The sequence below is a fragment of the Xiphophorus hellerii genome, chromosome 9 (genome assembly GCF_003331165.1).
Source record: "Xiphophorus hellerii strain 12219 chromosome 9, Xiphophorus_hellerii-4.1, whole genome shotgun sequence".
In the NCBI taxonomy this organism is placed as follows: Eukaryota; Metazoa; Chordata; class Actinopteri; order Cyprinodontiformes; family Poeciliidae; genus Xiphophorus; species Xiphophorus hellerii.
In genome coordinates this window covers 19,988,759-20,100,805 of record NC_045680.1, presented here as the reverse complement: position 1 = coordinate 20,100,805, position 112,047 = coordinate 19,988,759, and the positions used below count along the sequence as shown (strand labels likewise).

At 40.1% G+C, this 112,047-nt stretch overlaps 5 protein-coding genes and 1 long non-coding RNA gene across 16 annotated transcripts; 2 read left to right on the top strand and 4 right to left on the bottom strand.

Moving 5' to 3' along the window:
• Nucleotides 1-391: 391 nt before the first annotated feature.
• pip5k1ca (phosphatidylinositol-4-phosphate 5-kinase, type I, gamma a) lies at nt 392-50,255 on the bottom strand. Of its 3 annotated transcripts, XM_032571684.1 has the most exons (19): nt 49,657-49,766; nt 35,921-35,994; nt 30,989-31,020; nt 29,681-29,767; nt 29,437-29,567; nt 28,564-28,681; nt 25,655-25,807; nt 22,055-22,354; nt 21,263-21,471; nt 20,387-20,470; nt 20,149-20,197; nt 18,464-18,548; nt 17,474-17,635; nt 16,505-16,646; nt 15,168-15,200; nt 14,842-14,961; nt 10,848-11,082; nt 5,606-5,695; nt 392-4,633 (listed from the first exon to the last, which is right to left on the bottom strand). In XM_032571684.1, the coding sequence occupies exons 2-19, from the start codon at nt 35,982-35,984 to the stop codon at nt 4,631-4,633; spliced, it is 2,097 nt and encodes a 698-aa protein (XP_032427575.1). In that variant the 5' UTR covers nt 35,985-35,994; nt 49,657-49,766; the 3' UTR covers nt 392-4,630. The 3 variants fall into 3 exon arrangements, with proteins under 3 accessions (XP_032427575.1, XP_032427574.1, XP_032427576.1); XM_032571683.1 differs by lacking the exon at nt 35,921-35,994 and having other exon boundaries at nt 49,657-50,255; XM_032571685.1 differs by lacking the exons at nt 5,606-5,695; nt 35,921-35,994 and having other exon boundaries at nt 49,657-50,254.
• Nucleotides 18,477-19,293, top strand: LOC116725562 (uncharacterized). The gene is made up of 2 exons (XR_004340422.1): nt 18,477-18,584; nt 18,668-19,293. It is a non-coding gene; the product is annotated as an uncharacterized LOC116725562 (long non-coding RNA).
• Nucleotides 50,256-51,775: 1,520 nt separating the features above from the next.
• On the bottom strand, nt 51,776-59,049 carry gpx4a (glutathione peroxidase 4a). 3 transcript variants are annotated; one of them, XM_032571648.1, is made up of 7 exons: nt 59,011-59,049; nt 53,720-53,814; nt 53,485-53,629; nt 52,759-52,910; nt 52,547-52,571; nt 52,335-52,394; nt 51,776-52,139 (listed from the first exon to the last, which is right to left on the bottom strand). In XM_032571648.1, the coding sequence occupies exons 1-7, from the start codon at nt 59,032-59,034 to the stop codon at nt 52,107-52,109; spliced, it is 534 nt and encodes a 177-aa protein (XP_032427539.1). In that variant the 5' UTR covers nt 59,035-59,049; the 3' UTR covers nt 51,776-52,106. The 3 variants fall into 3 exon arrangements, with proteins under 3 accessions (XP_032427539.1, XP_032427537.1, XP_032427538.1); XM_032571646.1 differs by lacking the exon at nt 59,011-59,049 and adding an exon at nt 55,260-55,442; XM_032571647.1 differs by lacking the exon at nt 59,011-59,049 and adding an exon at nt 53,979-54,225.
• On the top strand, nt 55,932-58,938 carry polr2eb (RNA polymerase II, I and III subunit E, b). Its single transcript, XM_032571645.1, has 8 exons — nt 55,932-56,120; nt 56,492-56,666; nt 57,516-57,631; nt 57,735-57,815; nt 57,903-57,961; nt 58,068-58,146; nt 58,606-58,678; nt 58,800-58,938. The coding sequence occupies exons 1-7, from the start codon at nt 56,064-56,066 to the stop codon at nt 58,669-58,671; spliced, it is 633 nt and encodes a 210-aa protein (XP_032427536.1). The 5' UTR covers nt 55,932-56,063; the 3' UTR covers nt 58,672-58,678; nt 58,800-58,938.
• A 183-nt stretch (nt 59,050-59,232) lies between the features above and the next one.
• arhgap45b (Rho GTPase activating protein 45b) lies at nt 59,233-78,300 on the bottom strand. Of its 3 annotated transcripts, none has more exons than XM_032571643.1 (24): nt 77,992-78,300; nt 75,803-76,052; nt 75,178-75,360; nt 70,855-70,995; nt 70,694-70,778; nt 68,702-68,774; nt 68,516-68,591; nt 67,543-67,674; nt 66,608-66,669; nt 66,387-66,497; nt 66,217-66,297; nt 65,968-66,135; nt 65,665-65,802; nt 65,369-65,565; nt 64,624-64,733; nt 64,431-64,514; nt 64,136-64,237; nt 63,884-64,047; nt 62,890-63,078; nt 62,668-62,805; nt 61,950-62,221; nt 61,055-61,292; nt 60,184-60,286; nt 59,233-60,098 (listed from the first exon to the last, which is right to left on the bottom strand). In XM_032571643.1, exons 1-24 carry the CDS (start codon nt 78,277-78,279, stop codon nt 59,644-59,646), a joined length of 3,840 nt encoding a protein of 1,279 aa, XP_032427534.1. In that variant the 5' UTR covers nt 78,280-78,300; the 3' UTR covers nt 59,233-59,643. The 3 variants fall into 3 exon arrangements, with proteins under 3 accessions (XP_032427534.1, XP_032427533.1, XP_032427535.1); XM_032571642.1 differs by having other exon boundaries at nt 64,624-64,739; nt 77,992-78,294; XM_032571644.1 differs by lacking the exon at nt 77,992-78,300 and adding an exon at nt 77,411-77,842 and having other exon boundaries at nt 64,624-64,739.
• A 2,124-nt stretch (nt 78,301-80,424) lies between these two features.
• Nucleotides 80,425-107,559, bottom strand: tjp3 (tight junction protein 3). 5 transcript variants are annotated; one of them, XM_032573236.1, is made up of 30 exons: nt 107,426-107,559; nt 100,001-100,057; nt 99,431-99,555; nt 99,217-99,319; nt 98,090-98,378; nt 97,910-98,013; nt 97,606-97,795; nt 97,418-97,493; nt 97,238-97,338; nt 96,945-97,029; nt 96,430-96,609; nt 96,163-96,266; nt 89,875-89,959; nt 89,116-89,192; nt 88,909-89,005; nt 87,693-87,778; nt 87,522-87,594; nt 86,552-86,622; nt 86,352-86,415; nt 86,093-86,249; nt 85,478-85,586; nt 85,181-85,400; nt 84,158-84,363; nt 83,956-84,051; nt 83,770-83,849; nt 83,457-83,667; nt 83,242-83,342; nt 81,921-82,499; nt 80,965-81,023; nt 80,425-80,873 (listed from the first exon to the last, which is right to left on the bottom strand). In XM_032573236.1, the coding sequence occupies exons 2-30, from the start codon at nt 100,046-100,048 to the stop codon at nt 80,741-80,743; spliced, it is 3,909 nt and encodes a 1,302-aa protein (XP_032429127.1). In that variant the 5' UTR covers nt 100,049-100,057; nt 107,426-107,559; the 3' UTR covers nt 80,425-80,740. The 5 variants fall into 5 exon arrangements, with proteins under 5 accessions (XP_032429127.1, XP_032429125.1, XP_032429126.1 ...); XM_032573234.1 differs by lacking the exon at nt 107,426-107,559 and adding an exon at nt 104,301-104,506; XM_032573235.1 differs by lacking the exon at nt 107,426-107,559 and adding an exon at nt 102,462-102,726.
• Between the last annotated feature and the right edge of the window lie 4,488 nt (nt 107,560-112,047).

Here is a 112,047-nt window from a genome sequence, read left to right as displayed (position 1 = left end):
TTGGGGTAATGTAAAAAAGTTACATTTTCAACTATTTTACTTGTATTTGTATGAGTGCCGCTAGTTGTTGTTGTTGTAATTAAATTTTTCTATAAATCAGTTTGTTTTTTCTACTGGGATAAAGAAAATGTAAATATTTTCAAGCATGCCAATGATTGTTGAAGAGACATACGCCCAGAAATGTAAGATAACGAATTCAATACTGACCATGTGTGTCTGGTTTACTGCTTTTAATTTCACTATTGTTACATTTGTACTTCATACACTGTTTTTATATGACTACATCCCCCTACAACACGCCGTCACTTAATAATTATAAGCATCAAACCATCCATTAGGACTACGAGCAAATGATTTCCCCCAGGAATAAATGCACAACATTTTCTCCATGGACAATTCATAGAACTGCTTTATTTCATATTCATTCTGATTGAGTCCAAACACACACACACACACACAGCCATCTATTTACTCCCATATATAAATAGATGAATGTACACAGATATACATAAAATACACGTTTCTGATATGCATATTTATTTGTGAAATCATGCTATGTCTTCTGCAACGGACTCTCCCTATTGGACGAGGGCACACGGCGATTTGAGAACACAACACGGCTGAACAGTTGGAAGAATCCCTAATCGATTTGCATGTAAGATAAAAACCCACAAGTCTTTCAGTTTCAGAAATCATACAAAGGAACAGCTGTGGGTTTTACACGCCATAGATGTACAGCAGCTGCATCTGAACAGACACACTGAAGAATGTGGTTTAAATTATGCAGATTGCAGCCATGCAATCGCTTCTTAACCATCAGCAAAAATAAAACCAAATAAAAATAAGATTCTCCGATTCCAATGGAAAATATATTTGTATATCTTTATATATGTATTTATAGATTTATGTACATATTCTCAAGAAAACAGCAATGAGGAAGGAAAAGAAAATAAATACATGAATACAGGTGGGGGAAAAAAAAGATATATATAAATAATAGACCCACGTGTAAAACTTTCCAATAAGGCGAAAAAACAAACAACAGACTGTACAAAAATAAAAATGCTGCTATGGTCTTCATCTGATGAACAGCAAACTGATAACAACTGGCCACTGCACATCATGAGAACAAACTGATTTCTATTTTGCATGGCAGACGTTGATGGGTCCTCCTTTACGCTCACGAGTGCATGTAGAAACCGACTGAAGGAAGGAAGTCGCTCTTGAGTTTGCACAAATGTTTTTAGTTGAAACCCAAAGATGTGAAGCACAGACCCTACAGCAGACACTAACTAACATTTAAAATGATAAACACACACACACGCACGCACAGTGGTAAAATAAATGTCAGCATCTGTGTGAGAGAAAGAAAAAAAACCAACTACAAGTGCATCCCAGTAAATCGGAACATTATGGTTCATTTATTCAAGCTGTGACTTTCGTGTAGTAAATGGGTTCATTACACGCACAATGATGTATCTCATGTGTTTATTTGTGGTAATTTTGATGATTATGGGCTACAGCTAATGAAACCTCAAAGTTCAGTAAGGAAGTTATGTATGACTAAAAGAAAAATAAAGCATTTGATGCCCAACCGAACAGCATGTAGGAATGAAATGCAAAGGTTTTCTTTGCAAAAGTTACTGCATCAATGCGGCGTGGCATGGAAGCGATCAACCCCTGGCTCTGCGGATGTGTGATAGATGCATTTCATAAAGGCCTTCAGGTCATCTGCATTATAGGATCTTGTGTCCCTTATGTCAGAATTTACAGAAACTGGATTTTGTTTTTCTCTCATATCTGCGAACCACAACCTTCAAATTTAAACAGAGAAATACATGTTTGCAGTACATTTCAAAATGTACAAAAACAAAATCTTTGACGACGTTCTGATTTACTGAGATGCACCTGGAGGACTTCTGCGTAATGTGGTGCATGTTTTATTTGGCCTCTATCACTGGTTCATCATTCAGGTCCCCGTATTAAGTGCAAACAAAGTTTAGCTCATTCACAAACTGCGTCAACACGGCAATGTAGTGCATTCATCCAAATATACAAATAACAGCTACAATATTGACTGCAAATACTACAACTGATAGTCTACAACTACAAAACGTCTAAACCGTTCACTTGGTGGGTTTCTGATGCGAGGAGGGGATTGCTAAGAGGAACAATGTCACTGATATTTACCCCCGTCATCCGCCGTTCGAACTCTGAATCTTTTTTTTTTGTGCATTTGTCCAAAAGGTGGCGCTCCAACTGGAAGACACTCCAATGGAGTTCATAAAAAAATCCTCTTATGACAATGTCTGTAGCTTCCATGTGGCGATTGACGTCAGCTGTGTGGAAGAAAAATTCCCGTTTGTTTCAGCGTACTGAAAAATGTACTAACACTGCATTTAAATGGCAAAAATAAAAGCTCTTTGGGTGCATTTAAGAAAGCTTTTTGTAATGGAAACCGCCCCCCCACTGTGGGAGAATCCGAACGTGGAAAACACTTAAAGAAAGATATGGAGAAACTATTATAAATGAAGTATAAATTACATCTATTGTGTAAATTCACCAAGATTTTTAGCTAAACCTCCCGTTTTGCTCCTTCTCTTATTAAACTACGCTGCATATTTTTCTCTTCTGGGAATGTGCGGATGACAGAAATGTGCTGCTGATGGCTTCGATGCGGAGCCCTACAGGTTTTCTCACTGAATTCTCTCAAATCTGTTTCGAGTTCACATCATTTTAACCCCGCCGCAACATGTGGCGTTAAAGAGGCTCTCAGCTGGTGCACTTGGATGGACACGAGGCTGCGGTCGACTTAAGAACTGCTTCGCTCGGAAACCTTCCATCGTGTGACGATGCACTTACGCAGTTGGAGATGGTTGTTTTCTTTGTTTGATCTAATGAGGACTTTTTTTGGCAGTACCTTGCAAAAGTATGTACACTGAGATTAAAGGTTAAATTACACACAGATGGGCTTTGTTTACATGTTAGTTGAACGACTGATTACACGGAGCTAGACTCGTATGCACGCCACGATTTCCAGACTGTTATTTGAACGATATTTTCTAAGTCATGTATCAATTTACCTTCCACTACACAATATGCAACAGACATATATCAAATACTATCCAAGTAAAATTTGTGGTTGTCAAGACAGAATGTGGGAAAAAATGCAGTCAAATGGACTTCTGCAGCCTCTTGAGGTTATATAAGGACAGGTCTAATCTTTGACAGAAACTATGGTTTAATTCCCATCTCTTGCCTTTGTAGGAACCTGCATTGGCAAGGTTGGTTTTCCATAGTATGAGCTCTAGTTAGATTGACTGTGGTTCTGATGTTTGTTTGGCCCAGTTCACTCTTCTAATAAATCACGGATTATGACTCCCTGATCAAATCAAAATAATTTTAAGTGACCTCCTCCTTTTGGTAGATATTTCACTATCGGAGTCACGCAGTTTTCCTCAAGGCATATCGGAGCTCGTCCAATTTATGGCTCTCTATGTTCTCCAAAGTGGCTCTTAGTAACTTTGGTGTTGCGGTAACTGAAAGTTTTTAAATATAAAGGTAACAAAAAGATTTCATTTTAATTATTCAGTCCTATTTTTTTTGTCGTTTGGTCTCAAACTATTTTTCTTCTTTCTCTATTTCCATTATTGTCAAATGTTACGTTCAGGAAAACTGATCATTTTTCTCTTTTTAGAAGGGTGTCTTGCAACCTAAAAATTTAATATTGCAGGTGCAAAACCCGATGAGCCATCTATTAGAGGACGAGTTAGGTTTTGTCACCCTAATAAGCAAAATTAATCAAGGAGCAAAACTGGCTCTTTAGAGTGCAGAGGTTGCTCAGCCGTCCAGAAAATGACCTTTAATCATCGGTTCGAAGCATCCTCCGGCAGGTGCAAATTAACATGCAAAACGGTGAAATGACCCTCACCCTCGGACATAAAAAAAAATGGCGACACTGCTGGAAAGAGCGCATTAAATCTGTTAAGACCCAACAATGTTGACTCAAATGTAAAACTGGTGCTTGAAGAGAGCACTTCTTAAAGGCGAACCCCTGAAATTTGTCACCTGCCTTCTTCACACTTGTCTTTACAAAACCTGTGCCTAACTAATTAGCTGTATTGTATACCTGTGGATGCCTAAATGCATCAGGGCATAGAAGTACGGATATGTAAACAAAGTAGGTTTCAAATGTTTCCAAAACCTCCCAGCCTCTGTAGATTCAGTGAGAAAATCTGTTTAAAGTCTGTTAAGAGGGGCCGATTCAGAAGAGGTGTTGCATGTATGTCAAACATATACTACTACAGCCTTCCACAGACTATGTCACACATATACAGAGATAAATCCTTAAATCGATATAATAAATTTCATCTGTCGAGGGTGAAAGGCAGGGATGGTTGGACATCAGTGAAGTCATCACTGTCAGGTGGTTTTTGTTCTTTTTTTTTTTCTCGCTCCTCAGGTGTTCATGTCACTTTTTCCTCCGGATATGCTTACAATCCTGTTGCACACAGAGATCGTGCTTCTGCTATTGCCGTCTGGACTTCAGACTGATGAGTCTTCTCTTCTGAGACGTTCACTCCCCTCTTTCTCTCTCTCTCCGTCTCTCTCTCAACCACAAAAACAGGGTTTACTGCAGGAGACAGACAGAGACATTTGACATCACTTAAATGCGAGTAGGAGCATAATCTGATCTGGGAAAAACAGGAGCAAAGAAGTCAAACATTTATAAAACCTAAAGGAAATGGGAGGATAGGAAGGTGAGCGCAGGAGCGGAGTTAAAACAAGGCATGCAGTGTTTTGGTCCTTGTCAGAAAAATTGGATTTATAAACCTTCGTGTGTCAACCTCTGAAACATCCAACATTTTAGACCAGAACATCATGTAAAGAATAAAGTCATGGAGGCTCATAAATCTGTGAAAATTTAATTGGTTACTAAAACCAATTTGAATGATCAGTTATCAACTTTTTATGGCCCCAAACTGAAGTGCTGAAAGGTGACAATGACAGCATCCCTACAACTAGTGATCGTTTGGTCTTTACTATAATATATGAAAATATTAATAAAACCCTACTTTAGAGTGACTCTGCCCTCCCACATGGAGTCACATTGCCTTAAAGAAAAATAACCTCGAGTTGGCATCAGTAGAGATCAGGAAACAAAACTCTGATCTCTTTTCCTTTACTGTAACTATTGGTTACACCCTATACAATACTGGAAAAAGAAAGAAAACTTAAACATATATATGTTTTTAAAAAGGGGCTCAAAACGCCTCTAGGCGGCATGTTTGAGAGTAGAAGATGATAAACAATGTTGGGAGACACACGTGATGGCTGACTGGACTAAATGATCAGGCAGGCAGGCGGGCTGTGAGCATTTCCATCCATTTATTAATGAAAAATGAATATAGGGACTGGCCTTGCTGGACACATATCAAGCCTATTCCTGAAACATAAATGAACCTAGACCTAGAGACCTGTTCCAACTTTTAACGAGCCGTCCTCTCCATCAATGTAACCAACACCTCATTCCTGATCTGAGGGAAATCCCTGAATTTTTATATAAAGAGATTTTTCTTTTTAAAGTCTGATGCTTATCACTTACTGTCTCTCTTTCCCAATCCCCATCTGGCAGGGTCTTACACTCTGAGCCATAGTGTAGCGGAGAGTACACCCAGGTCCTGTCCTCTGGAGGCTGTTTTTACACGCCCACCACAGCAGAGGGGGCCAGAGGGACAGAGGAAAAGGCCACAGGCACAGAGACAAGCAGCGGGGGCAGGCAGGAGAGAAAGACACCGGAGATCACAGGAGAAAAGACAAGACAGGAAATGAAAGATTAGGGATGCATAAAGGAGGAAATGTCTGAGACAAATCAGAGTGTGAATCTGACATGCTGAAAGAGCTAATCCTAAAAACAAAAACATGTCGATGTTAATAAGGTTGTTAGAGAGCTAGAGACAGAGAGAGAGAGAGAGAGAGAGAGAGAGAGAGAGAGAGATGCAGTAAATGTGTAAATACTAACAAAGCGTGTTTGAATCACATGTCTTTGTGGCTTTTGCCCTTATGGAGGAACACCAGGTTTAGGATGAGCTTCGGCGTCGTGCAAGCAGGCAGTATGAGGAGAGAGGAGGAGGAGATGGGAGGAGCCAGGATGCCAGGACAGTCAGACACAGAAAGCATCCTCAGACAGAGCAAAGCAAGTCAACTGGCGGCTTATTTTGTTTACCCTCCCCTCCCCCAAAAATCTTCACACACCAGTGACTTTTTCACATTACAATCTCAAATGTATTTATTTGTTGCTCCAACATTAACTCAGTGAACCAACACAAAGTTTTTATATGATTGTGAAGTGGACAGAAAAATGCGACACGGTTTTCTAACATTATCAACGTGAAGTCTGAAAGGCACCGCATCCCGACTCACTAGAACTCCCTTTCACTTCAGGGAGTGGGGAAAAATGTCTCCGCTATGTAGAAACTGGACTTTGTACTCAAATTATGTTTACAATAATGCTCAAGCTTAGTCAAGTTGAATGGAAAATGTCTTCTAGCAAGTCTTGCCACAAATTCTCAGGTGTATTCAAGTCACATGAACCGGTTTTTAATCACTCCACTAGGGCTCAAACAATTCATTGGATTAATCGTGATTAATCAATTATAGAACTAAAATATGATTAAATGCGGTTACTGTGTCCAGCTTAGTGATGGAAATCACACTTCTTTTTGTGACTGGTGTCCGAAAGAAGCGTGTTACAAATGGGAATGTTTTTCAAGAGCCGCATTTGTGTTGTGTAGTTATTTTATTGTGACAAATTTTTTAAAGAGTCACACTGTACATGTGCTGTTTACGGTATGTAAAGTCACACTGAGTCAGGTCTTCTTGTCATGGTGTCTAATGCACAGGAGGAGGAGTGGGGAAACAAGCAATCAACAGATGTGACTTGACTAAGGACAGCAATAAAAAGCCTGTCTTTTGTCTACCTTCCTCCTACTCTTCACTATGAGGGGAGATGGCTTTGTTTTTTCTGTCAACATCATCACCAATCCTCCAGCAGTGTAAAAAAGAACAACAAAAACGAAATATGACAAGCAGAGCTCTAGATAACCCTGTTTCTTCTCAACACATCCTGTATGAAGCACACAGCGTCAATCTAGGCTAAGATCAGGGAAGCTACACGGGCAAGGAGGCTACTGGCGCACTTACTGGCCAACGCGACTGGCATTTCCTCCTCTGCCTGAAGGGAACGAACACCCAGGTGCTCCCGTTGGGAAGCTGAGATGTGTTGCGCATGGTGGCAAAACAAAACAGAATGCATGGCGGGAGACGGAGAGGCGAAAAAACAGAAAATAAAGTAAAACAGAAAATGATGCGAAATGAGGTGAGAATGGATGACAGTCCTGGAGGTGAGACATCCCTGAGGGATCCACGGGATGAGTCAGTGGAGGGGTGGGGAGGGAGTGGTTCACAACTTCAGCGTCTTTTTATATCCTGCCTTCGTTCATTATCACCGTCTCACTACTTTCAACAGTGACTCATGAGGACAAACACATGACTGAGACAGTGAAGACAAAGATGGAGTACGGTGCATTAGAAGACGACAAAGAAGTTATCTGAAAAGCTGGGGTTGAATGGATGAAGAGTCGAAAGAAGCTGAAATGAATCTGGTGATGGCAAAAATAAAAAGAAAACTCAACTACAAGCTGTTCAGATTAACTCCTTTTTTGTGATTTATTAATCATACATGTTCTCTCTCAGGGTGAATTGTAGTCAAATGTTCTTTTTTGATCTATAAGGTAAACATCCTCCTTTAGCACATTTTGAATATAAAGGAAAATTTTGACCTGCAGGTTTTTTTTGTTTGTTTTGTTTTAGGCTGTGAGCTCCATTACCTCATGGGATATGTTTTAAGAAATGTGCAGCACAATAAGATATAAGATAAGACAAGATGAGGAAATTGTTTAGGATAAGGCCCATAGCCAGTTGTAACACTCTCTTTTTACATTTTGTCATGGTAAAACCATTAAAAGTGTGGTGTGCATTTGTATTGAGCCACTTTTACTCTGACACCACAAAATTAAATCCAATGCAACCAATAAACTTCACTTAACTACTTCACACCTGGTCTGTGATGGATTTAGAGGTTTGTTAGAGCACAACAGTGAATAAACAGCAAAGTTGGTAGTGACATATGATAGTTGTTAAAGCATCATGAAGTGGTTCTGACTTGGGCTGAGTCCAAAAGGACTTCCCAGTTTTCAGATTCAAATTTGTAATTTTGCACATTTACTAACATAACACTATATTTTTTCTTTCACTGTACAGTCACATGCTACTTTGGGTTGATCTTTCACATAAAACGCCAATAAAATGCACTGAAGCTTGTGGTTGCAAAGCGAAAAAAAAAACGGTTCTGACTGCTTAGCTGTGCAGTTTGTGTGCTGCGTAAATTGATCCCAGTTCAATTCCTGCGTTTATTGTTGGGGGGGGGTCTGAACTAGTGTTTCTGGAAGATCCATTTGTCATGGATGTTGTGTTTCTCTTATTCGTCAGGAGTCTGAAAATAAAACTGGTGCTGCTTGAGCCAAAGCACTTAATGTAGGTAAAATGATGGTTGTGTGGTTGGTTAAACATGAAAAGAGACCAGCAGCAGGTAATGGGTTATAGTATCCTTAAAGAACACTGCTGTCATAAAAATAAACGTGATAATCAGATGGAAAGGAATTACTAAAGCCCTTTGGTGTGTAAAATAAGCCAAATGTGATAATAGACCAAAACTTTCCAGAGCAGATTAGGTTTAGCCACAAACATACTGTATGTCTACATTCATTTTGTTTTTGTTCTTTTGCTTTAAAACATCCAGGTTTACGGCTGCAAATAATTTTTTTAGTCATCCGATAAAACAAGTGGCACATTCTGCAGATTTTTCATTTGACCATTTAAGCCTTTTTTATTTACACAATATTGGAAATACGTTAAAAGATGAGCAAATAATTTAATTACTTTTTTGAAATAAGAATATAACATTTTTATTTCCTAAAATACTATAAAATTCCTTTAGTCTACACTTCTTCATTTATAGCAGAGGATGCATCTGCAAAAACAAAAAAGAAAAAAAAAGTTTACTAATCTCTTTATTTTTTGGATTAATAACTGGGTATCAAAAGGTGCTTAATAGGAGATTTTTTTTTTTACAGAATTTGAAAGAGGTGAAACTAAAAATGTAGTTCTGGGTTGAACATATTTAAAGAGGGTTTTTCATCTTAAATGCAAAATGCATTTATTTTTTCACAGTTTTGCCTACATTTCTGCTCTGACTGTGTCGTCCTTTCAGCAAATAGCCTTTAGTTAACGACTAATCAAATACTAAATTAGTTGACGATTAATTGATTAATCATTTCAGCCCTATCCAGGGAGAATCTATATGTATGAAACATGTTTTCTTGTGCTCCTGCCTGGACTGATGCTGCTCCCAGAAGCCCTTTCTGAGCAGAAGCCCGCAGCATGTTTCAGTGTGGTTACACTTCACTGTCAGTGTCACTTTGCTTCTTGCAGAAAACAAACTCCCCGCCGCCACACACGCAGGGAGCCTCTCTTCTCTCCTCCTACTGAAACACGAGCCGGCAGAGAGCGCTGTTAAATAACCGAGCAGCTCGTTGACTAACCTGCCTGCCATGAAGCTTCTCATGACACATTAAGGGGTGTTTGATTCCTGACAGGGGACAGCCAGCGGGAGATCAGGTCAGGTGGGAACGGTCCTCGTCAATCTCACGAATGTTTTTCATATTAAAGCCACAAACTGTGATACAATTTCTCACAATACTTCACAGACAAAAAAGGACGTTTACTACAAAGCCACAGATTTTAGATTTTTGGCTGAAGAGAAGTATCCCCACAGGATGATGCTGCCACCTCCATGTTTTTGTGTTTTCTGAGTGATGTGCAGTGCTTTTTTTTTTCTTTTTCCTAACACACATACTGTTTTTCATGATGCTGTTTGTCCTCTAACAATCCTGTGAGGCCTTCATAGACATAATTCAATTAAATACAGCTGGACCCTAATACCTAATTTAGGTGATTCCTGAGCAGAGTTGGTTCCACCTGGCTTTATTATTGGGTGTCAGAGTAAAGAAGTCCACAACACGCTATAGTTTTCCGTTTTTAATATATTGCTAAGCCTTCTTGCAATATCAAATTAGATCCAAACAAATTACAAATGTAACATGACGAAATGTAAAGGTTGTGAATACTTTTGCAAGGTCTTCCAGCTCAGTTTTAGGATGCATTACTGCAGATCTGTCTAAAGAAAGCCTGTTGCTTTAACAGGAGCAGGCATGAAGAACAAACATGTCCAGAATGCTTCAACTGGTAATCGACGGTAATCTGATGAATTTACTGCTGCAGCCTGGCTGAAAACCACTTTAGGGAGGAGCAGGAAAGTAGAAGTTCACATGCTGTTATCACAATCTAGGACAGCTCAGATAAAAGAGCTGAACAGTTTGCTCAGAGACAATCTGGGGAAAAGACTTCCTTACTAAAAGGAGGATGAGAAAACTTATCTCACTCTCAAATCTGAAGCTGCCAAAACTGGATCTGTTGTGGGTTTTCTAACATTTCTCTTAGTATAGAAAGTAAATTAACTTAAAAAGAAGAAGCTCAAAACACAGCAAACAGGAGCTCAGCACACATTTATTCCCATACCCGGCTGAACTTCCTCAGCTCCTCTCAGTGCCTCTGTGGGATGGCATCACGCGGCTTGGTCAGTAAAAATGACTCGCATCGATCACACGATAATAAGCTGATCAACTAAAAATAGGAAACCAAATGGTGAAAGCTGATTTTCAACTTACAAAGTAGATATCTGAGACTGGCACGTCGTCGTCATCATCGACCGAAGCCTGGCTGGTGCAGCCCGATCCGGACATCAGGCTGGCCCCATCAGGCTCCACCACCACCACCTCGGGCCTGGGCGGGGCTTCCTCGGCCGGCTCTGGTGGAGCCGGAGCGGCGGCCGGGGCAGAGGAGGACGCCACTGCAGAAGAGGGCGTCGTGGCCTCTTCTGCGACGGCTGCGGCTTGAGGCTCACTGTGGTGAGATTAGACGATTCGAATTAATCCCGCAGCATCTCAGTGAATCAAAATCTCACCAGAAAGTTGGTTTGATTAATTCAGTTGAAAACAAAAAGTAAAACCTTTATGGAGTAAATTATATTTAACATATTTTTAGAAAAGATAAATTCAGTTATCTTCGATGAGCTAAAGTCTCGACATTTTATGAGCTGAAGCCCATTTGGGCTATTTAAAATCTGAAGTTACAAAAACTGGATTTCTCTTAACATAGAAAGTAAATTAAATTATTCTCAAAACACTTTTATTACCAGTTTCTTCCACAAGGAGAGTCAGTCACAAAAAAATATTGCTAAAGAGCCCGACTCTGTATCAAAGCTAAAAAGTAGAAAGTTTAGTGGAAGGAAAAAGTATAACAGAAAAAGGAAATAACAGTTTGTGATTTGAAGTCAATTTGGGGATATTCACAAGGCAGATGAAGTCAGTGCTTCAGGGCCAGCACACACAGATGTATCCATGTATTAGGCTACAATGATTAGATTCCTTTGGCTAAGCCATTTCCAAAGCAGAGATAAAGTCTCTGAATTCTGAGAAGAGAAAGACCGGGATGATTCTCAGAGGTCAAAAGTCCTGTTTCACATGGAAGTACATAATATTCTACATTTCTGAGAATTTGGGGATTTCAGTAATCACTAAAATAAACAGATATAAACAACAGGAACATATCTTTGTGTGTAAGGAACCTACATAACAATCGAGATAATAACTTAAACTACTTTTAATTATGTAATTTATTAAAATGCGTGTTCATGTGCACCCTCTCTGACAGTTAAGATTTAGGATTTAGAAGACGATTATAAAAAGTAAGGAGCATTTAGGATTTTTAAGCTGCTTCTTTTGCCATTTCTCTGCACCTCCCTTCATGTCTCTCTTCTTCTTTTTTTTTGTTATTTAAATCTACGTGGATACAGACACAACCCGTCAGTCGTTGCTGACATTAAGAGCTCCTTTTTTAAAAGAGCAGGAGAACAAGCAGTTAAAAGAAAACCGCCGCCGACTAAAACTCAGCAGCTGTATCTGTGGGTGTTTGCGTCGTAGATGTGTGAGCTCATAGATCTGCCAGCTGGCTGCTTGCTGCCACCATCCTTTATTATTCCCGGCCAGATCATCAACTATTAGGGAGGATTTAGGCGGTCCCGCTCCGGTTTCTCGCTTTCTGCGAGAAACCGTGCATCAGGGAGACACGGCGGCAGCTGGCCAGTAAATCAAGAAGAAGAAAAAGAAAAAAAAAAACAAGAAACAAAAACAAAGACTTGGAATCTCAAAGAGAAAACTGATTGGCTGAGTGAAGGACCGAGACAGGCTGATGGTTGCCATGCAGAGAGACTCCTTTGAATCCGATCTCATCCCGCTTTTGCTCTCCTTTCTGTTGTCTCTTCTTCTCATTTCACCTGTTTCTTGACTTTCTTTGACTCTTCCTCTTTTAATCAATCACGCCATTCGTTTTCCTTCACCTCTTCTCACATTCATCTCTTTTATTTCCCTCCAGGCCTCCAGGTCATATGTCTAGCCACTGCCTTCTCAGCATCAAACCTGATTATTCAGTTGGTTTCACTTGAGCACAACTCTTACACGCCACCTGACCCAGCTCAGAAATACAGCCGTACCTCGCATAAATGGCTGACTCTGCTTCGAATTTCCTCTGATCTTATTAACTGCTTGTGTGTGTTTTTTAGTGTAAGCTGACTTAAAGGTAAAACTAAACAACATGGAGATGCACTGATAGATCAGCAAGAGCTTTAAATGAGTTCTCCTTTGATCTATAATCAGCAGGTCAATTAACAAAAAAACAAATCCTTCTTTTCCTAATAATTGCTAAATGGATCAGTGCTAATGCTGCATTCCAGTTCTTCTAGAGAATGGGAAAGTCTGACTTCTTAGTCAGAAAAAATCAACTGAAACGCCCCAGATTACGACTTGAAAGGCCCGACTTCTTGTATTAATATGGCCGCTCCTCGCATCAACAGACGTAAGCTGTTGTTAAAACATGTTTATTCTGTAAGACACGCGTGTAAAAGTGCGTCTAAAATTCATGCTACATGTAGCGCCTGCAGCTCTACAGCCGAACAAATTAAAAGTGGTGTTTGTGTATAGAAAATGAAGCTTAAAATGACGTTTCTTAGCTAGCTCCTTAACTAGAACGTTATTACTTAGGGTTTGATGTCAAATCCAGCTCCGAGTTCAGACTTCCCAGGTAACAGGAACGCGGCATAAGAACCACCATGTTGATCAGAAGATAATCGACATGCACTTTCATGCACATTATTGAGTTCATTAAAAATCATATAAAGGTTAGGGACACATGCTTTGCTGCGTAAATTAAGATACTTATGTAAATCCTTTATTTTCTGCTACGTCATTGTTCTTAGAATTTAAAAAAAAAAGTTGGCCTAAGTCTCAATCTGAACTGGCAGGTCAGAGCTCAAAGAAAACCTGATCTCTATTAAAAACCAATCTCTAAATTGAAATGATAGAAAAAGGTCATCTTGGCTACATGGGAGCAGCTTCCCTCGGGCCTCCTGGCCCACTGTCCTACTTCTGCAGCCCAGTACAAATAGAGCATATGCACCCTCACCCCCAACCCCCACCCAAAAAAATATTGGGCCTCCGTCAGCCAGAGTCTGATCCAAACAAAACAAACGTACTGTGACACAAATTTACATGCATGTGTGCTCTTCCCTCACAACCCAATTACAGTAGAAGCCCCACACAGCACCTGGAGCATGTTATCCACCGAGAACAATGGACTCCTCACTCTAATAAACAAGTGGGCTAAGCAGATTAGAGACAGGTGTGTTAATCCAGCAGCCGTCGGCTCTGGGTGAAACTCTGAGCGTGGTGCCGTGTCAGACTGAGCCACAAAGAGTGATTGATTGAGGTTTTATCTATCATTGTCTGCAAAGTTTCAGAGCAATGTCATCTGACGGTCTCTGCTAAACAAGAACGACAAGGCTTCCCTTTGTTTATTTATTTATTTATTTTTGCATCAACTTTAACTCATAGGTCTTCTTTGATATCAGAACATTGAGATTTCTGCGCTAAACGCTCCTGGTGGGTGTGGAGTAACCGAATCAACACTTTTCCCAAGAGGAATGGTCAAAGATCTCACCCTCTGTATGAACCAACTATGAAAAACATTTAAGTGTTATTCTCTTGGTAAAAAGAGTGGATTGTATGAAGTACTGGGAGTCGTTAAGGGATGAATTTGCTATTTATTTTAAAAAATCAAACAAAGTATCCCATTTTCTCCTATTATTTTTTTTTCTAAAATTGTCTGTGTAAATTCTTGGTCCTGCAATAGGACAAAGACATATTTTTGAAGCGTTTAAAATTATTTTCTATTGTTTTACCAGGGGTGCCAATAAGAGTGGAAACAAAAAATGGCATCAGGTGGCACTATTCTCATGAATGCCAGCAGTATTTTTTGCAGTAAGGTGATTGTAATCGGATAGCAAAAAAAAAAAAAAAAAAAAGTAAATAAAATGGATGTCTGCTTTAGACATCAATTTTTTAAGGAAAACAATTAAGGGAGCATCCATGATTAAGTAAAACAAAAAGGTTTAAAAAAATACGCTTATGATATTTTTTTCCATTCTGTCTACAGAACTACGCTACAGACAATGCAATATGTTTTTAATGCTTGGTTTGTTTTATTGTTTCTAATATTAAAACACAATAAATGTCAACATAGAGCCAGACCATCGTCCGTGTCGTTCACCTGGCTTCAGGTGAGTGTTGCGGGACGGAGATGGTCGGCTCGCTGTCGTGTCTCTTCAGCTCCACCTCCACTGTGATGGTCTGCTGGTCCTCCTCGCGCACACGCAGCTCCTCCTGGGTCCTGACCGCACGCAGGACAACACAGGAAATGAAACACGCAAGCAGAAATACACACGCAGGCACACCCCGGCAATGGGAAACAAGGAGCACCCTTGTAAACACACAAGCGTTCACCCCTTCTCTGCACCTCTCCACCCACCACACCCAGAAACGTTTAATGCTGTGAAAACACGCGGCTCCAAAGCGCTCCGGCTTCGTAAAACTCACCTTCCGTCGTGGCTGAGAGACTGGGTGTGCCTCCTGAGGACAGACAAAACACTATAAGCACGGGATTTAGAGGAAAACTAAAGCAGCTGGCTGGAGTATGGAACTAGAAAACACTTTACCAAGCTGATAACCTTAGCAGATTTCTTCCATCTCTTCTTCTTTTTTAAATCATTACATGAATGTTTCAGGTCATCAATCAAATATAACTTGAGTAAATAAAACAAATGCATTTGAAATGATGACTTCATTAATGCTACTTATGACAACATGACCTTAAAACTGATAGCTGGCCCAGTCTTCTTCAAGGCTTTTTTAGCATAAGCTCACCCATTACCCTTGCTAACAAGAAAACTAATATTGCTGTTAGATATTTTACCTTCCTAAGTTAGATAATGACTTAGTTATTGGTTCGCTGGAGTCCCAAAGACACAGAAATGGATTTGTATCCGTTTCCACTCTGATGGATGTCAAAGTTTGTTTCTCACCTTTCTGTGAATTTCTTTAGCTTGTTCTTTTAGCCTACTTCATGTTGCCTGGTAGGTTCTAGTAAAGTCATTTTCTGTTTCTACAGGTCAGGCAAAAATGAATGAAATCACAGTTTATTCATTATATTAAAAAGTTGGTTTGGATAGCTTATATCACATATAATTTTTTCTTTTTTGCTTTTACTCATATAAAACATGTAAATATGATTTAAAAAAAAGAGTAAAATGGGAAATATATGAGGGAGTAAACTTTTCCAAAGCACTGTGGGTCCTTCAGTGGTCACATTAGAAACTGCTGACATCACAACATGCAGTTAAAGGTCAGTCTAAAGGACTTCAAATGACCTCTTAATATAAAAGAGAAAACAGCTTAGCAGGAGAATAAAGCAGAGTACATTTCTCTGCCTCATTCATTTTAAATCTATGAAAAAGAAAATTGTTCTCTATCTGAAATTAATTAATTTTGATAAACTATTACGGAGAAAAACCTGTGAAAGTGTCTTTGACACACCAAAATAAATATAATATTTGACACCTCTGGGGCTTAGTAATTCATAAATCTTTTACACACAAACACCTGATTAAATGTTTTAAGTAAATCGACTTATTTACAAGTTTCAGTTGTTTAGTTTAGTTCAGTTTTCTGATGCTTCTTCAGTCTATAGCTTTAATTTCTTCAAATTCAACCAAATCAATATCAGAGCATGTATTACTCAATGATTAAAAACTGCATCTACCAACACGCTGGAGAAGAAAAATGGCCTCTGGCAGCAAGTGGACTCTGTGGCTACTGATCTAGAATCAAATGTGTCTGAATACAGAAGGTTGGTGTTACCGTCTGCCAGCGTCTACCTGTAGCGCGGATGCTCTGCCGTGTCAGATGGAGATCTTTCGGGGATGGACAAAGACGTTGTGGACGAAAGAGTGGTGGCGATTGACGCCGTGGTGGCTTCCTCGAACGACGGGGGCGTACACGGAAGAAGATCCGGTCGACCTGGAGGCAAAGGACACAGCTTGATGTAATCCGATAAAAGTTTTTCTTCTCCAAAATCACAACTACAAACCAGGGATTTTTAATATTTTTGCTAATAACATAAAAGAGACAGAAGTTATCAAAGATAGAGTAAAATGCTTACATTTTTATTATCATTTTATTTACCAAAGATCTCAGGAATCATATCACATCAGTGATACTGTGGAAAGACTTACCCATTTTAACCAAACTTTTTGGAGACGAAAAGCTTTGATAGACTTAAAAAAAAGGTAATTTTTCTGAAATCTATGGACATGATTGCAGCATTTCACTAAAGAAAAACATATTTGTCCATGTAAACTGTTTGTTGAAATGTTAGACAGTCATGAGACGTCGAATTTATAAAAGAGATTTTAAACAAAAACTCTGAAATATATTTTATCACCAAAGTATTAGCAACATTCTTGACCCCTTTTATGTAAGGGAGCAGGTTGCTTTTTCCACTTTTAAATTTCCTGCACCAAACTATCTGCTTTCAGTAAGCGGTATTTTTTTTCCAACTTAATCTGCCTAATGGTAAAACCTCTGATCTTAGAGAATATGAAGCTATTTGTTTTAAAAATACTGCACAAATATTGGTCAATTTGACTAAAAATGCAGTCGTGATATATATTTAAACGTGGGCAAACAGCGCTAGTGCAGAAAGATGATATTTGCTCAGTAGTTATTTTAGGAGCAGGTGTGCTGCATTTGGGCGTAATGAGATAAAAGGACATGTTAGCTCAGATTGGCTCAGATGGTTTAGCACTCACAAATGTCTTCATGAGTATTTCAGGTACAACATTCACCTTCGTCCTCCAGCGTTGGGAAGCTGCGGGCTCCTCTCAGGTCGTAGATGTTCTCGTCCCTCTCAGAGGCGAGCTGGCTGGCGGACCACGCCGAACCAGGACCGGCGCATTTAGGCACCGACAACGACACGCGACCCTTCTTAGATGGAGAGGACTTCAGAGCTGAGGCAAAAGGCAGACAGAAAAGCAATCGGGAAACATTCAATGATTTGTGTTACGAAAGAAAACATCAGCACCGAGGTTTACATAAGCTAATATGATTAAAATATTAGCCCAAAGTTAGAAAACAGAAAAAAAGGCAACTTTATGCACATCTCAGAAAAAAACATCCTCTCTTTAAGTTGTGATAAAATCTTAAAATATGAAGCAATACACAGTAAAACCACTAAATATTAGATCTTAATGCAAAATCTCTGCAAAACAATTATTTTTGTTTAATTTCTAGTGCAACTGAAATAAGACAAAACTAACTTACAAGTAACTTTTCAGCAGGAAATAGAAGCTTATCTTATATCAATAATTCCTTAATATTGATGGAAAAAATACTACTTCCACTGGCAGATTATTTCACTTACAAGATGGAAAAATGTTTATTATATAAGTGAAATAATCTGCCAGTGATACTACTAATTTTTCATCGATATTAAGGAATTATTGGCATAAGATAAGCTTATATTTCCTGCTGAAAAGTTACTTTATATTAGGTTTGACTTTTTTTATATGTACTACAATATTTCCACTAGATATTAAACAGAAACACTTGGTAAGATTTTGTGTTTCTGCAGTGTAGAGGGATCAAAGTGACATTTTTCCCCCTTCACACGACATTAAGCAGCGCCTCTCAAGGCTTTCACCGTCTGCATCAGATGTTCATATTAAGACTCCGCTGGAAAAAAAAACAGTGTGAGAAATCTGTCTTTTTGTGGCTCTTCCCACACACAGCTCCAACTGACTATTTAAGGGAGTGTCTGGGTGATGAAGTGAACTCACATGAGCTCTTCTTGAACACCGTGCTGCTCATGAACTTGAAGAACCTGTCGGCGTAGAAACCCGGTCGGTGGACCGACACGGTGTCCTGAGAGAGAGACGAGGAGAGTTTATAAGACAAATGGTGCGTTAATAAAATGATCAGAGCCAAATTAAGCCGCCTGTTTGTCCCTCTCCGTGTCCCAGTAATTTTTTTTTTTTCTCCAGGTCAAGCTGCTCTCCCGAGCATCGCACACAAACACGTCTGCCACGGACGCTTTGAGACACCGTCAGACGAGGCAACAGACACTCTGCTTCATTATTTATGTATCATCCCAGTGGGATAACACTGCCAACAGACTGACAGATGACACTTGGTGTTTGGTTTAGAGTAACAGAGCGCAGAAGGAGACTGAAGGAGACGGAGGAAGCGAGCGGGGAGAGAGAATCAGCGCTATTAGGTTTCTGCTTCAGCATCACTTTTACACAGCATGAGTAACATCTTTTCTCACATTCATCAGCTGCGTGTAATATGAAGAAAGTTTGGAGTGTTCATCATAGTGACGCAGAGGAGGCGGCTTGCTCTCCTACACACGTCTTGTGAATTAGCGTGGCTCAGAGTGGGAGAGAGTTGGAGGGAAGACTGATGAGTCGGTTTAATCTCGAGCGTAGACTTGGGAGTGATGTAGAGCCTAAACCCGAGGGTTGGATGACAAGCAGAATATAAACACACGGGAAAGCAAAATAATCTGTCATCAAACTCATCTGCGTGACGTGTACTTCAGGGGAAAAAGCCCAAGCAGTGCACATATTCAAAATTAACAGAGTTTCATTAAATGGATTCCACAAAAACACAAAATCTCAGCATTTGTCTAATTTCTAGAGCAAATACTTTAGTACACTTGAAATAAGACAAAGCTAACTTACAAATAGCGTTCCAGCAAGATAAAGGACCTGATTTTAAGTCAATATGTCCTTAATATTAATGAAAAAAACCCCCCACTAATTATGTCACTTATAATGCAGGGAAAATGTCTTGTTATAAGTGAAGTTATCTACAGTGGAACTTTAATCTTACTGTAAAGCTACTCCTAACTTAGTTTTGTCTTATTTCAAGTGTCCTAAAATATTTCCACACAAAACTAGACCAGAAGTACTTAAACTTTGTGTTTTTGCAGTGAATATCAATATAGAGTTTTTTTTAGGTTGTTTTTAAGGGTTGCTCTTCATTATTTGTGTCAATATCCATAGTTTTTTAGACCCATATTTCCAGACTTCTCGGTCCTCTTTAGATATTTTTAATTTCCATTGGACATCATTTACAGAGATCAGCCATAAAATCGCTATCAGTAACATTAAGTGCATCTTCTTTTAGGGCTGGGACTTTAACAAGTTCATTTCAATTAATTAATCACACAGATTGATTTTAATAGGTTAAAAAAGTGTAAGTTGTTTTTTTTTTTTTTTCTTTTTTCATACAAAAATCCTGAGCCGGAACTTTTGTATTTTGTTTCTGGTAGGGCGGTGAATTTGACGCCCACGCCATGTCCGTAAAACAACATCGATGGTTAAGCCGCTTCTTGGTTTATTTGAGGGTTCATGTTTGTTTCAAGAGAACAATCTGATCGGATGACTGAAAACAACATTGTTGTGCAAAAGGAGTTGGTGTATCTGACACATACACGTCTGTGAGGACCTTATAAACTCACCCCGTCATGAACCAAAGCCTTCCACGTGTGCTCCAGTTTCTTTATTAGCCTGGAGAAACAAAGCAGAGCAGAGGTTAAAAGATGTTAAGCGGGTCTAATATGGGAAACTCACCAGCAAACACTGAATATACAGCTGTGAATGTGTGGCCTAAAGCGATCAAGTCTGAGAAAAGACAGTGCAAGGCTCACTGATTTATGATCTAACTATTCATCATCGCTCGATTTCAAGGAGGATCACCTGTAGGACTGTAAAATATCGATGATTCCGATGTAGAGAAGAAGCCTTTCTCCTTTTCCGTTTACTGCCGGAATGCCACCCATCCTGGAATCAGACAGGAAGTAAAGCGGAAATGAAACATCTGTCATTAAAAGCATGAAAACAGATCTTGGTGGCGGTCAGACTGAGCGGCAGCCTTGGCTCTGTCTGTCTGCGTCAGGGCAGCTGCGGTGCACCTTGGTGCTCCCAAATCTGCTTTTAATTGCTGCATTAAAACCCGGCTAGACGCAGCAAGTGTTTTTAAACAAAGACTGGGCTACATCCTGGTTTTTACTGCTGAGAACAGACTAAATATATTTTTGCTGGATGCCTTTCCATTAACAAGGAAAACGTATAAAAACCATTTGAAGCTTTGGAGCTACAATCTCTTTCCAACAAAAATATTGGTCTAATTAAAATAGATCATGCTACTTCAGTTGTTTTTATTGAGTGGGTAATTGTTTTCTGGTTTAAATCATATTTTTTGTGATTTTAGCTTTTAAATTCTTTTTTTGGCTCACAAATTCTTTTGAACTGACGATTTGCGAGGACAGCCCTGTAATTGGCTTGTCATTAAATCTTTAACCTGTAACAAAAAACAAACAAAAACAAATTGATTATCTCATTTTCACGCAGGAAAGCACAGTCTCGATACCCAGGCTCTACTTTATTTCAGCACTGATGAGAGAAAATGAAACTCAACTTTGCATTGTTAATTTTTTTAAATCATATTAAAAGATACAATTCCACAAGTTTTTCTGATTTTTTTTTTAAAACTATGGTTTTCTGATACACTGGTCCTTTCAGAGTAGGAAGACGGCCATTTTGTCAGTGTGCCGGTTAGCTGGTTAAACTCACGTGTCGTCTGTGTCGATGGACCCTCCGCAGGCGGCGCCGCCCTGGATGGACTCCATGGCGGTGGAGTAGAGGGCTTTCTGCTGGGCCACGGGCCTCTTCTCGTCGCTGCCGCCCTGTGACCCCTCCAGCTGCCTCTCCCTCTCCGCCTGGTCCATGTTGTGGACCCCGAGCAGCAAGCTGTAGTCCATGATCTTAAAGCTTTCCAGCACCTGAAAACAGAACAAAAACGGACGCATTTAAACGAGCAGCAGCTTACACCTATGTGACACCTAAACCTGAATAAAGGAGTTGGGAAATATACTAACAAACACAGGGACAGAATGAAGGCTCTCACTGAAAAATTTAGAAATATCAAACCAGGTAAAAATTATTGTTTTACTGCAGATACATATATAATATCTGGGGTTGGATTATTGGCAAATGGAGATTTTGGAAATTACTAAAAGGAGGGGTTACCAATAACTTTGCCACTAGTGACTTCGTTTCAAACAATTATTTCCCAGTAAGGGATGAGTTTTCAGCAAAAGTGTTCAGAGTTCGATTGTGTCGCAGTAATAAAAGATTATTTCCATACACACCAGTACTAGAGGTGATGATAAATATGTTTGCATGTGTATATGAAAAACAATCTTTCACAGACACACTTTTCCAAACACAGAGCCAGTAAATGTAGACCTGATTTACAACCAAACATGGTGCTTCATAAAAGCCCTGCTCATAAAAGAAGCTCTGTTTAAAATAAAGTCTTCACCTCCTATGGATGAAAGAATGAAACATAAACATCTCTCTCACCAGACAGTCTCTCTGTAGAGTTTTAACCATGGCGTTGTACGTGTCCTGGTCCAGCATCAGTCCGTCCGGCATGTCCTGCATGAAGTCCAGGTCTTTGAACGTGGGCCTGGCCTTCTCCCTCTCCTTCTTGGACGCTCGCCTCTTGTAGGTGGAGCCCTTCAGGTCGTATTTGAGGTGCATGCGGACCACGCGGGGCAGCACGTTGTTCATGACAACCACGCGGATGTTCTTCCCGCCCGACTGGACGCAGTAGAGGCCGAAAAACTTGGGCAGCAGCGTACGAGGGTTCTGATTCAAGTTCTGGAGGAGGGCAGATCGGACAGGGGGAGGAAAACAATGGGTGACGCCTTTGTTTAAGAGGATAGGAGATGAGGAAGAGGAAGTCTGCAAATAAAATAAAAAAATACTCCAAAAAAATAGACTTATTGTCATTAAGCCACTGGGTCACTGTCTATTTGAAAGACCCATTTGTGCCGAACAACAATATAGGTGGAAAACAACTGTGCGTTATTTTTTAGGATGACTTTCATATGAGTTTGTCGAGTTTATTAACTTATTTCAGAATTTCTGATTTTATGCATATTTTCTCATAAGATCTCATTGTTCTCAGGATCAGTGAGATCAATTAAAACAGAACAAAAAGTTAAGTAAAGTTTATGGTAGGTACTTCTACAGCTGTCAGGTTTTAACTATGGAAACTGCAACAACAGAAAAGGAAGTAAGGAAGAAAGGAATGAAAAAAGAAAGAAATGAGAAAGGAAAGAAGGTTATACCTAAACACAGTCTGATTCTCTGCAGAACTTTTGACTTACTGAACAGAAATAAAGTTCATGTTGTGACTTGAGACAATACGGCGTCACATTACTGCCAATAGTCACGGCAACACTCAGATCAGTTTTGGCTTGACCAAACATTTAAACAAGACCATCTAATATTCTTTAGACTTAAAATAGTAACTTCAGCTTTATTAGCTCCTCTTGTCATGCGATTCAGCCTTTTCTGTCTCCGCGGAGTGCTTGTCTCCTGTCTCCGACCCGCGCTGAATATTTCAGTAGTCAGTCCACACAAATGAGGTTAGTTGGACCGGGCGCTCCGAGAAAAAACCTGCTTTGACCTTGGGAGCTGGGCCAGATCTGTCCCATTAGAGAAATGAGAGCTGGGGAAGAAAGCGAGAGCGCGGCTACCATATAGAGACGCCGTGTGGCATTAAGGAGCAGAGAAGGAGAGGGAAGATGGAGATGTGGCTTAGAAGGCTGATGGCATGCCGAATGACCTTCATCTCGTGGTAGGAATGGGTGGAAAAAGGCGTTACGATGATGGAGGGCAGGAGAACACATGGGGAGAAAGAGTGCCCTCCGCCCTCAGCAACACACGACCCTTCCTCCGATGTTAGGAGGGCAGGGTGGTGACAAGCCACCCGCGGAGACACGTGAGGAAGAGGAGGAATGGAGGACCAGTCTCAGCGGAAAGATAGAGTGACAAAGCATAAGGACAGGGACATGAGGGAGAGAGGATGGAAGGGACAAAGCATGTAAAACGAACAGAGAAGCGGCAGCAGGGAGTCGGTTACATCACTGCCATCAGCCGGCTGCCCAGAGCCAAAGAACCGGCTCCAGATCAGCTCCTTTTCCATGAAAACAGCAGTTTGCACATTTTACTCTGATGTTTCTGCTTAAAGTCTGCAGCGAGTGTGTAAAACAGGCTGCCATCCGCCCATGTGAGGGCGACCGCCCGTGCGCTCATTAAGCCGCCTCCTTACAACCCATTAGTTAGACCTGTGAAAGTGTTTCAGAGGATGACCGCCATTATGGGAAGGTCGCAGTGACCGTGCTGAGCCTTTAACATCTTCAACTGATCAGTCATCACATTGGTTCTTCTAGAGGTGAAATGATTAATCGGGTTAATTGTGATGAATTATTGAAGCAATCGTCAACTAGTTTAGTAATCGATTAATCGTTAGCTGGAGTATACAGACTCAGAAAAAAAGGCCATTTGTTGAAAGAACAACAGGAGAGCTGTAATTAAGCCAAAACTGTACAAAAATATATACATTTTACATTTAAGATAAAAAAAAACGTTTGCAAAAATGTTCTACTCAAATTCTACAAAAAAAAATTCTATTAAGAATCCTTTGCTATCCAATTATTAATTGGTTACCCTCAAAAACTAATCTCCAGATCAGCCTCAGACTGCACTGATATTAAGTCAAGCAGAAAGAGCTGAGTTCCTAAAACACCACAGAGGGGTAAAATTATTCCAACACTGGTTTTTGCCTGAGGCTGTCAAGCACATGAATAAACACCAGGCTGAGGGTTCATGAACCTGAGAGGCTTAAAGCATCGCATGGACATACATGGAGCTGCTTGGTTCAAAAGCAGCTCGTGGTCTCGGCCACTCTTGGTCAGAAGAGTCGTGCTCCGTTAGGCTCGACTGCCGAACAGAACATCCGGCGAGAGCAAAACAGCAGCCAGTGGCTTATGAAACCGTCTGGCCGCGGGCCGCAGTCAGATCTGATAAGAGCCGCTAATGTCTGTTTTGCATGAAAACCGACCACAGGGACCTCCAGGATCTTACATAAACCTCGGATCTAAACTGCATCATCAGCTAAGATGAAAGCACGAATTGGTACACTGGAAAACATATGAACTTGATTTAACTTGAAAATGAAGGTTCTCCTGCTTCCTTTAAAATGCAAAAAAATATATATTTTTGTTGTAATTCAGAAAGTAAATTTCATTAGGCACAGTGTTTAAACATTGTGGTTTAAAGTTCTGAAAGCTGGTTAATCTTAAGTTGTGAGTTCATATAACTTAAAGCTGTGATTTAAACCAAATAATTGTTTCACATAATGAAAGAAAAATGTCCTCACCTACCTGAACAAGAACACAGTTCAGTATTATTTTCACTCACTGCTTATTTTAGCAGTTGTCTTAAATCCTTGATTGAAATTGCATGAACAAAATATCTGAGAATGAATTTTATTAAACATCAAACTGAATTCATCAACATTTATTTTTAACAACAACTAAGCACTGTGATTAGTTGTCCTCAGCCAAAACAAAATATATATTTGCCTTAATAACACAAAAAATGTAGGTCATTGTGACTCATGGTGCAACACAAGATGCAAAAACCTGCTGCTAAGCACCCTAGGAAATGGGTGCTTAGTGGGATTTTCTTTTTAGTTTTTTTTTTAAGTGCTAACCCTAGCATACTCAACTCTTGAAGGTAGTAAACAACAAAAGGATTCAAAAAGGTGACACAAACACACGTATAAATTCAAAATCTAAAACTTGCATCTAAAACTAGCTACAACCAAGTGTGGCTCAAATGTTTTACAGTGCATGCGTTCACCTTTAAACTCATGCTGCTTAGGAAACTTTGCCTTATGAACTGTAGAAAAACAGGCTTAGTGATATATGTGCTTAAATCAGCGAACCAGATCGATTTAATACCATGAAATGTGTCTCATTGATTAGGAAAAAAAATGCCACCAGGTAGGAATGTTTCTTTTGACAATGGGGTTCTGAGATTTACCCCCACATCTGTATTTTTCAAACTTTTCAGAGTCGTTCCCACACATGCCTGGACTTAGCTTACCATGTAGTATCCAGGCAGCAGCTTCTGTAAGAACTCAGCCTCCTTGTGCATCACGGTTTTGATGATGAACTCGTCGTCCTTCGTAAGGTAGAAGACGGAGCCGCTCGCTCCGGGGTTGGACAGCTCGATCAGGGGCTCGTTACAGAGGGAGTACTGCGGGGAGACAGAAACCGACCACACTAGTAAATTTTTAAAATGTATCACTGTTCATATTCTAGGAAATCAGCATCATTAAAGTATATCCTTAATATCTTTTATCCTTTTTAATTTACACGTACGTTACAGGACTGGACATGTGTGTTTGATAAGGGCAGAAAAGACGACATCCTTTGATAAAATAACTATATTAAATACTCGTTTATCCTATCTGTATATTAAGATTTTACTACATTCTGACTCACAGTAGAAGCCAAGATTTTAATTGTTTCCATACGCTCACTGTCACGGCAACTGTTGCCACAGATACGAAATATGTGAAATATCCATCAATGCAGACCCCTCAGCTTTATTTCAAGCATAACCTGTCATTAAACGGGGTTTTACACAAGCTACAAAAGTCAGTATTCCATATGCTATGATTAAAAGTCTGATATGATTGTAGTTGCGCTGATGTACATGAACATAATACAATGTAAATTACTTCATTTCTCTAAGATTTTGTACATGTTGCTTCTAAGGAACCAGATTTTATTAGACTCTGTTAAAGTGGACCATTCTGAAATTATTTAAAATTTTAATTTTAATTCAAAATTTCAAAAGAAATAAATAAAAATAAAAAATAAAAAAAATAGGAAATTCTCCACAAAAGCAGCACAAAGTCAAATTGAAAGCTATTTATTTCTACTTAGAAGAATAACTTTAGATAAGAAAGTGCAAATGTGAACCAATGCTGGTTACCTACTGCTTTGCTCATCATATTGTGAACTTTCGTATTTTCATTTAGTTTTTAAACAATCTAGGTACATTTTACCTGACTATTGGTACACAAATGCTTAATATGCTGCACGTTTGGAGCTGCAGTAGGGGAAGCATTTGTAAAAAAATATAGGCTGAGTTATTTTTCAAGCTATAATCATCTGTTAATGTGGGAAAATAGAAACCATGTTTCAATCAAGCCTGTGTCCAGTCCGTTGGCTCTGTGCTGTTGGGCTGTAATAAATGATGCATGAACAGAAAACATCGGCCGTCTGTCAACACGAGCTCAAAATCGCTCGGCGTGTCGAGTGAGTAAAGGTCAAAGTTGTCAACCAAGAGTCAGCGGAAGACAGAAGAAGCCTAACATGATGATTATATTATTGGTATTAAATGATATTTAGGACTCAGGAGATGAACGTGAACACACTTTGCTAGGGGATGATGCTGGTGTGAGCCTTCCATCATTTTATGAAGACTATATTAATATGAACAGCCAAAATATTTATGAGGATTCCGCTGAGAAAGAGAAACCAACCAGTTGTTCATGCAGAATCTATCGCCCTGAGAGCTAATTAGTTGAAATTCAGGAAAATAGCTGGTCATTTTAAAAATGACTTGCATAACCATAGCTTTAAACTAAAACTGTCGGACTGCATTATCTCCTTTATTCCCATAAAAGAATGTAAAAACATCTATTATATATGCAGAATATTAAGCCTTGTTCTGCAGGGCCACACTTGTCCATTCCTGTTGGCATCTTAACAACATAGCTTGACAGGCTTTATATTTGCTCCAATATTTTCTTAATAAGACATCTGCTTTAATACTTTTATACTACGTATTTAAAGAGCATTTCCCCTTTGCTTTGGATCATGTATTTCTTGTTCTATATATACATTTTTCATGATGAGAACAAAACTGAGCACGCTTGACCTCATACTGTCGATGGACGGCCTTGTTGCAACTCACTCTGACAGTTTCAGAGCGAGAAGCATGACTGTGGATCTGTCAGAGACGGTAATAATGTGCAGGCCATCATCCTGTTCAGAGGCCCACTCAAAATAATGTGTGTGCCAAAAGGTTGTCAGTTTTTAAACGGGATCGTCTGGCCCCCGACACCTCACCGTGGACTAATTGGATGGTGCTGAGCTGTGGAAATACGCCGATAATGTCCGCTGGACCTACTTTAGAACTGATTAGGTGATACTGACAACTCATGTTTTTTCATGGATAGCCATGATATTAATAGCAATTACATAAAGTGCCTTGTCCATTCCTACACAACTAACATTAGGGAAAGCAAACACATTTTGTAAAAGGAAAAAAAATATTTAAGAAATAGCCAATAGAGGTAAATTTACTGATTGTTTACATTAATGCCCATAACAGTAGTGCACCATCTGTAATTTGGAAGAGGGCCCTGCAGGAAAATGGCTCTGACTTTGTCTAGAGACGCTTCACTGATTCTCTACAAACTTTCTGAACCTGCTGCCATCGGGCTTATCATACCGCAACAACTGAAGCAGAACCACCAGACTGCTACACAGCTGTCTGCCAAAAGCTGATAAAATGCTGAACTGCTGTTAAGATCACACTCCCCATATAATTATACTAATTTTGTATTCCGTATTTTTATTACTGAACAATTTGTTCACACCAACCTGTTGAAGATTTTAAATAGGCACTGTCTTGTTCTGTTGTTTGTTCGTAGCTATGCAGTTAAATTACACATGTGCAGGCAAAAACAAAAAAAAGCAAACACATAACTAAACAGTGGTTAATTGTCTTTTTCCATCAGAGTATAAAACCAACGTTGATTCACCACCCTGTTTAGAGTCGAAAAAGCACAATGTGTTCCTCTTGGGTCTGCAGCCATAATGATTCTGAAACTCCATCATAATAAACCTTTCTCCGTGACTGAGAATGATTAAGCGCATACGTACAAAAACAAAATCTACTACAACAACACTGGAAGTAAAAACAGCGGGTCTTACCAGGTAGTCGTCCGGCCTGATGCCGAACAGTTCTCTGAAGTAGCGGAAGGCCACAGGAGCGTACGTCTTAAAGCGGAAGTCTGGGAAATGATGGGCTGGAGTGAGGTTGCTCCCTTCACTGGAGAGCAAAACAAAACCAGTAAAAAAATTATTAAAAAGCATTTTAAATAACAGATTTAAATAAGCAACTACAAAAGTGACATCAAGCTAAGGTCTAGTTTGAGTTCTGTGTTCACTTGTAGTTCTCGTTTTTTATTGATAATCTGTTTTCTGTCACACACATCCTGTCTTCCCAGAAATCCCTGTTCCAGAGTTGCTTTGATAGTTTTAGTCTTTGATTTCTGGTGGCTCTTGTGTTTGGTCAGGCTCTGTTTAGTCACGGTTTTCTTTTATCTTAGAGTTTCATTGTCTTTGCTTGTGGTTTATCATGTTCTTTATTCTTTCTCGGTTGCCCTTTGAGCCAAGCTTCACAGCCGTTTCATGTTCAGTTAACTAGTCTCACCTGTTCCTCGTTTAAGCCATTACCTTCCCAGCATATAAATCTCTACATCTCGTCAACTCTTCCTATTGTAATCCAGAATTAGTTGCCAGGTCCTTCACCTGTTCTCACGTCTCACTCCCAGACTCTCCCTGTCCCTTCCAGTTTGTTTCCTGTTTGTTTTTGTTTTCCATTTCACTTCATTTTCATAAAAACACAAAGTGACTGATACTGCCAACCTCCTGCCTGAGTTAGGGTCCAACTCAGCCACACCAAATTGTACAGAGTTCTTCTATTGCATCCTGAATTTATGAACATTTGACTGACATCTAGGTTATAAAGTTTCGCATAAAATATTTAGAAGTGCATCATTTTGCATTGTGTAAAGTACTGACCTGGGGAAAAAGATGCTTTCCACCACGTAGAAATCTTGCATCAACACATCTCTCTCCGGCTTGGAGCTCAAGTTGCCGACTGTGTAACCGATTCCCAACTGGATGGCACCTTTCAACGCTGATGATGTGGTCTGCAGTTGGTGACGGCCGAAGAAAAGACATAAATAATTAACTTGAAAACAAATCAAAATGCATCGAGGGGTTTTCCAGAGTAGTAGAGTAATCTCTTAGCATTTCACAGCACCTTCTTGTACGTAGTTTCTCCTGATGCATCCACCCCTCTGTGGCCGATCTTCTTTCCTTGGCCAGGCTGGCCTGAAGATGAGGGCATCTGAGAAAATGGACAGAGGCAAATAGTTCTTATATTGATATTTGTACCAGTTCAAATGTCAATAAAGGTGATTGCCAATATTTTTACAAGGTATGGGAGTGTAGAGGCTCAGGCAGAAACTATGATGAGAACCAAACTAACCATAACTTAGAACATGGCTTGGAGAAAAAGAATTAAATACAGTTACTAGTACAATATTAAACACTTTACATCTGGCATTTTCATTTCACAAGTTAAAATTTGAACTAACTGAAGTCAAAGTTTTTTACAAGTCAGATTTTCCAAGTCTTGAGTCTTTCAAGCGTGATTCTAAGTCAAGACTAGTGATTTTAGAGCATGAGCTCAATTCATGTCTCATGTCTTTAAAATGTCTTTAGGTTCCAGTCAAATCTGAAGTTTTTGAAGAACAAGTCCAAATCAAGCCTCAAGTCCAAGTCAAGTCTTGAATCTTTAAAGGACAAGCCCAAGTGAAGTCTAGAGTTTTTAAGCACAAGTCAAGTCTCTAGCTTTAAAATTAAAGGTAATCCTTCTGACTTTAAGGTGTAGGTGTAAAGTATTGACCTGAATCTTTGTAGCACAAGTAAGTCAGTTAGTTTACAGTGTGAGTCCAAATAAAGTATTGAAGTTTTGGAGTGCAACTTAAATTCAAGTCAAGTCTTCTATTGTTGGGGTGAAAGTCCAATCAAAGTATTTGGATTGTAAGTCTAAGTCAAAACTAAACCCTTTTTTTTGGTGATATTTAACTCCAACCTGAGTCAAAATCTCAGACTCAATTCCCATTTGTGGTTTAAGTATCATGAAAGACATTTTACCACTTTAGTCAATCAGACCCAAACTGCGCGTTGCATATTTATATAATTTAGAAGCTGAACTGGATGTCTTAAATGTTATCCAGGTAATAATATGTCTGGCACTATTGAACGAAATCCCAATTGAACTCGAGGATTTAGTTGGCATTTAAGGAGAATTAAATTCTGAGCAGAGTAAAGTAAGACAAATTGCGATGTTCTTTTATCGTTTTGCCTTAACGAACTGCGCATTGTAGGTAATGCCAGAGAAAGGGGGCTTTGTTCAAAGGAACACGAATTTGATATTGAAAATACTTAACATGTCTGATTTTAGTCAGCGCAGATCACTATGGTAAAAAATAAATCATATTTATGATACAAATGGATCTATAAAGGTTGATTGGATATGTCACAGTAAAAGATTTTAGCTCACCTCTGTGATGAAGGCTTTCCTGGCAGCTGCATCTGCAGGACAGAAAAGAGAGAGAGATACAGTAGCTGCGTTAGCTCCTGTGTGATAAGGTGGTCAATCACCGTGCCCTGTAAGTGCTCTCTGTGACAAAGTTGGATCCCTAGGGGTGCAAGAAGCCACCTGACATTATGTAATAACAGTGTCAAAGACAAAGCGAGGCCTCCCGGAGCAACTACAGCAAACAGAGACATCAGCTGCAAGGACGCGCAGTCCTTCCTTAAACCTTGTGCATTTTGTGTGACTTCATGATGTTTGTTTCTGCTCTGTTGAAACCAAACCACACATCATACTGAGTCATTTAAAATAATCTCCAACTTTCTGACACTTCATAATTACTGTGTGAACTACCCATTTGCCTGGAAAAAGCATAGACACCTTTTTTTCAAGTTGGTTTGCAGATATAAATGATATAATGCGTGTTGCAGTCATGCGGTCTTAGCATCTGCTGTGTTATGATCATCCTTACTTTAATAACAGGATGTAAGCTGTAGGGAAAGGCAATCAGAGGACTGTTTTCACCAGGAAGCCCTGAAATAGCTCTGTAATTATGGACACATAACACTCAGCATAATAACGGAGCAAAGGGTGAGGAAGATGGGAAAGAGAAAACGCAAAACGAGCAAATGGAAGAGTGGAAAGAAAGCAGGAGAGGGGACGAGAGAGGGCTTCGACAACGACAGAATTAATCAGCCTGTTCTGTTTTCATTTTAAAAACTTAGTGGGTGACATTTATGAAGTGACTGAAGCAACCGCAGGCTGATGGCTAAGAGGAGCAATCTGGTGATAGGACAATTTAAAGCATACTTTTCCAGCAACGTGACACTCTGGACGATGCTGAAGCAGCCCAGCGCTTTCGAACAGTTCCAAAGTTAAAATACTATTTACAGAATTTGCCAATATTTTTTTCTTCACTGGTTCAGCAGTAAATAACTTTTATTTCAAATGACATTTTTTTAACTGCTCTTCCGGAATCAAAACACTTCTTCAAAAATGACATCTGAGTGAGGCCCGTAACATCTAGCGCACCAAAAAAATAAACCAACGAGGTCGAACATCCTCACAGCTCGATTCTGCTTCTGAATGAACTGATGACCGGCCTCCTCCTTCTGTCTGCGGGCCACTCGTGGACGTCCATGTGACAAAGCCAAGGCATTGCCACTGTGCCACTGCTCAGCTCTGCCTCTCGCTTATCCACATATTTGCACAGAGGAGAACAAACCGAAGCGTGCCCACGAAGCTCCAAACCAACTAGCACTACAGGAATAACTGTAAAGCAAAGATCCAGAGAAGGAGAAAAAATGTCAATGAAGGAATGCTTACAACGCAGATAATTAAAGACACGTCTCTGCTACTTTTTACCACAGATTTGCCCTGTGTGTACATGCATGTGACTGAATTCTGTGATGTAGTTTCATGTTCTAACAGTTTTTCCAAGCTCCTTTTTATTAACTAAAAATGTCACATTTCTGCTCCTTTTAAGAAATCTAATAATATGTCTGTTCTAACAGATTAAAACATTTTTGAGTCTTTTTATCTTAAAAAGATCTTCCGGATTCATAGAAGTGTTTAATCTGTGAATCAAGCAATCAGACTCAGAGATATGTGGAAATATATTTTACAACAATAAACCATCCATTAAACATTGCATGCATTGTTGGATATAATTCATGTATAACATTTGGAAGAGTGTCCAACACGTTCGTTCATTTCCTCCGCTGCCATTGCTAAACTACAGGCGGTCAACAATTCTAAAACAGTGTAGAAAATAAATGTCTATAGTTGACAACTTTTCCTTCTGTTTGTTGATTGGCCTGGTAGAAATTCTAGTGGGGGAATTCAAGTGAAGGGGAGAAAGCCCAGACTGTGCTGTGAAGGGAAATGAGAATTGAGAAGAATTCAATTCATCAAGGCAATGACCAGGCTACTATCTTGAAAATATTACAGAACTATGTTTTCTATGTTTTCTTGATTTGTGGATAATGGGTATGTCACTATGGTTCACTTGAGTCCCAAAGTCTTTGAAACTGCCTTGTAATTATTTCCAGACTTAGATGCCAGTCACTTTACTTGTTATTGAATTTCTTTCCAGTGAGAGCTATGTTGTATTTGAGATATTTTAGTCTACTTCATGTTGTCAGACAGGTTCTGTTTAGGTGATTTGGTTTTATTTTTACATGTCCGGCAGTTTTTTAGATCTGTGTAGTGAAAATGAAGGTGAAACTGTTGAACAGTTAATTCATGACTTAACAAGGGGAGGAATTACTTTTTCACCCATGGCCAAGTTGGGTTGGATACCTGAAAACTGTTTTCTAGAGTCATCAATCAAGTTATCTTTGTCTGAACTGGCAAATAATTTGATAGTTTTGTCATTTCAGCATGACAAAATCTGCAACTTAATCTTGACATATTGTTAGCATAATGCCATAATTGCCTAAGTCCTATTCCTTAAAATAGGACTTAGGCAATTATGCTGTTAGGCTAACAATATGTTTTTAGGTATACGGTAATTTCAATTTAAACTATTAAATTGATGTTAGTACAGTATGAGCCACTTTATTAGAGGAACACCAAACCAAACGTCGGCGCAATAAAAAATAACTCTGTGATATTGTGGAGCTATTAGAGGAAGTAATAACTGCTGCACAAAGAGACATTTACCAAATACATCACAGAAAGTCAGTGAAAAGCTGAGAACCAATATGTTTTATGAGCAGGATTAAAAATATTTTATTATCATTTCCTCATTTCCTTTTAACAGGTTTCCTTGAGATTCAATTACAGGAGTCCTTTGAAGGAGCACATGAGAGGAAATGAATCCTCCTACACCGTTATGCGGCGGCAGGCTCTAAAGTTCTTCAGGGAAGGGAACAGCAAACAGGACCTTTCAAATGAATAGCTGCTTGCACAGTGTGTTGCCTAGCTGACCTGCTATGCCTTGGTTTACAACTCATTCTCGCAGCCCTTGAGGGAGGAGTCCATTATCAGCTTGTAATGGCAACACATGGCAAAGTGAGACCCAGGACGCACAACTGCACCATTCTCACATACAAACCCTGCTAGGGACACATGAAACTAATCATGTGTCGAACCTGATCACAGCAGAAGAATGGAAAAATTTGCCAATACACACATTACCTTCCATAAAAATGCCTGACGAACCACAGAGCTGCTATATTTGCTTCTGCTCATCCGTTTTACTTCTCATGCAAGCACTACATAACCCAAAAGCACTAAAACCATCTGAGCAAACACTTCATAAATCAAGAACACCTTTCAAACTCTAGAAAAGGGAAAATCACTTAAAGCAGTTAAAATGTGTCTGTGTAGTGCTTTAGTACCTGCTAGCTGCATACCGACGACAGGCACACACATGTAGAATGAATTCCTGTCTGAACTTGCTTTGCGATGTGCAGGGGTGGTGCAGGCCTCCATACTGGCTGCTCATGGATAACTGGGATCCAGCAAAGGAAAGCATGTTTTCTTGTTCCTTACATCTGCTCCCTAATCCCCAAAAATCTACGTGATCCGACGTACAAATATCTGAAAATCTTACATTATTCCCAATGTGCTGACATCGAGCTGTCAAGATAACCTGCAGTACTGTCTGTGTCCTTGACAATTTACTCCTGGCTCACGCACGTTTTTCCACTCAAGCGCACCATTCCTCCCTCTTGTTACCATGGCGCCCTGAATTGAGGTCAACCAGCATTTTTATAACTAACGCACGTGTGCCCAGATTCAACAGACAGATGCCGTCTCCATGTCCTCACATGATGCTGAATAGGGCATTAGCTCGGCCACATAGCAATATTTGGTACAGCTTACCCATACACGTGGATCCAGAGAGTGACTGTTGGCTCACAGTTCAAAATAAAGCCAGAAGTGAGAAAGGAGATGGATGAAAGACAGACAGATTAGATAAATAGAGAAGCGCATTTGTGCAGTAAGAACCAGTAGTCACCAGTGGATTGAAATAAGAAATTGCCAAAACATATTTTGTCCACATATCCACATCTAAATGCAAAGTCTTTCTGTATAATTTGCCTGTTAGCCTATGGCAAAACACAGTTTTTACATTTTTGCTTGCATATGACACAGTATGCTAAATCATGAAGTATAGACCTTTTTATCATTGTTAGGATTTTTCTGAAAAACATGCTGTATTGAGAAAATATATATGGCATGTGGATTTATGTTGCAGGAAATAACTTTTTTTTTTTGGTTGCATGTGATAACAACATGCCAGTAAAATGCTACCAGGTGATGTTTCAAAAAATATTTTTTGATTTGCCTCAGTTTAAGTTAAAAAATCTGGAGTTTCTTACCGTTTTCTTTTCTTGGAAAAACATTAAGATGGTTTAAAAAACTTATTGTCAAAAATTTACCGTATTAGGGAGACAAATTGCTATCAAATTTGGTACTAAATGGAAAATTATTAGGTTTTCAATGACTGAAATGATCACTAAAATAAATATGATGTTTATTTATTACAATTTTATGGAGTTTATGCATAGTACAAACAGGTCAATATTTATTTTCTTCAGCACTGTAAAATTTATCCTTCCTGTTTATTGATTAAATATGTAAGTATCCTCGGCTTCGTTCATGTTTCTACTACAGCTTTGTAAACCGCAGATCCAATCGATACTGGGACTCTCTGAATATGAACCGAGCTGTTTATGTATGCGTTATCTCAGCAGACGCTAAGCGATGGAACTCCAGCTACTGATTGAGACTTCATTTTCTGACCATAACAAAGCAACAATTCATTACTGTGTAAACATATGCCCGACATGATATCTAAAACTCAGAAATAATCGTGTTTTCTTAAGATAACAGAGGGGAAAAATTAATCAAGTGAGCAGAAGGAAAATAAAACAAGCAGCTCTTAACTGTGTCGCTGCTGCTCTAACACGATCAACGTCAGGTTTCCAGAGGGCCTCGTTTGTTCTCTCATGTCCAGGATGCTAAAGAGATTCAGACAGACACAGCAACCTTCAGGAGCTCCCTTTGTCAGATGATGTTAAATTATCTTTCACCTCGACTGAGGTCACTCTGCTCACAGCGGTTCTGTTCAGATAAGCGGAAGGCAAACTGATCCTGAATCAGTGTCACCAGGCTGCTCCACTCTTGATCCCTGGATCTCAGCTGCCAGCAGGGTGAGTGCTTTTCCATGACCACACCAGTTCAGACTGGGGAGGTTCTCATCGTCGCTGTCTGGCCTCTGCCCAGAATGAGGAACAGGAAATGTCCAAAAGAACCACACTAAGGCTATAAGTCTTAGTTTTCAACCATTAGATATGTTCATGTTTGTGTTTTAGTTGGTTTACACACAATGGTGCCTGAAATCTGAATGACTCAAAATGAAAGCAAAAACATTAGGGAAACACCTATTTTTACATATTTGTAAGTTGAGGTCTTTACAAAAATAAAGATGTCATGTTATTATAAGACACCATATAAGTCTGGTTTAAATAGTTTCCTTTTAAGTAATTTGTAATCCAAAACTATGGTTTCTCTTAATTCTTGGGTAGAACCACACATTAAAAAATTGGTAACGTCCTAATGACAAGCTTTACAACCATACTGCATTTACAACACAGCAGCAGAACAATGTCCTTACTGCTTACAGTTGTTGCTTCTGTAAGAAACTTGATGAGAAACATGACCTAAACCTCTACTTTAGGCTTATTTTTTTAAACCCACATAATAACAGGTCTATAAGCAGTGTGTTACCAAACCCAAACATCAACCAATCAGACAGCCTTTTCTTGTGTGTCCAAACATTTTGCAAAATGGCCCACAATTGGCAAACCAATATTAAAATGAAAGCAAGAAAACTAAATACTAAATTAAAAATATATATATTTTCTGTTGTACCTAACATTTTTTAAAGAAGATAAAATTTTTTCCTTAGCAAGTTAAAAAAAATACAATTACAATTAAGTTAGTTTGTGAAAGGAAATGAGAAAGACATTTTTCAAAATAAAACCATGAGCATCAATTTTATCAGTTATTTTCTTGCATTTAAATGTAAATCCAAAAAATTGCATGTTGAAAAGTAGCTACAACTTCTTAATAATCAATTGAAAACATTGAAAACATCTTTATATGCACTACAGCAACCAGATCCTTTGTGATGACTTGGCCCCTCTAAAAATCCCTTCATGAGTATTCCCAATGTTTGCTTGATTTATTGAACAAACTAGTCCAAGCAGACGGTGAGAACACCCTGGTCCATTATTAGCAGTGCATATTCTTCATTTTATACAACACAGTAAAAGGATAAGAGAAAGCAGACTGTTGGAAAGAAATCCTTTAACCATGCCAACCCATCCATTAGAGTGAATAGCGACAAAGAAAGAGGCAGAATTAATAATAATGGTAATAATAAAAATTCCTGGCTGTAAGTGACTTATAAACTGAATCCTTAGAGAGACTCGGATTGGAGACTAATGCAAAGCAAACACAGTAGATTGAGGAAAACAGAAATATAAGAGACTCTGAAAGCCCTGTTACAAGTGTCCCAGGTCAGTTCAGGCTTTCTTCCCTTCATGGTGATGTTAGGGTTAATGGTCAGTGAATCAGCTTGTCTGTCGCTGTGGTCAAGACGGAAAAGTCCCAATACATATTTGAGGAATAGCAATAAAATTTGGGACACAAATTCCTGCTTCTCATGGGAAAATGATGCATGGACCCATAAATACAAGAAACTGGAAGCAAGTGCAGGGCAGTGCACTCTTTTCATCCACTACTGGGACAACTACGACCCAAATTCAGTCATCAACACATTGCCAACACTAAAATTTACACTTCTCTGCTGCTGACGAATCGAACATAAGTTTTATGAAAAATAAATCAATAAAACACTACAGCTGCTACTGTTCTGTACTGCTCTTCTTCACCAACTAATTTCACATTCAAATTGAGTGGAAAGTGGCTAAAATGACTACCTTGGTTGTTACTGACAGCAGCTAATGACTCTAGATGAAATTTCGCCGATGTTGTGAAGGAACCCTCATGATTACGTATTAATTTCACACCGTGGAACAAACTAATGGACCAGGTGGGAATCGAAGTGTAATTTTTTTTCCCCTCGGAGAGGCTTGAAAGCTCACTGGACTTTGAAATGGAAATTTAAGTTGAAGGAGACCAGAGAGAGATGTATATTAAACAGAAACCTGGCAGTTCAGACAAGGCTGATTATAGTGCCTTGCGAGTTTACATGTCCCTGACTTTTTCATATGGTGTCTTGTCAGATCCACGATTCGTATTGTATAATATTCAGATTGTATCCAGCTGACCAACACAAATCAGTGCTTAATAGTAAAGTGGAGGGAAAATGACCCATTGTTTCCAGGAGCTTTGTGAATAGCTAAGTAGTGAATAGCTCAAATCTAAAAAGTAATGAAAAAATACTTGAGGCCCCTTCTAAAAACGCAAAAACTACCTGATTTAATCGTTCAAACACCCATCAAGTAGCATTACGCCAAGGTCTTTCAGCTTCCCTATCTGCCTTTTCTGTGAAATATTTTAGATATGCTCACAAAAAAAAATCCACAATTGGGGGAATAATAGAGTTACAATTGGCAGAGAAATTTGAGACAAGCTGCTTTGGCAAATACTCAACCACAAATAGGCGGGTGGTTCACTGTAATGTGTCAGTGCGCCACAGTTTTCAGGAGTTTTTAAGGATTCTCAATATGATTTACGCAAGCTGGACCATTCTAACACATGAATTATTAGTGGGGAACCAGATGACAGTGATGCTTCGAAGCTTTGGTTCATCCAAATGAAGCAAAATGTGAAATGTGGAAGGATTATGGAAAACTGACTTTTTTTAAGTCTTATATCACATTATAATGTTATTCACTCATCAAAAACACACCTAGACTGTTACTTTGATTTATTCACAAATGTTTGAGAAACCTTGATCCTTGAATATTTACACAAAGCTCCACCTTCATAAAAAGCAGAGCTCCACTCGACTAGCAGCAGCAGCAATAGTTTGTATGAACTTATACAAACTACAATGCTTTGTTTCCCCCACATGCATAATAGCAAAAGGCAAAAAGAACTTTTTTCAGGTTTCGTTTTACCAGTCTTAGTTAGTATACGGCCTTTTAGCTGCTTTCCTGATCAATGTTAGTAAATCTCTAGTTAAACAGACGTGTCTTTGTAGAGCTGCACATGTCCTGTGTTGTATGGAGGAGTAAAGTAAATGGGTCTGAAAACAGCCTTCACTTTACAAATGTTCTGGTATTAAAACATTTTCCAATAAATGTATTTTATTTCCTCCATTTTATGCACTACATTGTGTCGGTTGGTGGAAAAAAAAATGTGTGGTTGTAATTTGCCAACATGTAAAAAAAGTGTTCAAGCTTTACAGATGTGAAGCTGTGTGTTTGTGAGAATGTGCTGCCCTCCCATGAGTAGGTCAGTTTGTAAAAATACAACAACTAATGAAAATAGGTACTCAGACTGATCTATTTTCAAAACACCCACTATAATAATTCGAACGCATCTGGACTACTGACTCACAGGTATCCCCTTAATGCATCTCGATAAACAGCCTGGTTTTCTGAGCAAAACTAAAAACAGTCAGCAGCAAAACGACTCACACACACGTAAGGGCACACATAATTATGTAATTTCACTATGTTGTCCATTACTGAGGTTGTGGGTCAGAATCGAGCTTGATCCTCACTGATCCTTTAAATACAGCTGTCAGCCAAGAGAAAGAGGCCCTTATTTGGACATATGAGAGGAGAGAGAGACTGATAATAGAAATAAAGAGAGGGTTGGTCAGCCTCAGCCCTTTGTTAATGATGAGAGCAGCACCTTGTCCAGCCGTGGTGACTCAGTAAGGTAATCTGCTCTAACTACAGAAGGAACAAAGCTGCACAACAATACGGGTTCGTGTTGGCGCCATGCGTCCCACGCAGGCAGAACCAGATCTGCTAATCGCAACCTGCTGTAACGATTAATCAGATTAATTGCGACTGAAATAATTGTTGGCCAATAGTCGATTAATCGCTAACCAACTCAACTGCTGAAAGAACAACATGCTAAGATAAGTAATTAAACTAAAACATTTTCATTTAAGATTAAAAAAAAAAACTTGTCTGTAAATATGCTTTATCCAGAACTCTTCAAGTGGCAGTTTTATCTTCACCTGGTACAATTTCTGTAAAGAAAAATCTCCTTTTAAGCATCTTTTGCTACACAATAGTTCATCGGTCAACACAGATCAGCCTTACTCTGTATTGACGTTCAGTCGAGCCTGAGCCTTTCACATGTTGATGTCAGAAGTGAGTTTTTATTAGCTGCAGATGCGTCCTTTGCTACAAATGATCAAGCATTCACAAACAAATCGTGTGAATGCATTTCAGGCAATAAATTGATCATTTATTCTTATTTAGAAGGCAACTTCATTGTTTGTTTAATTGCATCTTTTAATGAATATCTAATATTGTATGAAAAGGATTAAGCTGTTAAATGAAAAATCTGCAGAATGACAATTAATCGATTCATGTGATTAATGGATTACTAAAATAATTGTTAGTTACAGCCCAACACTGTTGATCAAATTATTAACAGCTTCACACATTGGTCACAAGCTTCTGGATCTTTCTCTGCTCTCGTCCCAATATCGATTTAATTCTTTCTTGCTTCATGTTCTAATCTATGATCGCTGACATGATGAGAACAGAGTGAAGATGATCTACAGTCTTGGGTATTTTCAGGTATTTGGTAGTTAGATCTGCACATCTTATCAATCTGTAATGTTCATTGCAACATCAGTCTGCCCGTATTTGAAGTTACTAATGCGATATTTTGTAAGTTACTGTGCTTTTAAGGGTCACGAGGGTCACACTCTGCATGCCGGTGGTATATTTGGGTTGCTGGACAGACTCTCCCTGCTCTTGATATAAATTTTATTGACAAGATGCGAAAGCCAACGGAGAGAAGTGTGGATACGGTGATGAAATAGAGGAGCAGAGCGAGAGAGAACTGTGCCGTGATGATATGGCAATAGCATGTTTCCCTGTTACATTGGCTGCCGAGCAAGACGCACTCCATGAATTTACCACTCCCCCACTTGAAAGAAAGCTGGCTCTATCTGCCTCCGTGCAGAGTGAGGCTGCAGTAAGTGTGGCTTAAGAGGGAAAATCCTTCCTGCATCTGCTGGAGGTCAAGATGAATGCTCAGAGATAAGCCAAGAGCAGCAGCCCCAGACTTTTGCAAAAATACAAAATAACTGAGCCATTAACTTGGTTTATTGCTGCTTATTTAGCTGTAACTCTGCCCACAAACAGAAACTGACTGGAGAAAAGCAATAATCATATATACTGAGGTAATTCAGAAGCAGGGAAAAGTACAATAAAGTGGCACAACAACCTTATACCCGTAGAAGTGGCGGTTAGCTGAAAATGTGTGATAGGAACATTTATATAAATCTTTGAAAGTGTTCCTAGGGTTGCTAATTCCTAGCCTTTCTGCAGCTACAACCAAATAGCTAGCTACTTTTGTTTATATTTCTAGGAAGAGATAGTCAGGTTTGTTAAAAGACAAACAGATTAAACTTTATAAAGCTTCAAACAGCAAGAAATGAACATATTAGCAAACTGTACAAGAGATTTCTGACACAAAATTGTTTTTTTGTTGTTTTTTGGCCAGAGAGATTACAACTGATATTACACAGGTTGGATACTTTGGTGAAAAAAATGAAGGATGCATTCACATCAGATACGGATTATTCTGTTTTTTTATTTGTTTTTTTTTTTTAAACTCTGACCTTTGAAATTGTGTATTTGGTCAGGTTTGATTTTCTGCCTGAAGACCACAACGCAATAACTCAACTTTGCTTTAGGGTGCATTCACACCAGTCCTGTTTAGTCCTGCTTCAATTGAACTCTTGGTTGTTTGCCTGGAAAGTCTGATTCGTTTTGTGAGGCGCAAACTCTAGTTTGTCTGAACACCTCGGTCTCGGAATGCACATGTAAATGCCAAGCGGACCGGAGACCAAGGAAACGAATCATATTCCCACTAACAGCGTGAACAACTAGAATAATTTGTGTCGCTTTTTTCTCTCAATCCACAGCACCGTCGAACGAAATACGAGAAGACTAAACTTGCCAACTAGGCCCACACTGTTTAATGAATGAACATCTTCTGTCACTGCTCAGATCATATTAAATATACATGAACCCCCGCAGCATCTTTCTCTCTATGAGCCCTCAACACTGCCAGCAGAGCTACAGTCCAAACAGGCAGACTTATTTGAAGATTCCCGTGAACATCTGAAGGTTCGGGTTAGCCGACCAGTGATGCATTTTAGTATGTTGCTGAGAAGTCAAAGATAATCCTTGTAAGAGCAAGAGTTAAAAGCTTCAAAGCAATTTTAATAAAACCAGAAACCTTTTCAAATTTGCGAAGCTGAACCTTAATGAGACTGGATAGAAATGCAGATCAAAAGGCAGAGTAGATCTATTTTAGAGCAAGAAAAACAAAAAATATTGAAAGTAGAAAGCCTAGATAAATTGCAATTGACCTTTCGTTGTTTGTGCTCGCTTTTCATCTTTGAAACTTTTCTTGCATACTTATTTTTGCAACTTTGCGATGGAAATGACTCCAACCGCCAAGAGTTACAACCCCAAAGACAAATGAAAAGGAAAAGTTGTACAAACAATGTACGCTCTTCAGAGATAAAGACTTATACTCTCTCATAGCTCAAACCTGTCTTTACTCGGCACCAAGTGGCTGAGACATGAGGTACGAAGTACAGTTCAATGTCTAACTAAGGGCTGAAAAACACGAGCATGACCAAGTGAGGTTGTGAGCAGGCAACACGTACATAATTACTTTGAATTTTCTGTGGGCTGTTCAGATAAAACAACGGTCTTTGTGCTGCTGTGTGAAAGCTCTCGTGCTCCAGGTGCTTCTTATGAAATAATGATAGCCTGCACAGTGGGCAAGTAACTATCCTAATTGAAAACAGCAGGCCTTCACTGTCTTTCCCCTCGAGGGAAGTCGTGACAGTGCAGCCATCTATGAGTGAAACTGAGCCGGAGCCGGGGGGTTTCAAAGCTGCAAAGTCCCCTTAACAGACATTAATACAGCTAGTTTTATTCACTTCTTCTTCTTTCTGATTTTTAATCCTCTTTTCGCATCGGATCAATGTGCATCATAAGCTGAAAAGGGTCAAGTGTGGCTCCTACTGGCTCGCCTCTCTTTGGTTCCTGTCTGCAGCACACATCCCCCACTTACAGGGAAAAACAGAGCGCACAAAATGTAAAGGAACCGCGTCATCGTGTACGTCAAATATTCTGACGTCACATGCCCTGGCATATGGCCAAAACTCCTAGTGCATGCTCCTTGGAATGAGCCACTTGGATGCAAATTGATCCTGGTGAGTGTAGTCTCGGAGACGACAAGGAGCGCGCACCAAGACCTTGCCGACGGAGGAAAGGGAAGGGGGGAGAGCAGATGGATGTTGAATTCCACAGGAGGCATCTTTGTGCATCTGTCAGCAGTTCTGACAGACCAAGGCTAAGGAGGCAAACAGAAAAAAACCCAAAACATACAAGGGAGGTCGGGAGACTGACGGTGAGAAGTAAGAGGCAGAGTTTAGGGAATCGCTCACCGAGGAGGAGGTGGACAAGCTGCAGGGAGTAAAAGAGAGGAGAGTTTATAAGGCTGAAGGTGAGAGGAGGTGAACCTGTCAGTGGGGTTGGTGAGATCAGAGGTGTTCATGCTGTCACGCTGGCAGAACACAAAAGGGACAAATTACAACCACCTGAGGAGAAGAAGCCTTAGAGGAGGTCTAAATACTGCGGCAGCTTTTTAAACAGCCAGCTGCGACTCTTACTCACTGCTGCATTCACACGTTCAGAGCAAAGTCATAATTACACATTAGAAGGACCTGATGTTAACCAAATGCTCAAGTTGAGCGCCGTCATGTGCGAACAGTAACGGCTTTGATAATCCAGTAAAACGCAAGAAGGACCTGGGCTGTGAAAACTCCCGTTCCTTTCTACCGAACCGATTTCAAAGCCCAGCGTGTTTCATGACAGACAGAGGTTGGGAGCTCAAAGGAATAAAACAGAGTAATGTTTCCGTACTCGCTCTTTCTCCACCTGAATGAGCTGCAGACGTACCTACAACAGACGTGTTGTGGAAAATGTAGTTTTCTCTTAAATGCCTTTTAAAATCTCTGTGCTTTTTTTGACTTAATCACGTCACAGAAAATAGCCAACTGTGAGTCTTTCTCACTTGCATCCATATTGTGGATTGTTGTCCTCACTTGAGAGTGACTATATGTGATGCATTTACTGCTTGAATTTTGTGGATTCTGATTGGTGGGGGACGAGCCACCAATCAGAAGCGTAGGAAGCCGAATTGGCTTCCCACGCAACTCCGCTCAATTCTCATCTCCCTTCAGTGATTTCTCCCACTGAGTTCGATTTCTCCAGTAAAATGTCAACCGGGCCAATCAGCGAACAGAAGGAGAAGCTGCGAACGATGATGTTGATTTTCTGAGCTGGCTGCATCAAAATTGTAGTCTGCCTCTAGTTTGGCAACGGCAGCAGAGGAAGTGAACAAAGTCATTAAATTTAACAGCCATCTCGTTCATTTCTCCCCTTGGAGTGAGAAGTGGTTGTTAAGGGTTAGCGTTGAACTGCTACATTACATACGTCACGTCCAAATGTTAGTGACTGGTGGAAATTTAAGACTTCAACAGAATCCAGACATCCAGCAAGCAATCGTATCTCAGTTGCCGAGGATCCAAACCCTTTGAACGAAGTGAAGCGTAGAACAAGGGGCTGGTTTTTACCAGGCTAGTCAGGGACCATCAAGTTGTCTGCTTCCTGTCAAGAGTTGCTGCCTCACCGTATTTCTGCAAGTTTAACTCACAAAACCATAGTAATCCAGTGGTCCCAATTTCATGCCCTGAAATGAACCAAGTATTATGATGAGCTGTAATATTAAACAACATTGCACACATGTACAGTATAAACCTGTATATAAGTTCAGCTTAACACTTTGTAGGGTAACTTTAAAAAAAAATACTGCGCTAGTAGCCTTTTTGAGGATTACTACAAGGATATTGGACAGCATATTGATGTATTAAAATTGTCTCTACTGCGTTATTAGGTTGACAGGGTCAAAGGCTATGTTAAAAACAATATGGTCAGATGGTCCAAAAAGCTACTGGATACACCTTTTGGATAGAGTAAAAGTCTATTCAACTTTTACTCTTATAGTTGAGATTAGACTAAAGATTTTAGTATTTTCTTCAGCAGAGGTGAATAGAATTTGTAAACTCAATGTCTTTATTTAAATGACGTAGAAATTTTCACATCTCTTTTTGACAAAACATCAAACTATTTCATTTAGTTAAAATATTGAAAAAAAATGAATTTTTAGCTTACTGTGGCACAGTTAAAAAAGTTTTAGTTTAAAAAAAAAATTTGTTTTACATGAGTCCTTTTGACTTGATGTTTTTGGCACATGTAACAAAAAGTTTAGACTCTACTAATGTTCAGCCAAAGTTCAGCCAAGCCAAAGGCTGTCCTATAGACAAAATATCTATCACTGCCAAAAATGATCTTCATGAAGTATTGAACGATCTATTCATTAAATAACTCAGAGCGATAAACGATGTTCACGACACTAATGTTTGTTTTATTTGTTTTGGGTCAAATGAAGTCTGGCAACCATCCACTAGTGAATGGCTTAGTAGTCTATCACAGCGCCAACAGCACAAACAAGCACACACAAATGCTCTCATGTTTAAGGACACCACTTAACACAACATGTAGGTTTTTGTACTTTATAATGAAGCAGGAGAACCTGAAAAAACAACAACCTACAGGGTAGTATTCGCAAATTCTACCCACAAAGGTAGATTTGGACCAACAACCCCTTCCTTATATGGCCCAATCTCAATAGCTACATATTAACTATAAAATCATACTTCAATACATAAGAAGATAACAAAATGCTTGGGTATCAATTCCTCCTCTCACTAATAAAACAGACAAGAACAGCAGTGGAGAAGTTAAGATGCTACCTGGGGCTTAAGGATGTTTTTATCCAACTACAGCTCCAGAAATGAGAGACGAAACCTCTTGACGTTGACACCTAAAAAAAAAATCTAACCCAGTCATCCACAATGTCTTCTAAAATATTTAAGCAAAGGATTTCCAATCTTTGGAATATTGAAATATTTAAACTTTGTGAGTCACCGAGATCTTACTAGAGTCAGGATGATGTGTGGAGTTAATTCAAAGTCCAGAAAGTCTCGGTATATTTCCACAGAATCACCTCTGAGAACTGAAATAACAGCAAGAATCTTTTGGTCTACATTTGTCAATACTGACTTCCACTAATGAGAGTAATCAGGCCCTTAGCATATAAAATTAGCCCGGCCATTGCCTTCCTCAATTCCACTCGATTCTCTTCTCCCTTCTGGGCTCCGTCTGAGATTTCTCCAACTGAGCTCCCTTTCTCTGGCTGAACTTCAACCGGGCCAATCAGCAAAGACAAGGAGGAGTTGTGAATGATAGATTATTCACTGTTTTAGAATTGCAGCCTTACTGTAGTTCGGCAATGACAACGGAAGAAGTGAACGAATTTAGTCTGTGTTGGCCACGCGTCCAAATATTGAAAAATTAAAGTCAAAGCAAAAGGAACATTTAAGATATTTTATTAGATATCATTCGGGTTGGCATTTATCTCTTCACAGTGAGATAAGGTTGTTTACAGTGCATGTAATCCTGTCTAGGCTTCATAGCGTAGCTTCCTTCGCGGTCGAGCTAGCTAGCGCACTACATACGTCATGGCCTAATGTTAGCAATTAGGGAAAATCAAATCTAATGTTTTCAAACTTCAACAGAGCCCACGCCTCTAGCAAGCAATCGTTTCTCAATAGCCGAAGGTTCAGATCCTCTGTACGAAGCAAACCGTAAAATATGGGGCTTGTTTTTACCAGGCAAACATCAAAGATGGCACTGACAGCTAAACAAACCCACAGAATGATTCTACCGCCACCATGCCTGACAGCTGGGACAGTGTTTTCTTAGGTTTCAAAAACCCTAACCCTAAACCTCACTTTGACTCTTGTGAACATACTTTGAGAATCTGGCCCCAATAGCACAATCCTCTGAGCACAAAACCTTCTACCAGAACCTATTTGGATGATTATCAGCTTCAAACTTCACCTTTGCTTTTGGGTCTGAATTTTGTAACAGGGTTTTCTTGCATGCAGATTGTGACAATGGTATTTCAACGACTTCCAGTTTGTGGCTGGCTTGATTGTTGGTGGTTTCTGGATATTTTTGAACATTATGGCAAATTTTCTTCATCCAGAGGGTGACAGTTTATTTCAGATACTTCAGATAGACCTCAGACATCCAAGATGGCTTCCGGGTGAAAAAACAATGCCAAGACGAAACTTCGGGAATACTTCCCACCTCAGCCTCATGGAAAATGTAAGGATTTTGCCTTGTGCAACTCAGGAAACAAACCATTTCAAATTAACTCCTCCAACTCTGTTGCTAAGAGCGGTCAAACATCAACAGCAACAAACTGATTCTTCTTCCTTTCGAATTAGAAGTTACAAGAAACCGAGGATTCTTATCTTCACAGCTATTAAGAACAAAACTTCAGGTCTCCGTTTGCTAGTAAGGCAGCAGTGCCAATAACAGCTTCAGTTAAAATCTGGTCTTCTCATAGCAAAACAAATGCATCGTTTGCTTTTGTTCATTGAATTGAGCACAAACAGACCTCATCTTACCTGACTCATGATGTTACCTGACTCCTAACAAACATGCATAATATGTAAATGAAGTCAGAAACCTACAGCAGAAGCATTTCTTCCCCAAATCTCATCACCAAGCACAGGCAGTTCTCATTATGAGGGTGCTGTGGAGGTCCCCTGCAGGGGGTAGCTGATTTTATTTTCACTGCAGTTGCCGTTTAGTTGTCGCTGAGCAGTGCCTAAGAATACGCTTTGACTGTGCAACTTGGAATGAGCAGCCCAACAACAAGATCCATAGTGACAAAAAAAACAATTTCTTAATCAGTAGATGTGAAGGTTACACAGCAAGCTGATAAACCTGTAGCAGCTGAGTTTTTTTGTAAGCATAAACCCCAAAATGAAACAAACATTTTAATTTTGTGAGCGTCAAAGAGGAGGATTACAGAAGTTGAAGAACAATATGCAGGAATTATGGTGGATAGTAAAGTCACAGCTTACATTTAATTAATGATTACATTTGGTTTTCTTCTACAAGGAGCTGCCTTTGCTACCGTGAGCAGCCGTTTGTTGTTTTTTCTTGAGTGTTTCTAGCTGCCGGTCGTGAGCAAACCCCTTCTAAAATAAATTTTTTACAGTATAGCTGTAAAGTGTACATTAGCTGAAGTAAGCATAAAATCTTAACCCCCAATAAACCCATTATATTTTATAATGTACAAACTGCTGGGGAGGGAGGGTTCTTTCACCAAAATCTTGGGTTTATGTTGTTGTGACATTACACAACAACACAGCTCACTTTCTTTTTTGTTGGGGTATAATAAACATGAAAATTATCCATTTTCAGGGAGGGTGGCGCAATTGTCCACAACTGTTGCCTCACTGAAAGACGATCCAGGACTTTTGGTGTGAGGTTTGCATGATCTCCTTGTGTATACATTGGTTCTTTGTGGGTACTCTGGCCTCCTTCCACCAAGCAAAACATAATTTGTCACTTTTCACTTCATACTCAGACGTCAGAAAAACAGCAACACCTCCTCAAGTCGGAATTCCAGCTGGGAAGGTTAGAATGTTTCCCAACTCGCACCTGAGACGCTCTAACTTATGAGACCAATTGAACACAGCTTGTCCTTAAGTGTGAGTGTGTCTGTGTTGCCCTGTTCAGTCTGCATCTAGCCTCAGTATAGGCACCATCCACCAGCAATCCTGCAAGATGTACAGAAAAAGGTGGATAAAATGTATTAATTTTACCTCATCAGTCTTTTGGGTTGAAAACCTAACCCCATGGCTCAAATTCAAACCCAAACCTGTTGTGTTAAATCAAAGCAGGGCACATTTCACCCTGAAGCGAATCTGTAAAAATAACACAAATTTGGTTTGTTTTTAATGCAATGGTTTTTACAGTTCATGTTTTTAAAAAACAAAAAAATCTTCTTTATATTTCTAATTAACAAGAAGCACCAGAACGAAACATGCTGTCCCTGTTAGAGAGGTGGTCTAATATCCTAGCAACGCCTCTGTCTATTTTTTTATTTCCCCCAGTTTACTAGTACATTTATCAGCTCATACATATATAATAACGCCCATTTGCTTGTCTAATCTTGTCCGTGGTTTGTTGTGTTTCTAGCCGCTCAGGACACGCAGACAACACGCTGCCCTGTGCCAAGAACTGCATGTTCATAACTTCACCTGCTCTCCTCACCCATTACCAAGCTACTAGCTTAGCTTTCCAGTTCCTGAGGCTAGCAGAGATGAGTCGGGACTTTCTGCTCACAGCAGCAGAAAGAGAAAATCTAACAAATAATAATAAGGAGGAAAATAAGCGAACATTAAAGAGGAATGGGGGTTAATGAATACGTGATAAAAATACCCATGTCTGCGGCGTCCATTCCGTAACTGACTCCCACAACCGTCTCCCCATCATCGGATGCTGTGGCCCCGGATAGAGGGCTCCCTTCCCCGGCCTCCGACAGTCCGACCGCTCCCTCGGCTGCTGCTTCCATTCAGCCTCCCGGAGGAAAAAGAAAACAAGCGCGTCCTCCGAAAGACAGACCTCTTCTCAGCGGCGGTGAAATCCCGGCGGAAGGCGGAACGACGCGTTGGTGGATGTGTCACGGTAATCACCGGGAGTAATGTGAGACGGTCCTCAGCGACGGTCCCCTCATCAGTGCGGTGTTCCCTCACGAAGCAGCGCAGAGCCCGCTCGTCTTGGCTGCACTTGCTGCTGCCTACTGAGCAGCTCCCGCTGCTGGTGCCTGGTTGGTGTTGGTAAAGGAAGCTCTGGCTCCATCTGCAGGCATGTGGGGGAACTGCAGCCAGGACCTCTGAAGACGTGGACATTTTCAGTGTGTGTCTCTTGTTGTGAATCCTGGAGTCAGCAGTGGCATCTTTAACTTTATTCATTCTTGAATACTTTTATAAAAAAAGACCGTCAGAAAACTGCACTATGGATTAAAGTAAAGTGATTCTAATAACTCAAATAAACATATGAAGGATTTTTTTCCAACTACTTCATCAAAACCCACCCTTAAATTTTCTGTAAGTAAATTGATAATAAATTATTATTACTACTACTACTATTTTTTAAAGGAACTATGCACACCGCAAACACACACACACACACACAGACTCATGCAATTCTTACCTGCACAGTTTTTAGCAGTTTTTCCAGATTAAGATTTGGGAAATCTCAGAGAGCTGCAACTCCTCACATTATCAATGTCACTTATCAATAACAGTATAGTACAATTGGGATGGCACGGTCTTTCACAGATGATATTCTCAGTGGTCAAATTGTGGAATTAAATAAGATTATAAAAATGTTGCTATCACCCTCCAAACCAAGGGTGACAGCAACAAAAACACACACCTTACACTGCATTCTACATGTACGTTTTTTACATGTTGCAAATCACTAGATTCAAAATGGGAAATGTATGGCTTCTAGATACAGAAGTTATGCCCACAAAGATTTCTGTTTCATATCCTTGTATCCTTCTGAGGCTCTAAAAATCTATTAACTATTTTCTAAAATATAGTCAAGCAGTTTTAAACTCTTCCCTCTCCTCATTCAACTGGCAACCCTTTAACCATTTATTCACAGAAAGCCAGAACCCAGCTGTAAGAAAACTAAGAAACATACGGGGCCTGATCTGGAGCAAAAACATTTCTTTATGAGCTTTTTAAAAGCAATTATTAATTTACTTTTGACCTAGAATTGTTTTCATTTGACCTGTTCAGAGAGGAAATACTGTGTAACACAAAAACTGGTAGATTATTGTTCAGAAGTTTTAGGCAGGAATGGGACACAAAGCTGGTCTGATTCATTTCATTAATTCAATTCCAAAGATAAATAGGTGAGACTGTTCTTACAGAAGCTGCAAACTCAATGCCAACTTCAGTCTATAAAGAGACAATATGCCAGCACTATTTAGCTAAATTGTAGCTTAAGGAAAATATTAGAAAAGTTAGCATCTTTTCCAAACTATAATCATAAGATACACACAAAAAAAACCCATAAGAAACTGGAGAAATGTAAATATTTCCTTATCAGTGAAGCGGTTCAGTTATGTGTTCATTTGTTTCACATATGTTTGAATTTTTATTTTTTACTACAGAGACAGTCGGCCAACATTTTCTTGCTATTATTTATTTTTATTTCTTGGAAGGGTTCAGTTTTTAGTTCTTGCGGCAGCGCCCCCGCCAGAAGTTGGCGTCCTGAGCAACTGCCAATATTGCCTATTCCAAGAGCCATCTATGGCCATCATTCAGTGATAGTTATTTAATAAATAATGTCAACTAAACGCAGTTGGCATGTTTTATCTGCAGAATTTGTAATCAATTAAGCCCTATAAAAATGTTAGTATGCTGGTGATAGCATCAGCTGTAAATATGGCCCCCAATAAAATTCTGCTTTGGGCCCCTTTTAATCTCTGGCCGGTTGTGACAAAAGCAACACTATCGAGAAATTTCACAGACCAGACAAAAACTACAATTTGGATCTGAGCAAATTTATTAAGAAAAAAAAAAGACATCACTTTGTGTAGATTAAGAGAATTATTGATGTGCACAGGAAACCCTGTCTCCTTCTCTCCAGAGAACCAGATTCATATCAGTTTTGAGATCCTTCCAGTAGGTTGGCACGCCGTTTTCATCAGGTCTGTCCTGTCCGCAATGCGGGTTTTGGGACAGACCGTCACTGGTCTGGGACGGACCTTAACCATATGAATCGGTTCTTGGAGAGGTAAAGACACATAAGGAAGCATTGGAGATGTAATATGATAAGCATGGCATCAGTAGTCAAGGAATGATTGGGGTGCATTAAAGGTATTTGGGAAGATCCTTCTCCACCACCTGGAAACAAAGAAAGAGTAAAATGTCATCTGGAAATGTTCCAGTTCCTATGAATTATGACACAGAAATTAAGTTAGTTTGTTCGTTGTTTCCCACTTAACACGAGTTGATTTAAAGGGAAGTTTGATCAAGGTTCCTGCAAGTCTGACACAGCTCAGATCAATTCAGTAACAGAGGGAAGGATTTTGTACGTACGCTTGGATCGTCCAGGGGTCCGTATCTTTTCACCACCTGCCCCTCCCTGTTGATCAGAAACTAGGTACAGAAAAAAAAAAAAAAACACAAAGTAACTTAGCATGAGCTTTAAAAAAACACACCCAACAATTAAGTAGTAGAGTAGTTTTCTTATTAATTTAGAAAAAAAGAGAAGACAAGGTCAAACAATCTAAACTATTAGTTTGGATTACCTTAGTGAAGTTCCACTTGATGCTACTGCAGGATTGAAAAAACAGGCATGTCAGAAAAATCATTTTTCATTTGATTGACCTTCATTTCAGCTTAAATAAATCCCTGGCACTAAAGTTGATTTTATGAAACCTGGTCATCTGCAGCTGTGATTAACTGGTATCCAACTTTTACAGACTAGTGTCTTACTGAAGTATTTTTATTATCAACGTACTTTCCGAAGGTCCCCTTCCCGTTGGGCTGCTCCTTCATCCACTTCCACAGTGGGTGAGCGTTCTCACCGTTCACTTCGATCTTACTGAACATGTCAAACTGAGCATCGTAACCCTGGGCGAACTGCTTGATCTGAGTCTCGTTACCCGGCTCCTGCAGGTAAAAACCAGAAGGCAAACGGATAGTTAGTTTTAAAAATATAAATAGAAACTGGTGCTTCCAAGTCATGTTTCCAGTCACTGCTGATTTTGTGTCAGATTTCTTAAAAAGAACACATTAAAAAAAGTTATTAATTCCCAAACTATAAACTACAATGATGCTAATGAAGACTGTGTGCAAGTTGCTGACCGGTACTGTCTGCCACAGAACAGTCCTGAGTCACACAAATATTATAATGACCTCTTTCTTGGCCTGAACCTACACCGACTTGACGGTATCTTCTCTATTTATGTTCTTATATTATACCGAGCTTCATAAAGCTGGCAGCTTCTGGATAATTCTGCTGATTAACAGGCAGAGATCCAAAACAAACACATTCATAAGAACCTTATCTACTAAATGCCAGCACTGGCAGCACTGAAAACATTTATATCTGGAACTACGTCTGTGGTCGTGTAAATTGTAAAATCTGTCATCAAAATCTATTCGTTTTAGCATGAAAAACTTTTCTTTGGTCACAGTACAGCTGTGCATCAATACAATACAATTTAAGTGAATTTAAACGTACCTGGTTCCCAAACTGGTTGGATGGGAAGGCAAGGATGCGTAAACCTCTCTCAGCGTACTTGGCGTGCATCTTAGCAAACTGAGAGTAGTTTACAGGAGTTTTACCTCATTTAGAGGCAACGTTGGTGATGATTACAACATTTCCTCTGAAGACACACACACACACAAAAAAAACACATTAAAGAAAGATACTGTGGCTGTCACATTAGAAGAGAAATGATCACAAGCAGACTTACCTGTACTTCTCGAGGGACACCAAATTCCCATCGATGTCTGTTGCGTTAAATTCATAAATGGACGTCGCTCTCTGCCAATCCTCGGTTGGGGTAGACTGTTGGAAAAAAGGGGGTTAAAATTATATTTAAAAAACACCTCAGCATTTCTACTTCGAACTATGTATAAAAAGGGATACAAATACTGAAAAAAATAGCAAAGTTATGAATAAAAAATGAGAGTAAGATCCACCATTTAAGCCCTGATTTGATTCCGTCTTACCAGCGCCTGCAGCAGGACAGAGAGCAGCACTGTGCACCCTATCAGGCGCATGACTGCCTCTTACTTTGTTCCCCTGAAGACAGAGAGAACAATCAGCTCCCAACGCCTCGCGATCTGTGACTAAAGCTTACAGCCTCAGACTGACAGACAGAGCACACACCAGGTTGTTCACAATCTACCAGGGGGCGGGCGCAGATTTCCAGAAATGACAAGCTGTGACTCCTTGGTTCTAAACAAATAAATCCAGATCAGAAGGGCACGTGTCCTGCAGTCCATAGTTCAAAGTCTTTCGATAATCTTGGGCAAAACTGAGCTGCGTGCGGCCCCCCGGGGGCAAAGAGCGGTGCTCAGAGCAAACACACTCAGACTGTTTGTGTAATGCGATTTAATTAAAAAATCGAACTGGAAACCAGTCAAGTTTGGGGAACACACGCAGGTTGAAGAAGGTCATCTGAGCGCCAGAGCTTAAAAGCAACCAAATCGTAATCCTAGACAACAAAAGAGTGTGTGTTTCAAGACGTTTTAAAGCAGCGTTATACAAGCTGATGTGGGAAATCTGCAGCGTGAGTGCCAAGAAAAACATTATTCAATAAAAAGCAAAGTTATCTCGATTTGGAGACATGTTCAAAAGATTTAGAAGGATTTTTCTTATATCATGTTTAAGCAAGTTTGTGTAATATTCACCCTTTTCATAACAGTAATTTACTAATACAGAAAAATGCATACCACTGGAAATGTTATACTGCTATATATTTTTAAAAGACTTTGAAAAACCTGTTTTCATTCCAATTCCAATTTATTCCATCAAATATAACTGCGATAAAACATTTAAAATTTACGGTTGGAATGTGGAAACAAAGGGTATGAATGTTTTTACGCTGTGATTCAGTTATGCAACATGACCAAAGGGCACATGCAGCTGTGTTTATAAATGATGAGGTTATCAGCAGGTGACATGACCCAGAGGGCAAGAGAGACATTGACTTGAGTGTCATGAAGTACAATCCTGTTACAGCACTTTGAATATTTGTCCACAACAAAGTACACAGTCTGTGCAAACTGTTTATAGGGAGCAGCAGTACAGGTTATAAACTGTGCAGGGGTAAAAGCAACCAGAGAGCCCTGGAATGCTAATCAAAGGCTCGCAGCATGATGACAGTAAGAAAAGCAAGCTAACAGAAATATGGTGTTACAGCTGCGGAGGTTAGCTTTCTCATTGTTAAGCAAGTTTGAGAATCTCGCGTCACACGAAACACATCACGTATCAGAGTTTTACATTACCGTCGTGGATAAAACAAAGTACAGTATCAGCGCCAGCAGCGACCCACTGCTCGCCAGAGTCCCTACTGCAAAAATAACATATAACGGCCTCATTTTGGACAGTTTTGTAAAAATACGGGGTCCATCTCCACACCAGCTGACCGTGACTCCGCCCTGCTGAGCGACATGTTGTGAAAGAACTGCAGAGGGCGGAGCAAACTGTGAATTATTATTAATTATTATTATTATTACTATTTATTCACCTAGCTAGCGTAATTATTCAAATATCGTCCCTTAAGCGTCTCTTTCGCACCTCAACGTCGCCGCCATATTGTGATCGTCATGAGTTATTTAAATATGAAAATTTAACACCATTTTAATATTTTTTCGCAACAATATTGCAATAATAATCATTATTATTAATGCCATATTATGGCAAAGACCATGACCCTGATTATAACTAAAACCGAGCTGAACAAAAGTGTATTGTGGAGCTGCATAAGAGTTTTCTGTATTACAAGCACAAGATAAATATAAAATTACTTGAACGTGAACTTCTGTGAGCCTTTTAACCAGAAAAACATCCGCATATACAAGAAAACAAAACAAGATACTGTTTCCGGTGGGTAACTAATACGAAGCTGCCCCTCACAATATGGCAGACGCACTGGCGTATCATGTCTCACAGCACGTGACGTCATTACCCTGCGTTGGTAAACGAAAGCGTGTGTCGCCTTGTCTAAGACGAGGATCAAAACGGTCTTATCCATTAAAAAATTCCATACTTTTTGTACATTTTGTTCAGTTTGGGTTATTTAAGGCGATATGGATGACGAGGAGGAAACTTACAGGCTGTGGAAAATCCGCAAAACCATCATGCAGGTGCGTTAGATTTGAAAGTTATCTTCCTTAGCATGTTAGCTTGGCGAGTCGCTTGTTTCAATAAAGAACTCTTCTTTGTGGTGTTGGAAATCCTGGGGTTTCATAGAGTTTTAAACTCTTTTCTTGTTGACATTTAGCATTTTCAGTGTAAGTAGCAACCTAATAAAATAAAGCCCGATAAAATGAGTAACGATACGGTTGGAGGTAAATATTCTCGCTGTAAGGTTTCTGGACTCCACTAACATTATTTGAGTATAAGCTTATACTAAAAGTAAGAGCCAGTGATGGATAAAGTCTATATGATCGGACTGTCAGACAGGACAAACTTGCTCTGAATAAATAAACCAACGTTGCTTCTGATTCTCCCACAGCTCTGCCATGACAGAGGCTATTTGGTGACGCAAGACGAGTTGGATCAGACTCTGGAGGAGTTCAAGAGTCAGTTCGGAGACAAACCCAGCGAAGGTCGACCCAGACGTACAGACCTTACAGTGCTGGTGGCACATAATGATGATCCCACAGACCAGATGTTTGTTTTCTTTCCTGGTAAGATTTTGCGTTTATAGTTCAGTCTTTAAACGGCAGTGTGCAAAGCATTTGATTTACTTTGAAGCATTCAGAATTTTTGTGTTTTATTGAAGAAATTTTGAGCAAAAAAAAATTATCTTAAATTCCTTTGAAGCTTTGTATTAAATATTATTTTACTTCTTACTTCCAGTCTACTTTTTGTACATCATTTTTATATTTATGAGTTGTCAAAGAAGGAACTGTCACTGATATCTTTTGATTATATTTGCTTCCCAGTATCAGCACAAACACACAATGTTAATTTGTAACCCTCTAGTTATGAATTCATAATGGCTTTTGCCAGCAGCATAATAATAATTTTAATAATAAATGATCATCTTGAAATTCCTTCATTTTTTTGGATTAGAAGAACTACAAAATGTCTTTTCCTTTATATGTTCTAGCTTGGGAAAAAAAAAGTAGAAATCAGCAGGTCAGTGCTTGGTACATTCCAGGAAATGGCCTAATTGACAAAAAAATAAAAACAACTAAATAAAACTGAAGTTTCATCCTTTACATATTTCAAGTGATAAGAAATCTCAAGAAGACTTGAACCAGAAATTGAGATATGCAATACTACGTTTTGAAAGATTTATCAAATATTCATGAATTGATGCAGGAAAACTTCCTTTCCATATGTGTCAAACTGTCCAATCGGGTGTAAACAGTTCTAGTCTTTTCCTGAGAGAAAGATGCAAAGGTATTCAAATTCTAACTTGAACAGAAAGAAATGAGGCACAGTAAATATTATTTCTTTATTTGAAATTGAGACGTGTTTGATCTGATGGATGAAAATATTCGTGTTCATCGTTTTGTCGTCCCTGCCAGAGGAGCCCAAAGTGGGGATAAAGACCATCAAGATGTACTGCCAGCGGATGCAGGAGGAGAACATCACTAGAGCCATCATTGTGGTTCAGATGGGCATGACGCCCTCGGCCAAGCAGGTGAACAACTTTCACACTCATGCAACGCTTCGCGTGAGAAGGTTTGGAAAAGTGACTCTTTCCTGGATGTTTTTCTAAATCAGTTTATTGATATTTGTTGCAGTCTCTAGTGGACATGGCACCCAAGTACATACTGGAGCAGTTTCTGCAGCAGGAGCTGCTTATTAACATCACAGAGCATGAGGTAAACAACAGTGAGTTATTTTAGTTTAGTTTTTAACATGAACTAATAACAGCGGGTTCAATTCTGCATCCTGTCTTTGACTTTCAGCTTGTTCCTGAGCACATCGTCATGACAAAAGAGGAAGTGACTGAACTTCTAGCCAGATAGTATCCTGGTCGATCCACCTCTGCAGTGTGTGTTGCAGTGTGCCGAGAGGTTTTATGCTTTGTTTTCCGTTTGTGCCTTTGTTCTCCTTAACACCTTTTAATTTAGTAAGTTAAAGGAAAGCCAGTTACCAAGGATACAGGCCGGAGACCCCGTGGCTCGCTACTTTGGATTGAAGAGAGGACAGGTACGGTAAACACGCAGCGAAGACAGACAAGCACAATGCATTAAATACGAGTAGAAATAATCTGTAACATCTCTGAGTGGGGAAACTCCAGCAAGGTCACAGGCAAATCCAAACATGCAAATTCCCACAGAGGTAGAAAGATAAAACCATAAAATAAGACGTGCCTGCACCTGAAAGCAGATTTGACATTTAAAGAACTGCACAAAAGGTCCAGTTCGTTCTGTAAACATGTTTTTCTCACGGGTGCAGCTGCAGACCAACAGTGCAGACCACAAATGTCCTCACTATCAGCCACGATTCACTTCAAAATGAGCTCTCTGTTTACTGGAACTTTTATGAGCTGTACAGTTGTGTGATTAGAATAAATGTTTGGACAAATGCAAAACACCATCAGCAGTGTTATGGAAACAGAAAAGAAAGAAAAAAAACAAATGGAAGCTATTTTTGTGAATTTTACAGGTTGTGAAAATCATCCGACCCAGTGAAACTGCTGGCAGGTACATCACCTACAGGCTGGTCCAGTGATGGACAGGTACGCAAAACAACTTTTAAGACATTATCCAGTTTTAAACTCTCTAAACCATCCATTTGTATTTTAAGTCTTTCAGTTTTGAGTTGCAGAATCTGACACACGCGTTTGTTTTGTTTTCTAGTTCTACTGAATCGACCTTCAGGACCGCTGAAATCCAATTTTTGCTTGTGGATGGAATTTCTCCTTGTTTTTAACTTCTTTAGATTCCATTTTTGTGTGTATTTACTGATTTTTTGTAAAATAAAGTCAATTCAAATATGGTTGCCTGAATCTTTAGTTTAAAGCAAAGTTTTACCGGTGTGCAGAGCTGTGTCAAGAATGCGAGTACCTACCTTCTTTTTCCTTTTGAAAGGCATGTTGTAGCTGCTGTAGGCTGGAGTTTCTAATGCTGATTTTTTTTTTAACCTCGTCTCTCACAGACACTTCCTCTATATGCCCTCCCTAAAACCAGACTAGTGACATCATGACGGGGGCTGAAACTACACGCTTCCCGCTCTCCATTGGTTCCTTTTTCTGTTAGGTGAAAAATGCTAAACAGAAATACATGAGGAACATTTCAAAATAAAAATCAATTTTTATTAGAATAAGTCAGACATTCAGAGACAGATGGAAAACATGTCAGAAATCGCTAAAGTTAAAAATTTCACAGCACTTTAAAAAGGAAACTGTTCAGTAGTTGAACTAACTACAAACTTATCTGACAGATATTCACATTAAGCTTGTAGAACTACAAAAATGCTGGAAAAAAGTACATGAAATCAAATTTCTTGAAGTGACGGTTAATTCAAAGAGCAGTAAGCGTGCAGAAGTTTCTCTGCCAGATTAATGACCTTTTACAAAAGTGGAATAAAAACTCATTTTAGTCTCATCGTACATCCTCGACTGACTTTAATGTATAAAAGCACATTTATTTATTTGTATCTTGCAGACGTCCAACTCTGTCGGTTGAATTTAAAATCCTGTAATCAGACAAACTCAGGCTCTGTGTCCCGCCTCCTCGTCAGCGGTAGATTCTTTCTGCACAGGCAGGCCAGCGGGACGCCCGACAGGCTGGCTATGGGGGAGCTCAGCTGGTTGTTGTTGTTGTTGGACTGGTTCACGGTGAGCTCAGCCAGTGAGGCCGTGACTTCCTGCTCTGCTGCTGCTGCGTCTTCCTCTGGCGGGGCGCTCTCCGGCACAGCGGGGGGCTCTCCTTCTCCGTCTCCGTCGGGGATGTCCTGATCCTGCTCTGTGTCCTGTTCCGGGTCGGTGTGGGTGGCGGAGTGGCCGGACAGGTCCAGGCTGTCCCTGTAGCTCAGCTGCTCGTCCTCCGTGCTCACCACGCTCTCCTGCTTCATCAGCCTGCTGTGGCTACCCTCGTCCAGCTCCGAGTCGGAGTCGGGGAGCGGGTCGCTGGAGCCCAGCGATCCCAAAGAACTTCCTGGTTTAGAAACGAGCATCCAAACTTAAAAACCTTGTTTACTCAGAGAGGATTTCAAAAGATTTGAGTTAATATAGAAATTCACCGCAGCCCTCCTCCTGCCTGTCCGAGTCCGGCTTGTTCTGGTCGTCTTTGCTTCCATCCTCTTCTCCATCTCCAGTGCTTTCCATCTTAACTCCAACACTTTCCTGATTGAGTGAGGCGACGGGGGATGTTTGAGAGATTTGCTCATCTTCATTTAACACATTGCATCACATGAGACAATCTTAAAATAGTTTCAACTGAACAGTTCCTGGGTTTTATGGAGGGTTTCCAACCATATTTATATTGTTTACAAAGATGCTTATGTGCATTTCAAATGGAAAATTGACGCTTACTACAGATGTGAAGTTGATCAACTTTCTGTGCTCCTTAGAGCAAGGAAATAAAAATTGATCATTCAAACTCATTTTCATTTCCAGCCACACCATGAATGTCCTCAAAGATCCAGCTGAGGCAGAAATTGATCAACTGGTAAAATATTGTACCTTTATGAAAAAATTATATTTAAAGGCCAAGTAATTTATACAAAGAGAAACTAATTTGACTGATAAAATAATATTTAAACACAACTATTATCTGGAAGTTGTATTTCTGTGGCCACCTGGTGCCTGGAGGGCCACAGAAATAGTTCTGGTGGGCCGAATTTGGCCCGTGGGCCTCGAGTTTGACATATGCTTCAATATCATTATTATATTCAATAGATTGGTTGGAAAATATCTTAAAACTGCTTCATATTTTAGATTTCGCCATGTTACAGCAAACTAATGTATTTAACTGGAATTTTATGAGACATCACTCTTAAAATTTTTAATGTTACAATTAGGAACGATGTCGGAAGTTTGTAGTAAGAGAAAAGAAAAATTTCTAGGTTAATGAATATTTATGTATTGGCAGAGATATTTCCCAGCACCTACCTGCTGCGTGGATGTAGATGTGGAGCGCGCAATTTTGTTGGTCTGGGAGGTTTTCGACTGGAATATTGACGAGTAGAAGACGATGAGGGCCTCCACAATGCGGGCCTGGTGAGGGTAGTCCACCAGAGAGGACAGGGATATCGTGGCCCCGGTGGGACGGGGACGCATCAGGGAGGGCCCGAACACAATACCCAAGTTGCTGGGGCTCATCTTGTTGTCCTCCTCCAGCTCTGCAATCCTGGATCAACAGAAACTTAGTCAGTGGGACCGTATGGAAACTAGTGGTTTTATTTAGAGCTGAAATGATTAATCGAATTGATCGTGATAAATCAATTACTGAAATCGTCAACAGATTTATCGATTAATTGTTAATTGGAGTATAGAGACTCAAAAAAATGCAATTTGCAGAAAGAACAGCAACAGTAATTAAACCAAAATTGTACAAATATATACATTTTGCATTCAAGAGGAAAAACCCAGAACTCCTCAAATATTTTAGTTCAAATTCTGCACAACAAATCTATTAGGCATCTTTTGGTTATCCAATTAGAGGTGTTTAATCCAAAAATTAAACATATTAACCCTACAACACTGTATTGATGTCAAAATCAAGCAGAAAGGACAAAACTTGAAAAGTATTGAAGTATTTCTTGCTGTTCACTAAAGGAATGCCATGTTGTTGCATTTAGGCAATAAAATGTTCATCTTCTCATTTTAAGAAAAAAAAAAGGAACTGAATTATTTATTTGCATTTTTTTAATGTATAAAAAAAAGGCTAAAATGACAAATCTGCAGGATGTGCAAATCAAATTTTATCCGATTAATCATTAAAATAATCGATAGATTAATTGAGAACAGAAATAATCATTAGTAGAAGCCCTAGTTGCCAGCTGACCTTCGAAGGTGGCGAACGATGTACCGCAACGTAGCAGAGTTGGGCTTGGGCAGCTCCTTCACCAGCTCCTTCAGACTGTCCACCAAAACAAGGACTTCCCGGTCCGAGTCGGGCCCCAGGTCCACCAGCTCGGGGCCCCGGACCGCTACTGGGTTGGCGCTGCTCGATTCGGCCTCCTCTCCCTCGGGCGCGTCTCCCTCGCTGTGCAAACTCTCCTTGGCCAGACCCATCAGTGTGTTGTACAGACGGAAAGGCATGATGGGCTCCGGCAGCTGGAGGCAACAGGAAACAGATGCACAGAATTCAGATAACATGGAAACGAGGACGACTGGAATCAAATACCATGCAAAATGAGGGCCAAGCTCTCACAGTTTTAACAGTTTCTTGAGGTTCCTGCACTGGAATCTAAGCCAGAGTTGAGATTTATGCAAAACATATCTATAACCTAGTTTAGCTTAAAGGTTTAAAAATGGCACCTTATTATCCGTTTTTAAAATTTGACCAACTTCTGGCCAATCCAGGGGAATAATATATACACAAATTTTAATCGCAATGATTTAATACAGAAAGATATAAAAAGTAAAAACTATCAAACTTGGCAAGTTCAAATATTCAGTAATCTAATGTCTTACCATTTTACCTCTGGTAAACACAATCAAACTGAGAGACTAGAAGAAGTGATGAAGTGTGGGTACTTTTTCTCGGATGCTTCGTGTACCTGTCTGAGGTAAAGCTTGAGGACGTTGCTGATGTCATGCGGCGAGCACTGAGACAGCTCCACCAGCTCCTTGCCGTTTTCGAAGGCCTGACAGAGTTTCTCCACGCGGGTCTTCACGCCGTTCACCCTGTAGATGCCCTGCGAAGAGGAGGCAGCGGTTCACGGCCGACACTTTGACACCGGCCCAAATGTCTTGAACGGAGAGATTGGGAGCCTCCTCACCTTCATCTTGAGGGCGCGCCTCTCGATCTCAGAGATGCACTTTGTGATGATGAAGGGGATGCCGTCGCTGGCGCAGCTCGCCACCTGGGTGAAGTCCCGGCCGAACAGCTGCAGGCGGCCCTGCAGCTTCTTATGGCCACACTGGATGGCGAGGGTCTCCAGGCAACGCTTGTGACACGACAGGAAACACTGGGAGGGGATAGAAAATTAGCCTGAAAGTTTTCGGGTTTTTTTTTTTTTTACCGTGATGCCACACAATGAAAAGAAGTGCAGACAAAACCAGAAGTGCTTCTAGTTATAATTGATAAAACTGGAAGCATGCGGAGGCTCATTCAGAGCCCTCCACCATGAGCCTGATGGTGATGTATGCAAAATATTAAAGTAAACGTAGCTGTCACTGCTGTACAATATTGTCTGAGTATTTTAGAAATGGCTCATGTTTAAACTGAATCCATTTACTCAGTGGGGAAAACAATCCTTGTAAAACAATAACTGAGGCATATCTTTAATTATGCTTTATTTTTCAACGATCAAATGCGTTGAAAATTTTAATCATTAATTTACAACAGAAGGTTGTAAATATAACTTTGGCACTGAAATATAAATTTGGCATTAAGGTAGGTCTTTAATATCTTTAAATCTATCTCGTCAATGATGATAATGTCTATTCGTTTATTTAATATTTAAATTACATTTAATTAACTTGATCTATAAGACAATGAAAAGGATTTTATTGTGTGGCCCCTCAACACCTTTTGTCTCCTGTTAAAAAGTTTAAGAACTGAGGTCAGCATTTTATAAAAATACATAATTTACAGAAGTTAAAAGCATGTATTAAAGACTGTTACTTTTCCTCAAAAAGGTTTGAGAAATCAACACAGATAGATTTCCTTGTTGATTTGAAAAATAAAGTCTAAAAGAACAACTCCTCAGAAAATATAATTGTACAGAGCTTTTGCAAAATAAATGAATAAAGTCCTGATGAAGGACTCACTTCCTCGCACTCGGCCCCCTGGAAGTAAACGTAGCTGTCACATTCCCGACACTTGGCAGGAGTCCTCAGCTTCCTCAGCTTGTGGGTCTGGGCCGCTTTGGACAGGCCGATGTTCCGGAAAGGTCTGGTGGAGACCACCACGTCTGGATCCATGCCGTTAATATCTGCACAGAACCGTCATCGTCACACACAGAACAGGAGAAGTCGGCCACAGAAAGCGCAGCGGAAGGACGATCCTGTGCTAAAACGTACTTGGAGTTTCAAACGATGAAACGTTTCCATCTTTCTCATCCGTCTCCTCATCAGACGACATTGTTCCAGTCGAGGACGTTCGAGCCATTTTGGAAATGTCACCTAAAAATTTAACGGTTCAATGTGAGATTTTTTTAAAACTTAATTTGCCTTTAACCTTTGTAAAACCAGATGTTTATAAGTCAGTACACAGAAAATGAACTTTCAAAGGGCTTATTGGTTTGTTAGTGGCACGGTGAAGAGGTAATCTTCAGTTTGCTGTCAAACTGTTCACCAAACCAAATTTGTGACTCACTGGTGCTGGCAGTGGGAGAATCCAGCCCCGTGTCTACCATACTGTCATTGCTCACTGTTGAACCCCAGGATTTGTGTCCCTGTCCTGGAAAAATGAAAAACAACAAAATGAGAGGAAAAGCAAACATTGGAATAGCAGCTTAGCTTTAAAGCCTTAATAACGATGTCCACGGTTCTTGGAAGGCATTGCTTACTCTTGCGTTGAGCCTCCGTCTCTGCAGCAGTAGGATCCACACTGATGGTGGGACCTTCAGTCTGGCTCGTATGTTGATCGGTGTTGAAACTGTCATTTCTTGGTCTGTGGCCGTGGCTGAAATCATTTGTTATATTTGGTTTAGCATTTTATATGGATGTCTGTTCAACACATCTGAAGATTTTCCTTGCACCTTTTCAGATTTCGTCACAGATTTTAATGTGTTTTAGTGGGATTTTTATGTGCAAGACAAAGAAACTGAAATCTGAAAAATCTGAATTTGAATTCAAATCCTTTTAGTTGGAGAAAAAAAAAATCTTGTTGCCCTCAACAAGTTTTCCTTTAGCATGAACAGGGAGGCTGGTCTCAGTTGTGATGTTCAGCAGTCTCCTATGTGTTAACAAACTCGAGGTCTGGGGGCTAAATCCGGCCCGCCGTAGCTGGTTATGTGGCCCTCGAAACACAGGCATATGAAGAGAACTTCAATATAACAACTGTTATTTTGTCAAATCAAATTACTTGTTTTTGGATAGTTTCAAATTACATCAACGTGAAAAGATGCTACATTTTCAGAAATACTCCCCAAATACAGCGAAAGCCATATAATTCAAACAGTTTTGTCAATATGTAGTTTTATTAATACATTCTGCCACAACTAGCTCTTGAAATGAGAAGGACTTTGACACCCTCCTCTAAGGGTTTTTTTTTGTTTTGTGTGAGGTGTTTGCTCTGAGAGAATCCCTCACCTGGACGATGAGCTGGTTGGGGAGTACGTCTCAAACGAGTAGTGGACGCCAGGCTGTTCGGGCAGCTGCAGGTCTCGTACGTGGGCTGCGTACTGCTGGCCGGGATCGTACAGCTTACTGCTCTCACACAGGGTCTGGTAGTGGACGGGCAGCGCCACGGTCTGCATGTGCATGAGCTGGTAGTAGGAGATGGTGGCCTGCAGGAGGAAGGACAAAAGTGTAAACGCACTTCAGCGTCCACAGCAGATACGAGGCGGCGGTGGTGGCACTTCTGGACTGGTTATGCGCGTTCTGACCGATCGGAGCGTCTGGTCGCTCTGTTTGATGACGTCCTGAAGCTGCCGCAGCACCGTCACCTTCGTGTGCTCCAGCTCCAGCTGCTGAGTGGTGGCATCTGCGATGCATGTTCTATAGGTGGCCTCCGCTTCGACTGCCTGTGTAGATATAAAAACACACGTTTATGCTTTAGCTTCTCTAATAGGTATATCACAATGCGCAGCTCAAAAAAGATACTCAAGGTGCATCTGTAGGCAGACGGATGTCTATTGTCATGTAGTTGTAGTTGTAGGTATGAATCAATTAAGAATACTCATGAAGACCTTGTTGCGAGCCTCTTCCTCAACACGCTTCTTCTTCTCCACAGACTTTGCAGTAGAACCTCCTCCCTCCTCTTCGGCTCTGCAGGCCGCCGTTTTGGCCTTCTCGTACTCCTCGCAGCGAACCATGTAAGCTTGCTTGGCTTTTCGCAGGTTTGCCTCGCACTCCAGCTAACCGAGAAAAGTCATTTTCCATCGCAAGTTGAAATCCGAACCAGCCATGTACAATTCAAAACAAAAAAAATGTCCTACCAGTTTTCTCTTTGCTCGAATCCAGAGCTCCTTGATGTCCTTCCGCTTCTTCTCGTGCTCCTGCTTGCGTTGCAGCAGCGGCTGTGTGGGGAAGGCCAAATGTTAGGTCAAGGGTTGGATCGAGAGCAAAAAGGTCAGAGGTGCAGAAGCTGGGTTTATGATGCAGACACCTGAATGAAAGTCTGACTGTGCAGAGTGGTGTTGGCCTGCTGCAGCCCTATGCTTTGCTCCTGGTCCTGCTCCAGAGCGAGAGAGTAGATGGAGTAGAGGGGCATGTGGGGCTGAAGGGAGAAACACAACACTTCATATCAGTGAAAGAAGATTCAACGATACCCTCAGAACTTTTTCATAGCAATTTTTGATATTTGGAAATAGGAAGAATGGGATTTACGTGTGTTATGCTGTGTTTGCAGGACTGGTATAATCTCTGAAGGCCTTTGGAGAACTCCGCCTCTGTAACACAAGAGCAGCAAAACCTGTTGGCACTGTAGCTCCCCCTTGTGGTTGTTGAAAAGTTTAGAGACTTAATTCCACACTATACAGAGAATCGTACTGCTTCACAGCGAGTGATGTAAATGTGGTACAGCTAATGTTTTAATAAAGAATAAAAAGCAAAAGCAACAGCCAAAACCAAATCTACTCTTGTTGTACTTATGTGCTGACAGATTAAGACTTGCAGCAGAGCTTGATACTTTTAAGAGGTTGAAAAAGTAGTTGCTTAAAATATTTCTGATTTTTTTTCCTTGTTTTTCACTTTATTACAGTAGAACTTGCAGTAAAGACCTTCGTCAAGCAATGACTTGTTGCCTGAAGAAAATTTGCAAATAGTGGCATCAGAATTTTACGTCAGAGATGTGTTCCCTGAACGTAAACATCTACAGTAACTCACAGTAAAATTAAGACTTAGTACATCTGACCAAGATTTATAAAGTAGCAACTAAAAATGAAAAAATATGTCAGGCATTTGCGTTCAGCTGCATTTAGAATAAGATACACATAGGTTTTGCACACTTACTAGTTGGGCAACTGCTGAAGATAGCTGGTTGAAGAGAAATTTTTTTTAAGAGCATCGTAGTAAAGGGAGCTAAATAAAAATCTTTTTCTTCCACTTTCATAATTGTCCGTCATGTAAAATCCCCCAGAAAACACATTGAACGTTGTGGTTGTAATGTGTGCTCCATTGTAAAGTTTCCTGTGAAATACTTTCACAAGCCACTGTGACTTCTAGATAACCAGAAAACAACAAAAACAAACATTTTCTGTTCTTTAAATTTCCATGCAGGATATTTGTCCTCTGAGAGCCTTAACTTGAGGCTTTCCACTTACCCAACGTGGTTCTCTTTTCCACATAAGTTATCAGATCCTTCATGTACTTAGAAATGGATTTGGCATAGACCAGAGCTGAGTCCACACCTCCCTCACTGCGCTGGAGAATCACATCCACTTCCTCAACTCGGCCTGTGAAATGACACGCAAACCTTCGTCAGTCGACGAACTCAAAACAAAGCAGTTTTTCCTACCAACTGTGATTTGATTCGAGCCTCCTTCTGGTAAGCCTAGGTTTGCAGTAGTTCCTGTAATGGTCTCAGGTAGAAGATTTTAAATGTCTCAATGCTGAACATTTACTTTAGTTGTTTCCAGTGTTTGTTTTTTTTGTTGTACTTTTTTTTCTTACAATACTTTAAAAAATTTTAAGCTCATATGACATATGACTAACTTGAAGGTTTCTTCAAGTTAGAAAGAAATCATTCCTTTCCACTGTTGCCTCACAGCATGTTTTTTTTAAGAATATACTTAAAAATACTTAATATTACTAAGACTGATATATATTTAAAAAAACCTCTGGGGTTTGTTTAACATTAAAAACAGATTCAATCTGGTCCAATCTGAACTGGGAGATGCATCGGCATGAATACAAGTTGAACTGAGTAGAATTTGAAAAGTATGGAGGTAAAAACCCGAATAATCTATTTTTTAAATAGTTATAGGAGACTTCATTGATGCAGAGCAGGACCAAAGAGCTGAGAGAGGAGGAAGTTCAAACCATCTCTACCATCGATCCTATCCTCAAGTCCAATGTCTCCATACACCCAGGTAGACATTAAAAGGAGGTCAAAGGTGAATGAGGCGAGTTAGGAGTTCTTACCAACAACCCACTGTGTCATCCAGGACATGTTACTGTGAAATATTGCGTCTGCTGCCCAGAAATTGAGCTTTTAGCTTGTTATATAGGGGTTTGGGTTGATTTTACGCAACGTTAATTTTAGCAGTAATCGGAGCGGAGGAGCTCATCACCTACCGTTGTCATGCAGGTCACTCCTGAAGTGTCCCCCTTCTACTCCCTGACCTGCTGCAGCGTACAAGTTCTCCATCGACTGAAACCACAAGACATTTGGAGGTGAAACTTTCTAGATTATGATTTTCATTGGAAACAGTAGTAAATCTGTTTAAGTTGGCATGTAGGATGTAATGGATTCAAACTCACTCTGCTTTTCTCTGTGGGCAGCAGGGAGAGCAGCGTGCTGCTGTCCACTTCCCCCATCAGAAGCTCGGACACACTGGAGAGGAAGAAACGGGTGCATTTCAGTGAGTTTTAAAATGATTACTTCTGCCAATTTTATTATGACTCACCACAAATGAAAAATAAATAAATAAATTTAAAAAAAAACAGCATTTTTTAAAATTATGCAAAAGTGTTATGGTCCGACTCATCAATTATCAATAGCTCCACCTTAATAGAAATTAATGTCTCTTTTTTAATAATACTCATTCTCAGAAATTACATTTTAGGGTTAAATGTAATAGGGCTGCAGCTACCGGTCATTTTAGTGAAAAATTATTCAATCCATTAATCGGATGAAAAAATTGGCACATTCTGCATGTTACCATTTAAGTTTTAGTACAATATTAGAGATACAAAACAATTCAATGTCTTTTTTTTTCAATATGTGAGAAAATAAACACTTTATCACCTGAAATGCAATAAGAGCATTGCTTAGTGAATGCTTGATCGTTTGTAGCAAAGCATCTGCAGCTAAGAAAATACGTCTAACATCAACATATGAAAAGCTTTGCTCTTTCAGGTGGATGTAATGTAGTAGGGCTAATTTTTGGATTAACTGATTAATAATTTCTCTAGCTATGAGATAACAAGATGCCTAACTGGACATTTTATTGAACAGAATTTGAGTGAACAGAGTTTTAGTGAAGCTAAAACTATGCCACTTCAGGAGTTCTGCGAAGAGCAAATTTACACAAAAAAAAATGTTTTCCCTTAAATCTAAAATTTATATATTTTTTGCACAGTTTTGGCCTAATTACTGCTCTGAATGTGTTACTCATTCAGCAAATAGTCTATTTTTGAGACTGTTTACTCCAGTTAATGATTAATGTATCACTAATTTAGTTGGTAATTAATTCAATTGTTTCAGTCCTAAACTGTAATTATAGCGCTAATGTATACAAGATTAACTTTAAGAGTTATTTAAATACAGCAACTTTTAATGATATTAAAAATTATATTAAACACATTGTAGCAGAGGTGTAGAAACTACGGCTCAGACATTAGTCAGGTTGGTTTTGTGAACAGTTACGCTTTTAGAAGAGGAAAAAAGGGAAGAGGTCGGAGCCTAATGCGAAACCTTTAGCAGGTACAGCAGAGACAGGAAGTGACAAAGATAAAACTTTTGAACCAAGTCACCTCTATCAGGTTCAATCATTTTTCTGTGAAATCAATAAGTTTGTTTCCTTTGAAACCGGGGTTTGTCTGGCAACATGTTGGACAAACAGCGAAAGCACAAAAGCGAGTACTCCATGTTCGAGTTGTTTTGTTGTGACAGAAAGGTCGGTCGGAGGGAGAGCGGAGGAGGGAATGAGGAAACAGACACGTCAGGCAGATTTCAACTGTCTCTGCCAGCTCACTTCCTCCTAAAACCGACGGCTGTCTAAACCCTGAAGCGGCACAGACACTTCGCTCTCTTTTCACCGGTTTACTTTTAAGAAAATTAGCAAATGAAAAAAAAACACAAACTATTTCTCGAATCATTTTTAAATCGTTGATTTGATCCGCTTTCCTCCTGTGCATTTAATTTCCGGTGATCATTCTCACACCGTCTCGTTGCTTCAGACTGTGCAATCTGTGCCGTTAGCTCTCAGGTAGTCAACAGAAGTTTCAAGTTTTGGTTTTGTGTCGGTAGATAAAAAAACAAAAAAGAAACAAAAGAAAAAAAAACAAAAAAAACAAGCCACTTCCTGTTTTCAGCTTTGGCTCATGCAAATGTGTCACCATCAAGCACTTCTCTCTGCTTCCCAACATCAGACTCTCAGCTCACTACTACACACACACCTACGCACACACACACACCATTAGAGTATGTCAAATACATGTGGACACCGTTACGAAGCCAGACCGTTATCTCCAACGGCAACAAACACCAGCTTCACTTACAGCTGCTAAATATAACCTTGCTGCACTTACTTGCTACTGAAGGCGACTGCAATGGTCTCGATGGCCTTCTCAAAGTCTTTCTTGTCCGTCTCGTTGGACGCCTCATAGTGGAACCCTGCAGCAACGTCCAGATGTTCAGGTTGCAGCAGTTTCCCCCAGAACATTGAAACCCTCCTCCACCTTCTCCTCACCTTTGACCTTGGAGATGAGCTTCCCAGCAGCAGTGAGGATCTCCACCGTATTCAGCAGCGGGTACGTGTTGATGACCTGACGCAGGTTTCGCAGCACCTCTCCCAAACACTCGTGTGCCACGGGCCGCTGGCTCTCCTTACCTGTGTGAAAGGAAGAGCTGGGTGAGACGAGCGCATAAAAAGACCGCAAAAAAAAAAAGAAAGAAAAAATAAAAAGAGACGGTGCCACATATTGCGAATGTTTCCGTTAAACAATCAGCATCTCTGCGGGAGCCGCTCTCAGACGTAATTAAATCTGGTATAGGCCTTAATTATTGCTGCTGGTGAGCTGCTCCATGATGTAAATATACACCGTAAAACGCTGAGATGCAAGGAGGAGGATTATTGGTTTTATTTCCACTGTAAAAGTTTGCCTCCACAACAAACGAAAAAATATCCACTTTGCAGCAGAGAGCCTTTAGTTCCCTTCATTTTCTGTTGGTCGTATCTTTAAATGGGAGCAAAAACCATTGTCCTGTCATCCTGTGTGTTATAAGCCGCTGAATTACCGATTAAGTCCTGCAGAGCTCTGATAATGACAAGCACCACACCAGTCCTATAGGACAGACATTGTTTTAGCTTCGTCAGGCCGCAAGATTACCCAGCTGCTGCTGAAGCTTTAATTTCTTCCTTAAACTTCATCATAAAAGTACATTTCCTTCTGGCCGTCGAGACCAAGCCTCTTGCACTTCATCAATTATCCACATGATAAATTAAAATGCGTTTGATAATTGGATTCTGAATATTTTTTGAAGTGCAGTTTTGTTTACAGAGACTTGATAATCCATTTTATTTATGGTTTCGATTGTGTATGGGTTTTATTTCCGTATTATTTATCGTTTTTGATTGCCGTGTTTTATTTTGGATATTTAAAGTATCTTCCTGGTCAAGTGTTTAGTTTGTCTTTGACAGGGAAAACTTGTATTCTTATATCATTATCAATGGCTTCAAATATTACTAAAAGTTGCTTTCTAGGACAATTTACTGTGCAGCAAAATTTGTTGTGACTAGTCTAGCTGAGACTAATGTGGAAATGTTTAGACTCTAAACCGAAAGAGGTTTAAAAAAAAAATCATTCTGGTACGAGTTAGCAAAGCGTTAAATGACATTTTCTCTTTGACTGGGATTTTGATTTGAAGGATTGCAAAAACAACTCAAGGTAAAACCGATACAGAAGTTTTCCTCATTGTGCACACACTCCTCTCAGCTCGTCGTTCTACAAAAAAAGAAATCCCCTCATGGGCCAATCTTCAGCCAAGAAGACAAAAAAGAAAAATGAAAAACCATATTAAAATATTTTTAGCTCTAAAAAAAAATAAGGTGCTGGCTGTTCCACTCCAATTCCATTTTCTACTTTTACTTTCTGCTGTGAGGAAATATTGGATGTGAATAATATTCGCCAGCAGGAGGTAACTCAGTTATTCTAGTCTGATCAGGGATTATAATCTGTCAATCGAACCAAACAGGGATCAGAATTATTGAAAACAAGATGCAATACAAGATTGGTGGAAAATATACAGTTGCATTCAATATTACACGCCAGTAGACACACATATATACATATATATATATATATATATACACACTGTATGTACCCAGCTATCGAGAAAAATGAATTGATACTGGTAAGTGTGTTGGCTTGTGTTTAGGAAATGAAAGTAGGTTGGGATAAAATAGCAGCACTCTGGTATGAAAATGGGGCCATCAAGAGGCAAATAGACCTGGAGCTTCTCTAAAATCTCATGATCAACAGGAAATAAGACATGAATTAACTGATTAGTATAAATAACTAAATAAACCTGCTTTACTCATATTGTGATTTGTAAATGTGTTAAAGGCTCCAAAACTGCTCAGACTAATTAGGACGTGATTAATTGTTGAATTTGGTTGTTCTTGTTTGGCCTGGAAGCCAAAATGCTCCATACAAGTATTTATAGCCACTGAACTGTTTCACATTTTCTCACATTATAAGTCAAAAACTTTGGAGAATTGTATCAATAGTCAAATAAGTAAAAATCTGATGGAAAAAAAAAAAAGAAGCAGCGTTAAGTTTTATTCAGCCTCCATCACTACGATATCCCGAAATAAAATTTAATTCAATCAACTCTCTTCAGAGGTTATCTACTTAGCAAAAAGATTCAACCTCAGTTGTTTTGTGAAGCGTTCACAGAAAATTAGAGCACAAACATGAAGAAAAAGGAACACCACAGACGGGTCAGAGAGAAAGTTGTGGAGAATTTAGAGCTGGGTTAGGTTTTAAAACAAAACCCCAAACTTTAAACATCTCACAGCGTTCTCTTCAATCATCTCCAGCTGGGCTGAAAGGCCCAACAAGGAGGAGTATTAAATCCGACGCTTACCGGGAGAATCCATCCACATGACAACTGTTAAAAGTCTGGCCTTTATCAGAGAGCAGAAAGACGAAAACATCAAGAAGTTTTCCACAATTCACGTTGAGGACACGACAAAGAGGAAGAAGTTGCTCTGGTCAGATGAGACCAAATATTATGTGGCCTACAGGCAAACCCACAGTGTGGCAATGCACATCACCCTGAACACACAGCCCCCCTTGGTGAAACATGATGGTGGCAGCCTCATGCTGCGGGCTGCTTTTTTCTAACGCGGACAGGGAAGCTGCTCAAAGTTGATGGAGAAATTACGTTGAGCTACATATCCAGGATGCAAAGAAAATCATTTTGAGTTTTTTTCTCAAGATGCATCAATTCCTTCCACTTCGCATACAGTATTAATAAAGTACATTAAAGCTTGTGATTGTCAAGGTCATTTAATTTATATAGCACATTTTCAGCAACAAGGCAGCTCAAAGTGCTTTGTAATGAGAAGAAGAAAAAAAAAAAAAAAGAATAGTTTGGAGGGAATTTCGACAGTACAAAAAAAAAAAATCCAGCCGTCTAGCTTCGCTTCACAACCAAAAAAGCCAAGGCAGCATGTTTAGGAGGCAGCTGAGTGGCAGCAATCGCTTTATTTCCCTTTCGGCTAAAAAGCAGACAAATTCCCTAGTCACAAGGTGTTACAAAACAAAGAACAGTCAGTGTGAGACAGTCAAGTAAACAAAAGGTCAGCTTTGATCCCAGTGAAGCCTCTACAGCCTGCTTAATTGTGTTCTTCACACACTTTTTGTTGTTTTTTCCTCTCCTTACAATCGTCTTTTCGCTACCTAGCGCAGCCTGCAGCTGGAGGAGGTAAGACAGCAGCTGAAACCTTCCTTCTCCCACAGTCTGTCAGTCGAATTTAGCCAATGGTGGAGGAGAACCAGGTGACCCAGAAGGGAACAGTTTTGCAGCGGTGCCACAGAGGATGTGGCCCTTTTTCGAGATTTGCAAGATTAGTCTTCAGCTCTGGTAGTCTGCTGTATCTGCTTCCTGTGGCTCACGAAGGCAGGTCACCTTGATCGCAAGTGAAAACTAAAGTTAAAAAAAAGCAAAACAAAGTGGCACCATAACAGTAAAATAAAGAGCTTCACAGCAGGAGCAGAATTATGAGAGTCAGAGTGACGGTGATGTAGGTCAACCCATCAGAGTAGGAAGTGTTCAACGAGGCTTTTCTGTCTTCGAGTTATCCATCATGGCTTCCTGTTTAGAAAGCCAACATGGGTGGAGAGCGTGACTTCACAAAAGATAGCAGGAGACGGGAAAATATTTCAGGATCTGCCATAAATAAATATGTTGCAACTAGATTATGGAGGAAGCTGGACGACAGTCTGAGAAGTTCTGCTTGTGGAAGCCGGTCCACTGTGGGCTCTGCTGCGTCGCAGGCCATTTCAGGCTCGGCTGCATCGTGCAGGAGGGGCACAGAGTGCACGAACACGGCTGCAGTAAACAAGAAGCTGGCTTCCTGCAGGAGACAAGAGCGCGGTCGCGTCTGTGGGCGCAGCGGAAGCGCACTCGTCAACTCAAGAGAGAGGAAGCTGCACACAGAGGCTCCGCCCGCCGCCGCTGTCACTCACGTAAAGCACACGTGTTTGGGCTGATGTAAGAGCGACAGGAGGGCCTTCTGACAGATCGCTCGTGAGAAGTTGAATAAAGTCACCAAAAACAGCATTGTCCTGCTTGAGAACTCCCCCCTCCCTGTGAGAACAAACATACCTGTCTCCACAATGACACAAAGATGTATTTTGTCTGCCCCGACGTGAAAACAGGCAGTATGTTATAATATTTCATGCCGATTACAGCACAGGAAGCGGATATACAAAGTTAACTCAAATAGAATAGCTCCAAAATGTTTGGACCCCTCTCTCTCTTTGCTCGGGGGTCTGCCTCTTACCCTCAGCCAGCACGACATCCTTGAGCTTGTCCACGGCCTCGGCGAAGCGCGCCACGTCCCTCAGCAGGGCTGGGATGTCCTCCACCTCGATCACGGTGCTCTCCGGTACTTCGGACTGGGGGGACGGGCTCAAGGCCCCCTTTCCCTGACCTTTAGTGTGGACCCACGATGGCAGCGGGAACCCTGGGGAGACATGGAAACACAAGACGATCAATTTTGCCTGGAATATTCCACCTCTGAGACGTTCTCAAGAGAGTAACTCCTTAGAGACGGTTCCAAGAAAGCTCTTCAAAGTGGACACAAACTACCCTCAGAATTACGATGTAATTGAAGAATATACAGAACACACAAAGCAAATTTAAAGGTGCAGTTAGGTGTAGGAGAGATTTGGGGTACAACGAATTTAAGAGCTTTGAATGTTAAGATTTCTTTAAGAATAATCAACCTTCAAAGTTGCTTTCCGTTTAGAGTCTAATCATCCTATAAGAACTAGGATGCTCTGTTGAAGCGCCAGAGTCGCACACATCCACCCAGTTGTTGACACAGAGGGCCACGCCTTCAGCAGCCAGGTGTGATGACTTTAATGAGACACTGTGTAGAAGTGAAGGTTGTTCTTGAGGCTGACCTGCGGCGCTGGCGTGTCGACTCAGAGCGGTGGGCCTCTTCAGGGTCTGGACGGGGGACGGACAGCCCACCCCCTGCATGGCGGCCAGCTTGGCGTGCTGGGGGCTCGGGGTCCCCGGGCAGGACAGGGACAAATCCTGGAGCCCCGCTGCAGTGGGGGTGAAGCTCGACGAGGAGGTGGAGGAACAGGGCGAGGAGGAGAGGGCGGCGTCGCCCGCATCTTTCCGAGGCTGCTCCGAGAGAATGGACAGCTGGGAGAAAGAAATGCAGATTTTAAGTTTTCCACTGGAGGTTCGTCCTACCGACTCCAGTGGTTTTTCAAAGGATTATACCAGATAAAAGAGGAAGAAATGCCCTTAAATTATTATTTTTTTTTTAAATCAAAACATAAAGGGAATACCGATCCCACTCATTAATTCCTACAATAAGCTGCTTTTTCTTGGTCAGTTAAGTTTTAAATAAAAAATAAATAGAACAAAATACATCTGAGAGATACGTTTCTTCTGACTGGGAGTATTGTTACTCAGCCAGAGTTCTGATTGAATCTGATCTGAATCTATGAAGGTAGAAGATTAGGGTGATGGCAAGGAGGCCTTCCCACCTCTGAGACCTGGAGCTCATCAGCAAAGATAAAACATCAAAATATTAGTGGAAATGTACAAAACGTTGCTCCACAGTTATATGAAGGGTTTTAAGCTGCAATGCAAAAACTTTTGCAAAGCATACACAGTAGAGTACAACTATTTTAACATGCCAGTCTAAATGAAATGAAAAACAGACTTTTTTTAAAAAATGATACCCTTTGAACATCGTCTTTTCTTCTTTTGGGAGATCTCCGTCTCATTTTCAACGCGAAACAAACTTCTTGGTTAAATAATCATCATTTTGATTCTAAGTTTATCAAGTGTGTGACTAAATTTGGGCCCAACTTTATCTGAATCTGTCTACATCTGCATTGTTAAATCTGTTTTTATACTTATACTTCTGAAAATGAACCAGACCTGTTCATCTTTAAAAGTACCCTGAGAAGGCCTGCGGTGTGAATTCACCCATCCAAAAAGTAACTCGGTTGAATTCAGCTTGGTATACCAACATTCATCCGATTCTTAATGAAGCAAAATACGCATTTAAAGCTCGATGCATTTGTAAGCTGAAACGGTAGCTCTGATCAATTTTTGGAACGGGAGAGAAAAAGCACTGAGCCGCTTCAGTAAACGATCGACGGCTAGAGACCGTTAAGGCTCCCTACAGAGAGGAGTGACCTACGATGGCCCCTACGGCCTCCGCCGCCACCGCTAGCACCAGCAGCTCTGCTGTTGGTAAACACACATAGGAAGCCTTTCACAAGATCCTGAGCTGCGTTGTGCAACACTTCCTGACTCCAAGCTGCCTCGGGTGTGGCAATTTGACACATAGTGTCGAATGTCATGATGGTTGGAGAGGCCACACTGGAAATTCCCCCAAATGAAGTGCAAACGAGACACACTGAAAAAAATGTAGGGGTTAATGTCAAACACATTTCTGACCTGACCAAAAACATCTTGGTCAGACGTAAGGAACTAGAATATTGCACGTATCCGGATGGCGTTGAAGAGAAGTAGCCTCCTACCTGTTTAAGCCATATGCTGTGCTTGTTGGGCAGTATGTCCAGCTTGTCCTTGCCTTTGGACTCTGCTTTCTTAACTCTCTGAGTGGTGGAGTAAGGGTTGTAGCTGTTTTTATTGCTACGTTTCAGCATTCTTCTCAATCTAGCTGCAGCTCCAATCCACTTCTGAATGCAGTCTCTCACCGAGCCACTGCAGAATGGCTCGCACGAAAAAACTGAACGAACGAAAACCCGCAAGAGATGAACCTCCTATGCAACACTTGACCAGATATGAGCCAATGTGGGATCGGGTGCCAGTGAGCGCATTTTGCCCTCATGACGCTGCGTTTTGATGATTGCCTTCAAGAAGTTTCATGCAGTTGACAGTTTCTCACACCATGCAGCCAGCAAAGCAGAATTTTTTTTTTTTTTTTTTTTTTAAAGCTGGGAGCAGGCGTTAAAAGCCCCTCCACTCTCACACAAATAGAAACACCTCTGGTTTGGAGATCTGTCCAGCCTGTCCCCTCCAGATGAAGGTTATCTGACTCTACACACACACACCAACAGACTAACAAGGGAGAAACCAGAAGTGATGCGCTACTCACAGACGCCGCGCCGCTCTGTGGCCCCGGGCTTCCTGTTCGGCTCTTCTTTGAGATGGACGGCGTCTTGATGAGCTCCCGCGGTTTCTTCCTGAACATCTTCAGAGTGCCCTTCCCGTCCATCCCGACTTCTTTGAGTTTGACGCACAGACCCCCCACCCACCCCCCGACTCGCCACTTGTTCCGTCTGCCGCTGGCGTTCAGCGGGAACTCGGTGCCATCCGGACCAGCTCTGAGCCACGATAGCTGTGTGTGCGTCTTCCTCCTCCTGTGGCTGCTGCTGTTGCTCATCGAGCCGCGCAGGCTCACTGACTCGCAGAGACGCACTGCTGGGCTCACCGCAAAACTGCGCGCTCTTGGCATCCGCTCTCTGCGCACGCGTGGGCGTGGGGGGACACACAGAGGTGTATTACACCTGCTCTACAAACTTTCAACGGGAATATCTCAGCTCGGAGGCAGATTTGTCTCATGGGTGAGAACCGATGTGATGGAGGGGGGGTGCGCGCTCTCTCTCTCTCTCTCTCTCAGTTGTCTCTTCGCTCCACAGCAATTAGCCCATCCTGACACAGGTGCGTGTCCAACACGTGACCCGGGCTGCGTCACCTGCCCGAGACGTTAAAACGAGTGTTATCAATGCAAACAAGATTTTTACTCCCAGTGTGGAAAATGCAAATTTAGGGAGCTCAGGAAGATCCCGCTAAACTCTGGTTACAAAACTCAAACCCTGGATAAAAGCGTGTTCTGATAGAAGCTTTAAAGGTCAAATATTTACTTCAAAACTATATATATATATATGTATATATATATATATATATCAGTGTCTTTTTGCCCTCCAGCGTTTCTTTGCTCCACAGCAAAGGGAGAAACCATTAAAGTACAACTCGAAACCACTTCTTTCTCGCTCTCTGTGTCAGCGCAGACTCGCTATGAACCTCACCACAGGTCACTACTTCTATTTTTAATGTAATGCCATTACGAGGCTTTAACATGGCAGGTGAAACATTGATGTATTAAACTACAACTGCATTTTGAGTTAGAAATACACATCCTGGGGCGTAGTGGGATAGCGCGACCCACGTTTGGAGGCCTTGAGTCCTCGACGCGACGCGGGTTCGATTCCCGGACCCGGCGACGTTTACCGCATGTCCCCCCCTTCCTGTCAGCCTACTTTCATACGAGGGACACTAGAGCCCACAAAAAGTAACTTGGAGGGGAGAGAAAAAAATAAATACACATCCTGTCATCATCGACATGAACCTCGTATTAAATTTTGCCTTTTAATAAAAGATTGGAACAGTTCCTTTTTCGAGGTGAACTCATAAGGCAACAGAAAACACCACTGACATTTAAAACAAGCATTTGGTGCATCACTTTATTGGATGTAGTGGAAACCAGAAGTTTATATACACAGAGTAAAACGACAGGGATGCATTTTGTTTCCTGAAGTTAAATCAGGCCAAACTTCCCTTGTTTTAGTTCAGTTAGAACCAAGCAAACAATTGAGACACTTAAGGAAAACCAAAAACATTTGACCCAATTAGTCATGTAGCTCACATTCAATGCTGCCAAATATTGAAATGTATTGGCATTAAATAAATCTCTAATACTTTATTCTCTCTGTGTTGTGGTAGCATTTAGTAAATTTGAGTAATTCTAACTCAAAACAAGAGAAGCTTGGTCTGATTTAATTTCAAATGAGAATAAAAGACTTTAGTGTCTTTTATTTGGTGAATGTAAACTTCTGGCATCAACTGTACATAAATCCACCCCATCATGTCTGCCGTAACTCTGCCTGGATGTTTGACCTCTATTCTTCTTATCAGAATTTAATGTTTGAGCTTATAAACATGGTAATTTCTGGCACAGTTTCAGATGATTAGAGTCTCATATCCAGCCAGATTTAACTCTTGATTCATGTTGATGGCTAAAAAAAAAAGTGTCGTCTCTTTGTCAATTGCAAAGGGACATTTAGCCAAATATTAGTGAGGGTGTACATACATTTGACTATGTGTAATTAATTTTAAACCTGTGTATTAAAGAAAATCCACTATAAATTCTTGCTTGGAAATAAGAAAAATAATATGTGCAGTTGTATGTAGGGGGGTGGAAGAGACTTCTGAACTGAGCTGAATTTCTTCTGCCAACACCCAACATAAAACCAAAAATAATTTGCACGCAAATTATTTTTCTATGTACGCAAAGCATCCAGTCACATGGAAAACTCCAAAACCTTGGAGTTTTGGAGAGAAAATATTTATATACCAGGGTTTTTCTTCCCTTTAGTTGGAGCAAAGCCATTCATGTTAAGTTGTCCTTTCTGCTGCAGCAGGTTTTAAAGTTTGTCACATATTTATCCATTGTACAAAATGTACAGTGGACATCATCCTCAGTGATCGTGGTTGTGTCTTACACTTAAAAGACTTCATAAACTCATTGTGAAATTAGAAAAAACTCTTTATTGTAGAAAAGGTTTAAAAACTGGTTTCTTAATTGGTCTTAAGGGTAGGTTAGGGTTAGGGGTAGGTTAACATCACTTTGCTTAATGATTTCTAAAAAAAACTAGAATTTGTACATTACAACAGTTAAAACAGACTGAGTTGCTTTAAGTATTTTTAACATAATAAATATAAAAAGGAAAAAAAAAACAGGCACTTTGATCTAAAATGTTTTCAGTGAGACATTTTTTTGGTAATTTGTCATACATTGAACAACATCGCCCTCTTTAGAGAAACTTTAACAATCCTCCGAGCATCTAGAGTTCAGTTGCCGGACCCCATTCAATATCGTCGGCCTCTTCGTCCTCGTCAAACTCGTCCTCGTCGGAGCTGTCGCTGCCTTGGATCTGTGTGCGTCTGTACTGGACTGCTTGGTGGTGATGGGCCAACCTGAGGAGGTGACGGGCAGAACGGTGAAGAGTCAGAGTGGATCAGTCTCGTTTTAATCAATGAATCCCACAAAGAGGGAGCCAGGACTTACACGATGTACGACGGGCCTTTCTTTTGCTCAGGCTGGGTCTGTGGTTCTGCCGCACGTGTCTGGAACAGAGAGGGAAAAACACATTTAAAACTAGAACAGATTCAAACTCCTCATAATAAAAGTTTGCTTTGTTGTGTTGAAATTCTGCAAAAACAGCAAAGCACTCTGATTCTTGTCAAGGTACAGCAGTACTTCACGGGGAATTTAATTTATTTTGAATTGAATTAACTTTAGATGTAACCCTACATTTGACTCAAAAACTGTTTTGCAGCCGAGTTTCAACCATAAAGCTCTAAAACACATAAAATGGAGCATTTTCTTTGTCTTCCTTGGCTGGTTTTCTAAATGGTAGGCAGGTGAAGACGAAAAACATTTTAATCTGTAAACTCTGGGGCAACATCTAAAATGTCTTTCTGTAGCCAGGAAAGTGTTTACACTTTTCTGGGCTACAATATTCAGTCACTATTGTGCCAGAAGCTCATTCAAAGATACATTTTCCAAATATTAGAGGAGTGTATGTATATATTTGAGCCTATATTTAACATTTTTTTACCCTGTGTGGATTAGACAAAATCCAGAATAAATTAAAATTTGTGGATTTTGTTAAGTTTCATTGAAGCTGTATTTTGTCTAATATCATTTTATAGAAAAATTAAAGTTCAAGTAAACCAAAAAAAGGCCCAAACTAAATGGGAACTTTATGCTCTTAGTGAGTGTATGTTAAGACCTTACTAACTCTGTAAATTGTTTTTTTTTTTCTTTACATAAGGCCAATATGTGCCAAATTAAAAACATATTGTTTAAAGTCTTATAAGTTATTTTCCTTCCATGTTTAATTCCAGTAAGAAGCTAGTGGAGGGTTAAGCTGTTTCTCAAATATTGTGACGACCATAACAATTCTCAACTACCATAGATTGACTTTAATAAATAAAACTCAGGTTTCTGTTTGGACAAACCTGCTCTAGTCGCTCCTCAATAGCAGACAGGGGGGCAGGTGGGAAGCTCTCCGGCTGCTCCTCGCCATACGATGTCTCATGTACCGATCGTCGATTTGATGGGTCGGGGGCTATAAAGTCTGGCGGTCCGTCTGAGAGAGTGTTGGGTTCGTCTACATCGAGACCATCAAAGTCAGAGTCTGTAAAGCTGCGTTGAGACGGCTCTTCCTGCTCTGCAGGGCTCTGGGATGGGCTGTAGTCCTCCTGGCGGGGCGACCTGGGCTCCGGCACATGCATCAACGGTGGGACTTCTCTGTCCGAATAGCCGTAGTCATCAGGCTCCTCATCAGCGGCTGGAGTGTCGTACTCTAAGGCGGGTTCGGACGATCGGGCCAGAGCAGCTCCGGGTCCCCGGGAGCTTTGTGGGAACCTGGCGGCTTCCTGACCTGGATAGGCCTCCTCCAGGTCCTCGTTGTCGGTGTACGCCTCTCCGTCGGTGATGGCTTCTCCGTCGGTGTCCTCCAGATCGCTGGCAGCGCTCAGGTAGTCCATCTGGCTCGGGTCCAGAGCATCCAAGTCCTGCACCCCTCCGCTCTCCAGCTGGACAGAAGAGAACAGGAGTGGAGAGGTTTTAAACAAATGAAGCTGAATAGGAAGAACTTTATAATTGCACCACAGCACCCCCTAACTAAACCTGTCGTGTATTATTCAAACTGTGCACCATGCAGGTTATAAAATGCGTCTTTTCAAATGTACTTGATTGTAAGACTGGGTATTTGATGGAAAAACAAAACGAATTCACCCACTGTGTGATTCTTAAAAGTGCCTCACTTCAGTCAGTTTAAGATCTGTCCTTGTTTTCTTTTTGACAGGCACAATTTCTGAAAATTAAAGTCATGAAGCCATCTTCCTTCTTCAAAACAAAGAACCTGGCTTGAGAAACGCCTTGAACACACAAGTGTGTGTAACCACTGTGAAGATGTGGTCAACATGAGTAAACTTCAGGATGTGAACAAATCGCATGCATGTTGGCTCAAACAGTTTGCAAACTGTAATATGACAATTATCAAACTGGCATTGCTATTAATGTAGGACAGACAAAATTCAGGAAGAGTTTAAAGGCATAAGAATGCTGTTTAGACAAACAGTATGGATTACTCAATGGCATCACATTATGAAAAAAAAGGGAGATGAAAGTCCAAAAAAATCTAAAAGTCAAAGAGAGATTTGGAGAGGTTTTAAAAGTCCACTTGTTCAGCTAAGAGTAGCGGTCTATCCAGGACTACAGAGAGCTTTATTATACCAGATTATCCCCAGTGGTCATTGGAGCAGCGTGACATACCGTGATCTCTGACACCCAGACAGGTTTGGATTGCTGGTGCCGGATGCTCTCCTTCAGAGAGTCGTACCACTTGTGGGAGCCGGGCTGGAGGTCTATCCGAGCTGAAGGGCAAAACCAGGAGAAATACCGTGAACGTTGCTGAGTCACAAGTGAGGGGAAAACGCTTCTGTCCCTACTAATGTATCTTGCATTTAACCGTCTAACATGAGGGATACCTGCGAACAGATGGTTGGCGTGTTTCCTCATCTTGACGGCCTGGGAGTAGAGGCGTCTGGAGCTCTTGCTGGAGTCGGGCTTGTACCTGTGCCTCATTGCCTTGACGTCTTTGCGGCTGTGAGGGTCTAAGAACAACACCATAGGGTGATACTGGATGTAGTTCAGCCGCTCCACTGCAGTGGGAGTGATGTCCAGCAGGGGGTGCTTGTCCTGGAAGAAAACTCAAATAATTCAGAAGATGACACAGGAAACAAAATGACTACTGTTGAGAAATAAAGCATTTAAAGTTGAATTTTAATGTTTTCTTCTCACCTTCTCTGCTATTCTCCTAACAGTGTCCAGTTTAATAACTGTGGAGCCATTGTCTCCTCCGCCGCCCCGTGGAACCATCTCTGTGGAAATAAAGTTCAACACAAATAATAAGCCTCAATATGTGCAATGCCTTTCTGTTATTCATGAGAAAGGTTAGAAATGGTCAAACAATGAGTATAAACTAACCTGCCACCTCATATTCATCAGGCATCTCATGGGCCAGCTTCTCCATGGCGATGTCATTCAGGGGTCCCAGGATGACAATTGGTCGTTTGAAATTAGCTGGTAGAAAAAAACGACAACCAATCAGCTGCTTTAAAACTGAACTGAATGTGACTTTCTGAACTAACAGTGTCCATGTGTTCGTGTGTGAGAGACCCGTGCCCACCTTCCCTGAGCAGGACCCTCTCATAGGCCGGGAATTTGCCCTGAATGGTGAGCTGCAGCAGGTCTTCCCGAGTCCGTCTGTTGTTCTTCTCGTTCTTCTTGTTTCCACGAAGTCCTCGCAGTTTCCAGAACTCTGCCCTCGGGCCGGTTCCCTGCCTTTCTCCAGTGGACCGCTGCGTTCGCTCGATGGTGGCCAGCTTCTCTGCCCTGCGGGAGGCGATTGTTGGAAGAAAATTTTAATCTGGGGATTTATTCAAATCCGTCTTCGGATTTTGCCACATTACACCCTCGAGCTTCAGTGTGTTTAATAAAACTTTATATGACAATAATACATTGAGTGAAAGAAAAATACGGCTTGAATTTTTACTTTTTTTGGTGGCAAAAAGCTGGGAAAAGTATAGAAAATGGAAAGATCAAAATATGGCCATGCATCTGACCTGAGAAACAGGGAAAGAACTATAATCAGAAAAGCTGCAAAGAGACTCTGGAGGAGCTATAGAGAACCACAGCTCAGGTAAGACATCAGTTGTGTGCTTAAATATTTTATAAGTCAAATAATTTTTTGTTTCTATACTACCAAATTATCAGTGTGAAAGGATAATAAATAATTATTTAACTTTAAGAAGAACTCATTGAATGCAGAGACAGTTATAATGTTTTAACAGTTCACTTTTATTAATACATCTTGCCACAACCGGTCTTTTAATAATGTTCACAGAAATGAGTTTGACCCAGCTGGCTTAGATCAAAACTGTTCAGGTGTTAAAATGGCCTAGTCAAAGTCAATACCCAACTCCAACAGATTCTGTGCCAAGAGTAAAAAAATGTGGTTGATTGAAATTTCATGCCACACTTTTCAACTTGTTATTTGTAAAAAAAATAAATGAATAAATAGTGCCTTTGTCTTTCAGTTATGCTTTACTTGTCTTGGTTTATATCATAAAATCCAAATAAAATAAAGTTTGAGGTTGTAATGTGGCTGCATATCAAAGAGCTTAAGGAGGAATAAAACGTGTTTCCTCACCGCTCCTTGTTGGGGATGGTTCCTTTATCCATCTCATGCAGGTCGTTCCCCATGCGGACAGCGAGCCAGTTGCCGATCTTCCCAGTGAACATCGTGTCCAGGACCCTGAACACCTCTCCTCTGGTGAAGCTCAGACCCTTGGGGTTATCTGCCTCGTGGTCAAAGTGCGTCCGGACGTAGAAGTTGTCCCCCAGGTTGGACTTGATGATCTTCTTGTAAACTGAAGATGGAGTAGAAGTTAGGACTGACAAACACTAAAAGTAAATCATACCATGATTAGCTGTGCTCCACACTTACGGTCCATCTTTTTCTGAGTGCACAGTTCCACCCGCTCTCCCGCTGGGAGATTGAGGAGGAAGTTGGCAGCTTCCTCTCGCGTGAAATGGGCAAAATCAACATTATTTACCTGAAAATAAACAAAGACCAAAGGCTTGATTCAGTTTAAAAGCCAAATAAGTCACCAAATTTATTCATTTACTTATAAATTATTTTGAACAGACAAAAATGAAAGCAAGAAAAAAGGAAAAATAAATAAATTATCACGCCCAATTGACATGCAATTTTATATTATCTATTCAAAGAGGAGCAGGTAGAAAATACAAGATCTTATGATTTTCTGCCCCTTTCATACTCATCAACATATAAACAATTAAATGTCCAAACACCAGATAAACAAATTATTTCTACCTTACATGACATTTAAAACACCACATTCTCATCTTTAGATGTACAATTTATTTACAGATTTTTTATATCATCAATAGTATGGTCTTTGAAACGCTCATACAACATATTTCCCAACAAGCTTCTTTTTAAAACAGGTTTTTAAGTTGGTTTATATTTGTACTTTTTTGACCTCATCATTCAATCCAATAAAATAAATAAAAATGTGAACAACTCAGATAAGGTTACCTTGAGGATCTGGTCTCCCTCCTTCATTCCCTCCTCATATGCTGGGCTGTTTGGCTGAACTCCGCCCACAAAGATCCCAACATCGTTGCCTCCCACCAGCCTGAGGCCCAAACTGCGCCCTTTGACAAACCTCACTGTGTTTACGTCAGAGCTGTACCTACAGAAAACAAAAGAATGAGATGCCAAACAAATCAGATCACTAGAATTATTTTTATAAAGTTTAAGTACAGATGAATTTTGTTAAGAATATATTCCTCACCCAGGATTAGATGATGGGTAAGAGTCAGGAGGTAGGAAATAAAGAGGCTCCTCTGCAGGTTTGGCTGCAAGAGAAATCAAAACATTGCAGTTTAGCTAATTTCATGGATGGAATTATAACTATGGTAACCATACAATAAGAATAAAAAAAAAATAATTTTAATAAATTTAAATGTTAAACTTTCTTATCCCGAGGCTTACAGTAGAGCTGAGGGTTATTCACTGAAATCCCGGACCGGACGGTGCCGCCTCCGTTTGCAGCACGAGGAACACTGCAGAGTAAAAAACAGATCTTTATTCTCCAATCTCACTGCTGCAGCTTTTTCATTTGGTTCAAACAAATATGTCACACAGATTAATCTTAATTTGATGGCAGACAAGCTAGAGGATGGAGAAAACAAGATTAATTAAATCACAGAGAACTTCAGAGAAGATGGATTAACTATGAAAGAAAAAGATTAATTGAACAACAAAATAAAAACTAAATCAGCATGCTAACAAGAGTTGAAATATGGGTAACCTTTTGTTTTGTTTATTAATTTGTATTTTTAAGAAGTACAAGAAAAAAGTGGCTTATTTGATTTTAAAAAAATCATCACATTTTATAAATTATCTGTACTTTTTTTTTTTTTTTTAACCATCAGGACACCAAGTAATCCATTATAACCTTTTTTAAATCTCTGTCCAACTTACATTTAGCTGAATGCAAATTAAAGGACTCTTAATATATGAATGGAGTGATTTGATTCTTATTTATTAAGTTAATTGAACTGAGAACCAGTTACATAACTTAAAATATAAGTTATATTTACTTAGAACGTCTAATTATTTTTATTTTACTGTAAAATTCTGAAGAGGTTAAATGAACAGAAACGGATTTAATCTAGGTCTCTTAAAAGGCACCTTTCTTACTAAATTAATATATTGCTGTGTTATATTCTTTTAAAGTATTTTAAAGTATAAAAATCGATTAAAAATTCATTTAAAAATGTGTCCAACTAACTAGAATATCAAGATAATTAAAAATCAGTTTAGAAAATAATAGGTATGTTTCTCAATAGCCCACTTTAACTTGTTTTAAAAGAGATGACACCTTTTAGGTATATTTGATAATAATAATAATAATAATAAAAAAAAACAATCCAGTTTTGGTTTAATTTGTTCAGGTTACCTGCGGTGGTCCTGCTCTCGCTCAGAGCTGCCAGACCTTCTGAGATGTGAAAGCTCGTCTGACTCGGAGGAATCTGAAAGAGAAACAAAAGAGGCTTTTCAGAGACTCTGCTGTCACGGTTTGCATGGTCAAAAACGACGATAAGAGCTCAACATTAAGGAGTAAACCCACCATCTGGAGGCGGCCTGGCGGGGGATTTGACTCGACGTGAAGGCTCCCTTCTTGCAGCAAGTGAAGTTGCTTTCTTAGACAGGACTCTTAACAAAAAATGTCAAAAAGAAACTTATTTGTCAATAACATAAAGACTATGAAATAGAAATTTGTGGTTTTCTGCTTAAAATATTCATTAGTCATGCTTCAGCTTCTGAAGACTGGAGAGAAATTTAACATAACCAATAAAGATTACAAATACAGAGCTGGAGTATTGTTATGCGAGTCAGATATAACTCCTCTCTCTGATCCACTTTGCTTTATGTCAAAAAGATTTAGATATTGCTAATAAATATATATCGACAGATATATTTAGCAACAAGGACTAGTTTAAAACACGAACAATTTGTTGTTTGGACGATGGAGTGACGTAATCCTGGTGTATTTTGGATTCTCAGCAGCTGAAATGTAATGTGATGCCATCTGAACAGGAAGTCATGTCATGTGCACCAGTGTGTGCAGAGTGTAAAAAAAAAAGAAAAAAAAAAAGAGATGAGTTTGTGTAAAACAAACCAAACACTCTTGTTTCTCTTGTTTCAAGAAATGGACCTTCTTGGTTCTGTAAGTGTATATAAATTAGGTTAAACGCTCCTGTGTTAGTAATTGTACTTAATAAGCAAATAAAAGTCTGAAATGGTGTTTTAAGCTGAAAATCTAAAATGTAAGACTAAATATTGGTATTTTTGTTCTACCAACAATTTTCTGGACACTTTCACAGGAATCTGTAATGGCAGATTTTTCAAGCCATTTCTAAAAAAGCAAAACAAACAAAAAAAATCTATTTAATCATACAATAGATTTTATTTAGTGGTAGTGGATTGAATATTACCTTTAGGAATTTTAAAATCTTATTAAAATACATCGGTGTATATTATTATAACATTACAAAACATAAATAAGTACAACAGGTATTGATACCTTTGCAGGCCTCTGTGAGCCTATAAAGTGTGATAGGATTTTTATGATCCGACTGTCCACCTGCTCAGGTTTACTGTCAACAGCTGAGGTTAAATTTAGTTTCTTCGAGGAACTCGCAAGTCAATTGTTTTGGAAGGTTATGTTTATACAAAAGTGCCAACTCATGAAAGCTTCCTGGTGCAGGAACCCAGTGCTTGGTAGATTACAGACATTGTAGAAAGTAGATGAAGCCCACCTGAGAGCGTGAGATGTATCTCACCTGCGTCTCCCCTTGGCTGCGTTTGAGTTTCTGCCCCCTGAGGAGTCCTTACGGGGGACGGATGCATCACTGGCATCTGACTCGGTGTCCGAGTTAGCTGTAAAGGTCAGTGAATATATGGAATGTGGTTTTAAAGCTACTTAATGCAATCTAAAAAAAAAAAAAAAAAAGAAAGAATGAAAACTGAGAAGGTTTTTCCATGCTGACCTTTCTTTGGCAGTTCGCTGGTTTCGCTCCATCGAGGCGGCTCGACGGGAGGCTGCAGAGAAACCTCCGGCAAGGTCCTGGAAGATAAACAAAAAAAAAAAGCGGGAGGTGGGAGTGAGGGAGGAGGAAGACAACAAATCTCAGTTATGTTTGACGAGGGGGGGAGCCGTGGCTATATTGATGATAATCTGAGACTTAAGTGGTAAATATTCACCTTATTACCTCTGAGGTGAGCTCTCTGTGAGAAGGTCAACTGCATTGTGACCAATCAAAATGATCCATTTTAATCATGTGGTAGGTAAAGCCTCTGGGCCAGTAAATATCTGAACTAACCTCATTTTAAAAATCATGCTTTGAAACACAGGCAGATTTGCAGGAACTGATGAATGATCGGTTTATTGGCGTCTGATTGGAGCAGCGCTGCTTCATTGATAAGTACTCTGATCAATACAGCCACATACATGTTCTGTAAAAAGCCACTTTTATTCATTTTATTATTAAACAAAAAATTTAAACACAAGTGATACACAGTTGAAAAATAAATCAAGTAAAAGAAAAAAAAAAACGGGTCCAGAATAAGCAAACGAATAAACAAACACACACAAAAAAACAGAGAGGGCGGCTTCAATTGTCAAAATCAAACGACAGTTTGTGATTAGCTAAGGGTAACAGTGGGGGAGCCGTGAAGTCTGGCCAGTGTCCGCTTCGTGAACTCTTGCAGAGTTTCAGGTGTGGATTTTGGAGGACCATCATCTGTACCTGTATCTGCTGATCGAGTCCTGGCTGTACGAAGTGCTGTTCCTCTGAGGAGGCGCCGACGTGCTGTCCGACTCAGAATCAGAATCTGGAAACGAGGATGGCAGAATAACTCTTATTACAAAGTAAACTAACAGCAGCATCACAGAGCTCTGCAAACACGTTCACGTCCCATGAAGTTTTTTTTTTACATTTTGTCTTGTTGCAACTGCAATTTATTTGGATTTAAGAGCTTGATTGATAAAGTAGTGCATATTTTGAACTGGAAGGAAAATGAAAAATGTTTTAAAACTGAATTTTTGAGGTACATGCAAAAAAAAAAAAAAAATCTCTCTGAACACAATAACCTCAATATGCAACAAAGTGGAGACAGCATCATGCTGTGGGCAAGTTGGGGAATGAAACTAATGACTCAGAGGGTTTAAACAGAAATGCATTGCACATTTTTTCAGTTTCGTTACTGAACAGTGCTTTTACACCATGCATCATTTTCTGTTTCACAATTATGCACTACTTTGTTTTCGTTTATAATCTAAAATGTCAGTGTTAAGAAGCAATAATATTTTTCTGTAACATTTAAATTCTAGAATGTGTATGTGATCCTTTTGTTTGTGAAATGTTTGTTACCTTTTGGGTGTGTCCTTGTAGCGGCCATCTTGGAACCTACCAAAGAGGAGGCCCGCCTCAAACCCAGCTCTTTTATAGAAAGGCCCATGTTTGCCGGACTTTGATTGGCTGGGCAGTTAATTGAGAAGGTGGGGACAACAGTATATAAGAGGACTGTTGGCTGAGCCAAAAGGGGGGGAAGAAAGCTTGAGAAGATGTCATTTTGTCTTGTCTGTGAGCCATGCTGTGCTAAAGGAGGCCTAATAAACCACCTTTGTTTATGCTACAGCCAACTTTGAGGAGTTTTTTCTTCCACACCACACCTCTCAGTGTAACAGTGGTGTCAGAAGTGGGATGGTTTACGCCTGTGAATGAAGGAAGACGACAGGCTAAATGAGAGGAGTAGGACGTGGAAGAACTCGTGGGACAAAGAAAAGCCCCCTTTCTGAGATGGAAGAAGGACAAAGCGGAGGACCAGCAGAGCCGGATTCATTACCTGAAGGAGCCATGGCTGGTGAAGACATTTTTGAACCGGTTGTGCGGCCTAAGCAGACTACAGTTGGTGCTGTGAGTAAAGAACATTCTGAATCTGACATCTTTGATGAAATAAGAGAATTTATGCGACGTTCTAAACGTACAGAAGCAATACTGTTTGATCAGATTAAACAGTTGCGCAGTAACATGCCAAAACTGCGAAGTGATGTTTATGCTGAACATGAGCTGTCTATCGAGACTGGCATTTCTACAGAAGCAGCTTTCCCAAAGCGAGAGACTAGGACACTGTCTCAGCTGTCTGCAACAGAGGAAGTCCAAGGAGCCTCTGATTACCAAGCTGAACCTCATTCTCCATCTCAGCCCCAGCGGCATATAGCACAAGGAGCTCCAGCACAAAGAGTGGAACCAACCCGTGGAGGTGATCCGAGAATACCTGACTTTAAGGAGGGTGAGGATCCTGAAAGTTTTTTCATACGTTTTGAACGCATTGCTAAAACATGGGGATGGCAACCAGCTGATTGGGCTGCTAGAGTGGTCACATTATTGACTGGAAAAGCCCTTGAGGCATATGCTGGAATGGATGAGGACCAGTCTGACTCTTATGACGCTATTAAAGCTGCTGTGTTGTCTAAGTTTAATGTAACAGAAGAGACCTACAGATTCCGGTTTCGAAGCATCAGTGTTCCAGTGGGAGAGAGTGTACGTGAAACCTATGGTCGGATAAAGGGACTCTACAGGCGATGGATGCGGCCTGACAGTCGGAGTAAAGAAGAGATTGGGGAAACAATCATTTTGGAGCAGTATCTTCGTGTGCTTCAACCAGACGTCCGCACATGGGTGAAGGAGAACAATCCAAAGACTGGAGAAGAAGCGGCAGACCTGGCTGAACGTTACCTGGCTGCTCACAGAGAACCTTTTAAGTCAAGAGAGACTGAGAGACCAAGGTCTATGGAGGTAAAACCTCCAGGTGCAACTAATGCTGACAATTTGGACAAGAGGGGTGGTAAGAAGTATACACAGTCTGGACTAAAGTATGGTCTCATTTGTTACTATTGTCAGCAGCCTGGTCACAAAGCTTCTTTATGTCCATTAAGAAAAAGTAAGTCAGTAGAGTTATGTGTGGTACCTTCCAAAGAACATAATTATGAACTTTCTGATGACGTGATTCCACATAAACATGTAGTTGATGTGGTGATAAATGGCAAAGCTGTAAAAGCTCTTGCAGACACAGGTAGCTCACAAACTCTGGTGAAATCATCTTTGTTGAGTAATGTACTGCCTAACTTTAACAAACCGGTAAACATTACTTGTGTTCATGGATGTCAGAAAGAGTATCCAACTGCTGATGTCACTATTAATGTTAAAGGACATGTTTTTATGTTGACTGTTGGAGTTTTGAATCAGTTAGCATATGATGTTATCCTAGGAGAAGATTTACCAATCCTAGACAGTTTGGTTCAAGAAAACTCGGTGGCTTATTCCTGTGCTGTCACCACACGTTCCATGAAAAAGGGTTTAGAACCTCTGCCAGATGTAGATGATGATCTGTATGAAGTAGGAAATAAAATCAGGAAATCAAAACGACAGCGTAGACAGGAGAAAAATAGGAACAAAAGCAGGTCAAAACACCCTGAACCTGCATTGCCATTAACTCCATGTATTGATTTCCAGTGGAAAATTCCTAATAACTTTAAAGAGAGACAAGAAAACGATCCATCTTTGAAACCTCTCTTTAATAAAGCACATAAAGATGGTGGAAAAGAGAGTGCTGCTGAGTTTAAAAGTTTAGCAGGAGAGCCTTTCATTATAAGGGATAAACTTTTGTATCTAGCAGACATTGATGAACCCAGACTTGTTGTGCCAAAAGAATACCGTTCAGTAATTCTGCATTTGGGTCACACTATACCATGGTCAGGGCACTTAGGACAGGCAAAAACTTATAATCGTGTTGCCCAACGTTTTTATTGGCCAGGATTATATAAAGATGTAGTTGAATACTGCAAAACATGTCATGACTGTCAGTTGGTGGCCCCTACTAAAGTTTCAGACCGTGCCCAGTTGCAGACATTACCTATAATGAGTGTTCCTTACGAGAGAATCGCCATGGATATCATAGGTCCTTTACCTAAGAGCAGTAATGGCTATAAATATGCATTAGTCATCTGTGATTATGCAACCAGATATCCAGATGTTTATCCATTACGTTCTCTGCAGGTTAAACACATTGTTCGGTGTTTAGTGGACCTTTTCTCCAGAGTTGGTATCCCAAAGGAGATTCTGACAGATCAGGGTACCAATTTCATGTCACAAGTGATGAAAACTCTTTATGATCAACTGGGTGTAAAAGGTATTCGTACTACTCCATACCATCCAGAAACTGATGGTTTGGTAGAACGATTTAATGGTACATTAAAGCAAATGTTGAGAAAGTTTATTGATGATGCTGGCAAAAACTGGGATAAATGGTTGCCTTTCCTTTTGTTTGCTTACAGAGAAGTACCACAAGCCTCAACTGGTTTTTCTCCTTTTGAGTTGCTTTATGGAAGACAGGTTAGAGGCCCTTTGGATATGCTGAAGGAGAACTGGGTGGCTGGAGTGGCATCAGGGTCCAGTGAAGCGGCTTCACCAACAAACATCATCTCCTACATACTTCAGATGAGAGACAACCTGGAAAAGTACAGAGAACAAGTTAAAGATCATATGGAGAAGGCTCAACATAAGCAAAAGGTATGGTACGACAGACGTGCCCGTGAAAGAGAGCTGAAGACGGGCCAGAAAGTCTTAGTACTCTTGCCCAGTGGGCCAAGTAAGTTGCTTGCTAAATGGCAAGGACCCTACACTGTGGTTAGAAGAGCAGGACCAGTGACTTATGAAATTATCTGTCCAGAAAAACAAAAGTCAAAGCAACTGCTTCATGTAAATCTATTAAAGGAGTATCATGAAAGAAATGTTCCAGAAATGGATGTGAAGCAGATCCTGATGGTACAAGATGTTCAGCCAGAAGATAGTGCTGTGTTGAAAGATGGGGAAGCTGAAATGAGTCCATGCAGAGAATTGACCAAATCTGAAAAGGCTCCTAAGCATCTGACTCCTGATCAGTGGCAACAGCTGGGTGAGATTAAACAGTCTTTTCCATCCCTGTTTGCAGATGTACCTGGGCGGACTGAAATTATAACACACAAAATAACTTTGAAAGATACAACACCTGTTCGTCTTAAGCCTTACCGGATTCCAGAAAGAATGATGGATCCACTGAAAAAAGAGGTCCAGATGATGCTGGAAATGGGAGTTATAGAGCCATCAAGAAGTGAGTGGTCAAATCCCATTGTGTTGGTTCCTAAAAAAGACTCAAATCAACTACGTTTTTGTTCTGACTTAAGAAAGTTAAACAGCATTTCCTGTTTTGATTCTTATCCCATGCCACGCATTGACGAGCTACTGGAAAGACTGGGGAAAGCCAAATACATCACAACATTAGATTTATGTAAGGGTTACTGGCAAGTGCCTTTAGATCCATCCTGTAAGGAATACACAGCCTTTCAGATTCCAGGAATGGGTTTATTTCATTACACGGTTCTACCATTTGGTCTTCATGGAGCACCAGCTACCTTTCAAAGGTTGATGGACATTATTCTTAGTGACTGTTCCACGTTTGCTGCCGCCTACCTGGATGATGTTGTGATCTACAGTGAAACTTGGGAGAATCATCTACAACATCTAAAGGTGGTAATGGCAAGGATCCAGAATGCTGGTCTCACTCTGAATGTGAACAAGTGTGCATGGGCACAAGAAGAAGTAAAATATCTGGGCTACCTTGTTGGCCATGGACAGATAAAGCCACAACTTGAAAAAATAAGAGCCATTCAAACAATTCCCAGACCTCAAACAAAGAAGCAAGTGAGATCATTTTTGGGCTTAGTTGGGTGGTATAGAAGATTTATACCCCATTTTTCAACTTTGGCAGCCCCTCTGACTGAGTTGACAAAAAAGTCTACTTCTAAAATTATGTGGAAGGAGGACTGTGAACATGCATTTCAATCTTTAAAGAAACTGATTTGTCAAGCTCCTGTTTTACAGAGTCCTAACTTTTCCAAGCCGTTTATTGTTCAAGTGGACGCTTCAAATGTTGGTCTTGGAGCAGTGCTAGCTCAGGGAGAAGCTGGTGAAGAGAAACCTGTCCTTTTCTTAAGTAAAAAGCTTTTTGACCGGGAGAAAAAGTACTCCACAGTAGAAAAGGAAGGACTTGCAATAAAGTGGGCTTTGGACTCTTTAAAATATTATCTCCTAGGAAGGGAGTTTACTCTGCAAACTGATCACAGACCTCTGAAGTGGATGCATTCCAAGCAGCATCAGAATGCCCGTATATTACGTTGGTGCCTCGCCCTTCAGCCATACCAGTTCACCATACAGCATTGTCCAGGTAAGAAAAATCTTATTGCTGACTACCTTTCTCGTTTACCTGAGTTTTGTAAACCAGAGGGGGAAGAAGTGAGTAAATGTTAAGAAGCAATAATATTTTTCTGTAACATTTAAATTCTAGAATGTGTATGTGATCCTTTTGTTTGTGAAATGTTTGTTACCTTTTGGGTGTGTCCTTGTAGCGGCCATCTTGGAACCTACCAAAGAGGAGGCCCGCCTCAAACCCAGCTCTTTTATAGAAAGGCCCATGTTTGCCGGACTTTGATTGGCTGGGCAGTTAATTGAGAAGGTGGGGACAACAGTATATAAGAGGACTGTTGGCTGAGCCAAAAGGGGGGGAAGAAAGCTTGAGAAGATGTCATTTTGTCTTGTCTGTGAGCCATGCTGTGCTAAAGGAGGCCTAATAAACCACCTTTGTTTATGCTACAGCCAACTTTGAGGAGTTTTTTCTTCCACACCACACCTCTCAGTGTAACAGTCAGTAAAAGATTAACATTCAAGGCTGTAGTGTGACATTTTCTTTGTAAATTATTATTCTAATTATAATGTTTTCATTTTGTACCGACAACTAGAGTGCTAATCCTTTAAAGTTAATGAGTATTTTTTAAAGCAACTAGCGAAACATTCATAGAGGTGTTAAGCACTTGTGTACTTGGCCATCTCTTTTTACACTTTATTTTAAGCACTTAAAACTAGAATGAATATTGTCAGGGAGTTGTTGAGGATACACAACGTCATAAGGAAGCTGGATTATTCTGTGTTTATGCAGACCTGGGGGTGGGATCCTCACAGGGGAGCTGACTCTTCTTGGTGGCTCTTGGCGAACTGTGATGGGGGAGGGTTTCAGACTAACATGGGGAAGATCAGAAAGAGATCTGCAGAAACAATGCAAAGGAGATGGGAATCATTTATTATTTTAGTTTTTTAAATATTTAAAAAATCAACTATTTCCTTATGTTCACCATGTGATTTGGTTATCTAAATATTTTAGCACACCAGCGCTTCAAATCTCTCAGTGAATTAAAATGCAGTCCGTACTTGTATCTGGTGTCTGGGAGGGCGCTCTCTCTGTGTGGAGGTGGGGAGGCGCTGCGGTCGGAGTCGGACTCAGACACCGGCCTGCGTGGCTTTGAGGAGGAGGAGGAGGGACGGGTTAAGGTCCAGTTCTGCACAGGAGAAGATCGTGGGTTTGGGAGAGCGGCCAATCCTGGAAGAGCTCTGCAAGGAGACGAACATCATCAAAGTCTTCACAATAAGCATCTTGATCACTTTACTGTACAGGGAGCTAATAAAGATACACACTTTTTAAACTAACCCACTAAGATATAATTATTAGAAAGCTATCAAGTGAATGCAGAAGAGTAATAGCACAATTATGAATCAGCTCATAGAGAAAGCTAAACTATTACAAATATATTTAAAAATAACTAAATGACATGGGTTCAAACAGGAACTTAAAATCAAGCTACCAAGTAGTGAATGTCAGTGAATGTCTAACTTCAAAGCACATGTCAGAAACCTCTTTAAATAATTTTTAACCTAAGTTAACTGACTTGTATTTGCTGGGGTCCTTCATTACTGGAATCTCTCTCCTGGCAGGAGGAGAAGTGCTGCGGTCCGAATCGGACTCAGATGGAGCTGACGAGAAAATTAGAAACAACAATAACAATAAACGTACTTCATCTTACTGCCTACATGTGATTTGTTTAGTTGGTGGACCTAAAAACTACCTTACATACAGCTCAACTCATTTAGCTCAAAAGTTGTTTGTTTTCCAGATGATCATTTTTATTGCAACAATGAAATGTGCATTTTTGAAAAGAAACAAATTTTCTGGAGGATGTACCTCTGCGAGGGGCGTAAGTTTTCGGAGCAGGCCGGGTCAGTGTGGAGCGTGCAGGCGATGAATCCCTGGACTTGGCTCGGGGCGGTGGCTCAGCTCTCGTTCTGGGTTAAAAATATTTAACAACTTAAAAATTAGAACTAACGAATGAAAGAAAATGTAAAAAATGGTATGGGTCTGTACCTGCGTGTTCGTTTCTCTCGGGTGTGTTGACGTGATATCCGGCGAGGGGCGATGTCCTCTTCAATATCTGAAATGTCTGATTGGTCACAGAAAGCAGTTTTGATTGAGTTACCCAGACAAGCTGCATGCAGAGATAATGAGCCCAAACTCTTTCAGATTCACCCTCCCCACCTCTGAGTAACTCTTACCCTCCAGCTCTGAGCTGCTGCCCTTGCGCAGCTCGTCCCCGCTGTTTCGGGGGCTGTCGTCCACCTCCGGGATGGTGACCAGGAACTTGCGGTCGTCTCTGAGGACCGTCATGGTCAGCTTGCCCCTGCTCTTCTCCACCAAGTGCTTGGTCTCCAGGAGGGAAAGGTTCTCCGTCGTCATGCCGTTGATCTATTTCAAAATGGATTAATAGAAAGCAGTGATTAGATTCCTTCCTTCATAATAGATAGAGGAAGTTTTCATGCTTTTCCAACCAGTCTGTATGCAGCATTCAGAAATCTTCACCTTTAGTATTAGGTCTCCTTCTTGCAGTGTGCCTTCCTTGGCGGCCAGGCCGCTGTCTGTCATGTGCTTTATAAATATCTGACTTCCCAGCTTCAGTCCATACTCTGCAAAACAGAATTTAACGATTTAAAGAACCAAGATTATTTTGGTACTAAAACAATCTCCAACCAGTGCTCCTACCATCTGTGGCTCTCTTTTTAACCAGCGTGGTTTTGATCGGTTTGTCTGGAGCGTGGTTCTGCGGCAGCTTCTTGTATCCGGACATCAGCGGCAGCGTCCCAACCTGCCCGTTGCGCTGAGGCGAGGGGCTGGAGCGGGTGTTGTAACGTCCGCCATCCCTGTTGTCGCTGCCGTCTGAGTAGCGGCGCGCTCGTCTCGGCGGATCTTGATCCAGCAGGTTGGACTGAGAGGCGGCCCTCGTCGGCCTGGAGGTGGCCGGGATCTGGATCTTTCGAGGCCGTTTTACTGTCTGCAGGACAGAAAGGTCGGAGATTTACAGAAAAGGTCAACCAGTGAGCATTGGCAGGTTATTAACATTTTGTCACAGTAGAACCACAATGTGAGATGTTCAAACTATGAGATATTGTTTTATAACTCAAGTCTGCTTCCTCTCTGACCTTTATGATGCCAATTATTCGCTAATGTTCTGCAGCCTTTACAGAACAGTGGCTTTTATACTGGGTTTAAATTACTCATGATATCAACTGTGTAGAATTTTATTTGGAGGTATGAAGTTTCTGTGCTACTCTGTAGATTTTAAGTGATTTCAATCATTTAAAATCTTAAGATAAACTGAGGATTGTAGTTGTGGTGTGACATAATGTGATAGGGTTCAAGGGCTGTGAATACTTTTACTTGGTGCAGAAGCTGCTGGCCTGTCACAATAAACGACAAATCAATTAATCACATAACTTAAAGAAACTCAATAATTTAATTTGCTTGATTTATCGTTTTTCTCTCTTCTTTCTCTTATTACCAAAAACTGAATGAGAAAAGTCATCAGTCTGGTGTTTTGGTCTCAACTATCCCTTTTTTGAAATAAAATATTGTTTACAGAGACTTCATAACTCATTTTATTTGTTGTTTCTGTTGTTTCCTTTATGTATTTTGGATATTTCAAATGTCTTCCAGTTCCAGTGTTTATCTTTTAGAATGTGTTCTTGCATTACTGTGCCATTGTTACTATTGTATTACTTTAAAAAACATTATCGTTTATCGCAATAAGTTCTGAGACAATTTATCATCCAGCAAAATTTGTCATGACTGGCCTAGCAGCTGTTTTATTTTTTGCCTCTGCAATTACTCACAACGTTTGCCGTCTTGCCACATGACTTGAGGACCTGAATGGTGTAGTTAGAGTGAACATTATCCATCGAAACTCCATTGACCATGACAATTTGGTCTTTGTGGCTACAAAATAAAAGCACAAGAAGCCACACATATAAGCCTGTTTCTGTAGGCTGATATCAACACTTTTTTATTTGATGATAAATACTTATCGTGCCAAAAGGAGAAACCTACTAGAGGCGTCCCATGGCCGGTCCATTAGGCAAAACATCCGACACCACCACAGCTGTGTCCCCAGTGTCTGGGTGAGCCTTGTCCTTCCCTCCTGATAGAGCAAAACCAAAACCCACCTTTGGGTCCTGAAATGAAGAGATAAAGAGGGAGGACTGAGATAAGGAGAAAATTACACAAAGCACATTAAAGGCAGAGAAGGAATGCAGCAAAATGAGAGGGTAGAAATGCAGGCTAAGTGGGTGATAGAGCGTAGCGATAGAGAGAGAAGCACATTCCAGCGCCAGGATGGTGACGAGCCAGTTGGTGCTGCGGGGCGCAGCAGGGTGTGTCTCTCTGAATTCCTGCTGGGAAGCTAGATGTCTGAAGCACGGTCCACCTTAGACCCCCGAGTTCCTCGCAATGGCCTTGACAAACACCGAAACAACACCCAGCCTGTTTGTTTCCATGGAAGTAGCCAAAAACCAAACAGCACGAAAGGACAACAGCAAAACACTTTTCATGCTCATTAATGTTTTTCCCCTCATTTATCAACGATTCTTCATCATCAGGATGGCAAAAACAGGCGCTTACTTTGTTTAGTGTTATCGTGTGCTGCTCCCATATCGTTAACTCATCCATGCCTGGTTTCTGAAAAGACAAAAATAACACACACACACAAAATTACATGAATAACTTTCTGATTTTAGCAAAATAGGTTTACAGTTATGCTAAATGAAAACATGATAAGTTAATTCAGTCATGTAATGCTGGACCTCACACGGCGGACAGTCGATCTTCAGAACAGAAAGGCTGCTTGTTCGCCTCAACCCGATATGAACGTGCTCACACCTGTTTCAATCCTGCCTGACCGGTTAGGAGGAGGAGTTACCTGCTATGTTCATGTATGTATGCACAACTGGACAACAGGTGAGACACGAGCCTTTTTTAAACCAATAAAACATAAAAAATAAAACTACCGTCCTGATCTCTGAGTCTTTCAGTATTACTAATGTGGAGTCATTTACAAAAAGTCTGACGACGTCATCAGATTCAAGTTTTATTCTAACCACAAGATAAGAAAAGTTCAGCAATCATTTTCTATCTATGATTGCTGAAACTTATGCAATCGGCTTAATGATGATCCATTTACAGTTTCACTACGTCTCAGTAACGCAGCATATTTCTGTGTCTGATTATGTAAACAGTCACTGTAAAACAACATTTGATCTCCTCCGCAGTTAAAACTTTTGTCGGTTTATGCAAGCGTTCATTACTTTGAAACACTAGAGCCTCTGTGACAGGGCTGCACTGTATTCAGAAACAAGAGATGATATTGGTTAATATGGCAAAAATCGATATTGACTAAAGTATTTACAGAACCCAGATAATGAGCGCTCTAATCCAGATCACAGAAAAAAAAAAAAGTTATTATTTCTATCTCAGCAACAAAACTTTATTAAAAAATTTGTTTCATCTGCCGTTTTGGAATTAAAACAACTTAGTTGTTGTTTCTTAATAACTTCACCATCTTACCACAAGTTTAACTTTTAAATAATTTCAGGTTGTATGTCACAATATATGGTACTTAAATAATTTGCAAGCACTTGTTTGGGTCTAGGCAGTTCAACGCAATATGTATTTTTTGCTCAGCGATGATAAATTGCAATATATTGTGCAGCTCAATTGTGAAGTATTGGAGTTGATTTTACGTCGGAATCAAGACAGTTTTATCAGATCAATTTAGTAAAAAAGTCACCAAATTAAAATAAATAAAAAAAACAGGCATCGTTTCACCAGCGGTTCTTTTAATTTGATGAAGTGCTACATTTCCGTCCAGGAGTTTTTGTTGGAAAGCAGCAGCTTCAACTTCCTGAACAAACGACTGAAATGCCTCACGATTTGCATTTTCCACACACAGGCCAAAGAAGGCACGAGCTGAACGTGAGCTACGTTTTCCCCAAGTAAACGGAGGAAGATGCTTGTTGCAGAAGAACAGGTAAAGCAAGATACTCGCTGTCATTGAGAGTCAAAAACAGGTTTGAAACATTTAGAAGAAATTTTTTTTACTTATAATTGTACTTTGTATTATCTTGTAGTTTCATGTTTTTTAGGTGTCAAACATGTTTACGTTTTTATGTCAAAGTGAAACAATTTTGGGATTCATACCTGTGAAAGGTGCTGCATAAATTTAGCGTACTCACCTATCCAGAGGTTATGCTTATGATAATTAGCAAATGCTGAAGGATCAGCAGAGTTTGACCTTTGGACAGGTGGCCGACTGTTTGACTAAGTTAATCATCAACTGTGAGAATCCTCTAAATAAAAGCTGGCTGTGACCTGATTTTATGGCAGGCTCCCGTCTGAAAATAACCTGACCATGATACAGTTTGATTCTGTAGTTTTATCGTAGCTCATTAGCTGCATTCTCCTGACTGAAAGCTCATTTAAAAGGTCAAAATGTTTCTCCAGAGTCACAGAACGCCTCGTTCAGCCCATCCCTAAGAAAAAGTACCTTGGAAAATGAATTAGGAATGTCCCTCTGTAAAAATCAGAGAAGGAGCAAAGAGCAAACACAAACAAGAGCATAAATCTCCTATTGAGAGAAATGGAAAGGAGGCCAAGGCGACTGCAGAGCAGACCTACATTTACAGCAGAACTACTGAAGTTAACTTCCAGGGTGTGTTTTATCACTGTCCTCTGCTTAAAGTACACAAAACCAACTTTGTCAATAAACTAAATACGGTTTGTCTGTCAGAAAAGTTCAGAAAAATATAAGAAACTACAGAAACAGAGCTAGCTTAATTCATCTTAAATTAAACATGTCCCTGCAGAAGGAGTAAAATTAACACATAAATCTAAAAATTCGACAATAATGCAACATATCCTCATAGACGCTTTATAAAAATAAAAAATGATTGAAAAAGTAACTTTCCCACTTTAGCTAAAGAATCAAACATATTTTCTATTCACTTTAATCCCAATTTTTAGAAGCCCTTTTAATATTACATCATATGAGGGAAACAATTGTTTGTTTTCCACCTTCTCCACTCACCATGTGATCCTTGAACCTTACTTCCATTTTCCCCTGGGGTTTCTAACCTGAACCAAACACCTGCAGCCCCATGCTCTCAAGAAGCAGCTCGCTCTTCATGTTCCATCTACTGACAAACGCACAACGAGAACGCCCAGGACTGCAGCCGTCCGGCCGCAGAGCCTCTCCCCCAGATTCACTTCTGTATGGATGGAGTCTGCAGTCCAGCAGAAACCCGATCCTCCCGCTGAAATTATCTGTAATATGACCAGCTCTGGTAGTTCTCTGCCTCTCCCAGCAAGCGAACGGGGAAGCATTTCAGAGACCTCACCTGGTGCGCGCTCCTCCCCCTTGAGCCTTTGCCCACTCTCTAGGTCTCTGTAGAGCTTTTTAGGTAGATAGCAGATTTAAGGTGGAGCAGCGCCGCCTTTAACCTCAACAGACTGATATGAGATCAGTGAAACAACCTTAATCGAGACAGCTACTGTAATCAGAGCATTATCCTGAGGAGGACTTCAATAGTTGTACAACTGAGAGGTTAACTATTAAAACTTCAGCATGAGTTGGTTAGCAGCATTCAGGTGCCTTTAAAGAAAAGTTTCTGTTTCAATACTGCTAAAGATTTCTTCTATCTTATTGCTTTGAAATGATGAGAACTTTCTCTGGCTGAAGTGTAAAATAATGTAGATTTCCTCCTTCCCTACCTATTGCTGTGCACTGATAGTCAGCTGGCTGAAAGAAGGATATTACATTTATATACAAGAAGACAAAGTTGTTTTTTGGCAATGTTTCCAATCACAAAAAAGGGATAGTCAACATCCATGTTATTTTGTTACTATTTTGTTATTTAACAATAACTGTACTATTAAATTTGTCTGCAATAATAGAAATGCGTATTTTTGAAAATAAAAGATAATGTTCAAGTCTGTTGCAATCAAGTAATTAATCGCATGATAAATTAAAATAAGCTTGATCATTTCCATGTTTGTTTATATAATCCATTTTATTCATAGTTTCTGTGCTGTGTGATTTTTATTCCCATTTTATTTTATGGTTGTCATTTTATTTTGAATATTTAAACTATCTTCCTATTCCAAGGTGAAGTGTTCTTTACAAATTTAAAGTTCAATTTTCTTCCAGAGGGCTTAACTTGCATTATTATACCAGTCTGAGTGGGTTATAGCAACAAAAATGCAACTGAAAGAAAGCTGAAAGTATCAAAATAATGTCAAGTTATTAGCGTACAATTGTTGTGGAGGTTTTCCTCTGCATTCACTGGTCTGTAAATAACTTGTTTACCACAAAATTTAGCTGAGAGCTTAATAATTCAGATGATTTATATATTTTCAGTCTGGTAACAATTGTGTCACATTCTCATATTTGGGTTTCAGTATTTAAACTGATATTTAATCACAACGGCATCATGGGTTTTGGTTGCGAAACGCTGCGGCATTGCTGTGGGTGCAGCCTGCTTAGAATGCAAATGTAGAGAGCAATCCCTCCCATGCATTTGAATTTGTAAAGTTTAGAAAAACACAGCAGTCAAAGCAGTCATTATTTACTTTTTTCAAGGTTATGATTGGATCTAAAGATGTTCATGATGCAGTTTATCACAACTGTGGTAAATTAAACTTTTGAATTTTAACTAACATTAAAAGCTTAGTGTTATCTAAGCTGCTTAAAATAATCTGCTTAAAATAACCCTAAAAATAAATAGTAGATGCACTTGATCAGATTAGTAGACTGGAAGATACTTTGTTTAGTTTTAAATCCCCGTTTTGTTCCTCGACCACAAACCGACCGGATCAGATGTTACGTTTCTAACAAAAGCATTACATCTGGAGCGATCCATTCACTTACAGGCACCTCCAGCAGCGGCGGCGGCTCCGGGGGAACAGACCCGAAGTGTTTTAGCAGTTTGAATCGCTGTGTCAGTTTCATGATGAAAGCAGCGTTGCGGTCGTCTTCTCCTCTATGTAATTATTCCCTGTTTTGTGCCGGTCAGTGGAGAACCTGGTCACTGATACCAGGATGCTCAATAGTGAAGAAATTAAAAGTTAAAAACTAAAAATCTCTTCCTAGTTTCTTCCATCAAATAATCCATATGCGTCGGCCAATCCAATCTTTGGCCATTCCTTCTCTAAAGCCAAACAGGTCCACTTGCTCCCAGTGTCAGCACTGTGTGGGCATCCTGGTCAACTTTTCAGCGGCTGCAGGTCCCAAGCTGCTGGCCGAGTTTCAGTCTGCTGGGTGCCATGGTTACGACAGAGGAATGAGAGCACTGGTCTGTTAATAATTGACGGGCTGTTTGCTTCAATATAGATCCTCTGGCCTGGAGTTGGGTTTCCTGGGTTCCTACAGTGGCTCTGTTGTGTCTCAGGACCAGGAAATGGCACCGTGGCAACAGCGAGCTTTGATGTTATCTCTGCTTCGTGGATGGCGTTTATCCACGCCCCGGGGCGTGGGAGTGCCGTCGAGGTATTGCTGTCTGAATATCAGCACCCTGCCTCTTTAAGGCCACACTGACCTGTCCCTAATCTGCATCAGAGGGGGGGGGAATAAAGGTACAGAGAACGACCTGCCACTTCCGTATTCAGAAGCACTGCGTTTATGACAACACAATGTATTGGCAACACAGCAGGTGCAGGAACGTTGCGTGGGATCAGCTAGGTGTGACCGCTGGAGGCAAACATGAGTGCAAGTGAGTTATTAATCTGAGGTGAAGAAACTAAGAAGAGCTAGTTCTATGACTTAAACCAGACATGTAATTGCTTATCCCTGGTTTGTCCAGCAGCAGAATCACTCAGATCGTAGGTTTTCTTTCATTCTAAGCCATAAAGACACTCCTGCTGAACATCCAACATGCAAACTGCCTGCTCACTCTCTAGACGCTAGCCAAGATTTCAACTAAAGACATGGAAAACAACAGTCTGTTTATGAATTTATCATCATTGTAATAAAAGCAAACAAACAAATAAAAAAAACCCTTCTGAAGCATTAGAGATGAAGTGTTATGAGAGGATTGGGCTGTGACTGGCCTGTGGTTAATGAGGAAAAGCAAGATCTCTTTGTGTAAATACGCACCGTTCCACCACAAACACTCCAGAGGTTTACAGAGTGGCTGAAATTACACAGAACAGGACATTTCAGCTTCCACTTTCTTCTGTGAAGTTCCCACTTCACAGAGGGGAATGCTGGTAGCAGAGTAAACGGAGTAAACAGCGACCTGGACTGCTTTACACACGCCTTTACAATAGTCAGCAGGTCTTGAAATTACTGCAGATATGCACAAATCAATAAGATAATTTCCCCCTGATGAGCTCTGAGAGGCGATTGATTTTATTACCACTATAATGGCTTTTTCAGCAACTTTTCAAAGAACTTGTTTGACATATTGTAGTTACTTTTATAGAGCAAACAGAACCCTCCAAAAACAAAACAAAAAAACAGGTCAAAACTGAAACTGTGAGGTTCAACCGTCAACAAAACAAAAGCACCAAATTAAAGTCAATATTTGCCAGGAAATTTTGGATCCGTTCATCTACTCTTAAAATGCAGAAAAGATCAATTAAAAATAGGGCATTGTTAAGGGAATAAGAACAGCTGTGAGGCATAAAGTTATTAAATTTAAATGCAATTCTCACTGCATTAAGTCACACTGCATATTTATAGCATTCTTCTCCATCCATCCTGCCAGCCAGGGAGGCTGCCGTCTCTCTCCACCAACCAGTGGGTGAGAAAACTAGAATAAGTGGAGAAAATCTTGGTATGCTTTGAGAACAAGTAAACTAACAAAGAAAGATCCAAAGTCACACTGATACCAGAACTGATTCAAACGTAGGACTGATGCTGCAAGGCAAAAATCCTAAAAACTGCACTACTCTAAATGACTAAATAATGCACAATAAATAGGCTACACTAATTTTATATCAGTATGTTTCAGATCAACATTGATTTCACTCCCCACTATCATTTCCTACAGCCGTTTCTGTTTCACGTAACTAACTACCCAGACTTGACAGCTACAACACTCATAAAAGAAAGAAGTATTGACACAAAGCAGCAATATTCACATATATGTCATGTACATTTGTATTTGTACATTTTCTATATTGTGTTTAATGTGTTTTAATACTTGATCCAAACTCAATAAGTTTATATTGCATATCAATTGAAAGACACCATCAGCCAGAGCCAAAAGTCTTGAGCTAATCTAATTCTGATTTCATGTTTTTAAATACATTATTGTGTGTTTCTTTTTTTTTAAAGATACATTGATGATTTTTCGTTTTAATTTCAAGTCAAATGTCAGCAGGCAATTTTATTGAAAGTATTTTATCCAAACGCTCTCAACAGAATCCTCTTTATTCTCAGTGGTGTTTCCAGAAACGATCATTTAATCAGATCCAGACTCTGATTCGGATGGAGGCGGAGGAAGACGCAGCACTTTGGGAATGTAGCCGAAACTATTGTGAAACTCTGTGGCAGGCAGGTAGAAACTTGTACATGTGGCAGAACCAGTAAGGCGAGGGGAAGAAAAGAAAGGAAGAGGGGAGAGAAGGAGAGGTGGGCCTGCAGCTGTCTGTCAGTCACCGTTCAACACCAAGAACTGCAGCTGGGCTTCACAGAACCCACGGACATCAATACTGAGCAAATATCCAATTCAACATATCTAAACAACAATACCGGGGTTAAACCCCTACAAAGAAATTCTCTAATACAAAAGGAAGGAAAAACAAAAATTGCAAAATCTTTTGAATATCATTTTGTCCAGGTTGGAGTTTATAAGAGCTGAAGAAGAACTGCTAGATTGTAAAGCGTTGAGACACCTGCGACATTAAAGGGTAGTCAAGATAACGAGCCTTTAATCTACAGCGATGGAAATCACCTGTTTCTTTAGAGCTCGATTCTCCTTCCAAAACCTGACCTTTTTTTTTTTCCTTTAAACAAAAAAAGCGCGTAAAACACCAATTAGAATAACAAACCTGTTTCTTTCCGCTATCTTTCTCTTCGTATAAGCAAAGTCCTAAGTTCCAGTAGAAGTCTTTCTCCGCGGTGTCGTTTTCTCCCTGTGGCTGTTTGGTTTCTTGTAAAAGTTTGCCTCAAATCTTCCTGCGCTCAGGTGAGCACGAGGCGTGGCCTGATCGGACGCTGAGTTTCACGACGTCATGACGTAGTTTACTGACAGTAAAAAGACGGGTTTACTACCACAGATAAAACACTTAGCTTTGGTTTTGTAAGGCATGACCTTTGACTGCAATCACGTTAGAAAAACATCATTATGCGTCTGTTTCTGTTTTAAATGAGATAACAGATTATCTAATGGTCTAACTGGCTGTGAAGTTCACTTCTGTCATTATTATAATTATAATTATAGTAACTATTATTAGCATTATTATTAATTATGATTATGATTATTATTATTATTATTAGTAGTAGTAATATATTTTAGCAATACAGTACTTCAGTTTTTATGAAACGCAAACTAAGATCTGTGTGCACTACGTCACCTCACAAGATTGGTCACACCCCTGAACATTTTCACATTTATTTTGCAACCATTATTGTATTGGGATTTTGAGTCACGTGAAGCTGGACATACCAGTCAAATGGATGGAAATTTGTTTTGTAACAACAACAAAAACAAAACAAATCGAAATAAACACCTGAAACGTTTGGCCAGTGCTTGAACGAATCGCTTTGGTTCTTGTCCTTGTATATTTTTCAGAATGTTCGTCCAGATTTGTCCAATATTTAGCTCCACTAATCGACTGGATTCCCAGCTATCTCTGCTGTGATACACATCCTCACAGCATGATGTTGCCACCACCGTGTTCCACCGTTGAGATGTTGTGTTCACGATGATGCGCAGTTGTTTCCCCATCAGACGCAGCGGTTTGCATCATTTCTCAAAATTCATTGTTGTTCTGCTTTGACCACATCAACTTATTCAACATTTGCCTTTAGCTAGACGTTCAACAGGATCGATCTCTGCTTCCTTTCAACAACTTTCTTCCTGTCACTTTTCAATATGCATCACATTTTCTCCAGTCTGAGCTGTAGATTTCTTCTTTCCCATCAGGTTAGACAGGTCTCTGTCTGTTTGCAGTTGTGTTTTACTCTTTCCCCTTTTGCTTCCTCCTCGATTGTTGACTGAACAGAGCGCTGAGATATTCAAAGTTCTCTGAGAAACCTCTGAGACCTTCGTAGCTCCCTAAAATAAACACATTCCTGCTGATTAAATGACAAATCTGGAGTTTAAAAGTCAGTTTTAATGCAGTTGCATGATTCATCCAGGAGAGGGCGATCAGGGCACGTTTTTTTTTTTTTTAACTGCTCAATGCAACTTCTTCTTCATGACATAGTTTAAAATATGAACTCAAAATAATATTGTAAAGTGTAAAACTCAAATAAACAAAACAAACACGACTCCGCTTCAGCAATCTTCAAGTTTTTATTTGTTTACAAAGTTAAGATTGCAGTTTCATATAGTCCTTCCTTTAATGAGTAGAAAACCTTTTCTTAAAGAATTAGTCGAAAGGCACAAATTTTACAATATATACATTTAGATCTAAATTATAAATATATAGAAAACAAAAGCAAAACCCAGAATAAAAGTGCTGAACACAGTTTTTGTCTTATTTTTTTTTTACAGAAAAAATAGGCTTTGTTTAAAAATACATACAATCAGTAGCATGTTTTTGTGTCGTTTTTTTTTGTTAGCAATAAATTATTTCAGAGTGATAACATTTATATAATAATATGCAAATGGTGAAGGAACGAGAAACATGGTTACAGTATACAGAGAGCAAGTGGAAAGAACAGGGACGCCAAGCTTGCACTGCTCAATCATAGCCAACACAAACAGTAACTGGATTATGCCATTCTTAGTGCAAAATGATATATGATTAAAGGCCTACCTAAGCAAATAAAATAATAAAATTGCTGTAAATATAAATTTGTATATCTATAAATCCCTCAAACACGTAAAGCTTTAACTTTTGTGACAAACAAACAAAGAAAAAAAAAAAAAAACACAAAGAAAGCTTTTGCAGACTGACGTCTTGGAATGTGCCTGAAGAGAAATATGAGAAAGAGAAATAATTGCTTTGAGTGAGTCTTAACCATCTGTGAAACGAGGTGGGAAAGGCTCACATCTGTTATTTCTGTGTTAAAATATATCCCAGGTGTGAATGAAGCTAAAAAAAAAATGGATAAAAATAAAACAATTGTCCGCAGAAAAGGTAAAATTTCTTAAACGAAAGAGGCTTTGATCTTTGCCCTAAGATGGCATAAACATTTAAAATCACTAGCATTTTCACAAGGACAAATAAACTAATCACATTAAATCTCCAACATAAATACAGCAAGAGTCACAGCACAGAGTTAAGAAACAAACAAACAAACAAACAAAAAAAAACAAACCCCAGAAGCATTAGTTTCATCACTGTTACAAGGAGAAAAAAAACAAACAAAAAACGATATAATTGTGTGAACGCCCTGACACGGTGGGTTTCTTCCTGAGATTGATAAAAGGTCTCGCATGTTGGAGCCAGTATCTTTAGGGGTGTCTGTCTGTGGAACACTTTGGTATTTCTGGGACGAACGGGTCGAGAGGACAGCGGGAGCTAAAATAAACCCAGACACTGTACAGCAGTACAGAACAGTGCAATCTTATTTGGTGGCAGGTTATAATAAAAATTTGTTTTACTCTTAAGCAATCTTCAACACAAAATAACTTCCCTGACCAAAATATACCACGGACTATTATAAGAAGATAACATATCTAAAATCTAAATATCCCTTAAATATAAATAACAATAGGTTTCAGAATAGCAATAAGTGAAACACCAACTCGTCACGAGTCAAAGTGTACTTTACAAAACGAACGTGACGAAGGATTCAAACCACAACTACGACTACAGCCGCAAAGCTTTGCCTGCTCGAGCGTAAACTTTTCGGCGCGTTTTTTTTTTTTTTGTTGTTGTTGTTTTTGTTTCGTTTCAAAACTATTGTATTGGTTATTGCTTTTTCGACAAGTTGAACTCCTGGCAATTTGTCACGAACCAGCTACAGTGCATTGTTTTCACACACGAATATCACCAGATGTCAGGTTTAGGAAACACCATACACGCTGAGAGCTGAAACAGGACAGCAAAGCTGCTCAACCTTTCTGTTTTCCTATGTCGAAGATGATGGATAAAAATGAAAAAAACTACAAAAAAAACAACAAACAACAAAAAAATGCGACTTTCTCTGTTTTTCCACGGGTTTTAGAGACTGAAACGAGGCATGAGCTGGTTACAGTTATCAAGGTTGACAGTTTAAAGTTGCTTCACATGAGTACCGCTGCTCACTACTGGTCAGCTGGCTGAAAGGTAGCTGATAAACACATAAATCTAATAGAATTATTTCATACAGCAATAGTAATAAATATGCGACTATATTTTAGTTAGAAATTGTTTCTTTTCTGTTTCATTGAAAATTTCACTGTCATTTTTACACGAGAATCTCATACCAGCCCATGCCTACAGAGGGAAACAAACTCAAAGGGGACAAATAGTGACGCAAACACACATTTAAAAACACTCAAAGAGCTCCAATATAAAACAGAATCTGCATCGGATGAGTGCTAAAAAAAAATCGAGACAAGACGGAGATTTTGAACAGGAAGGAGGCGGATGAAGATGAAGAAATGAGGAGGAGGGCAACGACAGAGAAGAGATGCAATCTGGTCCTGCTGCGAGAACGTGACGGGGCTTCTCTGAGCGTAGTGTTTTCCGTTTCAGAGACCTGATAACCTCCAGAGCATCTAACCAGGTGTTAGCCAAGCTGTCATGTGTGAGTCTGTCCACTCGCTTCACCTCTCGGCACCCTGAAACCTTCCCCTGGTTTGTTTTCCAACCAAAGAGCAGCAAGGCAGACAACTTTACACCAGCAAAGACCGACTAAATGGCGGCTGACTCACTCACGCATTCATGGGGTCAAAGTTAAATAGAAATACACGTGTATTAAATTAAGAATAAAACCACCGCTCAAGAGTACAAATCTATACATTAGGCTACATGGAGTATTAAAGACTGCATTTATAGGTTTTTTTTCTGAAGGCACTGTTTGTCGCAACAGCAGGCTGATCTTCCTCCCCTTCTTCTTCCTCGCGCTAGTGTTAATAGGAGCAGGGAGAGAACCAGGAGGGACGATGTGGAGGAAATAACAGAAAACGGAGGCATTTCGTGGCTAACCAGCTAAAAGATTTCATGTTTTCTCTTTCACTCTCTCTGTTGTTTTGTTTTGTTTCACTCAAACTCAGCATACTTTTTTTCCCCCAGAAAAAGCAAAAGTTGTAAATGGTGAGAGGCGTTTTTAGAGCTTCCAGCAACTTCACTCGTTACGAATCAGCAGCGGGATTTGTTGTTTTGTTTTTAAAAATTTCCATGCCTCAGTGAATAAGTTTTGTGTTTTTTGACAGCTCCTGTTTTTTTTCCCACTAAAAGGTGGTTAGTTTTTCACTTCCTGTTTTTTTTTTGTTTTGTTTTGTTTTTTACTTGTAAAACAGCTGCCTTTTACTGTGTAGGGCACACTTTGGTGCAGAAATCTGTTATTGACT

What these genes read in the sequence shown, in the direction of transcription:
- pip5k1ca (XM_032571683.1), bottom strand. Translation starts at nt 49,789, where the DNA reads ATGGAAGCAGCAGCCGAGGGAGCGGTCGGACTGTCGGAGGCCGGGGAA. An exon ending in GGAAAGCCTTCATCACAGAG is followed by an intron (nt 29,768 to 30,988) that starts GTGAGCTAAAAT and finishes CCATTTTCTCAG; the next exon opens with ATGCCCTCATCTTCAGGCCA. An exon ending in GATATTTTACAGTCCTACAG is followed by an intron (nt 20,198 to 20,386) that starts GTGATCCTCCTT and finishes TTGTTTCTCCAG; the next exon opens with GCTAATAAAGAAACTGGAGC.
- polr2eb (XM_032571645.1), top strand. Translation starts at nt 56,064, where the DNA reads ATGGATGACGAGGAGGAAACTTACAGGCTGTGGAAAATCCGCAAAACC. An exon ending in ACTGAACTTCTAGCCAGATA is followed by an intron (nt 57,962 to 58,067) that starts GTATCCTGGTCG and finishes CTTTTAATTTAG; the next exon opens with TAAGTTAAAGGAAAGCCAGT. An exon ending in TTGGATTGAAGAGAGGACAG is followed by an intron (nt 58,147 to 58,605) that starts GTACGGTAAACA and finishes TGAATTTTACAG; the next exon opens with GTTGTGAAAATCATCCGACC.
- arhgap45b (XM_032571642.1), bottom strand. Translation starts at nt 78,279, where the DNA reads ATGAGCAACAGCAGCAGCCACAGGAGGAGGAAGACGCACACACAGCTA. An exon ending in ACAGTCAGACTTTCATTCAG is followed by an intron (nt 66,298 to 66,386) that starts GTGTCTGCATCA and finishes TTCCCCACACAG; the next exon opens with CCGCTGCTGCAACGCAAGCA. An exon ending in AGGGGGCCGAGTGCGAGGAA is followed by an intron (nt 63,079 to 63,883) that starts GTGAGTCCTTCA and finishes ATCCCCTCCCAG; the next exon opens with TGTTTCCTGTCGTGTCACAA.
- tjp3 (XM_032573234.1), bottom strand. Translation starts at nt 104,381, where the DNA reads ATGAAACTGACACAGCGATTCAAACTGCTAAAACACTTCGGGTCTGTT. An exon ending in CTCCCAGACACCAGATACAA is followed by an intron (nt 96,267 to 96,429) that starts GTACGGACTGCA and finishes TTGTTTCTGCAG; the next exon opens with ATCTCTTTCTGATCTTCCCC. An exon ending in GCAGCCAAGGGGAGACGCAG is followed by an intron (nt 87,779 to 88,908) that starts GTGAGATACATC and finishes TTTTTTGTTAAG; the next exon opens with AGTCCTGTCTAAGAAAGCAA.